The sequence below is a fragment of the Brachycentrus maculatus genome, unplaced genomic scaffold (genome assembly GCF_059751285.1).
Source record: "Brachycentrus maculatus isolate JH-2025_06_01 unplaced genomic scaffold, ASM5975128v1 h1tg000032l, whole genome shotgun sequence".
Taxonomy (NCBI): Eukaryota; Metazoa; Arthropoda; class Insecta; order Trichoptera; family Brachycentridae; genus Brachycentrus; species Brachycentrus maculatus.
In genome coordinates, this window is record NW_028280786.1 from 1,200,123 (window position 1) to 1,344,301 (window position 144,179).

The 144,179-nt window shown below is 29.8% G+C and overlaps 5 protein-coding genes across 7 annotated transcripts; 3 read left to right on the top strand and 2 right to left on the bottom strand.

Annotated features, from left to right (window-relative positions):
• Nucleotides 1-509: 509 nt before the first annotated feature.
• LOC148312808 (putative ATP-dependent DNA helicase HFM1) lies at nt 510-46,820 on the bottom strand. Its single transcript, XM_088273391.1, has 22 exons — nt 46,694-46,820; nt 46,506-46,586; nt 46,264-46,389; nt 46,050-46,182; nt 45,546-45,645; nt 45,237-45,308; nt 44,558-44,778; nt 43,658-43,808; nt 43,271-43,405; nt 42,479-42,599; nt 42,321-42,394; nt 41,773-41,874; nt 10,559-10,787; nt 7,666-7,808; nt 6,716-6,906; nt 6,063-6,160; nt 5,287-5,522; nt 4,258-4,484; nt 3,970-4,076; nt 3,441-3,832; nt 1,883-3,367; nt 510-530 (listed from the first exon to the last, which is right to left on the bottom strand). Exons 1-22 carry the CDS (start codon nt 46,818-46,820, stop codon nt 510-512), a joined length of 4,572 nt encoding a protein of 1,523 aa, XP_088129517.1.
• LOC148312809 (pro-resilin-like) lies at nt 33,374-41,720 on the top strand. Of its 2 annotated transcripts, none has more exons than XM_088273214.1 (3): nt 33,374-33,450; nt 39,894-40,012; nt 41,050-41,720. In XM_088273214.1, exons 2-3 carry the CDS (start codon nt 39,899-39,901, stop codon nt 41,251-41,253), a joined length of 318 nt encoding a protein of 105 aa, XP_088129340.1. In that variant the 5' UTR covers nt 33,374-33,450; nt 39,894-39,898; the 3' UTR covers nt 41,254-41,720. The 2 variants fall into 2 exon arrangements, with proteins under 2 accessions (XP_088129340.1, XP_088129346.1); XM_088273220.1 differs by having other exon boundaries at nt 33,374-33,433; nt 39,891-40,012.
• Nucleotides 46,821-47,150: 330 nt separating the features above from the next.
• On the top strand, nt 47,151-51,150 carry LOC148312810 (uncharacterized). Of its 2 annotated transcripts, none has more exons than XM_088273230.1 (4): nt 47,151-47,425; nt 47,555-47,840; nt 48,707-49,276; nt 49,865-51,150. In XM_088273230.1, exons 1-4 carry the CDS (start codon nt 47,418-47,420, stop codon nt 50,168-50,170), a joined length of 1,170 nt encoding a protein of 389 aa, XP_088129356.1. In that variant the 5' UTR covers nt 47,151-47,417; the 3' UTR covers nt 50,171-51,150. The 2 variants fall into 2 exon arrangements, with proteins under 2 accessions (XP_088129356.1, XP_088129365.1); XM_088273239.1 differs by having other exon boundaries at nt 47,291-47,425; nt 48,707-48,836; nt 49,865-50,068.
• geminin (geminin DNA replication inhibitor) lies at nt 51,140-56,040 on the bottom strand. The gene is made up of 5 exons (XM_088273253.1): nt 55,871-56,040; nt 55,671-55,792; nt 54,641-54,796; nt 53,004-53,130; nt 51,140-51,594 (listed from the first exon to the last, which is right to left on the bottom strand). The coding sequence occupies exons 1-5, from the start codon at nt 55,940-55,942 to the stop codon at nt 51,496-51,498; spliced, it is 576 nt and encodes a 191-aa protein (XP_088129379.1). The 5' UTR covers nt 55,943-56,040; the 3' UTR covers nt 51,140-51,495.
• Nucleotides 56,041-56,414: 374 nt separating this feature from the next.
• Nucleotides 56,415-98,452, top strand: LOC148312812 (uncharacterized). The gene is made up of 8 exons (XM_088273424.1): nt 56,415-56,508; nt 56,588-56,648; nt 56,738-56,936; nt 57,935-58,208; nt 73,794-73,975; nt 92,196-92,304; nt 93,622-93,760; nt 98,169-98,452. Exons 1-8 carry the CDS (start codon nt 56,469-56,471, stop codon nt 98,311-98,313), a joined length of 1,149 nt encoding a protein of 382 aa, XP_088129550.1. The 5' UTR covers nt 56,415-56,468; the 3' UTR covers nt 98,314-98,452.
• Nucleotides 98,453-144,179: the final 45,727 nt, after the last annotated feature.

Genomic DNA, 144,179 nt, shown 5'->3' on the forward strand with positions numbered 1-144,179 from the left:
CGACACTATCTTGAGTTTTTTGTTGAACATTATAGTACTCAATGTTGTCGAAGTTTATATCTATGCTTGATTCTTTTTGAGACATGTCATTCGTGTTATGAGCGCTTTTACTATATGCTGATGCTAGAACGCTTTGTGGATTAAGCAAGTCTTCACCAATAATATTTTCTATGTTGCATAGATTGTTATTTAAAGATGTTTCATCAAAATGTTCAATCCAATTTTCTTCCATTTCATCGTCACTACCATAAGTATCGTTGCTGTCTATTGCATTCACGTAATAAGAATGCCCCTGCAAACTTTTCTCATATTCTGATGCTTTGAATACATTTCGGTGTATCGGTTCTAACAATTTTTGTTTGTCTTCATGTTCGTTATAAGAATCTGTGTATATTTGTAAACTATCATAATTGTCATTTGTGACGATTGGTAGCTTTTTGTTGCTGGTATTTTGAAGTATATTGGAAATCAAAGAACTTTTTTCAGATATCGGCACCTTTTTCCAATTTTCAGTGTCTGACTTGTCTACTCTAAAAAAAGAACATATTGTAATTATTAGTACAAATTATGGAAAATATTCGAGATAATTCTGTAATTATAATGTGTCAACATTTTGGCCTTACCTTGAAATATCTGCGTAAGTTTTATCTTCAACTTTGGAATCAAATTCCAGCTTATTTTTTTGCAGTATAGATTCAATCATTGGGATGAATGTCCTTTTTTCTACTGCAGTTTCTTTTACAGTGGGAGTTCCTTTTTTCTGTGAATTTTCCATAGATGAGTTGTCTTCACAGATGTCTTCTTTATCTGATTCTATATCTTCAGAAATACAGTTGAAGGGAGAATTTTCAAGCCAATCTCTAATAAAACTTTCTTTACTGAAACTTTTGTCAGTGGGTATAGTTGATTTTAACGGGGTTTTTAGTTTTTCAGTGATTACTTCATCACCTTCTCTTTCTAAAGCTGCATTTGCAATATTTTTTAATGTACTTATCCGAGTATTCATACCTCCTTTGAATTTCACTTCACATATTTGTAAATTGGGGTTATTTTCATTGTCCATTTCAATAAATTCTTCTGTAGATGTTGGTTTATCAACCTCAATTACCCCATTCAACATCATACTGCATGTTTGGTTAAGAGTAGTTTTTGCTGTTTTTATTTCGAAAGTAGCCTTTGAGAAGTCATTTTTTTTGTTTATGGGATTAACCGAGTATAGAGATAGTAAATCTGGCAATGGTAAGGGCATCACAGATTGTATCACTTTTAAAAGAGGTGTTTGAATCAGGCTCAGTTGTTTGTTTTTGTCGACAACTGTTAAATCAGTCTCAATGAAAGAAATTCCACAGTGTTCCTTTTTATCAAAAAAAATATTTAAAGGTATAACGGCTTTCGTACTTCTCTCAACATTTTTTTTTGCCAATACTAGCGGGTTTCTCCAAGTTACACATTTGAATTTTTTAGTGTTTTGCCTTTTGGGATAAATTATAAATGGTCTTTGAATTGTGTGAAATGCAATACTATAAAGTTTTTGGTAATTATTTCCTACACCTAAGCAGGTATCTTTTTGAAATATGATATTCATAGAACACTTTAACTTGTGAGTATTTTTTGAATGTTGAACAAATTTATTGTATTCCACAAGTTCCTTATTATCAATATTAGACTTAATTGAGGAATTTGGCATTGTTAGTTTGCATGATGCAGTAGAGTCATCAGTTATTAAGAAATCTAAAGATTCGGAAATAGTTTCTTCCTCTTCTTTCAAGTATTGTGAAATATTTTCCATAAAATCATATTCCTTTACCCAGTAATCTTTCTTAATTTCCCGTGACAAGTTGTTTTCAACCGCTTGTAATTCATAGAATTGTTTAAATGATACCAGATTTTTTGGCAATATTGGTTCAGTAGCTGAATTTTCTAATGAATATATTGCTTCAATTTGTGGTTTATCTTTACACTTTAAAACCATTTTTACATTTTCTTGCTTTGTAGTATTAATATTTTCTTTGTCCAAATCATACTTATCTATAAAATGATTTGTAATATCTGGCATAGGAATATCATTGAAAGCTGCATCATCATTGAAACACTGTGGTACATGTATGGGAAGTTTACTAACGGGTAAGCAGATTTTTTGTTCGATCATCTTATAGCCAATATTATGTTTTCTTGATGTTTGTGGAGTATTGTTTGATGCTGTGGTATTGCTTAAGAAAGAGGTAAGATTTTCTGTCATATACTGATTACAATTATTTTTTATATCTTTTAGAGGCTCGAGTTCATATTTCGAGTTAGAATGTTTATAATATCTATCCTGTTTTTCTACTGTTTCATTAATATTTTCTTCGGAGCACTCACGATTAGTCTGATATCTCGTTTTTTTAGGGTTGATATAAGCATTATTACTACATATTTTAACATTTGGATTTTCTAATAGTTGATTATCATGATGTGTTTTCTTATTTTTACATTCAGATTGTAAATATTTATTTTTGAAATCATTATCCCACACACTGTTTGACTTTGTTGAATTTGAAATGAGCCGAGTTGCATTGGTTTTATAGAATGAAATGGATTTGGTGGTTACAATGTCTTGATATTTTGTGTCCTTTGGAGTTGTATTATATTTTATTACTTGTGCTTTATCTTGATATTCTGGAGTTTCCAAATCTATTGTAAGATCTGCATAGTCTGGGATCATTGACATTTTCTTCTGAGGATTATTGAATTCTAGTTCTTCAAATTTTGAAATGTTCAATACTTCAAAATCATTTTTATTTAATTTTGGCAAATAATCATTGTTCGTTAATATTTTTTTCTTAAGCTCTTCAGAATGTTTCATCTGTAAATTTTCAAAATATCTCGGGGCTAAGCTTTCATATTCATTGAATATATCATTTGATTGGTAAGCTGATTTCTTATATAGTGTGTTTTCATTAGGTATATATGGGACAAGCGGAAAATCTAACATGTTACTAGTAGAAGGTAAATAATGAACTTGATCTATGACGGGGGTCACATCGCTTGTCTTTCGAGTTTCCAAATTTTTACGCCAGACATCGTAACATTCGTCAGTATATAATATTTCATCAATAGCAGGAACATGATCTAATGTTATACCCTGAATAATAGATTTTTCAGTTTTATTGTTTGATTCTCTTGAAATATTATCAAAACAAAGTTCTTCTGTTGGACGTGATTTTAATCGAGTTTTAGAATTTTTCATTACATACGAATTTTGTGAAATTTCAGGCATAAATTGATTTGATGTTTTCTTCGAAACATAAATATCCTTTAATAGAGATGTCTGGTTGATTGTTTCAAAAGTTAAGTCACATTCTTGGTTGTTCTTTGGTAAAGGCTTCTAAAATTGAAAAAACATTATTAAATGTACCATAAAATAGGTAAAAACACATTGATTAAAAAATAAACCTTACATAAAAAGAAATATCTGAGGCGAGCGTTTTCACATGAGGTATTGATTTTATATAACTATTATTTTTTTCTATTGTACTTTTTCCAATAACTTTCTCATTCTTTGCCGAAATTGTGTTTTTGTCTTTAGATTTTTTAGGAGTATTTTTTAAATTGCTCTTGTTTGATTCCTCTTCACAAAATATATTATATTCTTCATCCATGAAATCATCTTCAATTAGCTTAAAATTATCCAGAGCCTGTATTTCTTCCTGTATAATTCTTTGAGAAGTATTTGATTGTGCAGGTTTCATATTGTTTCCCACATACTGCTGAATATTATTCCGTAATGCCTCGGGTAAAACACTGATAAATGTTTTCTTTAATTTGATGCTACAATGTACATCTAATCCAACTGAAAATATTTTATACAATTGAACGTAAATATATGAGTAGTCCAAATAATATAAGTGCAAAGAAAAATTAATGAAATGAAACTACCAAATTGGCAAGATATTGAGAATCAAAATATTTATGTAATAAAATATTCACCCCACGTGTTACTGATACAATGAGCAAATATTGTGTGAGCTAGAAAGCACCTTGGAGCAACTGTCCTTATAATTTCAGCATTGGGTGTTTGTATCATTGTTGAATCCCTGAAAAGATGGCCAAAATACATTTTTACAATCATCAATAATTCCATGAAATCAATGAAGCTTCTAATGCTAAGCTTATAAGCTTTAAAAAGAAAGTTATATAAAGCACAATTAAAAATATAGAAAATGTGTTACGGGCAGTCTTTAATGAACAAATTGAATGAGAAACTGCATATTTTACCAGAAGTCCTCGAATAGAAGTATTTTATTTTCCGAGTCGCCGATGATCAGTGAAACTTTATGATTTTGTCCTGCAGTTGAGCCATTCAGTAATAGGGTGTGATTCTTTATTGCAAATTTCACAGTTACCACCCTATTGGGCTCCAATTTTATATCCAGTTCATATTGCGGAAGTAAACTAACTTGTTTCTTTAAAATATTACCCGATGGTGGTAATCGGTTCATTATCTGAGTAAAATAAAACAACACTTGATAGAATCTTTGCAGTTTAGAGGGTTATTGACTTATTTATAGGGTCATTTTAATTATAACAGACTATTTGGTCCCTGAAATTGAAGCCCGAGATCTCGACGACATTTGGTTCTAACAGAATAGAGCTACTTGCCATAAAGTGCATGAAACAATGGTTCTATTAAGAGATCGACTCATCCATCGTTTTGGACCAGTGAATTTGCCGCCTAGATCGTGTGATATCACACCTCTAGACTTTTTTCTTTGGGGATAGATAAAGTCTAAAGTCTTTACAGCTTCAATTGTGGCATTGGAAGCCAACATTATTTGTGTCATTTGCGCCATACTGACTGAAATGCTTGAACGAGTCATCGAAAATTGGGGCTTTAGAATGGACATTCCAAAACTTAGTCACAGCCAACATTTGAAAGATATTATCTTACCCAACATAATCAAATAGTAAAATGGGACTATGTTGATCTGGTGGCTGCCGTAATATGACAATATATATCTGCATCTCGTTCGCGCTGTGTAATGCAATAGTAATATAAGCGCTTGCATTATAGAGTGGGAGAGACATACATACAGACAAACACACAATATGAATGTTAGTTTTGGAGTATTTACATGTAATATTAACTATGTCATCTTCTTACATATCTGTTATTGTAAGAAAAATAAATGGTTCTCAAGGAAATAAGTGTTAAAAATAAAAGATGTCATAACTGCCAAATGTGGAAATGTCACAATTGATTTGTCAAATTCGGCTCCACATTACAGTAAAAAAAAAAATATTTACCCGTTCAATATCCCGAGGGTTGCTTTGTCGAATGCTTTCAAATGATGTTTTGCCAGCTGTAACAAGCAGCGATGCAAAGGTTGGTCCAATTCCACTCAGTTGGCGCACCATGTAGCAACTGTTCTCCCACAAGCGAGCGGCAAAACATTTGGACAATGTCACAGAGCCGAGAACTGCCTGGAAAACTGGCATGCCTTCAGCTCTTGCACTTGGTCTTGTCAAGTAAATTTCTATACCTAGGATGGTTCAAAGTGTTCATATTTCTACTTAATGAAGATTTTAGTAGAATGTTGTTACAAAATGATAATTCAAAAGAAATAAATTAATCAAAAATACTTTTAAATACTAACAGTCAATATTGATTTTTTATTTATAATTTTACTAAACAATTTAATAGATCATTTACATTAGGTTATACACATATTGAAACAATTGAAAACAAGTATGTGTTGTAGCCAATTATACAAGTATATCTAGAAAAAGGACTGAAAGAGGGGAAAATGGGAAAGATAAAAGCTTAAGTCAGAGATAAGATGTAAAATGATGGAACATGCTACAATTTTTTTTTTTACTAATATTAATTTATAAATATTTTTTATTGATATTGAATGATAAATATACAAATTGAAGCTGAATGGATCTATTTTTTGAATGTTTGTAAATTGGTTAGTAAAAAGCATATTTCTAAAGTGGATATAAAAACCCCTTTTATATGATACTAGTCCATGCACCGTTGATTAAAAATGACAATAATAACTGAAGAATAGGCTTCTTACATTTGGATAAGTGTTCTCCAGTTCTTAGCACTTTAGTAGCTTCTTGAGAAAGGGAAGGGTCAAGAATAGGAAGACATCCAAATACTGCTTGAATAAGGCTGATGGGGAAAGGGTAATAAAGAGGAAAATGGTTAATGTTACAAATAAAATCCATAAATATATTTAAATGCCTGAAAATCTATCCAAAATGAAGCCAGCAAACCAAGTCTTGGAAATAAATATTTTCTTGATAGCTTGTCAGAAAATAATTTTGATAATTTTAAAAATGTAGCTATAATATTAATCAACAGTGAAACCTCCGATAACAAGCACCTTCCATAACGAATAATTCACATAGCGAGCAAAAAATAAATGAAAGAGTTGCTCCCTAAACGAGCGACATTTCGCATGAGTTACAAAGAAAGGGCAAGTCCCTTTTTCACGACATTAACTTGTGAGCTGGGACTTCCGCGCCTGTAAAAACAAAAAATCTTTTGCTTAGCTAGCGAAATCTTTTGCTTAAGATTCTGGAACAAATTATGCTCTTTATGAGAGGTTCCACTGTAAAGTTAATTATAACAATACCAAAAAATTACAAAATATCGATAAAGTTTCACATAAAATTAAAGTAATTTCTGAATGTAATCTAGCATGGTGAATCTCAAAAGTCTCACCAATTGACCTTCATGTCCTTAGTCTGGATTCGTCCTGGCAGAGGGAACCGACAGACTGGTCCCTGTCCTCGAGGCTTCCTGTTGAGGAGGTTGAGGCAGCGCTTCTCCGAAGCTCGTAGAGGAATGTCGCTGTACTCGTGGCAGGTACTCAGAATACACAGAAGGTCATTTAATGTCTCTGTACCTTTGATCTGGGTACGGCACATTTCAAGAGTGCAGCGGTGGAAAAGATCAGAAAAAATAAGATTATGGATACCGTATTGAAATTATTTTGAAGTTCGTATATAGATATGGATCGGTTAGGGGCATTTTTAGAATATAGTTAATCTGTTTGTAGAACTGGGCAGAAATATTTGCGGTTTATTTTATTTCAAGGAATGACAAGCAAAGCCTCTACTTTTAGAGGCATGTCTGCAGGTAGGACAGTAAGGATAGGGAAGGTAAATGTGAAAAACACGCCACAAACACCCAGACCAATTGAAAATAAATCAATCTTGAATTTATTTTGCGACGTCAGTTTCGCAGTCGAGCGTCAACCCAACTACGCTACGGCGCCTGTGTGGTAATTTTTTTACAGAAAAAAATTATCTACCGGTATTTTCACATTTAAAAAAAAAAAAAAATTTGCACTAGTCTACTTATGGATGAGCTAAATTGATTATATTAGTATGAACCCCTTATTTGTACACTGATAAATTTTGTATCTTCTTATCCCTTATCTGCACCCGATGGTGCATAGGGCACTGCATCATAGAAACGCAGTGTTATATTGATAGTTAACACATGAAGGAAAAGTGATCAGCCCTCCGCTTCAGGTACCAGTCCATGGTAATATTAAATGAATATTAGTATTAATTGATCTGGATATTAATTTATTTGACCCCCTCTGGGAATCGAACCTGGGACTTATATTTATAATGTAAAAAAATCTTTTTATTTTATTATCTTGCCTTAAGAATGAGTTTCATAGTCTCGAAGTCCAAACAATAAGTCGCCATGAGTATCCCCGCTTCCGTGGAAGTAATGGCAGTGTCGGAGTTCATAGTCAGCAATCCTGCTCTTGCCAACGCATTTACATTCTTTAGGCAAAGTTCTGAATAATAAAAAAAAAGTTTTTATATAAAAAATTATAATCCATTAAAAATATCCTCTCTCTCTAACCCTTATCCACGTCCAATGGTGCATAGTTTTATCAGCAAGTAAACACACCTTAACTTAAGTCAATATTTATGCGTATTAAATAGAATAGTTCCGAAATGAAGACTCTACGATCCATTGCAGGCCTAACACTTCGCGAGAGTGAAAAACTCTGAAATTATTTATTGTAACTGCAGACAGTTGGTAGAATTCCATATTGAATTGTTGGGTAATATATCCAAAATAATACAAGGTTTGTGTTTTCAAAACACTCATGTGTTTTGATAATGTCCTAAGAAGACGAAACGCGTCACGTATTAAGATATACATAAATAAATGTAGAATTCAATCCAACACAAACCTTGTTTTATTTTGGATATATTACCCAATAACTCTGAAATAAGACAAATCTGCTATATACGTGCGATAGGGAAGAGAAAGAAGACGTTTCTGGAGAAATAGTGTTGAAAGAGTGAGTTCGAATCGAGTGGTGAGGACAGTAGCGGACAGCAGCATAAGAGGTAGCAGACACCCAGGAAGACCACCTAAACGATGGATAGATAGATAGCTGGTCTTTCACCTCCCAGGAGCGGACCGGAGAGTGACAGGACATAGTCCTATATAAAAAGGAAGAAGAAGAATAAAAAAGGAATAGTCACTAGTTGGTCAACACGATTATAAAATTGATCATCAGCAATAAAATCTTAATCCGGTAGTAGACTTATTTGTATTATTGTTCATATTCTTATACATTTTTTTGTTGTTGCTAATATAGCACTTGTATTTGACACCGCGATATATCCTTTACGAGTACGTAACACTTGTATAAACAAGGGCGAATTTCTAGTGTCGTCGAGTAACTATGTACTTTTGTTTTTTATATAAATTCGGAAAGCTGTGGAATTAATTAGAAAAATAACGGATTTGTCTTCTTCGCGCGTCACAATCTATGCGATAAGCAAGCTTTCTTTCATCCATGGTCAGTCTTCACCCATCTCTATCCTCCGCTCGTTTCTTCAACTCGGTGTACCCGCTACAACGCATTTAACAGCTTCTCCAAATTTATTAAATCTGACCCACGATTTACCTGTTTATTACTTTATTTCTGCTTACGAAAACCTTAATATGAAGGTTTTCGTAAGCAGAAATAAAGTACTAACACTGACCATTTTTTAAATGATACCTGTTTAAAATTCAGCCAACTCAATGTTATTAAGACGTGATGTGAAAAATAATAATAATTAAAACCTGCCAAGATGTTGTGTGTAAGTTTTTAAGCAGGTAGAAAAATTAAACCTTATGCAAAAAATAAATAAAAAAACAGATTTCTCATTTATGGATTCGACATATTTGTTGATGTGTAAATTGTACAATGTAACCTTAATATATGATTAAAACAGGTACAATACTATATTGAATCGTGCGTAGTCATCAATCATTATTTTTGACCTTTGTGTATTTGAAGATGATCAAATTACTTTATGGATGGGTGCCTCGTTCAATTAAAATTGCGAGTGATGATATTACAATGTCGAAATCCCTAACAATTAATTACGGCACCGACATTTTAGTACATAATTGCCTCTCGTGAGTTGTCCATAAATCTGAGAAATATTTCATGATCCAGACCGTGACCCGTAAAGAGAGTGAAAGTGATATCCACAACAAATTAAACACATTACATTACATTAGTGGACGCGCATTAGCCTTTAACTGGCTCAAAGGTCGCAAGTTTAACCCTAGAATGGTATAGAAAAGTACTTGTTATGTTGAGAAAACGGATTTGTGCAATAGCTTTTAAAAATTCCTGCGTATCACCATGCCTGCGCTACTTTAGATTTTTCCAATCAAATTTTGGGAAATAAAAATAAATCGTTTATGTTCATATTATAAAATTAAAATAAACTTTTGTTACTAAATGACGTAAAAATATTGAAAATAATAATTTATCTCTGCGTAAAAACCCTAAATTTCTTATTTCCATAAAAAATCAGTATCCTCTAGATACGATGGTGTCGTATAAATTACTAAAATAATTTTATTTTAATCTGTGTTAGGAACAGGAAAAATACTACCATAAGGGCGGCGTTCACAAAAAACTAATTTTTTAGGCACAAAAAAAAAATCCTGATTTATCCCAAAAAGTATAACATGTATATAAAAAAGAAAAACACCATCGGAAGCGCACAAAAATTAAAAATAAATAAATTCATATTGCTTAAATACAACTATAAAAAAACCACCAAAAACGTGGAATAAGCAAAAAAAAAATACGGAGAGTGAACACTTGCGTGTTAACTGTTTAGCGGTAGTGGCGGATGTCCACTACCCGGAATTTGACCGTCCGGCAGTCCGGTTTTGAAAAATGAAAGCGACTACGACAGTTTAGCGTGATCGAATTTACGCGCAACGTGTTCACGCACCGAACAAGAGCACCAATCTGAAAAAAGATAGACAAAATCACAAGCCAATCCAAGCCAATCGTCGTTTTAAAATGCTAACTGACGTGCCGGACGGTAAAATTCTGTGTAATTCCGTGTAGTGGACAAACGCCCTAACTGTTCGGTTGCAACTCCAATCATTAATTATACAAACATAACACACACTTACGATTTGATCAAACATCATAATTTAGAAATAACGATAGTTGTATGACAGAGTGGTGTAATGGGATTTACGACGAATGAACTGGATGGATTTGCTCACCCTCCAGCCTCTTCTCGACGGTGTCTCTTGGCGTGCGCGGCGGGTAGCCGTAGTGCGCGGGGTTGCGCACGGCGCGCACGTACAGGAAGGTGGAGCGGATCCAGTCCATGGCCAGCAGCAGGTCGGCCAGCGTGCCCAGCGCCGCCTCGGCGTTCAGGTGCTCGGCCAGGTGTCGGTGCAGCGCGCTCTCCACGGCGCGCCGCCCGCCGCACAGCCGGCTGTACCGCTCCTGAGAACGGGATAGGCTATAGACGAAAGTACCTATTTATCGGGTACTTTTTTTTAAAGGCAGATACATCCATGGGCACCCGCAGGGGGGGGGGAATGGATTGATTGAAGATAGCCAAATAATGTTACTTATATATCGTAGTCATACAGGAGAAAGTGACCAAGTGCATTTTTTACAAAAACGTGATCATTGACTATTTCATATCTTACTAGCTTGTAACTATATTAGCTGAAAAAATCCTAAAGCGATTTTAAGCTTGAAAGTATAATATATTGACTTGTTAAAAATGACTAACTGCATTGATGTTTATTTTCTTGCCAAGCAAAAGTGACTTAAATGGCCCTCCTGAACATTTTACGTTTTGTTAGTTGGTCACTTTTTCCTGTACGACTACGATATGTGTTCATAAAAAAATGTTGCTACAGTATGCCCTGAAGGGCATACCGTAGTGAATTACTACAGCGTCCTGTCCGTTCGTTCATTCACCATACAAATACGTTACAGTAAATTAGAACTACGTTAAAACATTACTAAAAATATTTTGCCCCCCCCCTAGAAAATTTTCTGCGGGCGCCCATGGATACATCTTCTAATCTGTTACCGTATTGGAAATGTAAGCTCCACCAATATGAGAGGGAGGATATATATATATATATATATATATATATATATATATATATATATATATATATATATATATATATATATATATATATATATATATATATATATATTTATATATATATATATATATATATATTTATATATATATATATATATATATATAAATAAATATATATATATATATATATATATATATATATATATATATATATATATATATATATATATATATATATATATATATATATATATATATATATATATATATATATATATATATATATATATATATATTTACATATATATAATTATTTCACTATCTTATATTACTGGATATTGCGTTGCAATAATTTATTTCGTATATTTATTTATATTTATATATATATTTATATTTATATTTATATTTATTGTATATTTATTTATATATATATATATATATATAAATAAATATATATATATATATATATATATATATATATATATATATATATATATATATATATATATATATATATATATATATATATATATATATATATTTACATATATATAATTATTTCACTATCTTATATTACTGGATATTGCGTTGCAATAATTTATTTCGTTTAACGTGACAATTAATTAATCAAGATAATTTCGTAAAAAAGACAAAGTTACAAAAATGAATGCACTTTTGTTAGACGAATTTCGCAGCAATTTTCGCCAGGGAAATAAAAAAATCTTTGCAATATTCAACCAAACAATGAATACAATCATTTTTGGTGAGAAGCGTGCAACAAACACATAAGTTAATCACATAACATAACATATTAAAAAAAAGAACTTATAGCCGGTGCTTACCAAAGGTGTTATATTATACATATATTTATTTATTAATTTTTATTTAAAACAATATAAGAGTAAACGTTGCGGCGTACATCTGAGAATAATAAAAAACGTTTTTGTTTTTCAGATTACATGTTTTTATTTTTGAACGCTATCGAAAAATGATCGTTGGATCTGTGTGCTTTTTTTTTACACCATTACTACAATAGTATAAACTCCTTGGTAACTAAATGGATATTGATTTATTTATTTATTAAAAAAATGAAAAAATGTTCATTACGAGGTAGGTAGATGGGAAAAGACTGAAAAAAATAGTGTGTCCGTCAAAAAGCTGAAAAATATATTGCTCTATTTATTAAAAAAAAGATGTTTGATTTTTAGTATTCTGAAAAAAAGAGTTTTGCGACGTGTTTGGTTTTTGTCCCAAGGTCTTCAATTAAAATATAAAATAAAACCTTTTGATAATAAATAGCAGATCGATAATGATACAAAACAAAGGTTATCATCCTTTTTTTACTGATAATGATGCATTGGGCACTGAATTGGATAAATAAATTAAGACAGGGCAAGGGTTACGTTAATACAATAATTAAAAAAATATATATATTTAATACGATGAAAAGAATATGAATAGTATCATTGGCCATCACCCGGACCTCGTTATAAATTATCATATTTGTTTTTTCACAGTATGTGGGATTTAGTTTTGTTTCGGCCAAAATGATTTTTAGTCACCTTTTATAAATAAGCTAATAATAATAAATAATAAAAGTTATGATAATAATAATAATGAACGGCAAACTAGAAAAAAAGTTAATTTACGCTGTTATAAAATTTAATTATTATCGATTAAATTAACAAATAAAACACGAATGATGGATTTTTGCTAACGGCCAAATTAGGGCAATTAGTATAAACAATAAATTACATAGCAAACCAAGAAATAAAAACCCCTAACATCTTTTGCAAAGAGATTAAAAGACCATTTAATTTAAGTACATAAGTATGTATAAATAAATATCAAATGGTGGGCTAAAAATTTAAACTCTTCATTTTATATAAGTACGTAGGATTATTTTAGAAGATAATTTATTTATAATAACTATAATCAACTAAAAGATATCGCTTGAACGGTCAGTTATAAGATAGTTATTCGACAAAACACGATATGTGGCATTTTGCCATTATTCTCTTAATACTCCGTCTGACTGTTGTTTATGGTGTGTTTATTATTTAAACGTTTTTGTTTGATAATTTAAAAAAATGTGTGCAGCCATTTCAATGGATACTTATGATATTAATACATTCAGTAAAGACATTTAAAATTTTAACTTTTTTTATGAAGTATTAAAAAATTGTTAAATATTTAATATAACATTAATATTATAAGTTTTGGTAAAGTTTTCATATTTTTTTGCATAGTAATTAAATCCATGTCTAATTAAACAGGGATACATTAAAAAAATATATATATACAATCAAAATTGTGAGTATTCTGAAGTCAATATAATAATAAACAATAAGAACAAACTGAACTATACGAGCGAAACACTGCATTTCAGAATAATGAAGGAGTTCATTTAAATTATTTTTTTTCTATTTTTTTCTCCTAAAATCTGGAAAATATTATTTCTTTGTGATTCCGTGTATACACTAAGAAGAATTATAACAAACGTGCCAAGCTTATATATATATATATATATATATATATATATATATATATATATATATATATATATATATATATATATATATATATATATATATATATATATATATATATATATATATATATATATATATAAAGCCCTTATCCGCACCCCAATGGTGCATAGGGCACTGCGTCATATAAACGCAGTGTTATCTTGATCGTTTTACACATGAAGGAAAGGTGATCAGCCCCCCGCTTCAGGCACCAGTCCAGGGTAGTATTGAATAAATATGACAGTGAAAAAATCACTTATATTTATTTAACCCCCCTTGGGAATCGAACCCGGGACCTCCAGAACGGTAGCCGAACGTGCTAGACCATTACACTATAATGTATATATATATATATATATATATATATATATATATATATATATATATATATATATATATATATATATATATATATATATATATATATATATATATATATATATATATATATATATATATATATATATATATATATATATATATATATATATATATATATATATATATATATATATATATATATATATATATATATATATATATATATATATATATATATATATATATATATATATATATATATATATATATATATATATATATATATATATATATATATATATATATATATACATATAAATACATATAAATATATTGATTGGGTACTGATTGTTGATATATTAAGCAGGTAGTTGTCTATTCGTTAATGCTATTCTTAGACATTCTAATCACCATGGCTAAGATATGCATTGAATTCTGCGCTGTGTTGACATTACAAAGAGCGCTGTTGGCGGGAAACGGTGATGAAACGTGAACAATTTTCTCGGCGGTGGCGGTGGGGTGAAAACAGAAAAGCGGCCTTAACCTAATGTTCGCGCAAAGGGCAAGTGTCGCAACTGTGCCTGCGCTGGAAAATAGAAAACACACACCAATAATATTGTTTTGCCTCATATAATGATACCATTAGTCGATTACAATGGCCTATTTCGCAACCGGCCAATTTGCTAAATCCACCAGGAGAACCGATAAACAAGTCACTCTAGCATCTCGGTTGTCACTAGTTAAACATATCACTTACCTACCTGACAATTGACTGTTTTGTAATGTAAAATATCACGCCAAAGTAGTTATTATCGATTCTAAAATAGACATCTCTAAATACTATGAATTAAAAAAAAAAAAAAGCTTTACTTAGTAAATACCACTATTTCTTAAAATCTACTGTGACACGGCGGCTGTCCAAACTCAAAACACAGTAAGGGACATTTTAAGTAGAATCCATTTAGTCCTAAAATGAATTGGTTTAAGTTTGGACAGCCGACGTGTTTCGATGCATTCCGCATCATTTTCAAACATCAATTAATGAAATAAAATAAAATTTATTGCACTGTTATTTTTTTTCTTGTGGTAAAAGAAAATATTTGAAAATTAGAGTTTGAATTTTGACCGGTTAAAATTTACAATGTGCGAATGTTAACTACTATTATTTTGTACGGAACAACAAATTATGAAAAATGTAATTAAGGTACTATTAATTAAATTTTCTTTGTTCGGAAGATTTTATTTATAAAATGATTTGCAATGACATGAGATCATAAATATTCTATACTTAGTAAACACCTAATACTATTGTGAGGTTGATTATGTTTTTTTTTTTTTAAATTAGGTTGAAATTGTTGTTTATTTTTCTTATGTAACACAATTGTGAAGTTTTCCAAAAAAACCTTTGGAAAACATGTTTGATAGGTAAATGTTATTGCATTTTTGTTCCATGAAATAATTTTATCTCAATTTTAACAAATTTATAAAACACGAACATTTGAAAAAAAAGTATATTTCAATGACCATGGCTAACATGAGTAAAATTATTACCTTCCTTGAGGGGCCTTCTTCAGGGCGCTGTTTTAACAAAATTGTGTCGTAAAAAAGTAATGTGGCTAGTGATTTTTTTGGTATTTGGTTTTAGAAATAAAAGCTCTACATACCATATATCTATTAATTTGGCGACGTTGTCTTGTTTCTATATTTAGACGTCTAATTCAGTAATGTCCTCTCCGTACTACAGTGGTAAGCGCGTTAGGTTATAGTGTTGGAGGTCCTGAGTTCGATTCCCAGGGGAGTCAAAGTGATATATTTTAGTACTTTAGCATTTCCAGATAATTTAAACCATCCCGGGTTTGTACCTGAAGAGCAGGACTGATCACTTTGCCTTCATAATTAACGAGCAAGATAACAAACACTGTATGGATGTGTGATGTTATGCACTGTTAGGTATGAATAAGGGTCGAAGAAGAAGATTATTAAGATGTGAGAAGATAATATATTTCATTAACAAACACAATTACGTTAAAATATAATGTGACGTATTTATTAGTTAATTTTAAATTACGACATACACATATTAAGAAGCATGTTGCTTTTTCTTAGAACTTGATGTCGCACATCCATAATTCGGGATCGTTTTCCCATGCTTTTCATTCCTTTTGTATTTGGGCAACTAATTAGCGCGGGCCTTGAGCATTACACAGCCTTGACATCTGCCCGCGTGGCCCGACTCGGTACATCCGCAAAAGGCTTTACGAAAATAATCGCACTACACGGAATGGTGCAATTAAAATTATCAATAGTGATAATTCTAGCAACAGCGGAAGGGGTAAGGAAAAGAAGCAGAGATTTGTTAGCGCGGGCGATCGTACGCATTAAGTCTGGTTTAGACAAGCCATCATTACTGTACAATGATGGCTTGTCTAAACCAGACTTAATGCGTACGATCGCCCGCGCTAACAAATCGATACTTCGATCAGATTAATTGAAACAAAACTTTTTTTTCGTATTTACAACACCCTCTAAAAAAATGTTTTGGGGGTGTTCCTCGTATTATGGACCAGGGCTGCTTATTTCAGTGACTGAAATGATGAATAGCGAGAAGTATCACCCAATTCTACTGGAAAAGATACTACCAGAGATACAAAAACGAAGGGCATGGAATGGAAATGGAATATTTCAGCAGGATTTAACCCCCTGCCACAAATCCAAAAAAAAAAATTGAAAATTTTCACACAAAAACAATTAACTGTGTTGGACTGGTCAAAAATTTTGCCAGACGTAAACCTAATTGAAAATCTATCGGTAATCTGTAAGGATCGGCTCTCTAAAATTGATTGCGCTACGGTGGAAAAGCTCATTTTGAAAAAATGGCATCCACGTGCCAAACCCTTATATAATATATGCCAAGAAGAGTAAAATCTTTGATTGAGCCTAAATGAGATCATATTAAATATCAATTTGTGATATAGCTAATAAACAAAAGATTTTACAAAACTTTTTACGAAAATACAACAAAATAAGTTTTGTTTCAACTAATCTGCTCGATATTGTACGTTTCTTGCCGTATTCGGTGCTAACTAACCGATAGTTAACTCGAGAGTATTAGGTTTTAAGTGCTGGATATTATAAATAAGTATTTATATTTAAACTAATTTTGAAAAAAAAACGTGTAGGCTGAACTCATTTTTATTCTTAATTCCCATTTGAAATTTTAAAATCGAACCCAAATGTTATTCAATTGACTTCCGACTGCAATTGAAATCATCATCAAAGAATTCTTCATACACATGAATATTTTATTTTTTCATGAATTTCGTGTTTTGAGACTTTCCTCCAAATACTACTACTATATATATATATAGGTTGTGTATTTTCTTTACGCGTTGCTTATATCTGCGTATAGTCAGTTACTACTTGAATCATAATCGAATATAAAATATTAAAATTATAAATAAAAGTAATAGAACTTTTGAGCTTTGATTGCGTAATATTTGAATTTTATACAAAATGATTACCGGAAAATTATACAATAAAACGACAATCATAATTGTTAATTTCTTGAATAAAACGTTAATACCGCGCAAAATACATCATCAATTATAAATGCAGTATAAAATAACAAAAAACATCCCGTTAGGTCACGGATCAGATTCCGGGTCGGGTAAAGAGTTTTTTATAAATAAAATATTTGGAAACATATTTTTGTATTTAAAGGTACATATTTTGTCCGCCTCCGTAGTGTAGTGGTCATCACGCTCGGCTACCGTTCTGGAGGTCCCGGGTTTGATTCCCAGGGGGCGGTTAAATAAATATAAGTGATTTTTTCACTCAAATATTTATTCAATATTACCCTGGACTGGTACCTGAAGCGAAGGTCTGATCACCTTTCCTTCATGTGTTAAAAATCAAGATAACACTGCGTTTATATGATGCAGTGCCCTATGAACCATTGGGGTGCGGATGAGGGTCTGAATGAATATAATCTGCTGAGCACCGTGTCTGCTGGTCAGAAAAGACAAAATGCATATTCCCGTTATCCCACGCGTCATGGTTTTGTAATTTTCCTTTCTATTTTTTTTCCATACAGCTATCGTATACGCTTGGTTTTTTCAGAAAGTATTGTAAAACGATATTTTTCATAAAATACTGGTCAGACATTGAAAAAAATCTTGATATATCGTGCTGAAATTAATTAAATAATATACCAGTATATACTAACGTATACGTTCTTGAGCCTAGTATCCAAAGCTCATGGTTACGTAGAATCAGACTTGTATATAAAACGTACACAAAACATACGCACTTCTTGATTTTCCCAATTTTTTCATCGCCAAACAGATAAGTGATAATGATCTAATCCAAGCGTTGAGCGACGTGATCATTGATTATCAAATAAAGACGTTATTATCGCACATAAATATAAAAAAACTGAAAAGTAGAATGGCCTTTTAATTATTAATTTACAATCGCGATGGATGATTGATTGAGTTACTTGTTATTGCTGTACGATATAACAATAAAACCGAAAATATATAGTGTGTATATTTTAGACATTGGTAAATCATAATTATATTTTATTATGCTATGTGATGAAGTGCTCATTAACAACCTTCAATATTAATATTTTCTTATAATTATATCTGGTTTTTCCTTTTCATTTTTGTTTTCACGTATGTCGGTAAAAAATAGATATTATAATATGTACGTAAAGATAGATCAGAATAAGTGTAAATTGATAGACGCATCAATGAAGTGATTGATATTACTATATTCCGTTTAAGACCATGTCTGGATAATCGTTTCGTCATCTCCCATAATCACCGGCATCACATAACGAGCGCATCTTCAGGGGGACCTATTGCAACATAATATTATGTATTTACCTGCATATAATAATATGTATCTCCACGGTGCATACATGCACTAGAGTCGACGGCGACCTTTGAATTACCTAACGTCACGACAGATATACCACACCTGATCACTAGTAGCACATGATCCCTGCGTTATTTTCGAGATTCAGATGTAACTTTTTTTGATAGATTGCCGATCAATGCAACGTTATGCTAATAGTCAAAAAACGTGAACTCGAATAAAATGAAACACTCAAAATACATCAGTGAAAACACTTAATTAAATTTAAATTTTAAAATCAATATTCAAAATTCATACTATATTTTTGTTGTTAGGAGATGTTTTTGTTGTATGTCCATTCCCTATCTTAGAAGCTTGTCTGCTGGTAGGACAGTTAGGAAACAGAAGGTAGATGTGAAAAATACATTACAGACACTTAGTTCAATTGAAAATAAATATTTCGTGAATTCATTTTGCAACTGGCGGGAATCGAACCCGCAACGCCAGTTTCGCAGTCGAGCGCCTAATCGACTACACCACGGCGCCTGTCCATTGAAGTATGCATGCTGAATGTTTTGTTTTCTCAGTGTACATATTGTTAAAACATGTTTTTAAAAACGCTACGATAACAGTGTTACAATAATAATTTTTGTTTTGTACATCCACAGCTCGCCATAGAAAAAAAATCGTCCCGTAACCCTGAAAATCAAATTAAATTTGATGAATTGCGAGTGTCAATTTTTTGTTCCGTATAGCGAATTCGTTAATCTTTTTTTCCGATTCTGTTAAGAAAGTTCGTTAGGCGAAGTATGGTTATAAATCGGTGATATTTTTTTAGAAAACTTGAACAGGACTGCATAGCTTGTTCGAATCGACATTATGGTTTTTCTCACAGATTAATAGTTTAATAATCATGATCGAAATAGATTCACCGAGGCCACCGTATTGCGAATTACTACTATACATACTAAAGGGACACACGTTATGTAAGTATGCAACCAAGCACGGAGACTTTAGCTGCGTGTACTATGCTATTTTCGTAGACCTGGAGTAAAAAAGTACACTTAACGATTCATGCTTTTCATGACAGTACTCAAACGAGAGATACATTTTTACAACCCTTATGTACAACCCAGAAGAAAGGAAGTGTGCTTACAGTGTATAAATTAAAGGGAGATGTAGATATTTAACCTGTTGCAATACGTTAGGTCATGTGCAATAATTTTGATTTGAATTGTAAGTTCACGAACCACGGTTTAATTCTCGCTTATCATAATCACGTTGTTAAGTACTACTGAATTACACGAATATGCAAGTTAAAACGATGACTATTCTAAGTCGGAAAAACTGTTCTTGGACATGAATTGAAAATTAAAGCAGTGCCGGATTGGTTTCTTACTCTTTTCGAACTCTCTAAATTTTAACTCGATAATTATGTATTTTAAGCTAAACATAAACGTAGAAACATTTTTATTTTATGTGTCCTCGGTAGATTAGGTCACAAATATTCAAGTTACTAAGCGAAAGTGAAAAGGACAAAAAGTGTTTAGCAATATGGTAAAATATGGAACCTTTTAAGCTTTTCATCGAGGGAAAAATACATTTAAAAAAAAGCAAAGAAAGATGCTGCATCTTATGGCTTGGAACCAGATGGTAAGGATGCAGTAATACAAATATGTATTTCAAGTGGCTTTAATGAGATGAGGCTCGCGTGAATGACACTTAATCTTGGATATGAGATAGGAAGAGAAAAAAAAAAAAAATTTATCGATCAAAATATTTCATCGAGTAAATGAATTCGATAAAAAAATTAATTGATTTCTTCTTCTGACCTTTACCCATACCCAAAGGTGCATAGGACATTGTATCAGATTGACGAAATGTATGTAAAGTTGGACGTCACTTTTATGGAGGCAAAGTAATCAGACCTGCGCTTCAAGTAACAAATCAAGGTAATAATAAATAAATATTAGAGCGAAAAAACTGTTATTTGACTCTGTTTATTTTGACTTCCCAGTGATTCGAACCTGGTATCAACAGCAAGGTAGTCAAACGCCCTAACCACTATACTACGTGGGATGGACAAACAAAATCAACGCTGATGTAAACATGATTTCAAAAAGCTTTTTATCTAATTCAAAAAACATTATTTTAATGTATTAGTAGAGTCGTTGAATTACGCATTACATATAAACAATCACCGTCACCATAATGTTATTATTTTTATTGTTTAATATTTTGAAAACGATTCCTCATCATCTCAAAGATGTTTGACCTCAATTATATTTATTCAACACAGTTTATTGCACAATAAGTAAGGTATAAATTAATTTAAAGTATAAATCAAAACATCATTTGGAAGAGTCATAAAATTGTAATTTTGCGTGGGTAGAAACAGCAGCATTACGTGTGTGTAGGGTTTTACGTACCTACTACAAAAATATCAATTATAGATAATTGTGAAATAAGAAATGATAAAAATAGTACCTTACGTTTTAGGTGCTATCAATATTCAGTGTGGGAAACTAAAATATAATTAAAATAAATCAGATTTATGGTTGATTTTTCACAAAAATTATATTCGCGATTATTTTTAGTTTAGAAGTAGATAAAATTTTAACATATTTTTCCGAGTCAAGAGCAAAAATATTTATAAATGTAATTAGTAGAAAGAGTTGTTATAATTTTTTTCCATGTTGTATGTTTTACTCCACTCTAATATATTTTTCTTTCTTGCAGGAAAACCTTTGCAGAGGTTTCACTATAAAAGTCGCATTCCTTAAAAAAATACATTTTAGTAATATTTGTCTGTGAAAGTGAATTGTTTTTTACTGAAGTAAAGTGTTATATAATTGATTTTATTTCAAAGATCAGAAGAAACTTGCCAACACGATCTCAGACAAGTCGGTGTTCACCGTTAATAGTTACCCAATAAAAGGATCCAACAATGAAACGATTCAATTTATCTCACATCTGCTTGACATTCCTGCACCTACCGACGTACTCACCCGCAGTAGATACGTACTAGGCCCATGTCGAGGAGACTTACGACCAATTTACAGCTCGTCCTCTAGTGAAATGTCAACTCGACAGCGATGCACGAAGGGCCTGTGAATCTAACCTACCTGCACACGGCACAATGCATAACCCACTAGGCCAGGGATTCCCAATCTTTTTTTAGCCCGCAGTGCACTTACAAGCTTAGTATTTTGTCACGGCGCCCTACATTAGTAAGCAATTTGGAATAGACATAGTGACTTTATATATCTTTCAATAAAGACTCATTGACGGCCATATTGTTGATGCTACATTTTGACGCACACTTTGTTTTATTAAAATTTAAAGATAGAAAGCACTTAGTGAAAGATCCTGTATATATTATAGCCGAAAGAAATAGGTACCTACAATAATAGCAGTTGGGTAGATAGGCACAAAAATTAAAACATCCACAATATGAAATTGAGTTTAATAATATTTATAAGAATTCAGAATTGAAACAGAGAACAACAAAAAATAAAATATTTGTATTTTCGGATAATGATAGAATATGGACTCACGGCGCCCCTCTTTACTTTCTACGGCGCACCAGGGCGCCGCGGCGCACCCTTTGGGAACCCCTGCACGAGGCGTTAGGTGAGGCGTTGCGATACGTTGAGGAAAAATAACAATTAGCTAATATGATACCAAGCTTTAAAGAACAGGTCAATCTGGTAATATACAAATGATATATGAAGAAGTTTCATGAAGGTTTCTGCTAATAAAAAAAAACTTACTAATTTCAATCAAAGATGGTGTCGAAGTAGTATGTGCAAGTGTTTTCAAATTATATATAAATATATCTTCTGAAATTTGAGTAGTATGATTGTGCCATGGGTAGAATGGTGAATTCTTCGACGTGTACCATATTATTATCACAAACTATCTCAAATTATTACAAACTTGTCAGACTTCCATATTTTCCTCATTTATGTTGAAATATCAATAAAAAGGAACCTTATTTGTGCACATGGTTTTCAGAAAAAAATATTAAATTATATTATAATAGATAAACGAATATTTTCCTAAAAGCAAAAAAAACACCTTTAGCAGAAATTTGATTCACCTCATGGATTACATATTTTTAAAAATATATAAAATGGTTAAACAAATTTATGAGGCGAATGTAAGTGGAAAAAAGAGCAGAGGAAGACCGAGAAAAACATGGCACGATCAGGTATGCCAAATACTTGAAAGTGGTCAGGTTAGAAGTCGTAACAATCGGCGGGTATGTATGAGGAGATGCATGAACGTGGAAGAGGTGAATAATGTTTGCAAAAACAGAGTGATGTGGCGTTTTATTCTCTATACCTACCCCTGCGGGGAAGCGGCGTGATGGTTAGTTAGTTAGTTAGTTAAATACACATTAAAGATACTTATTTATTATTTAAGATATCAATTTTGGCCCACATTAATAAAAAAAAAGATTGTCAAAAGTGATTATCATGATAATCGAGAAAATACGAAAATATAAAGAAAAGTGGTCAGAAATCAAGGAAGGCAGTACCTACCAAAGACATCTTATCGTACAAATCATGGGTAGGTACTCGGTGATTAAGTTTACAAATAATTTGGTTGATTTAATCATGTTTGATGTACTGCACTTGTAAATGGTCTAAAATAATAATTTATTATTTTAGACCATTTACAAGTTTTTGTTGTACAGTCCACTATTTACCCAATGAAAGATGTGGTGATACAAACAAAAATGTAAAAACCAATTTTATACACACATAGAATACCTCGTAAAGCTAAGAATTATCGTAATTAATCGTGAGTTGTCAAGGTGGGTAAAAAATAAGTAAACTTTGAACTTTACGGCTGGTAAGAAGTAATCGCCAACTTAGCCAGTTGTGATATTACTTATGATGCACTATAATATTCTGCATTATTACGAGGCTGTGTCACCAAACAGAATTCCTCATTTCATAATAAGGAAAGATTAATGAGCTGACTGTACGTGAAGCAAGGATCTGATCATTTTTCACTCGGAGGAAATTGCTGCTACTTGAGTATACCTATAGGAATTCGTGATGAATCACGGCGGTTAATCATTCTAGGATATTTTATCTATTTGTACTCGCAGATCCATGTAGGATGATACATTCATAACTCACTAATTATTGATAAATAAAAAAATTAAATAACAATATTAATATTATTTATTATATTGGACACTGGATAATGGATGAGATGTCAATTTTAAAGGTGTCTCAACTTCATACAAAAACTAAATCGTTCTTCCCTTTTTTTTAATTTCAAAAGGAATAAGCTTAAAAAATAATTATATTATTTATTGATTCGGCATTAATTCGGATTCGGCAGACTTTGTGGAATGACATGTTGATTATTTAAAAAAAAAAACACTTGTAATAAACCACTTAATGAGATTTATTTTTATACACGACTAGTTTCGAAAACACACACATGTTTTCATCTACAGGTGAATTAATACAGTTTTAATTTTCACCTGTAGATGAAAACATCTGTATGTTTTCAAAACTAGTCGTGTATAAATATAAAACTCATAAAGTGGTATATTAAAGGTGTTTAATAAAAAAAAATACTTCACCAATCCCTCAACCGACGGAGTAACAATCAGTCATATTTTTATAAATGCATCGAAAAAACTTACTGTATGCGGAATGATCTGAGACCATTGTATAAATATGTATACAAGTATCAAGAATTAATGCAATAGGGAGGTTAATAATAAGCAAAATGGTGAACGTTACCCAAGTGTATAAAGTGATCGGTTAAGCCAGCCAAATGCCAGGTCGTAAGCCCTAGGATGCTCAGACTTCAATATTCTTTCATAAAAAGGAAGAACGATACACATTTCAAAAAGTAAGTAACATAATGAGGTCTCGTCCTTTAACATTGTATTATAAATATTATTCTTATTTTATCATCCGTTGAAATACCTTACAAATGATGAAGGTACAAAATCATGTATTAGTAGGGAATTAAACTTGGCAATTTTGTCCATATAACTGTCTGACCATTGCACTGTGAAAACTGTCAATGTAATAAAAGAAAGATGTGACATTAATACGACAAAGATATTTTGTGGTTCAATTTTTATCAATCGTTTTAAACGGAAAGTGGCTGCCGTAGAATAGGGTATTTTTTTGTTGGTTAAAAAAATTATGTTTCCAAATAAAACACATTTTGATGGCAGAAATGATGGTGTTAATTAAATATTGTTGCATAGATAATAATTCATTATGCATCCTTCAATATTCCGCAATTATTATAAATGTATATTTATAAAATACGAATATGGCACATAATGCAATTCTCGAATCGTGAAAATAAATAATGCTTATGAATATGTTAAACACATGAAGTCGGCGTACAAAACAGTAGTTGATATTTTCCATGATAACAAATCATGACATAATCAAAGTTTTAATTAATTTACTTATGTATAAGGTCTTATAAGCTTACGGAGAAGTCTTCAACCCTTATCCGTACCCCAATGGTGCATAGGACACTGCATCATATAAACGCAGTGTTAACACTGCGACCAGCCATCCATTTCAGATACCAGTACAGGGTAATATTTAATAAATATAAGAGTGAAAAAAACACTTATATTCATTGGACCCCCCCCCCTGAAAATCGAGCCCGAGACCTCCAGAACGGTAGCCGAACGTGCTGACCATTGACACGGAGGGGGACAAAATGGATGGAAAAGTAGGATACAAAATATAAAATGAAAAAATCACAAACAAAAACTACACGAAAGGTATTCAAAACTACTTATATTAATCAAAACATGCGTTACTAAAATACAAAGTTACGAATTACCTTGGCCTAAGTATTACAAGCGAAAGAATAACATGCCGACAAAATATCATAATTGAACATTTAGACGAGAAACACGAAGTTCAATTAAATATCCGATCAAAACGTGAAATTAATTTTGTAATTTTTCTAGTTTTTGTTTATTGCTTAAAATGTTCAATCTACAATGTGGCAGGGGACAGATGAAGGTATGCTGTGGAAATGTGGTCATTATAGAGATTACGCGGAATGTTGTAAGCAGATCGTGTGAAAAAGTGAAGATATTAGGAAGAATGCAAGGTCGAGAGAGGCTTGCTAGAGTGCAGTTCGGGTCGGTCAAGAAAGGGACACAAATAGTACGAGTACGTTACGATTAGCCTTGTTAGATATTTTGAAGATAAATGCAGTGTGAAAAGTAAATAGGGTTTATTTATCCTGTAAATATATATGTTTCCTTCGATAATCATAAATTCAGCTGGTATTGTTTTACCTTCACCTAAAATATGTAGAATTAAGCTTCAGTTCCATTCACTTAGAAAATGTTAAAATCCATTCGAGTGAGTTTGCTTTGTTAAGAACCCTGTAGAATAAAACAGCAACTATGTAGTTTTTTCCACTTGAATATTATTAATAATTTTTCCAATTTTCATGTGGAAAAAACTACAAACTTGTTATTTTATTCTATAAAATGCAGTTCCACCAAGAAATGTCAGTACAAAACATAAAAGTAATTAAGAATTTTGAAAGAACATAAACAACAATAATTGATTTTAAGAAAAATTCATAAAGTCTCTATTTCAAACACTTAAAAACTTAACAGAAAATTGATAAGAGAGGATGGAGAATAAAGATATGAAAAATACATCACAAAAATCTAGACAGAATATATAAAGTTCTTATATATTTAAAAAAAAAAGTGATAGGCAGGAATTGAACCAGAGACGTCAGATTCGGAGCAAAACGTATATGCCTAGCGCATTTATATGTATTCGTAATAACTAGATAAGCTAGAAATGTCACTTACAAAAAGCGAGTAAAAGGTATATATGTGTTTTATTTACATATATATATATATATATATATATATATATATATATATATATATATATATATATATATATATATATATATATATATATATATATATATATATATATATATATATATATATAATACACATATGTATACAGGAAGTAATAATATTATATGCAAAACATATTTACAATAAATCTCATAGACATAAAAATGTTAAAAAAAGGCAGATCAGTAAGGAAAATTATGATTTTTGTAAGCGTTTTATAACATTATTAGCGGCGACCTTAGGATGAGTTAAAATTTGTTCATAAAAAAAGGCAGTAAAGTAATGGTAGTAAAAAAGGGTATTAATTTTTATTAGCGATTCGTCAGTTGTTGAAAGGTTAATTAAAATAACGTTTATTGGGTACAACAAAATAATGTAGTCACGAAAAATACATACAGATATGTACCTCCTATATAGTAAAAATATTGTTTTCTGATTTTTCACGAATTCAGTCAAATATTGAATATCATACAATAAGTATATTGTTAAATTTATAGTTTTACACACAGGAGTCACAAACACCTAGTCCTGAAAAAAATAATTTTGGGACTCAGATTTTTATTTTACATATGAAATAAATTGTATATTTTTTATCCAACTATAAAATTTACATTTCATTTATATAAAATGCTAGATTATTTTATTGTATTCTTCATAACTTCCTTTTTCATATTTTCTTTTCTAAGAGAAACTTACCAATAAATATACAGTTATTTGGATTTTAGTTTAATTGTTAGTGAGGTAGTACTTCAAATAAATAAAAAAAGTTAAAATATTCACCTGTTGATGAGAACATCTGTTGTTCTCGAAACTAGTCGTGTTAACATTAATAAACGAAAAAAGTGGTCTCATACAAGGGTTTATATTTAAACCATCATGTTAATGCACAAAGTCAACCCATCGGCATACCAGCCGCTATATCTTGGCAGCTAAGATTATTTCTATGTTTGTTTTCGTTTTAACAGGTGAAAAATATTAGCACGTCATTGTTTGACAAACCATGTCACATCCAAACTTTTTTTACCTTCGGGGATATATTCAGTCAGAATACTTACAAAAAAAGATATACGGATGGGTTAATGCCAAATTAATAAATAATAGAGGTAGCACTTTATTTAGTTTTTACATATTTGTAGGGTACATCGAGTAAATTACACGCGTATCGGACGCAGAATGCATTTTCGATTCGGTTAGTTCGAGGAAAGAATAACATTCTTCAATTTCTTGCAAATCCAACCTTGATATATCCGGAGAACGGTGTGATTTCCCGGTGAAGTTGCTTCCTTCGCTTTGTGTTTCCACGCCACTGATGTTCATTTCGTCTGCGGGTCTCCCGATCTTGGATTACCGCAATAATTGCTTATTGAATCACCTAACTATGACATCATTGCACTTTGAATTTCCGAAGTGCACTGGGTACACATTTTTCTTCTGATTAATTGCTTAGAACTACTCCAGACGTTAATGACACCGAGTAATGAAAAAAATACTTAATAAATGCAGATATGATAGTTTTCTTTTCCATTATTAAAGTATCTTCATTAAAGTATATACTTGAGTACAAATTCATTTATCATTGCAATAACTATGTATAAATAATACGTGGGACTATAGATAATGTTGTATTTTTTTAAAAGGCAAAATGTATTTCAGTTTCAAAATACATACTATCAAAATTTAATTATACACATGATGTTGATGAAATAAGACAAATTAAACGAATCAGTTGATCTCTCTATCTCTCTCTCTCTCTCTTTCATCCCCGTCCGCACAAAGTGCACAGGGTTGATGCGGTGTTAACCTAATCGTCAAGTACATGTGATCAGTCCTGCACTTCCGATCTGGAGACAAGTGGAAATTATTTGAATTATAGATGACGTAAGTAAAAAGGTTCAGTTGAAGGACGTTACTAGGAAAGAAAATAGAGGAGAAATAATAAGTATTAAGTAATGAAGAATATGAAAATAATAATAGTAGCAATGGCTAGGACACTCGGGGTTGCATTACAAGATTGTGTAAGTTGAACAAGCTGATGTGTACGAGTCCTTGGAATATAAAAAGTATACTAAGTGGGATTATAATACGGTGGCAATTAAATGATATGTTGTTTAATAAAGATAAAAACGCACATCACTGCATTTTCATAATGGTCAAAAAAATTTATTAACTTTTTTATATCCGCTTTTAATTGATTAAAATATGAGCAATACACAAAATGTATTACGATGTAAAATAAGGTTCCAACTATTCGCGGGTCATCATTTGACCTTCGAAACGTTGTTTTTAGTTAAAGTTTACTGGATGGCTTTGTTCAGTGCATTTCCATCACTATTCACACGACTTTATGTAAAGATGTTGCTTTGTCTTCATATGCACTTTAAAGCGGTTATCTGCATAGGATATATAAAGGTTATGTACAAATCATTTATGGGTACTATTAAGAAGGGAGTCTAAACGTACATCTTTAAAGAAACTCAAAATTATCTCAGTGAAAATGTATAATTTTATTTGTGATGATCTGAGTAAAACATACTACTAAAAATACTACTGTTAAAAGGATATAAAAAATATATTCATAGGTACTTAGTAACATTCTGAACATTATAAATAGTGTATCGAAAATGTGAAAACGAAACATGGAACTGGAAAAGGAAGGATGAAAGCAGAATGAACGCTTTTTAATAGATTTATATTATCCACTGACACTTCGTGATGGAATTGCATTTTTAATTTATTATTAGATTAAAACCAATATTTTTAGCTTTTCCACTTTTTTATTAGACCAGCGACCGGGTTTCGTCGTTACCGACATCACCAGTCTGATGATGTCGGTAACGACGAAACCCGGTCGCTGGTCTAATAAAAAAGTGGAAAAGCTAAAAATATTGGTTTTAATCTAATAATAAATTAGAATGAACGCTGTTAAAATGCGCTCACTCAGGACTAATGTGTGGAAAATTATTGTATGACAGAATTAAAAACGAAGACATAAGAAAGGAATGTAAGGCTGAACAAGGGATAATTGAAAATATCAAGAAAAGATCTTTAAGGTGGTATGGACATGTGGAGCAAATGGATAACGTAATAATGACTAAGAAAATATATGTGGCAAATGTGAGCGGGAGAACAGAACGAAAATGACCGAAAAAGACTAGGCACGATCAGATCAATCAAAGCCTAAAAACTGGTGGTGTCAAAAGTCTGCGTAATCGGACGGCATGTATGAATAGATGTATGTGTGAAGGAAGCGAGGAGTGTATGTCAGGACCGAAGAGTGTGGCATTCTTTCCTCTCTGGCTACTTATGGAAATTGATAAAGACCTTATCCAAAACAACAACTAAAATACTATATCACATATATATATATATATATATATATATATATATATATATATATATATATATATATATATATATACACATATATATATATATATATATATATATATATATATATATATATATATATATATATATATATATATATACATATATATATATATATATATTTATATATATATATATATATATATATATATATATATATATATATATATATATATATATATATATATAAATATATATATATATATTTATAAATATATATATATATATATATATATATATATATATATATATATATATATATATATATATATATATATATATATATATATATATATAATTTAGGCTAAGTACTATTAATAAATCTCAAGTATTTTTAAAGGTCGCTAGTTGATAAAATAGTGCAAAGCCATTTAAACTAATTGATTACTATTCTATTTTCAATGATAAGAAAAAAGTCAAACATATCATTACATTGTGTAAATTGATAAATGTTCAGTATGGCCGCGTCACGCTGACCCATCAATCATCCAACGTGTAAAGCAAAAGGCAAAAAGCCTTGTTGGCATATATTTGTTATGCATTTGAACAGTGAAATGAAAAATTTAGATTATTAATGAAATTTTGTACAAAAAATAAGGTACAATCTGAGGTTATTACATTGTATTTTACACCTGTGTATTTCAGATCCTGCGCTCACATTCGATTTGTGAGAGTTACGTATTAAAAAATTCTTTTTTACTTAAACATATTTTTAAAATTTTTCATTCAAAACCCTTATCCGCACCCGAAGGTGCATAAGGCACTATTTTTACACATGGTATTACATTGAGGAAAAGTGGTATTGCATTCAGATGACAATATTAGTTCAGGACGGAAATGAATTCATCAACATCAAAACCCTTATCCGCACGCAATGGTGCATAGGGCACTGCATAATATAATCGCAATGTTATCTTGATCGTTAACACATGAAGGAAGATTATCAGCCGTCCGCTTCAGGTACCAGTTCAGGGTTATATTATATAAACATTGGAGGAATAAAATAAATTCAGGAATATTTATTTTCACCCCCCCCTGGGAATCGAAACCGGGACCTCTAGCACGGTAACTAAACACGCTTACTATTACACCACGGAGACGAACTTTTTAGGCTGTCTAAAATCTAGATCAGTGATTCTCAAAGTGAGTACTATCGTCTCCCTGGGGGGGGGGTCTGGTAGAGAAGGTTAAGGTGCATTATAGGCTCTGGTAGGCAGAATTGTCTGCCGAAGAGCAGCGGAAATTCGAGCCAGGGGAAAACATGCTAAGAGGGCTAAAGCTTTGCTAAAAGCAACTTTTGCGTTTATTACCCTTTTTCTATAATATAATACAAAACGGTTCTTCCTTTCCCACGGTCGATAAAAAATATAGGTTAAGAGGCTCTGATAAACCACCAACCTCAAGGCGACGATGGGCCAAAAGTTAAGGAACCAGTGGTTTTGACATACCACTTTTGTAATTAGGGATCAAGATATGTAAATCCAATTACCGAAAGTAAAATAAATAAAAAAATTATAAAGCATGTCTTTAGTAGGTGGTTGTTAAAAGCTGCCAATGTGACGTCAATTTAAGCTTACATTTCAATTTGTTTCGAATAAGTGTTTTTCTAATTTGAGGACTCTACTCTTAAAGTATAATATATACGGGACATATGCCATACTAATATAATCAATTTAGTTCGTATGACCTCGGGAACGAAATAAACGTATGTAGGTAATAAAATGAGAATGAATTAAACGTACGTATAATAATAGTTTCATTAAAAAGTATTAAATCAGCAAAATGATACATCATTTAATAGTAAGCAAGCCGACTTTTCTCTCAATACTATTTCGAAAACTATTACCTATTGTATCGCATATGTAACATATAAAGTACTATTGATTGAAATATTGTAGAACATCGACGATGGCGTAAGCTCGAAACATGGAAATACTTCACATAATAAAACTTTCCTCATATGTACCAAAGTACCTTGCAACGAATTTCGATCACCTTTCTGGTGGTATATTCGAGAGAACTACGTAGCGTAGACAACTTTACTTCCAGAATTTTAGTAAGATAAAAATAAGTACCGAAAATAACTGTAGTACCGAATAAAAGTAAAGTAAAAGTTAACAAGTTATCTTTCCTATGGAACACCCGAACATGGTCTATCATTTCATTCATCTCATTTGCATTCATACGTTATACAGAAAATCTTTGATTTTCAGAGATTTCAAGATTTTTGAAAATGATGTCATCTTCCCGAGAGAAGCAAAATCTTCATAAACGTCTAAAAAAACGGAGCCCTAACCGTCCATCAATATTTTCCTTATTGGAATTTTCACGAAGCTTTTTTATTGATTTCCTATATTTTCTTTTCACTGCTATTAAAAAATGTACACACAGATATTCAATACAGTTTCTTATCATATCACAATGGAAATATCCCATACATACGTTTAAACTTTATTATAATTTACTACATTTTGAGTGTGTCCAAATACTTGTTCACGAATCTGGATTTTCTCCCCTTAGGAATTATATTTTACATTTCGGCAGATGGTTGCTGTGAACTCACATGTCACAACTTTAATCATAAATCTAGTAGTTACAAATTGAGTAGTGTGATTGTTAATCATGGGTAGAATTGGTGAATGTTACACGCGTGTAAAGTGATCACTTAACAAGCTTATGACGGTCGTAAGCCCCGCAAATGCCCAGAATTCCATATACTTCATCAATATTGATATGTCAAAAATCTTGTATAATTCATTTAAAAATGAATATTGATATTTCATATTTTTTGTTTTGATTAATTGGAAAACGAGAAAGGATGATTAAGAAATAAATTGAACGGAGCACCTGCCTTCGCTTTAGGGCTGGGCGCACAGTGAAAAACGTGACCCGCATGCGATGTCGAAGGTTGGGGTTCAATCTCGGAACGTATAAAACCACCGAGCGGTCATACATCAGCGCCAGTACTGTGAGAAACCTTCTGTGTCAAGTTCCGTGACCAGTGTTCGCTTTGTGAAATCACCCCGAGGAAGTAAGGTGAGGGGTGGATATTTTCAAACATCGTTAAAATAATAAATAAAATTGCGCAATATAACAAAAATATAGTATTATTTATCGATTCGGCATCTTTGTGGAATGACATATTGATTATTTAAAAAAATTAAACACTTGTGGAGGTCCTCACCAAAACGTTACATTTCCATTATAAATGATTTTAAGTAATCGGGAATTCTAGCTGGTAAAATTTTTAAGTTTTGGTGCGATTTAAGGACTTCATATCGGTTTAACATAGGATTCGTATCGTTTTGTTGCAACTTTAATTACGATTTCGATGTAATACAGTAAACAGAATAGATTTGAATTTAAAGGATTTTTTTGCAATATTGGAAATGTTGCTTTTTGGTAAGGACCTACACACTTGTATAATACCACTTATTTCATTACACATGACTAGTTTAAAAACTACAGTTGTTTTCATTGACGGGTTTTTAAGTTGAAAAGATAAATATTTGTGTTTTTAATTATTTACAAAAATACTTCAATTTCCTACTATTTTTATGAGCCTAAGCGGCTCATTATTAAAAATAGGTATCAAATTGTGGTAGAGTGGGTTCGAACCCAGGTGATTTGTACAACATTTAGTAATCACCTGCCGATGAAAAAAATGTGGTGTGTAATGAAATAAAACTCAAAAAGTGGTATTGTACAAGTGTTTAATTCTTAAAATAATTAAAATTTAATACATACAATTATTGTCTTAGGGAAGGAAATAAGCGGTTACCTATGTATATTATATAATTACCAATAATCAGAAGAAAAGTTGGCGTTTCAAACATACTCGCAGAGATTTTCAGTGTCTTTAATTAAATACAATAAAATTTCTTTATTTATTTAAAACAAAATGAGAACATATTTAAAAATTTCATCTTCCTTTAATCTCTGACTGAATAAAAATAAATTTATAAAAAATCAATCGACATAGTTACCTGAGATTATAGAAAACTTTCATGATCTTTATTATTTTTAGTGTAGTTCTTATGCTTTAGTAAAGGCAGTTTTATTATTTTTATGGGTAAACCAAATTAATACATAGCAATTGAATCCATTATTATAAAATGTAATGATACATGTATTCTTTTATTATTTTATAATACCTAACGAATTGTACATTTTCGCTCTTATCCTATAGGCTTAAAAATATACGATATGATGGAAGTCTGAGCATCCCAGGGTTATAATTCAACGATGGATGTTCCATATGAAGTTGAGATATCTATAGTATTGACATCTCATCCATAGGGTGAATAATCCAGTCTGTGATATAATAAATACTATTAATATTTTATATTCCTTATTGGTGACAAAAAACAAGCATGGATTTTCTTTTACATGCCTGAGGTCTTTAAAATTATTCCCTTCAGAGGCATCCCATCTGCATTTATCGGGGTCCTTGATGCATTCCGATTATTTTCTTTCGTTATGAATGTGTCGATTTAACATCTTGACTTGACGTGTATACATTATTTAGCGTGCATAACTAATCTATTGTTTAAAAAATCACATCAGCCTTTATAATTCACAACCTATTAAGAATCCTATTTCTTTATGTCGCATGCTGTATGACAAAGCTATTTCGGAAAAGGTTGCGTGACTGTAATTAAATTTGAATTGAGACTTGTTATTTTGTGATACAATTAGATACTGTCGTGAAAACATTGGATACTAGCCTGTATTATGAAATAGTTTTTTTAACATCTTTAAATAATATTGGTGCTATAGGTTTGGAATAGGTAATATTGGTGCTATGGGTCAATTTGAGCTTTACAAATTAAGAAACATAATATACTATAAATGCTTATATGAAAAATACAAGTCTATAAACAACTGCTTTAAGTTGAATTCTTAAACGCGTATAGAATAATGTGAAAAATCGCAAATTCTTAAAAACCCATAATTTTTTTCAAAATCAAATTCTATTTTATATTTAAACATCATAAATAAGTGTATTCCTTCGTGAAACTGACCACGAATCTTTATTTTTATTCAACTCGACCCCCGTCAACGCGTGGCTTCAATATTTGTAAGGACACGGGAGACGTGTTCGACACAAAAAATGTATGAAAAAAATCCAATTAACAATCTATATATAACAAGTTCTATATACGCGCAGCAAAGACGGTACACCAATTGTTAATTTCTACGTCACTGATGTTTATTCATACGACAAATTAATCGTTTATATGGACAATCGTAGCTTTTAACATTAACGTGGTCTCATTGTCAAATGATGAGAATTTTGAATGGCGTAAATATTGACTGAATTATTATCCTCCCTTATTTTCTTTATTATTTTCCCCTTGGGATGTTTAAGATATATTCTATTTATATTTAGTTTATGGAGTAAAACAGTTAAGACATTTGAGAGATAAAGAATGTCATGAACATTCCCATAACTTGCTAACGTAATTTTTATAGATTTATTTCGTTTGCGTTCAACACGCGAGAGCTAATTGTTTACGAAAATGAAAGGTTAATGAGGTTAAATGAATGGTAATGTATACATATTTTTTAATGCGACTTAAGTACGTTAAAAAAACGATAGTCCGTGAACTATATTTTGGACATAAGACAATCTCTAAATAAATCTTTTCATCTTGACTAGTAATTAATTTTGTTTAATATTTTCTATATAATTACTGTCGCAAAAAAATATTACGAGTAATAAAAAACCAAACGTAAAAAATCAAAATTTAAAAAAAGATAGTCGAACAAGACATGCGATTACCTACTTATCTCTTTTTTGTTTTTAATCGTCTTATTGCCACTTCGAACAAAACGTTTATATTTATATTTATTTATTTATATAGGTATAACCCGCAAAGCCTCTACATTTAGAGGCTTGTCTGCAGGTAGGATAGAAAATATAGGGAAAGTTAATTTGAAAAATACATCACAAACACCCAGAACAATTAAATATAAATCTTTCTTGAATTTATTTTGCACCTGGCGGGAATCGAACCCGCGACGCCAGTTTCGCAGTCGAGCGTCTACCCAACTGCCCCACGGCGCCTGTCATTACATGTATGTATTTAGTTGTAGTAGTAAAAAAAAGTATGGAGTTGATAACATTTAGGATATGTTCTAGAGTTTATAACGCTGGAAGGACTATATAAAATTATAATAAATTAAAAAGGCTTATTAATACTTATATGAAACAGCAAAACCCCGAGATATTGAGCAGCAAACGATCACATAACATAGTATAAAATAATACGAACGTAAATATTTGGTGTGTACAGAGGTATATACCGGATACTTTGTATTATTTAAGTATCTTCTTGGAATGTCGTAAATCTCGGACAATTAGTGGGACATTAGCGAAGCTATTATTCGCTTTTCTACAAATATACTCGCCCGGCTTTACATTTACAAGTACCCACCAAACAATTATCTCTGTTGAAAGACGTTAATTACTCAAAAAGTTTCAGGTATTGTTTAGAGTGTAATGGGGAGGAAATATATAATACTAATTTGGCCATTCACATTTTTGAAGAAGAAAAGGTCGAGCGAAAAGTAACAATAAAAACTAGATTATTTATTTTGTCTATGCTTATAAATGATTCGAATAATGGTCTCGTTGTTAGTGTGGCAGGCTTTGAATCCAAGTTTTTTCTAGCCACGAGCCAACTCTGCTATAAATTAATAAAAATCCTCTTAAGGGGTACTCTCATATATATATATATTCTTTACGCGACCAGATGCGCGAGAAATCACACGAGTTATCCGCGCACAATTTTTTTAGAATACATATCGGAATTTAGCGAATACGTATTTTTAAACTCAATTATTTATTTATAAGAAAAATATATGTTTTTTTTTATACATAAACGGTGTTTAAAGCGAAAAAAATGCAATACGTTTAATGTAACATGGGTTTAGAGAAAATAAAGATAACAGGTTCCAAAAAGTGACGTAATTAATATAATTTTAGATAAAATTATATGAAAACAACGAATCATAAATATTGTATAATAAACGAACAATCCTCTTTCAGGATTTGACATTATTTTTTCATTTTCAGTACGTCAATTCTGAGTTCATTATTTTCACAGCAATTGCAACTTTTTTTATTACTAATTTTGTAACTCGTGAATTCTGGTGACTATTTCGTCGAAAATGTGCATAATGATACCTGTATCGAAATACTCCACTTAAAAAGGTGCGTGTTTAATGTGGACTAATTAATAGGAGATTTATCTTCATTATCACCACCATTCATTAAAAGTTTAAAAATAAAGTGTGTTCCAGTTTCGTATTGGGCAACAAAAATTCCAAAATTTTCATCTAGTTTGGGCGATTTGGAGTCGAGATAAACCGAACGGGCAATATGCAACAAGCGAGTAATTAGAGTCGAGACAATGGCCAGTCGTGGGACCGCCGAGTGACGTAAAGACCAAGCGATACAAAGGAATTTTCAATGCACAACTTGAGCACACAATATTATCCCAACTCGGTGTCGAGGAAATCTTGTATATCCTGCATCCTATTTGCCGATCAACATGGGGTTAAGGCTGAGATCTCAAACGTTTAAATTCAAAACGCGAACGGTTATGTTAGGGGCTGGACGTGTTCACGTGCGCAATTAAAAATACATACGTATTAGATTTTTTTTAGAACACATATTAAAAAAAAAAAACTTTTTACCTTTCAATAACTTTTTTTTTTCAAAACCATATATTTTTTAGGTAATATTTTTTTTCAATAAATAAGAGGCATTTTAAGCAAAAATTTCAATTGCGTCAAATGTTACCTGGGTTTAAAGAAAATTAAGACATAGTTATCAACACGTTGATAAATTTCGACCATGACACAATATTTTACCCGGTAAAAGTTACCATTTATGATAATTTCATATTTATTTTCCAAAATATCTACAAATTATCATAAAGCCGGGTTTAACTTAACTATATATACTTCAAATTAAATATATTTATATTAGTCGACATTGATATCGTGGTGTGTCCCTCGTTTCGTACAATTTGCCTTTGACTTGAGCTTTGATCTTTCGTCTTTCCCCTTTTCCTCCCTATCGTCCCTCTTCCAGGTATTTTTTATAAATTTACATTTTTTTTTTGTAATTGGAACAGTACAAGTATATACTTATTTTGTTATACTTGCATATTTGAATAACTGTAATTGGAACAGTACAAGTATATACTTATTTTGTTATACTTGCATATTTGAATAACTTGATGAAGTTATTCTGTTAAATTGTCAAATAAAAAAAATAAATAAAAAGATACATATATCGATAAATAAATACGAGTACGGTACGATATATAATTTAAATGTAATTGCGTAGTTGTAAGGTATCATATAATTGGTCCAAGTTATTTTTTTTATAAGTAGGTAATTAGTTTTTAAAACATCCTAACAATAAATGTTAAGCCATTTTTTATTATGTAGAAAAACTGACTTTGGCCATGATCCCTTAATTAGTTTTTAATGTTCACAGTTCGCGGAGCACCGTGTATTAGGATCTAATAAGCGATATTGGTGTTTTCCGTACAATATGCTTCTTTTCAAGGCTTAGTACAATAGATACTTGGAAATTTTACTCTCGGTGTGTGAAAAAAACACCAAATATAATACTTTTTACATATTATATGTCATCATTTTATTTATCATCAATCTTCTAAAACTACATTTAATAATTTATTTTAATACACTTTAAAAGTATGCGATGTGTATTCTTGAATGAAAATGGATAATTACTGAATTTTAAGTATAATAATTCTTAGGATTAATAAGTAAAGTTTTTCCATATGTATCCTAAACACATAAAGTAACATTATTATAGTTACTGCTTACTTTATTATTTCCGATTATACTCCATTTATAAATTGTACGTTTAGTGAGAATTTACAAAAAATCATATTTGTATAACAATATTTTAAGACACTTAAATTATTATCGTAAAAATATTGGTATAAAAAAAACGATTTGATATTATCTGGCATTCCTTGGTATTCGAAATTATATGGTTTTGGCTGTAATTACTTGGCATAAAAATTTTCTACAACAGAATGGCAGGACCGAAATCGTATTGAATTTTTTTTATCACTTGGAATAAACATAATTTTTCGAATTTGAACTATATGGTTGTTAATCATATAAGAATGGTTAATGCTACATAGTGTACAAACGGATCACTTAAAACCAGTCAATGACAGTCTCTTCATCCATATTCCGAAATCTATAACATTTCACTCTATGTTGACATATCAATAAAATCTTTTCATAAATAATTTAACATAAATGTAAAATTTGATAAAAACTTTAGACAATCTCAGGATAAAATTTAAAAAAAATATTACATTCAACACGAAAATTTTACGTTTAAGTATTTTTATGTAGGTACAAAGAGGATAAGCAAATAACTTAAGATGATTGATATGAACTGTATATTTATTTTACAGAAAAGATGATCACTTTAAGGATAAAAGATGTATTCATGGTGTGCGTAGTGGTAGTTGCCCTTGTGTCCATGACGAGTGCAGCTCCCCAAGGAACTCCCGAGAATGAAGCACCTATGCCGGTAATTACTTTACAGTATATTAAATCCGCCTCTTGTCCGCCTCCTTAGTGTAATGGTCAGCACGCTCGGCTACCGTTCTGGAGGTCCCGGGTTCGATTCCCAGGGGGGGTCAAATAAGTATAAGTGATTTTTCACTCTAATATTTATTCAATATAACCCTGGACTGGTACCTGAAGCAGAGGGCTGATCACCTTTCCTTCATCTGTTAATGATCAAGATAACACTGCGTTTATATGATGCAGTGCCCTATGCACCATTGGGGTGCGAATAAGGGTTAAAATGAATGAAAAAAATGATATTAAATCAGAAAACAAATAATTATCTGTTTAATTCATATAAAGGAACCATAAAACATGTCACAATTTTATTTATTTATTACTTATTATAATACTTTTTCTTTTTATGATTGTCTCACTAAGCAAAACCCGTGACGAGACATTATAAAAAAACTGTGACATAATAGTAATAATTATTATATATTATGTAGTACAAAGATTTTTTCCAATAATTTTTGTGGGGTGATTAAATTTAAAGGCTTTTCATGTTCCATATCCTGAAACGACTTTTTTATATAAATCATTACTATTTTGTCTAATTGATATTAAAAGAAGCAGTTTTCAAATTTATTTTTTCATTACTAAATTTTTTTATCTAATTTTGTACTTTTAAATGGTGTTGTTTTAACAGTTTGTAGATATCAGAATCTTAGATGACAAGGAATTGTCACCTCACCTCACCCCTATCTAGACTCCATACCAAAGAATATTTTATTATTTTTAATTTACTTTTTTTATTATTTATTTCAATTTTCATTTACTTTGTTTATATAAAAAAAAAAACAAAATTGTAAAACGAACTCCCTCTCTAAACATAAGTATCTACTTTATTAGAGATGTAGAAACATTATATTCGAAATGTATTTACCAACTATTTTGTATTATTTAAATATGTATTTTGTAAACAAAAATTTTCAATAAAAAAATATAAATATTGAATAAAAAATAGGCTGGTTATAAATTAAATTTATAAATTTTCAGTATGAATACAAATACGACGTCAAAGACCCCGAGAAGAATCTCTTCTTCGGAGCCAATGAGCTCGGAGATGAAAGTGGAAAAGTAACCGGAGCCTACAGGGTGCTGCTCCCTGATGGAAGGCTCATGACTGTGGAGTACAGTGTCGACGGAGAGAGCGGCTTTGTACCCAAGATAACGTTCGAGGAGAATGCCAAACCGCTGTAGAATAGTGGATCCCACCCCCATGCCAGATGCACCGAGTAAATTAAGAATACTAAAAGCAAATTGAGTTCACTCCTTTGCAGATCCGATTCTCCTAGATTTATCGCTGTGTTCATTAATGCATAAGTATTTTTAATTTTTCTCGCAAGTGTGCATTGTTGACATATTGCAAGGAAAGATAAATGACTCGGCACAACTAATGATTTGTAAATACACCCAAATTAGATTTTAAGAAAGGTCACTCGAACCTAATTCTTGAAGAATATTATTTAATTATTTATTTTTACTCAATGATGATAATATACTCATTTTTGTCAATACTTAGTTGTTCAAATTAAATGGTAGCTGTCTTTGATGATTTGCTTATTTAAATTATATTATATGTTATTTAAAAGTACATTTTTCAGGCAGATATTCTGCTCTAACGCCATTGATCTTATTTTATATTAAAGGTTTTAACATGAAATGAATAATGTGTTTTCATAAAATGATGCATGTGAATGGAGAAAAATATTATTTTACCTTGTCTTGGTTGCGGGTCATGATGACAGCTACACCTTCAGTATCAAACTGCGGTCGACCAGCTCTTCCCATCATTTGAAGAACAGTACTCTCTTCATACTCCTATTAAAAAAAATTAAATTAAAAGTATATTTTTGAACAATATTTTGAATGTTTTTAAATTGTTGTACACATATACTGGATTGGATAAAACCGTACAAGGGGTTGTTATCAAAATTTTGAATGGTATCTCAATAGAGACTTCTTTGTTTCTAAAGAGATGACAACAAAAATGTCTTACTGTTTTAAGGTGGAGACTGACCGGAGCATTTCGTCGTAACATAACGTCCCAACATCGCTCGCGGCGAGCATCAGCGAGCATCCGAAACTATGGATGGAGCGTTCGGCTTGGTGTACTGACTGCCTGAATGCTTGCATCGTAACGTTACGACGAAATGCTCCGGTCAGTCTCCACCTTTAAAGATCTTTATTAAGACCAAAGTTTTTATAGAATAAGGATATTTTTTCAAAGAGAGAATCATTAACAATATTAAGCAATCATATTTTACTTGATATGCGCCATTGTTGTAATATTGGGTGGTCTTGATTATAACGAGGTGAGCTGGCAGGTTCACTCCCATTGCTGAAATGTGTTAAAATGCAATTATTATATTGAGTGTAAAATAAAATATTGAACTCCAATTTCATAATAATGATAAATAAATACCCAATGTGGAAGTTGTTATAAGCAAAGGTAAATTTCCTTGTCGAAACATTTGTTCAATTATGTTTCTATCCTGTTGTGAGAACCCGGCATGATGGCATCCTATTCCACTCTTGATTAAGACCTAAAATAAAAACAAAAAAATAATTTCAGAGTGCCGAAGAAAAACAAAAATGGAATAAATTTGATACGACACTATAAACATAATTTTAAGATAATAAAATAGAGTATAATGTTATTTCATATAAAGAAAATAGATTTTAATTTAAATTTCACTTTGATAAATCGATTATTACTTGTTTTTTTTTACAAAAGTAGAAGCAAATATATCAAGCTATTATTTTTTTTTTTAAGAGTTTACATAATTTAAAAGTTATTCAATCCATAAAAAAACAAAGAAAAAAAAATATTAAAAAAATTAACCTTGTTTAAAAAAAAAAATAAAGCAAATCCAACTATAAAAAAAAACAAAAATATTGAAATAAAAAGATTAAATTAAGTAATTTATTGAAGAATTTCCAATAAAAAGCGTCAAGTGGCAACTAGCGAGCTGAGTATAGTTGTTTATCTTATGGAACGCAAACAAGCTGAAATACTACGATACCTCTATCCGTGAACACTGCTCATTAATGGCTTTTCATAAGTATGACCAACATGGGAAATCTCTGTTTCTGATCATCATCATCAAGAAATGAATACCTAATGTCACGTTTAAACTCAAGATTTTTCAGAGTTATTAAGCTTTATTAGGGAACTTCAGATCATGCACAAGCATCAACAAAAATATTTGAATACCTGCAATTTTTTTTCACTCAATCGACTTGCCATCTGTAAGTATGTTGCTGACTGCTCATCAGAAAATTGGTATAAAAGATCCCTGGACAGCACTTCTGCTGTCATCAAAACACTTTTTCTAGTATTACAAAATATCTGAAACATAGAATGAATGACAATATACATATATACAATATGAAATTTGCAAGTGATGGTGAAGAATGGCTCACATTACTGGCCCTTGTAAGGGCTTTCCTGTGGGCAATCTCCCTCTATATGAAATGATCCTGAACTGATTCATAGGCATCTTCCACCGATGTCTCCATAAACTCCATGATTAATCCGAATCCATGGTAATAATTATTTTATATGTTTGATTAGTGTAAACCCTGGCATTTTGATACTTACCAGAGTAGGTTTGCCGGCGCAATATCTTTCTATGATGGGTCTCAGCTTGTAACTAAGATACATATCAAATTTAAACAAGCTTTGGCCATCCTTGCATGGGAAACCTTCCACAACTTTGTTTAATTTTACCGGACGAAATTCTTCTCCAATCCTACAAAAATAATGTTCATTAGAAGTTGTGGAAAAAAAATACTTGATATAATGCACATGTCATAGATATAATGCCATTACCAACATTCAATTTTTAGCCCATGGTTATTTATACAAGGATGAGATTAGAGTTACAAATAAAAAAGTCTCTTAAAGATAAATGGAATGAAAGATTTTTTATACAATATTAAATTTGAAATTAATTATCTAAAATGGAAAAGGGGAGATTTGTTCCTATAAGAGGGCTGTGCACTACATGGAATTTTACCATCTGGAAGTCCAGTTTTTAAAAATAAAAGCGAAATGGCTTGTGCCTTTGTCCATCTTTCTTCAGATCGGAGCTCTTCAGATCACGCTAAACTGTCGTAGTTACTTTCATTTTTCAAATCCTGACTGCCGGACGGTAAAATTCCTGGTAGTGGACAAGCGCCCTAACTCGTATGATTTATTCACCTAAAATATTTACGGTGATAAATTTATAGTAAAATTATAAAAAAGAGCACCTAATAGAATTTCAAAATTGGTATTTGCAAAGGTAAGTAGCTATTTAAATTGTATTCCAGCGCATTCTCACTGAAAACTAGTTCTTGATTTAAATCCATAACACTTAATTTCCCCGAAGTAGGCAAATAGGGTAGAATACTGTGTATTGAACCCTTTTTGCCTATGTGTAAGTGTAACATTGTATATTATTCTTCACATCTTCACAACAAAAATTCTTAATTGTATATAAAACAGGTTTCAAAGTACTTATAGCATGCCGCTGGCTTATCCTTAGTCCCAAGCCATTCGGCAATATCTTCCGCATTTGGTATGGTAGCGGAAACCGCAATGAACCGAATATCGACAGGAAGTTGTTCTGGATCACCATCTTCTATTTCCATCAACTCTTCTAAAATTTGATCACCTCTGTTGTCGGTGTTTAAGTACTTCATCCGTTTTTTTGCGCATTGAGAAAGCGATATTGAAGCCTAAAGATATTAAATATTATTACATATTTATACATACAGAATCGTTTGTATAGCAAGAAATTATTCATCCTATATTCATTATTTTCAGATAACTGAGTAATTGTTGCATAAAATAGACAAAAGTTTCCTCTGCTTCTATTACCAACCACATTCGCCTCATAAATTTGTTTAACTATCATTTATTCACTCATTCGATACACATGCCCAAACCATCTCAACACACCTTTCTTAATTTTATTGATAATGCTTATCTCAGCCTTGGATTAGCTTCTTATATCACCATTTGAACATCTATCATACAACGTTTTGCCACACATTCGTCTTATTAAAAAAATATATATTTTAGTAATCATCCATGTTTATTTTATTATCATGTGGATGCATAAATGCCTCTCTCTTCCATGTAATATATTTAGCCTCAAGCTAATGTAAAAAATAAATGAACAAGTATTTAATACCTGAATAGTTTTCATTCTACTAACAACAGCTTCAAGAACTGGTCCACGAATATCCTCATTCAAAAGATGAACCTAAAAATAATAAAATAATCTTTAAATATAATATTTTAAGTGTTGAAATTTTTTAGCACATGTTACTTTTACTTCGCAAAAGGAGTTATTATGATGGGTATATGGATATAATACATATGCATCGCAAATTAAGTTTTGGTTCATTAATCGATCCACGGAAATCAAATATTTTCATATTTATTTTTATGTAAGTATAACAAATAAGTAAATTGAAAAAACATCATGGGTAAATTTTACCTCATCGATTATAAATAATTTAACCATTTGAACTATACGTTTATGATCTTTCCAACGTCTTGTTAAAGAGTCCCATTTTTCTGGAGTTGTCATGATAATTCTGAAAAAGATTATCATAAAGTAATGTAATATAAAAAGGAACATATTATCATTTCCATAACAAAAGATAATAATTGATTAAAGATAATTCTTAAAGTTAATGAATATTTCAATATCATTAAAAAATGGCTGGCTGATTTGGAAAAAATATTCATATTAGATGAAATAAGATGCGTGATACTTTTTTTAAAATTATTTTTATTTGTTAAAAAATTAATGTAGCTTCAGTGGGAGATATCTCATATCTCACACTTATATTGATTCTTGTAAGCCACAAATCAATAATTTTTAGTATGTATTTCATTATGTTTTTAATTTAAAACTAGGTGCAGATAAAAAAGCACCTTAAAATATTTTGCATTTCATTGTAATCTTTCTCGGAGCAAACAAAACAAAAAAACTTACTTATAAAACTTTAGATGGTTAAAGTCCAGTGAGTTTGTATCACCTGTAACTTCTATACAAGGCAAACCCAAATGGGAAAATTTTCCATACCAATCTTGTAGTCGTTCAGTACATAATGCTTTAACTGGAGCCACTATTAACATATTATAAAAATTAACAAAATACAAATAAACAAAACAAGTGTCAAATGTGGGATAAGACATTTTATACTTACTGTAAACAATTTTAAAGTCCCCTTTATATTTTAAATCATTTATCTTTTTTAGTAAATGAACAATTGCTAGTTCCAAGATAACAGTTTTACCAGAACCAGTTGGAGCCGAGACAACAATAGATTTATCTTAAAAGAGAACAGTACATGCGCATTTTATTTCGTTTCCGATAGAAATATATTTTTTAAAATTTTAATTAAAAATACAATAATTTATCTATTTGATTTGATAAGTATTACTCTACCTGTGTATAGTACATCATCTAGCACTTTAGATTGAATTTTATTAAAAAATGGATACTGGAAAATGTGACGATATTTTGGATCTGAATACTTTTATGATGGAAGAAAATATAATTTGCAACATTTGAAAAAATGAGATTTTAATGTTATTATGGGTTTTTAATTTGACTAAATTAACAGAAAAGGATACAAATTTCATCGATGGATCTCAAATCTCCTAAAATTCGAGAATTATTTACAGCTGTGGAAATAACTTCAGTATCAATTTGGGAATCCTCTATTTCATCTAATGACATCGGTTCTGACTGGATACTCATTTTAAGTTTGTTGTTTTTCTAAAAAGTTGAAAGGATATATCCTGTTGTTTTATTATAACAATATAAAAAACACGAAAATCTTAATTTTTATTGAGGTGTTCTAAATTGATTAATATATTTCCTTATTCAATTTTAGAAAAACTTTTTTTAATTCGTCTCGCGAAAATAAAGAACGTCAAATTCAAAAATTTAAATTTAAATGCGAATATATGATTGCCATTATAATACGTTAAAGTATTGCCATATAAAAAAAAGTTGGTTCCAAAATCATAGGTAGGTATCAAACACACGTTTTATCGGCCATTTATGGATAAGGAAAAAAAGAAAATTAATGACATCTGACAGTTCTTATGGCCTTCAAAGTTTATTTTGTTGGTTTCATCCAGTTAGAGTTATTCTAGTCTAACATATTTTAAATTTTTTAGAAAGTTTGGAATTTTAAAAGTTTGTTTTGTAAAAACTTTAATATTCTTCACTTTAACGTTATGTTAAAAATTTAATTTATAAATATAGTTGTATTAACTACATAAAAATAAATTCATCAAATCAAGACAAAAGATGTGGGTTGTTTTCCTTTATTGAGATAGTATTCCCACAATGGACAGGTGAGTGAAATGCCAACGGTAACTCAGATTATAATTTTTTAAAGGTTTTTGTTGTTGTTTAATATTCGACTCACACCTGTTAGATTCCAATAGGTGTTTTTTTTTATATCTACTTTTTTATATTTACAGTACAAATATTATCGATGAAGATGCTATGAAGATTGTGGCAGAAATTATTTACGAAAGAAAAAGATTAAGAGATCATGAGTTCCTTACTCTTTGTGAGAAAAGTGATCGAATACATGCTAGCTACATTTTCTATCGGGATAATGTAGAAACTGATCCAATATCGCAGCTGTGCTCCGAAATATATGTTATGTTGGTGAGAAGGATCGGCGCAACACGACAAGAAGGCCAAACTCCTGGTTGGAAGGAATTAGGTTGTCAGTTGGGACTAATTGCAGAAGAAATATATGTAAGTAACTGGAAAAGTAAATCTTTACTTGTTGGGATATAGTCTAAATGATTTCAGTTAGTTATATGTCTTATATTGAGACCTCTGGTCAACAGATAACTGAAACTATGTGATGTTGTGCATATAGGTTGTGTTTGGTTAGTATTTATTTTTATTTAACTCTCTACCAAGAGTATCTGGCAGTACATAATTTAATTTCACGCATATGAAAAACCCTTTATCTTCAGTTGTACACCCTATTTAGACAAATCTATTGGGAGATTTTATTTTAAAAAAATATGTAAAATATATTTGACAATATTGTATTAATTATATTACTTTTCAGAAGGCAGATAAACATTGATATTTTAATCTAATAATGTACACTCCTTTGCGTTGTTTTACTTTGCATTTTTTCAAAGTTGCATCGTTACTGAATTAAGACTCATTTTAAGTTGTTATTCTATTCAGAAAATCATTTTTAAATTTTCTAAAGGGTAATTTCCCGTTTTGTAAATTTCAATTTGCGTCATGATATTTTGGAATGTATCTACGACGCAAAGTGAGGTCTTAGTGTATACAATATGGGACAAATTCTAAAATAATCTACAAACTTATATTTATGACGTAGAGTACAAAAACATATTATGGGTTAAATAATAGTAGCCTTTTCAAAATTTTGTTTTTTTTGTCTTAGTGTATTAGTGCTTCTAAATTGTAGTAGTGTTTTTCTGTCTTCTAAAAATTACTCATAATGAGGTTTGTGGATTTGGAAATTGGGAAATAATATTTTTAATACTGCATTGGTGTGTATATTAACTCTCCATAGTAGTAAGGTGTGTTTGTACTATAAATGTTGTACCTAGATATTTTTTCTTTCATTTTAGTACATTGACAATAGCAAAAGAAGTTGTCCTACAGATATGGTACTCCGAGTTTTTACCCAGAGTGATGATGCTACATTTGGAAAAGTTCTTAAAGCTCTATTGACTCTAGGAAGATCGGATGCAATTGAAGGTATTTTTGAACCCTTGAACAAGCTGATACAAGAACTTTCTTATAAAAATAAACAAGAGCAAGATCAAGGATATTATTCAAATACTTCTAAAGAAAGGGAATTGGATATTATAAAACCAAGATTTGTGATAAATGATGTACCTGAAGTTCTTCAATGGAACAGAAAAAAAACAGTCAATGAAAGAAGTAAGGATGATGAGCCTCCCAATGAAGAAAATCGTTTTCAGAAAAATGACATTCAAGAGGTGACAGAGTTGGGAAGTGGACCGTCTGTATTGTTAACATACTCAGAAGATGCGATAAGCATTGCACAGGATATATACAATAAAATTAGTAACTTTGATAATGGTACATCAAAGATAAATGTGATCTGTTTGGAAAATATAAAGTCAAAAGTTTTAACAAACCCTGAACAATATATTAGAAATTATTTTGAAGAGGTAAAATATAATGCACTCATTTAGATAAAATATAACATTTCGTCAATTGTGAGTGTATCTATTTCCTATATCAACCATGCTTTAAATCTTCCCATATGCATTTAAAAATTCTAGTTTTATTTAAGTATGTAATTTCATGTAGATTTTTAAAATCTACAATTTAAAGTGCATATTTTATTGCCTGAAAAAAAAATTAAAAGTTATTTTATCCATATATTATTTCGAGAAATAATCATATATTAAGGTGATAGTCATAAATTAAACCCTGAAGAGGGCAACAGGTTGTTGCCGAAACTAGTTGGTTAATAAAAATGTGAGTGGATCAAAACACAAAGTATTTTTATTTCTCGAAATAATAATACATATATCAATATGATCCACAAAGTTAATGCTTTCAATATTCAAAACGTTATTTTATCCCCTTAAAAATTTATATTTTGCAGATATGAGATTGAGTTACAGCATCAGTATAAGTAAATGGAAAAATTTGCACTCCTACCTGACAAATTAATGATAAAATATAAACAAATAGAAAAGCATTCAATCACTTTTTTAAAGAATACATATTAATGTTACAATTTTTTTCAGGTAAATTATGTAATTCCAATTATTACCGAAAAGTATATTGATGTCATCAAATCTCCTTCTAATGCATTTGGGAGTAGCCTGGAAAATGTTGACTGCAAACATGTCAGATTTATTTATACTTTGATGTCTACACATTACATAAACGGAACTGGTTGCATGAACATGAAAATTAGAGCAGTATTGGCGCAAAACACAAATAAGAAAGTTTTAAATCAATTGTGTATGTACCCTTTGTTATCTGTGTGGACTTGGGAAAGTGAGCTAGAGAAACTTCTATCTGCGCTTTTTTTGAATAGTAAAAAATAATAATAATATAAACATAATGTATTATATAAGCATTAGACTTAATTAATGTGGTGCTCTTTTTTATATTGTACATTTGTAATTCTTTAGTCAGAATCTAGAATTTCTATTTTTACACAGATGTGTTATCTGTATTCACTTTTAACCCTTGATAACTAAACATTTGTCTGGCAGACTACGCAATTAAAAACGTGAAACTTATTTAAAGTATTTATTAAATATAGGAACCGGTTACATGGCGTTTAAGTTCGGTTTATTAGGAATGAATGTAAGAGACATTTAACAATAAGTCACTATTCCGCACAGCTACTACATATGTCAATATTGTGCGATCCATAAATGGCATTGTATCTACAGATATAGTTTAGTTATCTGGGGTTAATGCTCTTGCTTATAATTACATATTACGCAATGTAACTTTTTATGGAAATATTTTTTAATGGACTTTTCCATTACTGTATATTTTAAAGATTGTAAAAAATACCACTGTATGTATAGTCTGAAAGTTATTTTTCCTTAAGGATAGGACATTATAGGTATTGTCAATCTTTTGCCCTCCAAGAAACTAATGAACGGCGTGCGATGCAATGTCAATTTACAGTCACCAATTTCATATCTCGTCGATGGCACATTTACTGTGTGCGAATATTCGGTGATCCTCACACTTATAAGTTGCAAGTTTCCGTTTTTCCAATATCCTTTTCTTCTTATGTTAAAAGAAAAATCCCCTTGAAAATTCAAGTTTAACATTACCAGTGTCGCATTAAGTCTTGGCTTCTAAAAGAAATGTTTCGCTTTACTCTTGATTTTATTTAAGTAAAAAAAAGTGTTTTACCTTACGAGATTAGTGTCGTTGTCAAACAATACCAATAATTTCGTAATTATGAATTGAATAATTTCATGAATCTCATAAACCTTAATAATTGTATAATTTACAGATTTTATTTTGTAAAATTAAAATAAAACAAACAATTTTTTATGAATTAATTTTCTTTTATTTCAAAACTAGTAATAAAAATATAATGATCAGTCCTTTGGTTTTACTGAGGATTGTAGTTGGCATACAATACTATAGTTTTTTTGTTGTTATTGTTAATATTTAGTAAAGAAACATTATGAATTAGTGAAAAAAACAAAACAATTATTAACTTTTCCTTATAAGCTCATTAAAAATAACAAAAAATAATCACAAATTGAAAGAAATATTTGTAAGTAAGTAATTGAAAATTATAGTTTTAAGATCTAAGGTATATTGCAGTCCAATGACGGCCTTCAAATGTTTAAATTGAACATAATTACTTGAAGCTAAAATAACTAGAATGAAAGTCTTATGAGTCGTTGGTTGTATCTGCTGCTTCATCGGTGACACTCAAAGTGCTGGCTTCTCTCATATCGATTCCAGATTCTTCTGTGTCACCAATCATTTCCTGGAAATATAAGAAATTTTAACGAAAGCAATGCCATTTGATGAAAAATATAAATTTATAAAAAATTACTTCAAACCTCGAATTCGAAAATGATGAACGTTGAACGAATCATATTACCGTAGAATGGGGGGGCTACTTGAACTTTGATGTGTTACTTGAGCCCAGTACAAAAAAGAGATTTAAATCTGTATTTGGTCTACAATAATGAACGTATCGTGACAATAAGTGTCACCTGTCAGGGAAACAATGAATCATGTCGATACGTTCATTATTGTAGACCAAATACAGATCTAAATTTTTTTTTTGTACTGGGTTCAAGTAACACATCAAAGTTCGAGTAGCCCCATTATACGGTACCTACATAGATAAGTTTTATTAATATTTTTACTGATTTATGTACTACGTAGATGAGCTACTTAAACTTAATTTTATGTACATTATTTTTTAATTATTTTGTTACAAGTAACATACATTTATTTTCTATGCTTACGATAAACATGGCTATGGCTTTATGACTACTTTGGTTCCTCAAGCGCCCGACGCGGCTGCTGAGTGAACCACGCTCCATCGTTTATTTAATTTTCTCCAGACATTTACATCTCAAGTCTACAATTTTTTGCTCATCTATAAATATTGTGATTGGTGTTAACTTGAAATGGTTAAAAGTTATAATTTTACAAAGGTTAGCTGTTAACTGATGAAAGTGCATCAATAATATCATTGCGTTGTTCAATATTGCAATGCGGTCCTAAACGGTGTAGTGTATTTCTAAGAATCTGTGCCGAATGAACACATGTGGCAATGGGGCGTTAAAAAGTGCTTTGTGTTCGTCCCTTAAGGGTACGTTACGACCATAGTGTATTCATCCGAAACCCCTAGCTTCTCAGGAATAAATGAATGCAATAAAAATGTGCAAAGACAATAACGATCCTAGAACACGTGCTTAAACGATTATATTTTATGAAATCGAACTACAACCTTGAAAACCTCAATTACACCCGCTCCCATTCGTATGAAAGTGTAAGCGGAAACCTCAGAGACAAAACCATCATGTCGGATCACGGAAGGGCGGCAAAACAGGATCAAAGTGAAGTCCCGTTTGAACGGTGCTAGTCTGGAAGTTGGCCATCCACAATGACGAGGAGTTCAACATGCTGCCCTTCAGCGTGACGACCATCGCTCAGGAAGGCATCCTGTCTAACACCTTTGCCATTCTCCAGCTCATGGGATCAAGAGAAAGGCGTTGATGACGTTTTAATCCATTTATGTTTTGTTTATCATTATCATTCTATTATTATTATCTATGTCTTTATAAGCGCCCTTGAGGTAGTATTTTACGAAAATGACGCTGTACAAATTATCCAAATTATTATTATGATTATAACTGTTAACACAATGAAATAAATTACCGTCAAGACTTCAACCATGCTCTTAGTTTCTTCCAACATCTGTTTGCAGAGAATATTCTCCTCTTCCAGCTTTTCAATTTTCTCATAAAGTTCTTTATTCTCTTGCAGAGCTTCAGCAAGTGCCACACTGAAATACATATGAATTGATATTATTAATAAGCCTTCACACACGTGTATGTATGTATTATATATACTTTGAAACAGATACAACAGATGCAATATCATTAAGTTCATAAATAAATCATTTTCATGAAGGCGCTAAATGTATCGGTATCTTCTTAGACCCTTTTACAGCGTTTGACACTGTGTATAACCCAACATATACTTTTCATTCTTATGCATGAGACAAGTAGTCAAAATATAAAATAAGAAACCAAAAAATCAATATTTCTGTCTCAGGGTAGTATTCTGCGGCCAATGATGAAAATAAATAAACAGAATACCTTGCCTATATCAAAGTTGTATATATCAAAGATCCGTAATAGATATTGACCTTATGAGCCATTCACTGACTCCCGACTAGAATGAGAATAAGGATGTATGAAAAAGTAATACATGCTGGTAGAAGAGTCTCAAAAAGCAACAATGTAACCTTTTTAAAATTGAATTCTATTGTTTATAATATTTAACTTTCGCATAATCCACTATTTCTAGTATATTACATATTTAAACATTTGTTAATTAGTTAGTGGTCATGTATGTGAAAAGTTATTACAGAAAGTGATGTCCATAAATTTAATGGTGAGTAATTAGAGAAATTTTAAAATCTGTCCCAAGAAGATCTACTAAGTAGGATATATAGATAAAAAATGCTACTTTTTCAACAGCAAAAAATAGAATCCGAGAGATAGAAAAGAGCCCTTTTTAAAATTGAAAATTATAAAAAACCGATACGCTTGGCAGCCAAGGACTTTCAGTATCTCAGTGACTGAATTTGTAATAAGTACAGTGAAACCTCTATCTATAGTTTTTAAAGGGACCTATTAAAATAAACTATGAATGCGGGAAAACAATGAATGCGGAATTAAGAGGTCAATACGCAAATAGATACGACCGAGTAAAGATACCGTCCTCTCAATCTGCATAACCATTCGTAGGCTAAAACTCTCAGAAGAATACATGTTTCAGACGCAAATGTATTTATTTAAAAAAAATACAAACCTGAATAGAATTTACTGAATAGAAACTATTTTATTTTCGTAAGTCAATAGTATATTTTCGGCTTTGCAAATAGTATTTTTTTCAGAATCGGTTATTGAATGTGCGTTGTAGAAAGTTTTCTTTCAAAGAGTGTGCACGCTTCTGGAAATGCAGGTACAGGCAGCGGCTTCTTTTCATCAATATCGACCTCTCCTGCTATCGGTTACACAAGCTTTCGATAGTTTCTATCCCATACGTTGCCGTTGATTGTAAGAAAATTGGAAATAATGTAAAAAAACAGACAAAATGTATCAAATATGCAGCTTAATTCGAACGATAAATGCGGTAAATGGTGATAGAGAAACGATCGATGCGGTTAAGTTTAGTATGAAATTAAGTAGGGATAGAAGAAATATACGACACATCCGGGAAAACGATTATTCGAGGAACGATAGACAGAGGTTTCACTGTACTTATAAGACTAGATATGATCTTACCCCCTTTTCTCAGCCAGGACTTGCCAATAGTTTTCGGATGGACCAGCGTCACTGGTCAAGTCTTCAATGCTGATTTTATTATCAACTCCGGTCTGGATGCTCTTTTCCTTATTATGCAACTTCTTCCTTTTTAAACTGACACTGTCCTTGATTTCACTACAAATAATAAAATTTAGTGCATCTAAGAGTTGTGCATATAAGTGACTATGTGAGTGCAAAGCTCAAGATCTGTAGGAAGTGAGCAGTTTTCAAATAGCTATAAATGTTGTGTTGTCTGATAGTGGTAATTGGTATACTGGTTAGTAATGTAAATACACTACTTCTCGCATACTGTCTGGTAAATACTCTCCCATAGGTTCTTCTACAACAACATACATTGCTTTACTAAGAGAAGAGTACAGTGGACCCTCAGTTTGCCAGCATTACTTTAACCAGGATGTTGTAAAATATTACAAATACACATGTTTTTTTAAAACTGCAAAATGCATTTATAAATATAACAAAAAAAAAATTAGGCGCAGTTTGTGTATGACTCATTTTTGTTAGGGTGGAGACTGACCGGAGCATTTCGTCGTAACTTCGCTCGCAGCGAGCATCACCGAGCATCCCAAACTATGGATGGAGCGCTCGGCTCGCTGTACTGACTGCCTGAATGCTCGTATCGTAACGTGTTACGTTACGACGAAATGCTCAGGTGAGTCTCCACCTTTAATATGAAGAGAACCTAAAAATATTCATTTATGATGTAGAGTATATTGAATCCAATATTCCCGGGTTAAAATTCTCTATCCATGCAAGTGATCAAATTCACATTTTCGAAACCTTTGGATTAAAGTAGTGTCGCGATTCATTTAATCAGTTCAACTCGTATTGGAACGATTGGTTTACTTTATATTTTTTAAACTGCACAAACCTGTTTTGCCAAATCTCTTTCGAAATTGAGAGCATCACTATATTGAGATAAATTATGGTATAGTATAGAATGTGGTAAATCATGTTACACACATGATTTGAATTCAAACGTACTCACATTTTTACTTCCTTAATTGCATCTTTGCCGACAGATTTAGCCATTCGTCCAGTTAAGTTTTCTTTATCTGTCGCCACACGTTGTAACGTCATCAGACTTTTACGTGCGGTTTGCATGTTCTCCTAAAATATCAATCGTGAATTTACACATAATATAAATAATACAATAAGGCATATACATAATCGTAATATAATATTTACCTGATGGTCGGTAGAATTTGAACGAACGATAGTTTTTTTGGAAGCTTCGGTTTGAATTTTGTCTTTCGACATGTTATTTACGAAAAAGACACCGGAACAATAACTTTATAATACCATAACAAACCTCAGCACTTTGACAGCTGCCAACGCTTTAGCCGCTTTCCCGCTCTAAAAAAGGGACCCTGCGTTCATATGTTGGTATTCCTGCAAACTTAGGGATACCACTCTATAAAAAGACATTATCCAATAAAAAGGGAGGCATACTAAATGATTAGGTTTATTCTTGATTTGGATTAAATTTTTCTAAAAGTATGTACAAAAACCAAATTGTTATGTTTGACTATCTGAAAATAATACGCAAAGATATAATGGAATTCAGAATAAATAAATAATCACTTTATTATGAAGATGGATAAATAAAGCATAAATTTACGATTTTTTTAATAAACCCGAGAGTTCCTACCTTTATTGATAATCATAGCGACCAACACTCAAATGATTTTATTCTTATATTGGCTGCCACTTTTTCACCCGTGTTCGGCGGCTGAATTTCAAACTTCAAACTTTGGGAAATTTAAACTTTTAACGAACTTTTAAAATGGAAAGGTTTTACAGAAATAATATTGATGGGAGGGCAGGTATTAAAGCATTAACATTGATCAAATATTTTTCATTATATTTTGTAACATTAATTAAATAAATCTGTTATTATTACAGTACCATATCCGCAAATGCCGAGAGGTCCTAACCAAAGTGTGTTTGGACCGATCCCTGTGAGGTAAATTCATTACAATCGTAAAATGGCATATGTTTCCTGTACACTTCATATAATAATTTACGATATTAAATATTTTCGATCCGTTGTAGGTTTCCTAACATTCATGGAATTGATAACATACGTTTTACAAATCAACCATATCACGACATATATGAAAACATGGCGCCTGTGAATCAACAATATCGCTACATGCCCTCAAATGATATTCAAAATATTCAGGAATGTAACGATATTTTTTATGAGGGTCAAGCTGTTCCTTATCTGATGGGATATGGAGAAGCCAGAGAGGTATTAATATACCTAAATAAATATATTCATATCTAAATATGTTCCTAACAAATGAAACACAAACAATCTTTTACTTTGCTTTGATTTTTTTTCTAAAATCGACTTGGTAGTGTTTCTTGTCGTTGGCGATGCTTTTTTAGAAAAGGGACGATTATGATCACACACAATGGGTAACTTCAATTGTTTTTTTTGAAATTTAAAACAAATCTACTATTTACAGGCAAATTAATGGATATAACAATTGACAATCACTATTATTGTTGTTAAAATTTGTAAAGAAATTATTATGAAAGAAATTATTGTTGTTAAAATATGTAAAGTAACATTTTTTAAAAGGGTATTATCACTCAGGAGGAATATTTAATTTAAAATACTCAACCCATTAAGGATTGTGTAAGACTCGTTTTGTGTTTATAACAGCCGATAAAAACCATTTTTTCATTCATTATGTTCTTTTGCAAAATTCGCCTTCGTAAAAAGGTTATATTCGTAAGTTGGTAACGAATGACGTCACATAAATGAATCTATACTAATAATATTACACCTCAAAGCACATACATAAAGGGATACGCCCCATAACACACCCGATGACGTAAAATTTGATGAAGTATAGCGGTGTCCGTTTTTCATTTTATTAAAATATCCAAAGTTGAAACCTTAATATCTCCCTTACTTCCTTACAGATTTCAATAAAAATATTACCGATAGTCTTGTGATTTTTCATATTAATTTATTTGCTAATAATAACACACCTTGAGAATCATCCATTGCAACAAACAAACAACTCATGACGTCTTGGTTGTTTTGACTGCAGGATTCAAAATAGAAAAACTTGCTGCCCCTGTTACCGCAGTTTTACATTCCCTATTGACGAATTTAGTACTGGAAGCGGGGAACTAAAACTTGTGGGAATTTTTACCTTTTCAAAAGCTTGCATATGCGTAATGATGAAAAAATTGTTCGTATGTGTTTATTAACAAAATTATTTTGAATCTCAGGATTGCAATCCAGCCCAAAGTTCACATAGGCATTACGGCCCAGATTTGGGCAAAATCACTCGCATGGAAAATGTGAAAAGTGGTGAGACGACAACGGCAACGTTCTGTCGTCCCTTGGCAACGGTCAGCCATCCTTCAGCAACGGTCAGTCGACCTTCGGCAACGGTCAGTCGTCCTTCGGCAACGGTCAGTCGTCATCAGGACGAGAGGCCCTCCTCTTCCTCTCCCTCTTACTTGGACCAAAACACTGCGGGGACACAAAATCTAAACGCACGTAAGCACCATATTATTAATATTTTTATTTATTTTTAAAACATATTGCATACATAATTCAAATATAAAGTATTCCCGATTAGTAATTTCCGTTACTCACTTTGGGATATGGGATTAAGATTAACACGACTGAAACTCAAATTAGAAAATAAAAAGTTGCGTTTATCGGCTCCACATGTATTTTATTATGTTTTCAAGTATTATGATGATGAATTTCTCTTTTGTGAATCGGCTTGGTGTTACTGTGAGTCGTTTTAAACATTATTTGAAGCATTGTATTTGTAATTTCATATGTTGGGAGAATGTAGAAAGGTTTATTTTAGTCCTCAAATAAATGTCTTTACATGAGTGGTGTATGGTAGATGAAATATATTTTTCATAGTTCTATTCTGTATTATTATGTATTATTTGTATTTCGGAATTTCTCATTTACAATTCATTATGAACATAAACAACAAGCATTTCTTTATCATTTTCCTAAACCCCTCAAAACATCTCATTTTCTTCCCTTCAGAAGTCGCCTATCTTATTACAATCTTCATTAAAATTTGGGCGAATTAAATTATTACTTTATTTTAAATATCCCGATTCCTATAACAGGCTTAGCGACTAAATTTTACATAAATTAATTATATCAAACGCATCAGCGACTTGTCATTCTACAGACAGTTGATATCTGTCATTTTGTTCGATGGCTGTCAATGTTCGATGTATTGAGAAAATCGAATTATATTTTTGCACCATGAATTGGTCGGGAATTGAATAAGGGTGAATCAAAGATTAAGAAGAATATGATAGTCTGTGTATTTACAGGGCTTTTGACCTCTCATAGGCTGGGTAATTGATCAATTTACAAAGTGCAACATTCACCATTCTAACCATGATTGACAACCACACTACTCAAATTGTTGGAACTCCTAGATATGCATTGATCAATCTCATGACACAGTATATGTGTATGAGTTCACAGCAGCCATCTATGTCGGATTGAGAAAACCTTTATAAAGCAGGGACCCTCTATTTGTATGGAAGATCCGAACCCCGGATTATATTATATTTTAGTCACTGGGAAACGCGAAACGCCTGAAAACGAGATTATTTTTTTATGTAGCTGGTATTTTGACCAGCTATTTTTATTCACAAAATTTTGAGTGTCCAAATACATTATGTTTGGGAACAAATATTTGGACACACTCAAATTAAGTGAATTAAATAATGTTAAATTGTTTGCTGAGGCCATTAGTTCGAATTGAGTACAACATACAATATTTCATTGTTAATTAAATATTTTTATACGCGAACTAATTATACGCTATTTAAAATGCTGCCTTCGGCAGTGAGCAACGTTAAATAATAATTTAACTGCTAAGAAAAATGTTGGTACAGAGCTTCTTTTTTGAGTTAATCAAGTCAAAAAATAAACACAGAATTTTGTCACAGAATTTTAATTAATGATATACAAACACACCAGTAGAAAAATGTAAAAAAAATAACATTCTCGTGAGCGGGTTGTTTGCAGTTATTAAATAATTTGACCAACCTCCTACGTAATATAATAATAACATAATAAAGCCCTTAGCTGCACCCCAATGGTGCTATCATATAAACGCAGTGTTATCTTGATCGTTTACACATGAAGGAAAGGTGATCAGCCCTCCGCTTCAGGAACCAGTCCAGGGTAATATTGAATAAATATTACAGTGAAAAAATCACTTATCCTGGGACCTCCAGAACGGTGGCCGAGTATGCTGACCATTACATTACGTAATATAAACTAATTAAACCAACTTACCATTACGCCATACCAATCAGTCTTTGCAAAAATCTTCGTTTCTTCCATATTCAAGCATCCTTTTCATCTCTTCACCCCCAGATTTCTGACCTGACCATTTTAAAGTATTTGAAATATTTGATCATGTCAAGTTTTCTTCGTTCTTCCTCTGCTTCTATTACGAATTACATTCACCTCATAAATTTATTTTAGTGTTCTTCTTTACTTATTCGATTTACATGTCCAAACAATCTCAACACACCATTATTAATTTTTATCGACAATGCCTCAGCCTTTCTTTTTCCTACGTAAATATATAATACATCACTCACTCCTTTCAACAACGTTAAATATAAAAAAAACTCGATTATTCATGAGATCGTTTTGAAAGTTTAAAAATATAATAAAATGTATTAAAAATAAGTATCAAGCCACTTACTTTTTACTGAGCAACAGATCTTTTTAAGTAAAACCTGAATGTTTTTTCTCCATTTGAAAAATATGTAGTATAATTTAAAAAAATAATTAAACAATACATTTTCTTCAAAATGCAAGAACGACACTTTTTGCCCTGTAGCGGGTAAATATTAAGTTAAAAATATGACACTTTTGCTGGGATATAGTACATTTTTGAAAACATGCACAACTGAAAATTGTCGATTTTTGATATGTGACGTTATTGAAAGGAGTGAGCGATATGTTACAAAGTGTTTTATTCTAGTACTATAGTCTGATATTTGTATTGTTATATTATTATTAAGATTTATTTAGTATTTTTCATTTTTTAAATTTGTATGGTATTTTCGTCGTCATGGTTAAAAATGGTGGTGAGATTTTTTAGAAAATGTGAAAAAAATCAAATAGGCTTTTTTAAACAGCGTTAAACATTCAAAACACATATTTACATATGTATCGTAGTACCTACTCACGCTTAAAAACCGAATCTACTAGACAGTGAAACATCAGAACATTTGTCACCTTTTAACCTCCTAGTCAAGCTGTCCGATTATAAATTCACCAAACTATTAAGGAATTTATAAAGTTCGGATTGTAAATATATGGGTCGACCTAAAAATTGACGTTTAATTAAAATTAAGAAAAAAAACATATCGGTTGGGTATTAAAGCTTAATAATTTCCCATTAATATTTTGAGACATGTTCATTACTTGTATCTGGCTATTAAAAAAACATTTTCATTATTCTTTATCATGATTTGATCAAAGATTTATAATAAAGGATGCGGAAATGAGTTACTTGTAAACGCTATTTTCTTTGGTTTAGTCCATACTTTACACTCGTAACTGTAGAATTGTCGCGGGAAGTCGATTCGATAATATCTTGAAATAATTTAAAACGGTCGAGTTATCGAAATATCAAATATTTCACATTATGAAAATGAATCTAGTTTATTTGAAGATTTATGGCAAATTTCTTGGGTCAGGGCGTTAATTTCCGGAATGCGTCAATCGAATCGTTTGATTACTCGAACGATAAAGGATTATTGATTGGATTTGTAATTCGGACATGTTTAAATTATGCTGGTAGGAACTAATAAAGGGGGATTTATACGTTCTTAAGAAATATGTTTTATGTACCAACCACATTATCAGATGGTGTTTTATCTCAAACGACTATCACCGCTTTGATGATGCATTTATAAAATAAATTATGTAAAAATATGTCATCAGCAGGGACGTGCATTCCGTTAAGCAGAAAAGCAGTAGCTATCCAAACTTGTCCGCGTGACATATAAAAACGCAACCATACTAAGTAGTACGTAGCTTACCTTACTACCTACCTTTACTGCCTACCCTAGTTAGTAGTATCCAGCTTACCTTAGAAGTATCGTACCCTAATTAATTCTCTGTGCATACCACTGGTCATCAGTAAAATATAATATGAAAACTGTTATAACATTCCCATTCACAAATCGTAAAATTGAATTCAAAGTTTTTTTTTATTCCTTTGACCAAATGATCCCCGTAGATTTCTGGGAGGATTAAGCTTTTTTAAATAATTTTCCTTTTGGTCCAATCAGTTTCACGTTTTAAGTGAAACTCATTAATTATGTAGAGACGGCGGACAGATCATTGAATCAGAATGTGCTAACGGCTATAAATAATATCACAAAAAATATCTCTCACGTATCCAGTCCTAGTGAAACCAAATACTTGAGACGTTTTTGGTCTAAATTTTCGAAGAAGAAGTATTGTTTTATTGAAATTATTATGTATAATTAAATAACAACATATAGTTTTTTCCACTTTTATTTATTATATTACCTGTGATCAAGTTTAGTCGTTACTGACATCATCAGATGTCGATAACGACGAACCCGGTCACCGGTCAAATAAAATATATGTAGAAAAAAACTGTATATTGTAATTGTTATTTTATCGTGTACTCGTAAGATGCAGTTACCAAGAAATGTCAGTACAAAACAAAAAATAAAAAAAATATATATATTTTAACAAATGAACCAAACTTTTAACATTTTTTTCCAATAGAAGTTAAAATGAGTGTAATATAAAAAAATATCATATTGTATGATTAGTAGGTACCTTTAAATATTTTTGACGACGAATAAATGAAAACATTGAAAATGCAGATATAATTTTAAAATATAGTATTCTCTTTACGATCTCTATGAACCTATCCACTACAGACGTATAAAAATTATTGTAGGAAATTCTCGCCAGAGAAATTTGAACCGATAGAAAGGTCATTATTTTTAACTTAGCCATAATTTTCCTAATAGCGCGTACAGAAGGAATTACAGGGTTGCTGGTCCCTTTCAAGGCGGATAATACCCTTCATCTTCATAATAATATAATGACAATACTGTCCCCTCCTTAAGACGAGGACAGCTCCTCTCATTTGGAATGCGTCGTCCTGAGTGCTGCTATTATGTGCCCAGGAAGCTCCACTTATCAACTTTTACTAGATCAATTTGAAAAATTATTGACATATAACTCCTTTCATAGTGAAGAGATTCACATATGTATGTACTTATTCATTTGATATTTGGGTATTTATATGTTCAAATAAATATAAATATATAGTAGTCGTACGGGAGAAAACAGACCAACTAACAAAACGTAAAATGTTCTGGAGGGCCATTAAACCGTTTTTACACTCTTGTCATCAATGTTTTATTATATATAATATTTTAACGAGTCAATATAATAAACTTCCAATTTTAAAATCGCTTTGGGATTTTTTTGAGGTCAATATTAAGCTAGTAAGATATCAAATAGTCAATGAAAAAACGTTTTTGTAAAAAATGCACTTGGTCATTTTTTCCTGTTTGAGGATGATATGTATAAATATTTATATATACATGTATATATATATATATATATATATATATATATATATATATATATATATATATATATATATATATATATATATATATATATATATATATATATATATATATATATATATATATATATATATATATATATATATATATATATATATATATATATATATATATATATATATATATATATATATATATATATATATATATATATATATATATATATATATATATATATATATATATATATTAAACGAAAACATAGTATCATCTTAACATAAAAAATAATTTGCCTTAAGGATCTTAATACAATAGCAAGTGGATAAAACAGTTTCAGTCGACGTACGGTATTTCTTATTTATTATTATGCATATTTACATACATGCATAATATGAAGAACGTAGACCAAACTTCTTTACTTCGAACAGATCATTATTAAAATATTTTCATCAAAGGCAGGGATTTTTTTCTGAAATAATTCATTCCTTAGTTATGCTGAGCGTTGGTCTCTTAATGTACCAAATATTTACTTTAAGTAAAACAGCATCCCTGCTTTCTTTTCCGCACATACCCGGGGGGGTAGTAAATGAACTTATAACACAGGGTAATTTTAGAAAAACACTGAAGAATATCTGAGGTTCCGTATAATATGTTTGCCAAGGAATAAATTACGTAATATTATGCTTTACTTCGAAACAATCTTTTCTGGCGTAATGGATTTCAAAATTCACCAAAGCCAACTGACGAAATACGAGTAGTAAACTGTGCTATTTTACTCGTGTACAATTTTGATCTTTTGATTTTTTCTTTTATATGTATTATGCGTGGATATTTGTTTGTACCTAACAAGGTAAACAGCTATCACAAAATAAATAATATCAATTAGTTTACAATATTATGAGTGCGTCCAAATACTTTACAAATTAGGAGTTATTTTATTTTTTTTTAAATGAAAAGGATATTTTTTAGCGATTCTCAAGTATGTAAATATAATCCTGGATTCGGACCTCACATACTAATGGAAGAGTTTCTGCTTAATAAAAAGCTTCTCTCATCCCTCATCATAGATGTCTCTAGTGAAGTCTAGCTAAATCAAACGCTTCCATATTCTTCGTCACCTTTCTTGAGATGTCAAAAAATAATGTAAAATATTGATTATAATCATAAATCGACTTTTTATTTACATATATATATATATATATATATATATATATATATATATATATATATATATATATATAATATATATATATATATATATATATATATATATATATATATATATATATATATATATATATATATATATATATATATATATATTATATGTATATATATATATATATATATATATATATATATATATATATATATATATATATATATATATATATATATATATAGGGAATGTAAATGTGAAAAATACATTACAAACACCCAGACCAATTGAAAACAAATCTTTTTTTAATTTATTTTGCAATTAGCAACCCGCGACACCAGTTTCGCACTCGAGTGTCTACCCAACCACGCCACGGCGCCTGTTAAGATATATATATATCAATAAACGGTAAAAAAATTATATTCATAAATTAAAAAAAAGGGTTCCTTTGAATTTCGTAAATAATTTTTGATGATAAACTTATTGATTTGTATTATTTTGAGATAAAAAATTAAAACCTGAAACTCATTTGGTACGAGGACTTGACTGTATCAGCAATTAGAATCTGTCTAATCGACGGAATTTCGCTCTATGAAACGCGTAAACTATGTAAATTAGCCGAGGATGTCCATTTAGCAGTTAGCAACTCTATTACTTCAGTTCATTTGAATTCATACGACCAGACTCGATTACTGCCTTCCTATTGTGAACAGAATGATCGGAGATTTTGTAGCCGATTCCAATTATTTCACATTGGAAATATTATGTACCTAGTTGCTGTTCGCTCTCGGCACACGAGGCATGCTGGACGTATAAAATCATGGCTGCTCTGTATAATCGCTGTACGAGTTAAAATCTATTCGCAGACAGTAAATACTTTTTTGCAAATTAAGGACTAGTATTCGTTAAGTAGCAACTTAATTTTCTTAAAGCCCAGGAAACATTTTTTTTAAATACCATTTTTGTATTGACATAATAAGTTGTTTTTCGAAATAAATATGTGGTTTTGAAAAGGATAGAGTTGTTGAAAGGTTATATAATTTTTTTTCAATAAGTATTCTAATGAAAAAAAACATATGTATTCTAAAAATAGTTAGGCGTGAACCAACGGCTCTATGTATTGCTGGAAGCTAACTCAAATTTATTATTTATATATTTTTTTTACAAAAATGTGGCAATAATATTAGTATATAATGTAATATTAGTATATAACCACTCACTCTCGGTGATTATATTACTAACGTTTTTGTAAAAAAAAAAAATAAGTAAAAATGACTAACCACAAAGAGAATACTTAATGTATTATTAATATTCTGAATATTCAAATTTATTATTGCGCGTATGGTCTTAATGTTGCAAAAATTTGAAGACATATAAAGCATTTTCATGAATGTATATTATTGAATGTACAATCAAAGTGTATTTAAGTTGTGACCCTACGAATTTTTCACATACATACTGGTAGGAAATAATTGTTTTATACAGTAGTTTAAAAGTGTAATTAATTTTCTGCCTTATACATTTCAAATTATGTTGAAAAACGTTATTATTTTCTTGATGACGAAAATCTTATTGAACATATATGTACCATATATCTATCGTAACATTATAAACACAATTTTGGATCGAGGACTCTTTACCCCGAGGGATTAGTATTAGAGAAGAAAAACGAATAAATAACTTTTTTTATATTTGTGAGTCTTATCGAGGATGTAATAAGGAGCAGACGATACACAATATCGGACTTGTATACGGTCGAACACTAAGATAAAATTTAGGTGCATTGTTCATTGCTTAAATCGTTTACATAGATTTTTGTGGTCATAGAATTTCAACCCCAATGAATCCTCTAAATTAGAGCTTTAAGTTGATAACGAAAAAATAAATGCGATAGTGAAAGTGGATTCTCGCCTAATTGTGACCAATCTAGCAGCAAGATTCGATGTCGGTGCAAAACAATATTGGTTCATATAGTAATTTAACAACTATATAGTTTTTTCCACATCAATTTCATTTGACCAGTGACCGCGTTTCGTCGTAACCGACATCATCAGACTGTTGTGAGGCTAGACAAAATTCTATGTTTTATACTCGTACACAACAGGACAGTGGTCAAAAACCATGACTTTATATAAATTATTTTACTGACAAAATGAATTTAAATTGAGAGAGTTAAAGTATTATTTTAAAATAATTGTTACATGTAAGTTATGGTAAAGGTTTTAAGTATGATTTGATATAATTTTATTTTAGAATTGGATTTTTTATGTGAATTAATTATTAGTATTAATCATTTGAAAATTTGGTCGCTTTAGGAACCAGGTTTTCAGGGATAGGAAAATATTGGTAGAATTGAAAAAAAAACAATAATAATTTGAATTAATTAAGGCAATACCCATCAAACATGGATTTTTTCATGTTTCATGAAAATCGTGTCGAAAATTGGTTTTCTAATCGGAATTCCGGCACAAAGACTTTTCCCTGTCGATTCAGGAGAAGCAGGCGTAAAAGTCGAGGAAAAATCACCGCCGCTAAGTGATTCCATTGTTATTGGAATGTTTGCTCGAAAATAAAGTTTTTCCAAAACGGTTCTCAAGTTGGGCCCTTCTTTGTACTAATCCGACCAGTTTTTTGGTGTTCGTCGCCAATAGGGAAAACTTTACCTTCCTTCTCTCCGCGAGTCGTGATAATAATGATTGTTGTCCCATTGAATAGCCAACTCCTGCGGAAGCTAAACACAACTTCATTTCTTTCATCCCCATAACGTAGAATAAAAGGTTGCGCGATTTCCAAATTCAATTTAGGTCGTGAGTTTTGTGTTTGTTTTGAATATCTCAAAAACACTTTTACAATAAAAGCCTAGTTAAAAATAAATTAAACTTGAGTAAAGGGTTTATTAGTGCGTGCGAATTTGATTGAATAAAACTTTTGTATCAATTTTTTACTGCCACTATCCAACCGGATGATTAGAGAATTTTAATCCAAGCTGAATTTCCACGTAACGGTGTAGATAAGATTTTTAAATTCCTTTAGTTGGCTTGTACTAACATTGAAGAACGCCTAAGCCCTGTGAAGTACGAGTAAGTGGTCTTTTCACAGAATTCTTGAAAAGATATAAATTAATCACACGGTTTGGAAGGAATGTACGCTCAGAATATTTGGAAGAAGTTTTAAAGGAAACTGAACACAACTTGGCATACTCAATAATTGTGATCAAACCTATTGTGAGTTTTTTATTGTTATTTTTTTATTTTGTCTCTTAAAAAGTAGGCACTTAAAAAAGTTCTTATTGGTTCAACGGTTCATTGAAAGTCTTGGGTAAAATTAACGATTTTTTAAAAATTTCTTTGATAATTTTTATCAAGGAAACTCATCCAATAGTTCGATGTGAATATGATTTGATATCGATAAATGTATCATAAAACAGATTTTACCTGCGGCGCGCGCGGCGCGGTGGAATTTCCGCATATGAAAATTTAATTAAATTGTGGTCGCAATAAATTGGTACGTGCATTATAACGCGTTTCCTGCTCCACTAGTCAGAAATGCAATTAAAGATTTTGGTGAATTGAAAACGAGTTGTTGCAAGCTGCACTATGCGTTGATTTTTAATTTAAATTTTAGCATACTGGTAAAATGAAGCAATATTTTTATGGAAACAATATATTTCAGAAGTTTATTCTAAGCATTATTCTAAGCATTTATTCTATACAAGTATAAAAACGAGGGCCATGATATGTTGGAACAGCAGCCAAATATATAAAAAGTACGACATATAACGAAAACTCCAATCGCGTTTTTCCCGAGATTTTTTTTTTATATATAAAAAAGTATAAAAAATTCCTAGCGCCTTTAGCCTTTTGGTGCTGTTAGGCATGCGGCGCCATCTTTTAATGATACATAAATAATAAAAAAGTCGAGGACAAGGATTTCCAACAAAAACAAAATGGAGGCCGGGAATTTTTTTCGACTTTGTCGTGAGAAATATGCGACATGCGCATGACGATGGGAAAAATAAGTAAAACAAAAGTAAGATGGACTTTCACACATTATTTTTGAGACGCCGGAGGCGCAATTTTGCTAGTACGCCAGTAAGTATCTTGTACTAGACAGTTTAACTAATATATCAGCCGCTACTTGCTACTTGTATAATTATAGCACCATGTATAATACTCAGAAGATGCGATCCCTCAGAAAAATGTGCGACAAAACGATGTATGATAGATGTTCGAATAGTGAAATTAGGAAGGAATGCAAAGCTGAGATAAGCATTATCGATAAAATTAAGAAAGATGTGTTGAGATGGTTTGGACATGTAGAACGAATGAGTGAGGAAAGAACGGTAAAACAAATTTATGAGGCAAATGTCATTGGGAAAAGAAGCAGAGGAAGACCGAGAAAAACATGGCACGATCAAGTATGCCAAATACTTGAATGTGGTCAGGTTAGGAGTCGTAACAATCGGCGGGTATGTATGAGGAGATGCATGAACGTGGAAGAGGCGAAGAATGTTCTATTCTCTCTGCCTACCCCTGCTGCGAAGCGGCGTGATGGTTAGTTAGTTAGTTAGTTTTATAATACTGTAATACTCACTGGATGATCGAAGAAAATCAGTACACGTGATCTTCTGTAAATTGCTCAACTCACATTGATTCGCCAAAATTGCTGAAACGTATATGCCTTAGAGTTCCCAGTCGGATCACCAGGATAACTGACACCTTAGCGCTACCCACGAGTAGAACAATCTCCAAACAAAGTTCTTATATTTATCGTTCATCAAAAATGGTTAACGATGAATATTGGGATTTCGATATGTTCTTTTCGTCATTGTCAGCGCTGAGATCGCCTACATTCTAACTCGACATTTATATCGTGTGGTCCCATGTATCATAAAATTTGTCTTTGACTTGAGGTTCAATCTTTCTCTTTACCTCTTTTACTTCCTCCCCCCTTTTTCAAGGATTTTCGCAAATTTACAAATGTCGAATTTTGTAATTGGAAAAGTACAAGTACTTTGTTATTTTGTGTAACTTATTATTGTGAATGACTTGATTAATATAACGATAAATATACAAATAAAATAAAATGCAGATAAAAAATAAGAAAGTATATTACGATTTCGTGAAACCATTAAATGAAAATATAAAGACTTTATGTACCTATATCTTCAGTCTTACACTGAAGGAATAACGAATTGCGGAAATTATGGTTCTGTCTGAAGTATAATATCTCGTCATTAGAGTTTTGAAAGAATTGATGCTAAGACTCAGACCGCACAATAGTTTGCAAGGCCGGCAACTGAAAAGTCGCCCGGCGAAAGGACGCTTACTTAACAAATGATCTCGGAACTTCCTCGTCTTATAAAAAGTTGGGTGCACAAACATTCGGGACGCTTTATTGTTTTCCTTAATGCGGCAAGATGAGATGAAAGCGCATAGTCCGCAATTTGTACCAGGTATAAAACAAAACCCAGACAGTTCTCAAGTACCCGAGTGTTTGGGTTTGTTTGCAACTCTTCCCATATTCATTAAGAATGCATTTATGTCTTCATTATACCAACAAGTTTCAAGCCGAGGTTCTATTACCTGATTCCAGTGCCTATTAAATATGTATAGGTTAAATCTCAAATACATGTTTATTTTCTACGAAGTTTCTTGTTTAACGAAATAATAATTGCTGAAAACTGTTATCTTAATATCAATATATGTTTGTATGCTAGATTGTTGATGATTATAATCTAGGAAATTACTTTTTGGAAAACCCTTGTAGCGGTGACACGCTATTAGCTATGTAGTATCAAATGACCTTTCGGTATTTGATAATCTCACTCACGCACACACACACACACACACACACACATACACACATATATTTGTATATATATATATATATATATATATATATATATATATATATATGTATATATATAATATATATATATATATATATATATATATATATATATATATATATATATATATATATATATAAATATATATATATATATATATATATATATATATATATATATATATATATATATATATATATATATATATATATATATATATATATAATATATATATATATATATATATATATATATATATATAATATATATATATATATATATATAATATATATATAATATATATATATATATATATATATATATATATATATATATATATATATATATATATATATATATATATATATATAATATATATATATATATATATATATATATATATATATATATATATATATATATATATATATATATAATATATATATATATATATATATATATATATATATATATATATATATATATATATATATGTATATATATTTTCACGCATCTCATCGTACATTTTTAAACCCTTATGCATAGTAAAAGTACGCGATTCTGATTTTTTTAAATGGCAGTCTTTTTTATCCTTATTTCTAGTAACATGTTAATAATTTTTTTTTCATTCTTTAAAAGTACTTTTTTCTCAAAATATTTAGGCTCTATATCGTCAAAAAAATAAACATAAAAATAAGAATATTTCTTATTATTTTAATGTGGTAAATAAACAGTGATTGTTATAAAGTTATTTTGTTCACTTATAATACAAATGGGAAAAAAATACTTATTTTATAAAATACTTATTAAAATTACTATTACTATTAAAAATTAGTCATATGATATATTTAAGGATAGGTTGGTATCTTTGAAGCCTAAGTAGTGTTATTCGTTACTATTATGAGTATCTTGCATTACAACGGGACCTGGTGCCAATTCTCGTGAACGGCTGCACGAGGTAAAGTAAGGTTCGATAGCTTTGCATGTAGTTCCGTTTGTCATCCGAATCGAGGGAATATTTTTCTATTAACGCGAAGCACATTAGAATGGTAGAATGTTTCTCACTTCAGGTTAAGTAAGAGCGAGAATGTAGGAATTCACAGCGATAATCGAAAGGAGTGATAAGAAAAGTTATGCCTAAAAGCAATCTCCGTTAAATCATATTCCCCCTTGCGTGTCCCGAATAATATTGCGGGATATTGAATTCTGCCAACAGGACAGAATTTATATCGCGTCGACCGCACCGAGAAAAAAAACTCAAGAATTATCAAATTTTCATTCAGTATTTTCACCATATACTTTTAAAGTGTATTAAAATAAAGAAGCATTTGAAGCGCCATAACTGTGTTAGTCAATTTAACATACGTAAATGTATTGCTAGACTTCATTCCATTTATTTATTATAAGTATAGCGTAGCAACATGGCTATTTATCAATTTAATGATGTCTCGAATACTTGAAAATGATGAAAAATTACGACTTGCTATACTCTTATCGCAAATGAGTGATATTTTGTTCCACAAACTTTAAATATATCTGTTTGGACAAACAGATATATTTAAATGTATTATATACGGGGAAAAATATTTATATAATGAATGGAAAGATGATTTATTATAATCATTATATTATTGGTTACTTTGTGTAATGGTTAGCATGTTTGTCCCGGGTTCAGTTCCCAAGGGGGGGGGATGAAAATAAATATTGGTGTGCACTCTAACTTTTATGTATTACTACCTGGACTGGTCCCTGATGCGCAGAAGTGATCATCTTGCCTTCATGTACGGATATATATATATATATATATATATATAATATATATATATATATATATATATATATATATATATATATATATATATATATATATATATATATATATATATATATATATATATATATAAATAAATATATATATATATATATATATATATATATATATATATATATATATATATATATATATATATATATATATATATATATATATATATTTATATATATATATTATATATATATATATATATATATATATATATATATATATATATATATATATATATATATATATATATACATATAATACCTTAATCAGACTCGGTGGTTTGATTCCCGTTCTTCCGAGCACAGTGCACGTCGCTTCTCACTTGAATGAATATGAGATGCAAGCCGAATCCTTACAAGACCGTTTCCGTATGGTATGGTACAGGTTCAGTATGCACCGCTGAAAGGAAGACTACTGAACTGAGAATTGCCTTCCAATAGCTCTAACACGTGTGAAAAACAAATTTTGTTGTAAAAAGGAACACTCTTTTTCAAAGAAATATTCCATAAAATCAGTTGATTAATTTGTTACTTTTTACTCGAGTAGATATTTGGTGAATGTCTGTGTGAATATGTGTTATTTAAATATATGCTGAATATCATGTATGCACATCTCCGTTGTGTGGTTTTCGAGGCGTATTATTCGGGTTATTGGCGCTTTTCATTTTTCAACACCCGTATTACATTATTAAATATTTTTTCGGTATTATACTTTACAAAAAAATCTATTAGTTATTCTTTAAGTATTTTGAAGCTGTTTTATAATTGCCTGAATTTTGGTTTATTTACACTGTTTATGTACAAAAATAAATATCCAAAATTGAAAAAGCTATGATGTTTTGCTCTTTCTAATTCGATAAAACTTACCTAATATCTTTTTAGCCTCATTTTTTGTCAGGATTACTTTTTTAAACTTTCTAGCGCTTACATACGACTCCATGCATCGGTGCTTTTAGTACAAAATTCAATCTCGTCTGTGAGCGTCTTCTACGATCACCTCTCAAGAAAATACACGCTCTCCTACGATTTAAATCAAACGCACCGAATGCCATCCGATTAACTTTAACGTAAAGTTTCTAAAAAATAAATCTAGATATATATGTTCTCATACATATCGGATTTACTACACTATAACACATTACTATAACACATTCTGTCTCCTAGTTTACAATAACGATATGGCTTTTTTCAACTCTACACCTAGAATGCTAAAGTTGCACAATTAATTAGAAAATAATGATAATGTTATCATCGCCATTTTTAATGATGGCATTAAAAAAAACAAGAGGTCTTTACCAGATAGTGAAATCAAACTGAAATAGAGTCGTGAATTTTCTACCTTAATCTTGTAGCTTAGTTTAATTTCGCTTTTAATTTTTACTTTAATTTTATTCTTATTACTTTTTATTGTTTTAATTATTTTTTTACTACCGAATTTCTATTTTTCTTTATACTCTAATACGTATTTAACCTGTGATTTTACTTGTTTTTTTTAAGTTTGTTGTGTTCTCAACTAATTGATGAAAATCTTTTAAACGATTTGTATTGCACCGTATTTCATTTCATATTATGTGTTTTCCATTGTTTGTGAACCATAAACAAAAAAATAAAATAATAATAAAGAATATTAAAACTTGCCTTTGCCATTTTAGAACATTCGATAGAAGTAGTTGTCAAAAAACCATTCTCCGCTACAAGCAGCAAGAGTACGTCATCCAGGGGCGGACATACCGATACAAGGACGCCGGACTCTTCAACAATTACTCGTACCTCTAGTGAACCGTCTCGCTCGTCGAATGTGACGTCATACAAAGCTGTGCCTGACAAACAAAGGGTAAGATTATATTACTTATATACTTCCGCGTATTACTTCTATTTTTGCCGACTTTGTGCTTAACCAGACTGACATGATAAAACTAATGTAGAAATCCGTTTGGAAGGAAAATAACGTCGGAAATGTTTGTTCACTTGTCTGAGATCGTTTTTATAGTAATATATATATATATATATATATATATGTATATATATATATATATATATATATATATATATATATATATATATATATATATATATATATATATATATATATATATATTTATATATATATATATATACATATATATAAATATATATATATATATATATATATATATATATATATATATATATATAAATATATATATATATATATATATATATATATATATATATATATATATATATATATATATATCTATATAAATATATATATACTAAATTTTCTGGTGGAACTCCATTTTATGTTATAAAATAACATGTACTTCTATATCATTTTTCCACATATTTTTTATACAAGCGATCGGGTTTTGTTGCTACATGGCGTGATATCACCAGTCTGATGAAGTCAGTAACGACTAAATCCGATCCATGTTCAAATAATTTATCCATATGCTGAAAAAACTGTATTATAGTAGTTGTTATTTTATTATATTATATTATTGTAATCGCTTACTGAAATTAATACTTGAAATATTTTTTAAATTGTATTTCTGTGGTCCGCCGTATTTGTTGAAAACACAGTTTCCTTTTCGTGTACAGCGTTGAAGTATAAAACCATTATAATATTTCCAGAAAAAATGTCCTTAACATTCAGAGTGGATAAATGCTGTTTGTGTAATTTCTACTTATGCATAAATACGTTTAAACGGGGCTTTGTTATGGGTTATACCATTATGAATTTACTTCATTCCCCAATGATATTTCTTTATTTTTTTAAAGATTATAAAACAATTGCACATTGTAAAAAAATTATAAAACAGTTTTTTTAAATAATTGCTGAGTGACTGATTGAAATAACTTAATATGTATCCCTTTTATTTGCTGAATCGATGTCTTAGAACTGAAATCGTAAATTAAAATTTTATTACATTTTTGAAATATTGTCTGTATATTAATTTCGACATTTCCAAGGCTTACGAACTGTCATAGGCTGGTTAAGTGGACATTCACGTGTGTGTAATAATTCCCAAGTGGAGATAATCCAGATTTGTGAATAAGTATTTGGACACGCTCAAAATGTTACTTTTCTTCAATTAAATTTAATAATTATATAATCCCTAATCATTAATTATTGAATTCTGTTTTACAAGTTAATTTTTTTTTGACAAGCAACCAAAATATATTTTTTTGTTTATTTTACCAGTCTCCAAGCGAGATATAATTTAGTATCTTTAACAAAAAGAATACTATTCAATTAGCATTGAGGTCATATAAAGTATCATTTTACAATAGTATAATGTATTTTAGACATTCTATGATACACGTAAAACGTGGTATTAGAAAAAATACCCAAATATTAATAAAAGCTGTCAAGTTTTGTAAGTCAGCCTGGCTATAGTGAATCCTTTCAGTTTTTTTTTAAGAAATGAAATAATTACACTCGTGCGTTGTGGATAACGAAATGGATCAATTTTCATCGTATTTGATAATATAATCAGCTCCATATAATTAAATTACGAGATATAATTTAGTATCTTTAACAAAAAGAATACTATTCAATTAGCATTGAGGTCATATAAAGTATCATTTTACAATAGTATAATGTATTTTAGACATTCTATGATACACGTAAAACGTCGTATTAGTATAAGTCAGCCTGGCTGGAGTGAATCCTTTCCATTTTGCATACATGAATCTGTTACTAAGTAACAATAAAATCTCGTGCAGATTCGGCGGGCTAGACGCTCTCGGAATGTAAATATGTATGCATAGCCTAATGTGGTGCATACATTAAACTGTAAAGGATGAAACGAGATAAAATGCCGAGTGGAATGAAAATTGTGGCTCTGTAACGCTTCAGCAAGAAGTAGCTCCATTAGTAAGAATGTTCTTAATCGCGGAAATGTCAACTAAATGAGCTATTACATTTTGTGTTCATTTAGTTTTTTTCACACAACAAGCAAAAAATATTCCATAACTCTTGTTCGATAATAAAATGTAATGTCTATTAATCATTATACATTTAATCATATTATCTTAAATTTGGGAATTAATCGTCACAAACACTCAAATTGAACTTTAATTCTTTATATATAAAAATATGAACTCGAAAAAAAAAAAGAAAAAAAAATATAAATAAATATATATATATATATATATATATATATATATATATATATATATATATATATATATATATATATATATATATATATATATATATATATATATATATATATATATATATATATATATATATATATATATATATACATATATATTTATATATATATATGTATATATATATATATATATATATATATATATATATATATATATATATATATATATATATATATATATATATATATATTATATATATATATATATATATATATATATATATATATATATATATATATATATATATATATATATATAACCAAAAAAATTAATAAATTTTTGGTAAAACATAACTTAACAAAAAAATGTAGAATTAGAAATAAATAAGTATATTTAAAATTTTAATTTACATATTTTTATAATATTGTATTAATAATTTATAATATTATATATTTTTTCTATTATTTTAAAAACAGATTATGTTGCAATGTCATATTTCTTAAAAAAAAAAAAGATTCGTGATTTAAAGTAATACTGCTTCAGCGACGCTAGATAGTGGTTATTAAGATAATCACGTTTATAATCACTATAAAATACAATTTATCTCAGTCGGCTAAGCAATTAGTGTCAAACATAGATTTCCTCAATCTCCAAATGGAGTACATCATTAAAATGCTTCTTAAACATTTTATCCGAATCGCTTAATCTCGAGATGTAGCGTTTTGATTGTATTTTATTCGGGGTGAGAAATTTTTCAATTTGAAACGTAATTCTCGTAGGTAGACGTAGGTAAGGCGAGAGATTAAACCTATCCTATGTACATCTCCCAGTTACCGAGCGCCTGGCAGGATGAACTGAGCTGGTAGTAGTCTCACCCCGATATTTGCCCTAATTTATAGCAGCCGTATAAATTTAAACAAATTATTTCCTCCTTGCCTGGTACAATATAATAAAAGTTTAATAAGAAATTCTATGACCCTTTGGCAAAAAGCTTAAGCACCAAGGGGAATAATTCCGCTTTCGGTGTCTTAAATACGCGAGATCACTTCATAAAATACTTCGAGAGGCAATTTCCTAACAAAACTGCTCGTTTAGCGAACTCTTCACTAAGAATGCGAGAGTGTTAGTGAATAAGATGGTATGTATATAATTCCTTGTTAATAATTACGCCATCCGAAACATGACTTCTTTTTAAGATTTGAAAAAAGATTGTGAATATAATTATAATGTAGCTATTTAATGAAATAAATTTTAAGGTTAAATACGTATTTAATTTTAAAAGGCAGTTCAATCAAGTAATAAGAAGTAAGGTTTTTTTAAATATCAAAAATAATGATTAGTTTTAGTTATTTGCCGCGTTGAATAAACTTCTTTCAAGAACCGATAATTTTTTTTAAATAATAACCATATTTGCACTTTTGCTACTCGATATATAATATTAAATGAAAGATATTATTATATTACGTATGTATTTTAGATATAATTGATATGCACACAATATTTATTTTCTTACGATTTCAAATAAAAATGTTTTTTTGTGAATAATAATAAAACATTTTACGAACATTATAACGTTTATGTTTTATATCGCCATTTTTGTAAAATACTACCTCAAGTGCGCTTCACTGTGACTGAATTGGGAAAAAAGAGATAGCTCTTTTAAATACTCTAGAGCGTAATTATGTATGGATTTATACATGAAGAGGCAGAATTTACACCAACCCTTTCGGGAAAGCGTAACCAGTGCAGTTAGTGAGGTGATGAGGTGATAAGACTGAGTTAAGAAATTTCAAACTACATTTATGTACTACGTCATAATTTAATAAAATTATATAAAATAAAACAAATGATATTTTCGAAATACAATGTTGAATACCTATAATATATTATGAAATCCCAGGAAAATAATATTTGTGCATTCATATTAAAATTAATAGCTTTTTACAACTGTGAGAATTGATATCAATTAATATCTCTAATGTTTAGGTTTTACAGATATTACGTGGAACGTGTATTTAATTTATATTCAAGCTCAATCGGATAATTCACCGATCTGTAATGGTTCATTATGAAAGCATTGAGTTTTCAAATCAAATTTAAACATTTGTGAACATGACATGAATGAAATTTATTTTTGAAAGGACTTGTCATTTCAATATAACGTTACACTGAGGGATGCTGTCTTCGAGTATTTAAAGTAATTAACATAATGCACAATATTAAATATTACTCATTTTTGTTGTTGTTATTGTTAATTGCAAGAATGGCTTTTCTTTTTAACTCAACAAAAATGATATTGGTGTAATAATGATGCTGTATTGTTTGTATTATCTAGATATATACATTCTCTTATGTATTTTTTAAAAATAATGTAAATGAACGTCTCGTCACGGGCTATGCTTAGTGAGGCGTTCATCAAAAAAATATAATATTGTAAAAAAATATAATACATTATTGCATCAAGTATTGTAAAAAAGTTTTTAATGATAAATAAATATATATTTTTCAACTTTGAAGCTAAATAACTTCAGTTTAGTATGGCGTTGATCAACAAATGATAAACCAAAATTAAGGTACAATAATTACCTATCGAAATCAGTTTAATTTAAGTTTTAAAAATGAACAGTTTTTCAGATAAAATTAAATTTCTAATACTGTTAAAAAAAAAAAACTTAAACACCTTGTAACTCTTTAACGGTGCATTTTAGACCCCCCCCTGTAGAAAGATTTTATGCGTTTCTCGGCATCCCCAACCACCCCCTTGAAGCTTTGCTCTCGCAGCATGGACACCCTGTGTATATGTTATACATTTTAAAATATCGCTGATATATTTTAAATCTTAAACCGTAACACTTGTCGGTCACAAGGTTTTCTTTTCGCCTCTTTTTAAAAAGAAGTTATTATACTGATGTACAGATAATATGCATATTTTTTGATGGATTAATATTTAACACGAGCATAATGAATACTTTAAAACAATTTAAAAAAATTCCAAACAATTTGATCCTTGATGCCATTTTTAATTCCTTTAAAATATAATAATATTCACGTACCTACTTAAACAAATCCGAGCTTTTGCGTACAAAAGGCATTAAGGAAATTTCCACGATCATAATTATTAGGTAATTTCAGTTTCGAAGATACTACAGTATTATTAATGATAAGTTTCACACGTGATCCGTGTAATGTGAATTCGGATCCACATATTACGTAAAGGTGTCGGTATATGGGATATGCGTACCACCGTCAAAATATTTATGTCAGGATGATAAATTGTATCTTATACATACACGCACGTACCTGGATAGTGTAATTATTACAGGTGTCTACGTATATATTATTATTTAAGTCGAGTCACTTTCAACAAATTTTCTTGGTGACAAGTGACAATTTTTTAGTAGGTTTGGTTAAAGCGACAAAAGAAGGCATGAAATCGGTGTTTTTTAATACAAATTTATTCAATCTATTTTAAACGGCTTATAAAATCAGTTAAAATATAATAAATAAATATAAGTAGACATTTATACTAAAATTGGTTAACGCTAAAACATTTTAAAATAAAATATTGAAGATATACATAGAAACTCCTAATTATGTTTTTCTTAAAATCTATAAAAAAATTATCAAATCTTTAAAAACTAGATTTAAAAAACATATAAGACTTACCCCTGAACTCCATACCAAGGAATAATTTTATATTATTTATATTCAAAGCATTTACTTTGTGGTCAAACATTTTAATTGATATTAGTAATGTTAGTAAATAACCACTCACCGACTACTTCTGTCTACCGGTTTCGAGACGTACCCGAAAAGTTAGTTTCCCAAAAGCATGGTGGGACTAACAACTCGCTCTGCATGTTTTGCATGTGTAGTGATAGTGTATGTGAATAGTACTAAGTGGGTGTGGTGTAGTGTTGTTCGCATGATTGTTAAATTGTAGTGTATGTCCTGACGAAGAGACGGGTACGTCTCGAAACCGGTAGACAGAAGTAGTCGGTGAGTGGTTATGGAATAATTTTAATTTATTTTGTTTTATTTATTTTATTTATACCATAGTAGAAGAGGCGAAGAATGTTTGCAAGGAGAGAGTGGTGTGAAGTTCTATTCTCTCTGCCTACCCTTGCGGGGAAGCGGCGTGATGGTTAGTTCTTTTAAAAAATAATTGTAAAACGAACTCCCTCTCTAAAAACAAGTTTCTGCTTTATTAGAGAGGTAGAAACGTTATATTTGAGATGCTTGGTATATTTACCAACTATTTTGTATTATTTAAATATGTATTTTGTTAAAAAAAAATAAAAAAAAAAATGTTGATATTTTCTTCGGGAAACTTGTAGCAGGTAAATCAAAGCTTTAAACGTACCTGCATATGTTACAAATCGGTTATTATTTTTTAAATCTTTTGATTTTCTTGACAGTATTTGATAATTTTACCGATAAAATAATCATATATTTATATCATAGTTAAGAAAATTAATACCTACTTAAGTAAAATTAATTTACGAAACGAAATTTGGTAATTCGAGATGTGCGCGTACACTTATGTATATATACTTTAAACGTATAGAATATCTTGTAAGTATCACTCGAGAATTGTATCCTGTAGGTAGGATATAACCGTTTCCCGCGGGAACGATGAAAATTTAATTCAATTTCATAGAAACGACCTCCAATTTGCGTGCTGTGTTCCGTGTCGGAGGCAAATGTTTCAGTACGGGGACTTTTCTTCTGCATTGGAACACGACCATCAGAACGAGAATAGAGGTTCACTGTTCAAAACCGTATGTGCTCATTCGTTCAATGAATGCTCATCCATATGGATTAAAAAAAGGAAAAATAATTCTAAAATAAATAATAAGAAAAATAATTTGAAACTCACCGAGGCTGATGAAGAAAAAATATTGCTAACACATGCTTTAGACAGGTCATTATGAACAAACGAAAATAGATCGGAACAACCTTTTAAAATGTTTAAAATAGTCTATGAATTTACAAATTTGTTTTGCAATTTTGATGAAAAATTTAACTTTAATCGCAAAATTATGAGAACTTCTAACAATAACTATGAATATATATTTTCATGAACAGAGGAAACTTTTTTCTTGAGAATTATAAATATGAATGAATAAAATAAAGTTTTCTTTAAATATTGCATATAATAACCATATGTATATATAAATATCGATCAGTGAACAAACGGTAATTTAATATGAATAATTTGTTGAATGGCAATGAATTCTTAATTTTTTAGTTTGTTTTCATACCCTATTTGGTCACGGAAGGAAAAATATTTTATGTTTAATAATATTTTCTATTCAACTTTTCAAATCTCTAATTCCCTGACTACTTTTATTATTCTTTATTAAATAACTTGATTGATAAAAATTTAAAATTTTTTTGTACAGTTATTTTATTTATTCATTTACTGAAACTAGTAGGTGGTTACAGAAATATAATTGTAAACAGAGAGACAAAATTGTCAGCCTTAGGTTTCTCCCTTCCTTTTCATTTCCTATGGGGGGTGATATTTGTTCTATGTTATATTTGTTGAGTTTCCTCTAATACGATTGTAATTAAGGCATATTTTCATGGATGTGCGTGGCCCCCTCTAGCTCCGATTCTCCCCTAAACATACTTTAGCGTTACCTTACGCGAACATAATGAGTTTAGCATCCTACCAGATTCCTCGGCCGCTCGCCCGCTAGCCCGAGGTGACTAATCACAGCTTTAAACGAGTTTTAAGACAATTTAAACAAAGTATAATAATAATAAAAGACGATATTAATTCCAAGGGAAATTTCCTCTTTAATTTCTTGTTTTAAAAAAAAAATTGGGTAATAATAATTTACAAAAAATATAATAAAAATAAGGTTTCTTAAGTGTTATATGGGTAACCCAGAAGAATAGTTGTGAATCTACAGATTTAGGAGTTTTTAGTAAAAAGAAAAATATTCTAGCACAAATGACGGTGAATTTTTTTAAAGGAGTAACCTCGCAAAACCCCAACTTTTAAAATGATTGTCTACATTTAGGATAGTAAGGATAGGGAAAGTAAATGTGAAAAATACATCACCAACTCCCAGATCAATTTGAAATAAATATTTCTTTAATTAGTTTTGCAACTGGCGGGAATCGAACCCAGGACGCCAGTTTCGCAGTCGAGCCCAACTACGCTACAGCGCGCGTCATAAAATGAAGATTATTTTAAAGGAGGGGATATATTGATAACGTAATTAATTCAATGTTAATATGAAGAAAATGCAGCTTTTAATGCATTGTTAATACAACATTTTGAGTGTATCCAAATACTTGTTCACAAAATCTGGAGTATCTCCAATTACAGGAGTTATTTTCATACTATTTTTACATCTCATCAAAGATGAAAAATGGAATTATAAATAAATTATCTGGTCAAATTATAAGCTAAAATAATAAAAATGAAATGATATTTTCTGGCATTTCTCATGTGTGTGATTATAATTCAGGGTTCGGACCTCACATACTAATAAAAGAGTTTCTGCTCAATAAAAAGCTTCTTTTCATCTCACCAATAGATGTCTCTAGTGAAGTTTTAGGGATCCAAGAATAATGTTTCAAAATTGGTTCATATATACAGAACTTCCAAGAATTTGAGTAGTGTGGTTGTCAATGATGGGTAGAATTGGTGAATGTTACACGTGTGTAAAGTGATCACTTACCATACCCAGCCTATGACGGTCATCAGCCCCGTAAATGCCCAGACTTCCATATTCTTCTTCATCTTTGATGAGATGTGAAAAATAAATTGTTAATAACTCCATTTTCAATAAATTTACACTAAATTTATATAATTTAATTAATTGAGAAACCATTCGCGTTAAGATACATAATTATTAAACTTGATAATTATCACTGTTTAGTCAAACATCTAAAATGAGATAAATTATTAAATGTTTAACGAATTATTTAAGGCCATTTACTGTAAGTTACTCTTTAAACAGATTACTCGGTTGAAATGAGTTTCCCGACTTGTAGGTGGCTTTGAGTATTATTATTTTATAAAGATTTTAGTAAACTTCCTTTAAGTATTGACTGCGTCATCTATTTTCTATCTACAGCGGGGTTTTCTCCTCTCTTTTTGCACCAAAATTGAATCGCAACGGTTAATTAAGCCGTCAGTCAGAGGGACGAGATTGGCCCGAGACCGGGACGATCCAAATCGTTAATTCTGCCATCACTTCGAGTCTAGTTTCGTAAAGAGACCACTTTACTATAATATCACGTTTCCAGACATATTCTACTGTTATCCGCAGCGCCATACCTACCTACACCATAGACAAAGGGAATAATTTTGCAGGACTCGCACATGCTCTCCAACTTAACATTCATAAATACAGAGTCTTAATATTTTACGAGTCCGACACTGACTTTACGAAAACGTGGGTATTTTTTCCTGTATTGTATTAACTTTAGCCTTATTTATTTTTGGATTATGTTAAATTAAAAAATAACTAAAAATTCTAAGAATTAGTGTATAAGAGTTATTTTCATTTTGTCCGCCTCCGTAGTGTAATGGTCAGCACTCTCGGCTACCGTTCTGGAGGTCCCGGGTTCGATTCCCAAGGGGGGTTAAATAAATAAAAGTGATTTTTTTCACTGTAATATTTATTCAATATTACCCTGGACTGGTACCTGAAGCGGAGGGCTGATCACCTTTCCTTCATATGTAAACGATCAAGATAACACTGCGTTGATATGACGCAGTGCCCTATGCACCATTGGGGTGCGGATAAGGGTTTTATTATTATTATTATTATTTTCATTTTAAAATAATTAAACTTTCTTTTTCTATTGACATATCCATAATATCGTTCCAGTATCGAGCGATTTGAATTTTTATATGAAACCTAAAAAATTTATTGTATATTTGGAAAAAAAATATACAAGTATTGATATTTTTTCGTATTCATTGAATCAAAATATTTTAAAGATTTGAAATAAAAAAAAAAAAACTTTTAACTTTCGTAGCATGATTTAATTTCTTGATAGCAAATCTTTGAGGGTTGAAGTCAGTTTGTATTTGTGAAAAAAGATTTAAACATACTTAAAATATTTAATTAATTGTTTCGGCATTAACTTTGTGGTAAGACATGTTACAATGATTAAAGAAAACACTTGTTTTTTACCACTTGAGTTTTATTATAGACTACATGTTTCAGGAGTTAAACTTCCATCATTCAGGTCTGTATAATAACTATAATATATAGTTATTATACAGACCTGAATGATGGAAGTTTAACTTCTGAAACATGTAGTCTATAATAAAACTCAAGTGGTAAAAAACAAGTGTTTTCTTTAATCATTACTTAAAATATTATTCTAACACATATTGATTCATAATATCTATCCATTTTCAATTTAAATTTAACCTAATAAATATCATTATTTCTTCAACTCTATTGCGACCATATTTAAATGCATTCCGCGTCATAATAAAATACCGTTTTAGTAATGATGCTGAATGCGTCGGAAAACGTGTCGCAACAGATTTGAAGAAATACTAATACTTAAAATAATAACTTAACTATTATTGTCATTCATGGCTTATATTACAACTTCGCAAAAATGTATCTAAGTAGTCTTCTCATTTTTCCACTGTATAAGAAAAACACAAATAATAGAGCATGTCACGATAAAGAAATCAATTAAAAAAAATAATGGGATCTTGCTTATTTCTCGTGATAAAACCTTTCTGTTTCACTTTATAAATATGTTTGTTTAGAATTATCAGTAAACTGTTTTTACAGAATTAAGGCAGCATAAAGTGGCTACTCCAGCAAAAAAACTGTTGTTTCGAATCGTACCACTTGTCTGCAGAGTGCTGAGCTTGATTTCCCCTCTGGCTAGCTAAAGCTTCCGACAGCTTGATGTGCGCCATACACAAGGAATATTTAGCTTTCCAGCCTCTCAGCCACCCGATTCCGAGACCGTACAATAGTAAATAAACACCTGTGTATAAAGTGAGAACGCAATAACAGCGCCGGTTACTCGCAGGCACTGCGGTCAGAATAAGCCGGAATTTGCTACACCTTTGGCGTTTGGTTTTCCCACTTCCGCCCGCGCGTAGACGTGTTTTCTCTGGTATAATTTTTGTATACAGATGACGCGACATGAATAACTCATGTCACGTAGGATAAACAAAACAAATAAATTTACCCACTGAATAAAATATTTAAAAAATGTTTACATAACGACGGTGGGCATAAACGGTTGGTTTTCAAGGTGTTTTGTTTCAAAGGTCGGAACATGCGAATGTATACATGTAATAAAATACCCAGGTACCTACCTATACATTTTATTAAGTACCTACATATAGTACAAATCTACCACCAGATGTCCCATGCGTTGCACTGAATAAACAAAAGACATCAGCTAGAAAAAATATAATATTGTGAACTGTCAGAATCAGATAGATAGAAAAATATTGTAAAGATGAATTAAGAATAAACTTTTATTGTCGTTTCTTTAATTACAAAGCAACACATTGTTTATTTTATTATTATACACCCACTTTAATATTATTTACATCCGATTTACAAAGAACAATATAACCACGTCATATACATAAGTTAAGAGATGCCTTATGTGCGTCATTCATTTCCGATATTATGGGCGTTTAAAATTATCGCTACTGTGCGGATCCGTTTTTTTAAATAACTTAAATTTATTTGAAACATACAAAGATGTTAATATCCATACTTTAAGCTTTTGAAATTTAAAACTAACGTTTAAAACTAGAGTATCTTTTTCTGGCCCTTATCTACACCCTTATGGTGCATAGGGCACCGTATCGAACGATATGGTGTTAACTCAATCGTTGAACATATAAAGCGTGGGAGATCAGTCCCGTGATATTGATTTATGAATTTAAAAGGGTTTTTAATAACATATATACAGGAATATAAGTAGTGGTTTAGGCACTTGTAAGTGCATATCTATACTAGTTCAAAATTGTGCAAGCTACTCTTAGGCTATAGAATATTATCGAAGAAAAATCCTGTCAAATTTTTGAAATAGGGCAGCAAAACGGCAAATGACGATGAATGTTTAATAAAATATCACCGATCGAACTTAGATGACCTGCCGTTTTTAGTATATTTCCTTACCGCTCGGTCATAATTTAATATTTCGAACTCATTAAGCAAAATATCGTTTTACCACTCAAATTACTACAGAAACCGGTTAAATACCTTATAGGGTGTCCTGATTTGGTTCCGTCAAGGGAAAGGCGTCAGCGGTGTAAGATTTCCGCAGGAATAATAATAATTACTGAAGGTTTACGTTACATTTTAATAGTCGAATCACGAAGTATTGAAAACCATTTCCCGTTCAGCGCAATTTCAAAACCCTTTTGTTAATGGCACATAAATCTTCCATAAGTGATTTATTTGAAATTTATTTTGCTTTTAACTTCAAGATTCACCGTATAATTTATGATATTGAGTAGAGCACATCGGCCATGAGAGCGGTAGACTTTTTCTCGTATTCTTTTGCTCGAAATGTATGTTACATTACTTTTTATTTTGTTGAATACAAAACATAGTTTATCAAAGAAACTTATGCATAATGAATCCGATAATAGTGACCATGTTAATATTATAGTGCATGTGAATATGCAGGGTGCCATTGATCTGATTAATTGATACTTTGTACAATAAATGTAATATTCTTGGTATTTTCCCTGGAACATAATTATTAAGAATATTAACAATTAATTAATTCGGCAGTCACGTGGTAAAATCTATTAATTTTTTATTTAAGTTATACTTGGTTAATACTACTATTTATTGTAATAACAAAGTAGTGGTATTTACCAAGTAAAATTTAAATTAAAAAATAATACAATTGAAACTTTTAATCCAATAAATTAATATTTTTATTTAAACCTAAAAATACTGAATCGACGTGTGCTTTGTGAAATTCTATTATAATTATCATAAAATATATGAAAGTAATAAAAACACTTTTTAAAGCTCGCAATAAAGCTGGATTCTCTTAGTACAATTAGATATTGTAATAACGAAATGTAAGCTTTAACTATGAACATATACAACATACACTTGCGTATTAAAAAATATATATTCATAAAAAATTATGAATTTAAGGGTTCGTGATATCATTACAGAAAAAAATTCTAGTCGTTCCTCGAAAATTTATTCAACACCCTGGGCCAATAATTTTCCAAGCACTATAAAAAGAGCAAGAAAGAATGTTGACTCACGTGGAAAAAAAATACGTCGGCGTCAGTGTCTGCGTCGTGTGAGACACTATGTAGCCTGGAATACTGTATATAGTATGATGTATGGCGTAACGGTTCTCACATTGGGAGGTGAACTTGTGGAGTTTAATCAATCTCCGGCGACGTGACATACCTTGTCACTGGTCACCCCAACCATTGCAGAAAATACTACTAGCTTTCTTTACTATGTACGAAAGCTTACTAATTAACACAAAAATAATATTTTTACATATTGTATATCTCAAGAGAGTCAAATATGTAATTTTTTAGAAAAAGGAATAATGACGTATCTGTAAATACCCAGATTACGATATTAACTTATAAAGAAAAATAATTGTCTCTTCATGAGAGTAAAATTCAGTATTTATGTACTGAGATGGAATTTCACGTAGATATATGTACAAAAATATTTATGATTATTTTTACAAATCTTGTTTGCACCCATATACTGCATAGAGCACCGCATATTTGATCAAGTGGAGTGGAATGTGTTTAATTGGATGCAGATGGCGTGAGTGAAGGAACTAAATATACTACAGGAGAGGCAAAAAAGAAAACCAGGAATGGCTCGGTCCTTCGGGGTTGCATACCCGTATTTGTGCTAGTTTGTGTTTGTTATATACTGTTTACAAACAAATGTTTAATGAATAAAGAGGTCTTACGAGGTGTTAATAACGAAAACAAGTCTTACCAGAAAAATGCCTAGAGCAATTCTAGCCTGAAAAGTCACAAAAGACGACGATTTAAACAGAACTAGAAAATAAATAGTAAATACATGTATTTTTGTTGTAAAGTCTAAAAAATAATATTCTTAGTATCCTCGTGTGTAGCTCACTCTGGAATCCGCACTGGATCCCACACAAATCTCTCGACTACAAGACGTGAAGATACATTTGATTTATCACATCTCAATATGCGCCGCGGGGTATGGGGCGCGTTGAATATAACCGCTCGCCTTCATCCGCCTCTGCTCCGATATAATAACAATATTTTTTTATAAGATGAGACACCCATATTCAATTCATGAAATCTGAAAAACAAACAAGAAGGCAACGGCCCAGTATAGTCGATAATAAATGGATGAAAATTTTATTTATTCAAGGATCTTGCCATAGGGAAAGGATCATCAAAACTTCATATAATATTGTACCTACATTAAATTTAAGTACCTAACTTTTTTATTATGTGTTAGACAGAAGTGTGGCAACAAATGATGAGTAAGAATATCGAGAAATAATATCTTTGTCTACCTCTGAGGTGTAACGGTTAATGTTAGCTACCGTGCTTTGTCCCGAGTTCGATTCCCAGGAGGGTGAAAATAAATATTAGTGATTTTACACTCTAATATTTATTTCATATTACCTGTACTGGTTCCTGTAAGGCAGGAGTGATCACCTTGCCTTCGTGTAAGTAACTATCAAGATAACGCTGCGGCAATACGATGCAGTGCCGTATACACAATTGGGTGCGGATAAATCTTAGAATATTTTTTAAAGTTTCTTCCGACAATTTTAGATCCTCACTACCACTATTTTTTTCCATCAACTTTCAATACATACCTTCAATATTTGTAAATTGGGAAAATCATGAGTTTTTTTTGCTACCGAAACGCGTGAAAGCAAGTCAATAATAAAATAATCTTACAAATAAAAGAAAAACAATTATTATTTAAATAGATAAAAAATCCACTTTCCAGTAAAAAATATTTCAGCTTATTTAAAAATATCTTTCTTGAATAAATTTGTTTCCACCTTTATGAAATTAGTTTTTGATATCTCAAGTTGAAGTTTTCTGACACAATTTTGTATATTTAGTAACATAAATATTAAGTTCTGTAAAATGATATAAAGTTCAGTTTGCCGACCGTCAATCTCAGTGTATACAGTTTCACCTAATTGAACAACCCCTGAATGCATAATAAATTAAGGCAAACGTCCGTCATCATTTTCTATGGAACCTCAAACTTATGGTTTCAGCTTGATAAAACGTAAATCTTATCATTAAAGTTCAATCAATCTTCGGCCATGTGTTTGCCATTGAAATATCCGATAGATATGTCAGTTAGTTCGTAGTTCTGGTTTGATGGGTTTATTTTAATGATCGATTAACAAAATTTATTTCGGTTTTACCACAAAATTTGATTGATGTTGATAATTTTTTTAAATTGATGTATTTTTATAGAAATATATATAATTTGTTTATATATATATATATATATATATATATATATATATATATATATATATATATATATATATATATATATATATATATATGTATATATATATATATATATATATATATATATATATATATATATATATATATATATATATATATATAAATATATATATATATATATATATATATATATATATATATATATATATATATATATATATATATATATATATATATATATATATATATATATATATATATATATATATATATATATATATATATATATATATATATATATATATATATATATATATATATATATATATATATATATATATATACATATATATAAATATATATATATATATATATATATTGGGTTGATGCAAAAGTAATGACCGTTTTTTATGATCCCAGGTAAAAAATTTTTTTTTCATAAATTATGAAAAGTATCTTCTTTTTTATGATTCCATTGTATAAAGGATGCTTTCCCTCTACTTTCTATACAGTTTTGGCCTAGCCAGAGTCCAGTAATAACCCCTTGTATTTTTTCAAAATGTCGTTCGATAAAGTGCATTTACGTCATTGTTTACTTTATGAATTCCGTAAAGACAATACCGCGAGTGTTGCAACCAAAAACATTTGTGAAGTGTATGGAGCAGATGTCATCAAAGTTCGACAGGTACGAAGATGTTTTACAAAATTCCGATCAGGAGATTTTTCACTCATTGATAAACCACGTACCGGGCGGCCATTGAAGTCTGATGACGACAAGTTAAAAGTCATAATTGACTCCAATCCACGTCTAACCATCAGGGAGATTGTGTCAATGATGGAAGTCAACCAAACAATCGTATTAAGACATTTGAAGCGTATGGAAATGGTTTCGCGGTACGACGTTTGGATACCTCATCAATTGTCGGCTGCCAATTTATTGGATCGTATTTCAACGCGCGTTGCTTTGAGTGCGAGACAAAAACATGAACCTTTTTTGCATCGTTTGGTGACGGAAGATGAGAAATGGGTCGTGTACAACAACGTGACAAGAAAAAGACATTGGACTATACCTGGACAAGCCCCATTAACAACTTCGAAGGCCGAAATCCATAAAAAAAGTTATACTTTGTGTTTGGTGGAATAATAAGGGTATTGTGTATTTTGAACTCTTGGAACACGATAAGACAAGTACAGCAGAACGATATTGTCAGCAATTATCCAAATTGAACATGGACCTTCAAAAGGATAGACCAGAATTGGTAAACAGAAAAGGGGCAATGTTTCATTACGAGAACGCGCGACCACATGTGGCTATGATGACCCAACACAAGCTAAATGAGTTAAATTGGGATGTTATCAAGCATCCACTGTATTCTCCAGATCTTGTTCTTTCTGATTTTTATTTATTCCGATCACTGCAAAAAAATTTAAATGATGAAAAAAAATATTCAATAGAGCAGGTAAAAACATCCCTTACTTCATTTTTCGCATCAAAATCCACGGAATTTTATACTACTGGTATAAATAAGTTGATAAAAAGATGGAAGAAGGTTATAAGAACTGATGAAAATTATATAATTTATTAAATAAATAATATACAAAAAAATAAATAAAAAATAAAAAATATGTAAAAAACGGTCAAAACTTTTGCATCAACCCAATATATATATTTATATATATATATATAAATATATACATTCACTCAAACCAGCCTATGACGGTCGTAAGCCCCGTAAATGCCCAGACTTCCATATTCTTCTTCATCTTTGATGAGATGTCAAAGAATAATATATATATATATATATATATATATATATATATATATATATATATATATATATATATATATATATATATATATATATATATATATATATATATATATATATATATATATATATATATATGTATATATTATCTACCATGCTGGTGACCCCGGTTAAATTTCCAGGGGGATCCCAAACTAAATAATAGCTATTTTTTCACGCTAAGATTTTTTCAACCCTGGACTACTCGTATGTGAACTACTGATCACTATGTTTTCACATTATTGATTATGTAAATTATGCACCATCTAACACACCTTTGGAAAATATATATTATAAAAAGAAGAATGTATATTATAAAATTATGAACTTTAATAAAAAAATGTATAATAATTCATAATTTATAGAAAGACGTAGAAATAAACTCAAGAGAGGTATTTAAACCTTAAGAATTTCATAATAAATCAATCTACGTTAAATATTTTTACGTTTAAAAAAATATATTTTTAATTTTTTTTAATCTATTTGAATATATAATACTAATCAGTCTAAAGATATCAATCATAGGGTGAAAATATTCATTGGTCAATAAATATATAAAGTAGTATACCCATCTTTTATTTTTATATAAAAAAGAATATTCGTAAAATAATAAAATGTTTATTTGTAAAATAATGCAAGAACACATTAAATGAATACATTATTAATACATTTTTTTTCCCTAGAATTTAACAGCATCAGGTATGAGACTTTTTACTGGACCAGTTGAGAAAACTCTCAAATGGAATAAAGCGGTTCAGGAATCCGGAATTTCTGTATTATTTGAAGTAATTGGTAAGTTAAGATGTGTTTAAATGTATTTTCTCAGGTATCACCCAAAATTGGGTGCTTTGCCAAAAAAAAAATGTATTTTCATAGCAATATGATTTTTTTCAGTAAACATAATATTCGTTATTTAATCGGAACACACACCAACCATACTTCCACTGAAAATTTTCCTTGTTTAATTTATTATTATAAGCAAACTAATACATTTTCATTACTTACCCTGAAACGTACTAGTGAGTAATAGCATTTTCAGTGGAATTAAAGCTCACAGTAACATAACTGCTTTGCGAGTCCCAATTTTGAAGGAGTCGTAAGTCTCGTTGGCGAAGTAAGTTTGGCACGTCACTGGATGCTGTTACAATTCGATTACCGCAGAATTTATACAACTTCCATCAAATGACATTCAAATTGGGATTTGCGATGGCGCGGCGGCTCCGAGGAACAGTTTCGTGATCAAGAAGGAACGTGATTCGATAAGTCCGCCTCTGTCACCATCTGGCACTTTCTTTATCGCCACTTGACTATTCACACTCTACGAGAACGTGCCACTAGAGAGAGTATTCCGGATAATCTTTTTCCGATTTCAATTCACTCGTAATTCTCAAAAATCATTTTCCGAAAACATGGATTCATTCGCGGTGTCATCGAAAATTTGGTACCGTTTTTACAGATAAAATACTCCATTTATTAGTTGACATTGGAATCTATGATAAAAAAATATTTTTTTTACATACATTTATGTTTAACCAAAAATAAGCATGTACCAACGTGTTCAAATCTACACTATGGAAAGAAATATGTATATTGAAAAACTATTTTTGCTTGCTGAGAACTGTTTAGTTATCTTTTGGTAGCATTATGCCAGCTGATATTTTTAAAACTAATCTATAATGTGCTCACGGATTTTTATGTAATACTTTCATATCATGTCAAAAATAGATTTCTGCAAAAAAAATAACAGAAAAGTTGTTTGGAAAATCTCACGACTCTAAAAATATCCAGAGACTATTGAAATCGGTCGTTGACTAGCGAAACAGTGAATTTATGTTTAGCCTGCTACAAAATTAATTCAACATAAATTGCAACAAACTTTTGCCAATAATTCTCACTAACCATCTATAATCAAATTGAGATTATTTGTCCAATATAATGGTCCCCTAGATATAAGTTCCGCTCGCGGTGAAAGGAATGTTTGACAAACAGCATGCACAGCCGATATTTGTAGGCCATTACGTCAACACGGCGGCGGCGGTCCAGAGTCAACTCGGGATAGTTGCTAATTATTGTTTGGCCCTGTTGTAATTTCCGGTAATTGCGTTACAGCAAAGTGCGTCAGCATCCGCCCGGGGCCGGGCTGCGGGAAGCATCTCCTGTTGCGGGATGACGCAGGGCCCGTGCTGCAGGCCACGTACTACGAGATAGATTTTCTCCTGCCGGATATCAAGCTAGGCTCCACAGTAAGGTAAACTAATTCTAAATTTTATCCCGTCATCAAATATTGTTTATTGTGTGGTCTTCAAAACCTCACGTGGTGCTTGAACTTCTTAAACGTATGAGTATGTTAAAAAATTATGTTTGCACTCGTAGAATATTTAATTTTCTACCGATTTGAGATTTTTTGAGAGATTTTGAAAGTGAACTGTCAATTGGCATAGTGAGTTTTGCAAGAGTATTGATTTTTCTATTCCATTTACTCCTAGATTAACGAGTTTTGGCAGATTATGTTAAATACGGACGTCAATATTTTTAATTTTCTATCGATCGGCGCTATTGGCAAATTTTTTTAATATTTTAACACACCGTGCAAGTAGACTATTCATATGTACGTGGACAGTATAGGGAAGAAAACATTTGGAATAAATAATATCATAATTAATTATTATTTCAGACACTGGATTATTCACCCTATGGATGAGATGTCAGTATTATAGTTGTCTCAACTTCATATGAAACATCTATCGTTCCTCTTTTATATGAAAGAAGATGAAAGTCTGAGCATCCCAGGACTTACGATCTGGCATTTGGCTGGCTTAAGCGATCACTTTACACACTTGTATATAACTTTTACCATGGTACCCATTATTGAACATCCATATTTCATTAATTTTTTAAACCTGTACCTGAACTATACTGAACGACCATTGCAGCTAGCCAAATGCCAGGTCGTAAGCCTAAGGATGCTCAGACTTCCAACTTCTCTTATATAAAAGAGGAACGATAGATGTTTCAAATAAATTTGAGACAACTATTGTAAAAAATAAATATATTTAATATTTATTTGTATTGATGTTTCAATTGAAATTATTAATAAAACAATGTAGAAGTTTGGACTTATGACAAAGGTTTGGATACAGTACTAATGAGTTGTCATTGGGTGGCTTAAGTAAACACTGACCTGCATCATAAGAAAATACAAACTACAGCTGTTTTATAAACTTCATTATAAAATATTCCAAGTAACAAGAAGCATACATTTTTTCAAGTTTTTGTAAAGTGAAATAAATTTTATTTATTGTTTATACAGTTTATTATTATTATTGAAATTTGTGATTTGAAAATTATTTAAAAACGATGTCCTAAAATTAGAATTAAAAAAAAAAAAAAATGTTTTCAAATAATTCAGTAAAGCTTTTTGTAAAAGCGGCTTAAATTTATGTAATTTCTTTTGTTCAACTTTTATTGGTGTTTTATGGCGTAGAACGATAATCGTTTTGAATAATGCTTATTAAGTGTGCGGCATTTATCTTGATTACAAATTTATTTTAGGATGTAGGTATTAAAAATCTCCGTCTCCGGTATTGAAAGCCAGAAATTTCATTTGAAAACATAAATTTATTTGCGAGATTAAGTATTTTCTCATTAAAACGTAGTGCTTGCTGTTTTTGACTTCTCTTATTTCGAATCGCTCATTTGTCAAGATTGAATTTCGATTTCGAGCTTCAGTCAAAAAATAAGGGCGCATTAAAGATATTTAATGCAAACTTCAAATACATAAATAAATGAATTTCATTAATTGATTCACCAGGCACTTTGTTGTAAAATCCATCATTATAAATAAAAGTTTTTATTAGTGAATACCACTATTTTTTAAGTTTATTGTGACATGTGTTTCGATGCATTCCGCAATAATTGAAAATGATGCGGAATTCATTGAAACACGTGTCACAGTAGATTTTAAGAAAATTTCGTTTTTACGCGTGTTTACCTACCGTGCTGGAGGTCCCGGGTTCGATTCCCAGGGAGATGGGTGAAAATAAATATTGGTTATTTTACACTCTAATATTTTTTTAATATTACCCTAAACTAGTCCTTGAGGCGCAGGAGTGATCACCTTGCCTTCATGTTAGTAACGATCAAGATAACTCTGCTTACGGTAAAGTGCTCTATGCACCATTGGGTGCGGATAAGGGTTAAAAGAAGACATGTTATGTTCTGTCATGGAAAAGTTTTCATCTGTATGAAACTTTGACTTTTGTTTCGATGTTGTAAAAAATACCAACACGACATTATTAATTTGACATAAAACGTAACTCGAACATTTCAAAAGTTTTAACGAGGATTAAAGTTCAAATGTACAATATGACATACTGCTAATGGTGGATTTACTGGAAAGTCTCTCCTTTCCTGAAATCTGGTCATTACACACTACCTACTGAAAATAATACCGATTGTGTTTATTGTTTTTCCTGCTTTAGTTACTACATTTTTATAATAATTTTATTCAGTAACTTAGAAAGAAGTTTCATAAGATTTGTAAATATTCGAATATTTATTTTACACATCAATTGCAGACAGGCGCTGTGGCGTAGTTAGGTAGACGCTCGACCGCGAAACTGGCGTGGCGGGTTCGATTCCCAGATATGTATTTCAAAATACATAAATTCAAGAACGGTTTATTTTCAATTGGTCTGAGATGTATTTTTCACATTTACAGACAAGTCTCTTTAAGGGTCATTCCTTTATTTAATTTTCAATTTTTGTTAAATATTATCTTCGATATATATGTTTTGTGTCAAATAATATGTATTTATTATCTAGGTATAACTTTATACAGGAACCATTGTTTATAATTAACGAAATAATATTCAAATCTATTTTTTTTAAATGTCATGCTTTTTCAGTTTATATAGTATGTACAAGTTAGCATTTTGATTGATATTTCTCTCCACTACAGAAAAAAATACAGTAAAAATAAGCATATTAAATAATTAGTAGAAGGTGATAAAAATCCCCTAGAGATGATCAATAAAATTGGCAATAAAACGTTACTTTAACGTTACTGACGGTGATCGACTTCAACTTTTTTCCGATCTACGACTCCAGGGTATCGGTTATATACGGAAGTTCACGCTTTAATTACGCAATATACAAAATAACTTAAATGTGACTTCCGGTATGTTAATTCCAGGACTTTGCATTTTTAGACTAACTGTCGATTCGTATTGTTTGGAAGTTAAAGAAACGAAAGCAAAGTTGAGTCCTTTGTTACGTTACGTTACGTATGCAATTATGGCTAGAACGTGGAACGATTTTCTGTTCATGAAAATAAATTTGTGTATTTTTTTCAATGTTGATTAAACAATCACAGACATATTAGTAGATATCACAGCATATCATAAAATAATATGAAAATCAACCCGAAACAGTGGCCTCGACCGGATTTAGATTCAAATGCAATATTCATTTCGACCCACCAAGCGGTAAGTGCTCAATGCTGTAAACAAATTATTATTGCTATGCTTCGATCGGTCTCTAAATAATGTTGTCAATCGCAGTTCGCGCAAGTTGTGATTTGCAATCGGTTCCCCTCTCGCGGCTCTGCGAGGGATAGTGCCTAGGGAGGATCTGTAGGTACATGCGGCAATGCCACCAACCAACCAACCGACCTACCAACCGCCCTACCAACCGCCCGACGTGAGCTGCTGATGAGCATGTAAATACTGCACCACGCACTACACGACAGAGAGGGAGTTTAACCCTTATCCGGACAACTCGGTATAAATGCAAATCGAATCAAACCTGATTTACGACTGTTTAAGCTTGGTGGTCATACAAATACTACACAAATTGGGTTTCCGTCTCTTGTTGAGCGCCGATCTCGTGATGGAGCTATCGATTGTGTTCGTGTGTGTGCATGCGTACATACACATACACATATCGGTAGTGTAAAGACAAAGGGGTATACCAAATTTTACAGGAGATCAAAAACAAACTTGTGAAATAAAATAACTCATTTGTTTTATGCATTTTTATATGTACATATCTCAATAAAACTAAATAAGTATTGCAACTACAGCTACATACTTTTGACAGATTATGGAATACACTATTTTAGACATTTTGTGGAACAAACATAGAAAATGAAAAAAATTACTGATATACCCCTTTGCCATTACACTACCGATATATGAATTCGATTTATTTGTAGAATTACAGTTTTTTTTAATAATTTGTATTAATTTTCTAGACATTTCTACTTAACAGTTTTAAAATAACATACGTTGTTCTTTCTACTAAAGAGACTAAGCTCTTGTGCTTGGAGAAGGACTAACACTTATTTTTATTGTTTGTGAGTGAAATAATGTATTTTTATTATTATAATTATGTTTTTTTTTTAAATTTTATTATTGAGTATTGTACGAATTTCTATAAAATGTATAATGCTTTTTTTATAAAAAAATATACATTTTTATATCAAGATAAAAATCTGAATCTCATTTTCTGAATTACAAACGTTTTAATGCAAAACATACACATATGTTGCACCATGTCAAATTGTAGTTTATCATGTATTCCAAATAGCGGCTTAACAGTAGCCTATTTACTTTGGAAGCGTGTGAAGTAACCCTTAAGACATTGCGACGTTGCAGTGTGGTGGGCACGATGGTGGGGTCCAACAGGATGCAGGCGCTGCGGGTGCGTCTCGCGGCGCCCTTCGAGCCCGCCGCCCTGCCGCGCCTGGCGGCCATCAGTCATCACGTCGTGGCTAAACTACAAGCCCTCCAACACCACTAACCCGCATAGCTCACCCAAATATTGTGTTATGTAATCCACAATATTTTACAAAAAAAATAGTTATTTAATATTTTATTATAATTTATATTTGAAGCACTAACTTTGTGATTTTCCATTTTATAATTAAAATGTAACTCTGTTTTAAAATCACTATAAATATTAAGATATAACTTAATTATAATGTCTACCGGTTTCGAAGCTAACTGATCAATCAAGACTGATCAATACTCAGTCTTGATAAAGAAGCAGTTAGCTTCGAAACCGGTAGACATTATAATTAAGTTAAAATTAAATATTTGTAGTGATTTTAAAACAAAGTTACATTTTAATTATAATATTTTTTATTTCACTCATAGATTCGGCAGTTACTTTGTGGTAATAGTTGTACATTTTTAATTTAAGTACTTACCCAAATACTATGTGTTATGCAACCCACAATATTAAACATTATAATAATAACATTTATTTATTTATTTAATCATTTTTAAATTCATTAATCGATTCGACAGTTACTTTGTGGTAAAATCTATATATTTTTAATTCAAGTACTTACCCAAATACTATGTGTTATGTAACCCACAATATTAAACATTATAAAAATTACATTTATTTCCTTGTTAAATCATTTTTAAAATTCATTAATCGATTTGACAGTTACTTTGTAGTGATATCCATACATTTTTAATTTAAGTATGTACTTACCCAAATACTATATTTTATGTAACCCACAATATTAATTATTATAAAAATTACATTTATTTCTATATTAAATCATTCTTAAATTCATTAATCGATTCGACAGTTACTTTGTGGTTACATCTATACATTTTTAATTTAAGCACTTACCCAAATACTATAATTTATGTAACCCACAATATTAAATATTATAAAAATTACATTTATTTCTATATTAAATCATTCTTAAATTCATTAATCGATTCGACAGTTACTTTGTGGTTACATCTATACATTTTTAATTTAAGCACTTACCCAAATACTATAATTTATGTAACCCACAATATTAAATATTATAAAAATTACATTTATTTCTTTATTAAATCATTCTTAAATTCATTAATCGATTCGACAGTTACTTTGTGGTTATATCTATACATTTATAATTTAGGTATTTACCCAAGTACTGTGTTATGTAACCCACAATATTAAACATTATAAAAATAACATTTATTTATTTATTTAATCATATTTAAATTCATTGCTCGATTCGACGGAATTTAGTGGGAAAAACTATACATTTTAATTAAATTAGTTACTCAATCACTGTGTTATGTAACCCACAGTATTTTAAACAATAAAAAATATTTATTTACTTATTTAATAATTTACAAATTAATTAATTGATTCGGCAGTTACTTTGTGATACTTGATGAATACTACTAAATCTTAAAAATCTATTATAATAATCTCTAAAATTCAGACTTGTCTTCACATACGATGTTTGAAAAGGATGCGGAATGCATCGAAATATGTTTGTTGACACATTTCTGTCTATATATTTTAAAATTAAAAGAACGATTTATAATGAATTATCGAAAAAAAGTTGTGTAACAGTTTTAAATACTATAATTATTACATAATAAAAACATTTTGTTATTCAGAGTAAATGTATTTTATTTTACACAAAGGTAGATGTGGGAGGAATTGGGTTATCAAAAAACTGAAATTGAAAACATATGGGACAAAAACCAGATATAATGCCATAGGACGGGGTTTTTAAAATTGTTTATATAAAAAATCTCTGTTGGTTTATTAAAAAGAAAAAAAAAATTGAAGTTGATATGACGAATGTACTATTTATGTAAAAAAATTGTCTTTACAGTTTCGTGTTATAGTAGACATTGAAATTAAATAAAAACATTTGGGTTTTGTGGTTTTTACGTCAAGGTTTTCAAATATGAACCCTTTCATATTAATAACAATAATTTTGTCCGGTATAGTTAAATTAGGTTGCTAGAATAAATGCGAAATAATCAGTAAGTATGTATTTTTCAGTAAGTGAGGGATATTATTATTTAATCATTATTTTTTGTTTATTTTTATATGCATTATGTCACTGGATGGTTAAGATGTGATGAAATAAAGAACTAAAACCCATTACTCTTTTTTATTATTATTTTATCTTATGATTTACTTTTAAAGATTGAATGTTTATTAAACCAAATAAAAAAAATATACAAAAAGCGAAAAATACCTCATTTATATTTTATAATGTGCTTATTTTTTTTTAAATTTAAAACTCTTTATTATGTACGTTTATGTTCAGAAAGGCTAGGTGCACAAAAGATATTTATGCAAATGTCCATAATTAGAAATTCCCCTTTGAGAGGAAACGTAGCATTCATATTACGAGCCTATCTTACTTGTACCTATCTTCCCCGCTGACTAGATACCGTTTGGTATTATATTCTGTACTACAATTTGTACACGATGACCCAACATATGGGACAAAATTGATTAAAATTAAATGATTTTTAAATTGTATTTATGACATTTTCTAATCGTTTGAAAATTTTACACATGCTTTTGATTATTTCGATAGGGATATTACTTATGTAGCGATAAGATTTTTTAAAGGAATAAATTTCGACATTAAAGTAAAAAAAATCATAATTTTGTTTTCTTTTTGCTTTTTAATAAATTCAATTAATTAAAATCATTATAAGTAATTTTAATATGGTAAATATATTTATGCAACTTAAATGAATAGTTTTCAAGATTTTTTACTTACACACCTGCAAATTTTTATAACTCGGGGTGTTCCTGTATGACTTTTTATTAATGATGTTCTTTAGACTCCGAATATAATTTAAAAAAAAAATGATATCAAAAAAGTTTAACCTTATGTTGAAATTGAAGCTCCCCAAAAACAATCCTTATCAATTCATTTTACTATAAAAATTAAAGCTAAAAGGTATTTTACTATCAATGATATTTGGTTAGTATTATTTTAATTTCTTAAAAGTATTTAAAATTATGTTAAATTACTTTTTCTTTAACTTGATCAGGATCTTATTTGATGATTTGGTAAAATCTCATTCTTATTTTCTGCCCCACGGTGTATTCAGTTGGGCTTTTGCCAACTGTGGTTACATTTAGGGCTGATGGCTTTGGTTTAACATACCTTACATTTTTCTTATAACACAGATATATTAAATAGAAAATTATCTTAATTACTTTAATTTACGTTTTTTTATAAAAGCATTAATAAATCATTTTTTCAGAGTCGCATGTATGATTTAAAAAAAATCCATGACAGATATTATAATTTCTGATAACAGTAAAATGTACTTGATTTTCCTAGACTCGGTACTAAAAGACATATGTAATTTCCATAAGCTATTTTTAAAAAAAAACTGCGATCCATGCTTAAAAATCTCGAGATATGCATTAAAAACTACGACCCTTTCATAATAAAAAAAACAGGCAATCGAAAACGACACGCTTTAAGACAAAATGACCCAACTCTTCTGGGTTATTTTCTCTTATATTATGAATCTATGATTTTCAAGTTATCTTGGAAGATATTATTTAAGTGTTGAATAAACGTCACCATTTCTACAATAAACAAATGGGTTTTGTGGGGTATTGATTTATTCAAATTGCTAAGCAAACAATAATAAAATGATTGCGGTCGAAATGAAACACCTCGGTCAACCGTAAGCTTTAAAGGCCTGCTCAATAACCTTAATAAAGATAATCGCAGGTTTAACTTGACCCTACAATATTGGGTGAGAGCCTAATACCCTACTAACCTAAGCATTATCATTTCATTTGAAGGGTTTGTTCAATCCCCAAATATGGGCCAAATAATAATATAAACACAAAATATGACTCAATTTATACTACATACGTTTCGAAACCTTTTGGGCAGTATGTATTTATAATGATTAAGCTACCTTTGCAAAGAAAACATTCGTCATATTAAACCATCATAATAAACAACAACGTATGAATTTTTTTCGTAAATAAAAAAATGTAATGATGAATTTCTATTCCTAATTCATCGAGTAACAGATTTCTTTCAAGAAATTTTACTAAAGATAATTTGTATATATTTATCTACGTGTGTTTAAGGCCAATTAATTATATCCAATATTTTTTGAAAGTGCAATTTATGTTAAAAAATATGCTTTTTGAAATTTGCTATGGGCATTTTTTTCTTAGGTTACCTCCTTTCTTAAATCATTGGAATGAACAAATAATTATATAGTTATACAAATATATATAAAGTTATACAAATAATTATATAGTTAGACAAAAAAATACCACACTAGATAATTTGAACAACAATCGAAAAATCAAAAATATCAAAACATCGTATCCTAATATAAGCAGCATTTTCATATCATAAAAATGAGAAGCTGAAAATTTCAATATGTGTCTCATATCGGATAATATTTACAAATGAAATCAGTAATGTCAACATCTGGGAGGGTGCCAGAATACCCCTGTTTACCCTATTAGAATACCAAGTTTTTGAGATTAAATTTCCCTAAAAAATTCCCTACGCTAAGTAAACCTTAAATGCTGCTTACGAAGACGGACTTAGAAAGGTAAGTTATATTTTAAATTACACACACACACACACACATATATATATATATATATATATATATATATATATATATATATATATATATATATATATATATATATATATATGTATATATATATATATATATATATATATATATATATATATATATATATATATATATATATATATATATATATATATATATATATATATATATATATATATATATATATATATATATATATATATATATATATATATATATATATATATATATATATATATATATATATATATATATATATAGGTAAGTGGCTATAATACTGACCTAGTTTTTGTCTTAAGCCGGTCCATATTTTTAAAATATTTATTTAATATTAAAACGGCTTGATAATTTTTTCAATTTATTTTTATTTTTTAATGGGATAGTTTTATCCTTACAAAGTTAAAAAAATAATAGTCAAAAGTCAAGTGCATATATTAAAATCCACGCAATAAACAGTTAAAGGCTTTGTATTCAATACTGACCTATTCGAAATGGATTATTTCATAATACTGACCGCTGTTGCCCCTATTACTGACTATGAGTGAAAAAGACAACTCAATTCATATTTTAATATATTTTACCAAATGTAAACTGGAGTAAGATATAAGTATTTGTAATGGAAATAAATGTAAAAGTAAGTACTTATGTGACAATTTATTATTTATTAAAAAAAAACATATTGGTTAAACAAAATGTATTGTTAATGTATTTTTTTAAGCTCACTATAAATAAGTAATTCTGGAATGGAATAATTTCCTCTAGCGTTTAGTCACACCGGTTCTGGAATTGTTTTTATGATTCCTTTTGAAGTATACTATATAGTATCCTGTTTTTCTGGCACTTCCAGTTCAGGCATACCACGACCTTGATCAAAGCGGAACCATCCTTTTTGGGATTTATTACAATTCCTAAAAAATTCCCCTTCCTACTTTACAATACAGGACTCATTTTATTTTAGTTTTTACGAGGAAGATTTTTTGAAGACCCTTGGTGATTTTCAGTTTTTTTTTCTTCTTTTCTGCCACTTTATCTTCTGGCACACAGAGACTGCTTAACCTTTCCTGTCCAGAGTAAAAAAAAACAATCCGCGGGTTCCGAAGGGGGTACTGGCAATACCCCAAGTAAAATGCTAAAAATACAGGTTTTTCACAAATTCGACTAATGTCAAAATGTTTATCATGCTATTGTTATTCTATTTTTTCCATTTAAATTTGAATTTTCTGCAATAAACAATAATTTTCAAAAAAAAACGTAGTTGTGAAGAAGTTCTCTGCGGAAATGACATTCGATTCCGCCCAATGTTTAAGCATCACTGGACACTAGGCGCTTCGGCCGGAAACGATGCAAGCGAGAGGGGGTGAGGAGAGAAAGAGAGAGAGAGAAGCATACTACTCGGTACATACTAGCGGGTTTCTAATTTGTCGTATATTATGGTGAAAAAAAAAACAAAGAATGGTAAAAAAATCAGATAGCGAGAAACAATACAAAAATGACATTACGTTGTATGAACAGTTTGGACCTGGGTTTGGGAATATCTGTCCATCTGTAGCCTGATTTGGAAGTGAACAAATTTTCTTCATTTCTACTGTTGTCTACCATATGTACGGGCTTGACGCTGTTAGAGTCAGATTCATCAAGTTCTTGGATTATATAGTTATCTGAGTCGACGTCGGAAGCATAATCTTTATTTTCTAACCCTAAATGGAATTCATCATCACTTATATACATACATCAGTGTCCGTATAGCTCAGAAGTTGCTCAATCATATCATCTGTCAATTATTTTCCACTCATTGTTTGGGTAAAGTAAATATTAAAATTATGACAATTTAATTAGTGTAAAAAGGTAGATATTTATAAAATAAATATGAAAATGCAATTGCACCAAGAAATTTCAGTAGATAATTTAAAATAATAATAATTCTTATTAGAAACGAAAAAAAACACTGTGTATTTGTCAAATAACGTTGCGTATCGAGAACACGATTCACACGCGTGCAAATTTGGGGATCTACCGCCGATGGTTAAACTGTGGAGATAGATACAGCGCTAGTAAAGAAATTGATATCCCCTTCGGAACGGGACAGTTAAACGCTGTTAGAACATTTAAGATCGTGGGATTTGGAGGTTTACAAGGAGTAACCTCATTTGGGTGTGCAACATTAGAGCATGATGGTAGTGTGCCTGATATGTATATACATATATATATATATAAATATATATATATATATATATATATGTATATACATATCAGGCACACTACCATCATGCTCTAATGTTGCACACCCAAATGAGGTTACTCCTTGTAAACCTCCAAATCCCACGATCTTAAATGTTCTAACAGCGTTTAACTGTCCCGTTCCGAAGGGGATATCAATTTCTTTACTAGCGCTGTATCTATCTCCACAGTTTAACCATCGGCGGTAGATCCCCAAATTTGCACGCGTGTGAATCGTGTTCTCGATACGCAACGTTATTTGACAAATACACAGTGTTTTTTTTCGTTTCTAATAAGAATTATTATTATTTTAAATTATCTACTGAAATTTCTTATTAATAATCTTAATTATATATATATATATATATATATATATATATATATATATATATATATATATATATATATATATATATATATATATATATATATATATATATATATATATATATATATATATATATATATATATATATATATATATATATATATTTATATATATATATATATTTATATATATATATATATATAAATATATATATATATATATATATATATATATATATATATATATATATATATATATATATATATATATATATATATATATATATATATATATATATATATATATATATATATATATATATATATATATATATATATATATATATATATATATATATATATATATATATATATTTTTATATATATATATATATATATATATATATATATATATATATATACATATATACATATATATATAATATATATATATATATATATATATATATATATATATATATATATATATATATATATATATATATATATATATATATATATATATATTTTTATAAATATATATATATTTATTGCTTCATTGCTTCTGCAAGGGTCACAACCCTCAGCAATGAGGATTAAGACGGAGAAGAAGAATATATATATATATATATATATATATATATATATATATATATATATATATATATATATATATATATATATATATATATATATATATATATAATTGCTCAATCATATCATCTGTCAATTATTTTCCACTCATTGTTTGGGTAAAGTAAATATTAAAATTATGACAATTTAATTAGTGTAAAAAGGTAGATATTTATAAAATAAATATGAAAATGCAATTGCACCAAGAAATTTCAGTAGATAATTTAAAATAATAATAATTCTTATTAGAAACGAAAAAAAACACTGTGTATTTGTCAAATAACGTTGCGTATCGAGAACACGATTCACACGCGTGCAAATTTGGGGATCTACCGCCGATGGTTAAACTGTGGAGATAGATACAGCGCTAGTAAAGAAATTGATATCCCCTTCGGAACGGGACAGTTAAACGCTGTTAGAACATTTAAGATCGTGGGATTTGGAGGTTTACAAGGAGTAACCTCATTTGGGTGTGCAACATTAGAGCATGATGGTAGTGTGCCTGATATGTATATACATATATATATATATATATATATAAATATATATATATATATATATATATATATATATATATATATATATATATATATATATATATATATATATGTATATATATATATATATATATATATATATATATATATATATATTTATATATATATATATATATATATATATATATATATTTATATATATATATATATATATATATAAATATATAAATATATATATAATAATATATAAATATAATAATATATAAATAATATATAAATATATATATATAAATATATATATATATATATATATATATATATATATATATATATATATATATATATATATATATATATATATATATATATATATATATATATATATATATATATAAATATATATATATATATATATATATATATATATATATATATATATATATATATATATATATTTATATATATATATATATATATATATATATATATATAAACATATATATATAAATATATATATATATATATATATATATATATATATATATATTTTTATAAATATATATATATTTATTGCTTCATTGCTTCTGCAAGGGTCACAACCCTCAGCAATGAGGATTAAGACGGAGAAGAAGAATATATATATATATATATATATATATATATATATATATATATATATATATATATATATATATATATATATATATATATATATATATATATATATATATATATATATATATATATATATATATATATATATATATATATATATATATATATATATATATATATATATATATATATATATATATATATATATATATATATATATATATATATATATATATATATATATATATATATATATATATATATATATATATATATATATATATATATATTTATAAATATATATATATATTTATATTCTACTAACCCTTATCCGCACCCGATGGTGCACTGCATCTGCACTGATGTTGTATTGACGCAGTGTTATCTCGATAGTTACTTACATGAAGGCAAGGTGATCACTCATGCGAGTATAATGGAATCAGTTTATGTTTGATAATAAACAAAGTTTTTTTTTTTGTTGATATTATGTTAAAAAAGAGAAAATAAATTGTATTTTAACATAAGAAAAATCACAAAAAGATGGCTCAGAACGAAACTCCTTTTCTGAAATAGTATGTGTTTATAATACTGATCTAGATTCGTTTCTATTACTGACCGCTGAAACTATTTATTATAATTATAAAACCAAGCAAAAATATATAGGTCAGAATTAGGCCCCCATAATCCAAAAACTGTATGCTATCCAAAGCACGCAAGAATTTTCACAAATTTATGTAAACTTTAAAAATGCTCTCGTCTTACTCATTACTGACCTATAGGTCAGTAAAGGAAACTAATGAAATTTCGGGTGAATGTAATACTGACAACTTTTATTTTATAAATGTATTGTATTAATCATATGGTTATTTCACAAATACTTTGTTTTTTGTAAATTCAATACACTAAACTAACTAACACATATAAAATATTAGTAAATATCAATCATATAAAAATAATACACCTTTAAAATAAAACTTGAAAGATTAGGCTTGTCTGTTAAGGATTTTCCGTGTGCGCGCGCTACTTGCCAGATGTCCAAACTATAACTGATATTTCAAATATGAAAAATCAAAATATTGACTGTAAAACATTGTCATCACATAACACAAGCATGGCTGCAGTGTTGGTAATATTAAAAATTAGTAATAATTGAACCAGTGTCTTATTATCTGTTGTTTCTTTGAAATAGGTCAGCAATAGGGTCTAGGTCAGTTTTATAGACACTTACCTTATATAAATATTACATTTTAATATTCTTTTTTATCCTCCTTTATATCCGGAGAGTTTTATAAAAGTTTCATTAATCAACATAAAAAACTAAATTATACATTCTGCTGTAAAGGGGTAGCTTTTAAAATGTATGCTTTTGAATCATTAAAAGAAAATAAACGTAGCAAAATATTTTTTCGCTAAACGCTTAACAGTAAAGTTATAAAACTACCGACTATATCGTTGGTTTTACTTTTCCATTAGAATTCAGTATTGAATTGTTTATTTTAAACCTTATTTGAGTATCAAAAACCGTTTAATATTTAATATTTGGTACTAAAGTCTTCACATTTACTATTTTTTTACAGGTTATTCGACCTTTTTTGAGCCAGTAATATTTTTATAGAAAATAAGGAATTGAAAATTAAACACATCTTACAAAAAATAATTAAATAAAAACTTTGTAGAAATTAAATTGCCAATCTAAAATGGTGCCTTAAAAAAAACAATATTCTAAATTGAACAATCGTGTTCTCCTACGCATACAGGAATATACATACATTACGTGAAAGTTTCCCCTGTTCTCAATAAAGCTGGGTAGGATTACTGATTCTCGTAAAAATAAAAAGGTTTTAAATCAGTAATGTGATAGGCATTCACTAATTTCACGATGAGAGTTTGAATCGTTTGACTTAGTGGATATAGAACCTCAAATGACAATAAAAAACACAGTAAAACAATTTTCTCTTCTCTGAAATAGGTGAGTAATATGCCAGTTACTCGAAAAAACATTAAGTTACTAATTAGAAAGAAAGAAATATATGTATAAATTTATCTAAATTTTTGTGAAATATTTGTATGACTATAATATTCGTAAAATACAAATATTAACTTTCATATTTTCGTAAGTTTTGAAGGCTCAATATTCAATATATGTACATAGGTATCAAATTGTGGTACAGTGGTTTCGAACCCAGAAACTTTGACTCAGAGTCAGCAACATTAACCAAGGGATCTTTTCACTACAAGGTGTACATAACTTTGGTTTTATTTATGGATTTTTATTTCTGAACCTGGTATTATCATTTTATTAATGTTGTGAATTAAATTGTCAGATAGTTGATGTAACCAAAATATCATATTTTTTTCTAAATAAATGCAATGTCAAAATTATCTCAACTGCGTAGTTAAAACGTTATCTTCCGTATGGAATCCAGCCCTGACATTTATAATGAGCTAATCTTATTTAGAATGAATATTTTTGACGTCACATACAATACTTGTTTAGCAATGTCAGATGACATAAAAAATATTAAAACTTTAAAGATAAAACTTAAACGATTCACGCAGCATGAATATTTATTGATTTTGTTAAAAAATAGTACCGTTTAATATACGCATTTGTTGTTTTAAAAGGCTTGGTTTAATTCGCGTATCGTGATGGGTAACGAACAGTGTTATTATCTACGTAATAGATTCGATAAAAATATACTTAAAGACAAGGATTTAGTGTGTAACTGAAATGTAAATATTCATTTCATATACGTGATGTATGTAGATACATCTAATAAAGGGTCCGCCAAATAACTTTTTTTTTTTGAAAATGGGGCGCAAAACATCGAGTGTAGCTTCGGCTGTGTGGCACGTAGCGCCGTCCTGTTGAAACCAAATGTTGCCAATATCCTCTTCTTCAATTTTTGTGAACAAAAATCCGTTCAACATGGCCCGATAACGATCGCCATTGACTAACGGCCACTCCTTGCTCATTTTCAAAGAAAAATGGCCCAATTATGCCTCTGGACCAAAATCCGCACCAAACAGTGACTCGTTTTGGGTGTACCGGCTTTTCAATGTATGCGTGCGGGTTTTTTGTGCCCCAAATACGACAATTTTGCTTGTTTACATACCCGCCAAGATCAAAATGAGCTTCATCCGAAAAGATGATTTTTTTGGCAAAATCGGCATCTTCTGTAAGTCGAATGTCGCAATATTTTCCAGCGTTGTTCAAGCGTATACACAACCATATTCGCTCAGCGGAAGGATAAAACTAATTATCTGTCAAATCAGACATGAGCTAAGTGTTACCATTCACGAAATAAGCACTAGTTAAAAAAAAAAACTTTAGATGGCGGACCCTATATATGTAACTAAATACAGCGTAATGAATAAAAATTGCTTTTTGTAATATAATTCCGATTGTCCTCTGGCTGCCACCGAATCGTAGAAAGAAAATATAAATTCAAATTCCGTCTATTCAGTTTAATGTTAGTGCAGATAGGGTAGTGTCGTGCTGGGTGCTTCTCGCGCTGGGCCCGTCCCAGTAGTGCCGCGGGATGAGGTTGGATGCTGTAAAGTGCGCCCCCAGATGGGTCCTGATGTGGAGCAGTGAGCATGACCCCCTTACGCCCATAACTGTTCTTGCGAGGGCGAAGAGACCTAGCAGGCTGAGAGATACCAGCTGTTGTTCATTTATTTACATATCAAAACATTTTTTTTTATTGGGAAAAAAAATATTTCCATATCGTTTAAAAGGTTGAATTGAATAGTTCGTCGGTAAGAATTCAAAAAGATAGGAATTTTTAGATGATTTTTTTCTGAACCCACCATCTATCTGCAGCGGTTATGGAGTCCTGAGGACTCTTTTTCAGCCGCTCATAGAAGAAAATTTTCAAAATATTCTTAAGTAATAAAAAAAACTAAACAGATTGATGGGGGGAAAAGGGGATGTATGGACAGAGGCCCCAATTTATCATCCTTCTTCACCTGTCAAGATCTCATTAATGCCTGTTAAAAATATATAAAAATTCAGTACTTACAAAACTTATGAACAAAAATAATGACTGCACGGTAGTTAAATACGATAACCACTAAAATACAAGATTGTCGTTTGTATATACAATTGAAAAATAATCGATTTGTATTAAAAAGGTATTCCATTTTTTTAAAAACTTAACATTATTTTAACAATTCATTCGCAATCAAATTAAAGAAGCTCAATATGGACGAAAGAATTTAAATTATATTTCAGGTATTTTTTTCCAAGTGATTGTTATTTATTTGAGATTTTCTCTACCCCACAGTTGGGGTGGCACGGGAAGAGCGCGGTGACATGGATATGTATTTTAAAGGAAGGAACTCCAGACACCGTCTTTTCAGGCACAACCGGCCATGACGGAACAAATGAGACGGTTAAACAGACAGATTTATCTCTGGAATTTATTATGGCTTTCACCAGATACCATTGTCAAAAATATAATTTGTGCTTCACGAGCTATGAAATGTAATAAATATTTCAAGCGAGTGAAAATAAAATATAAACCAGATTTGTTTATTTGTTTCAAGAAAATTTTGTGTATTTGATTATGTTCTGTTATAAAAAAAACCTTTTTCATGGCTTTGAATTTAATCGTCTCATTTGTAGGGCTGAAAATTTAAGAAGATTCCAGTTTTCAAATATTTATTATGATTCAATTAATAATATTATTATGTCAAGAGCATCTTACTAAATGTCATCATTATATACAGAAATCTTACTAAATATAACCCAATTAATTAACCTACAATAAATAAATAAAAATTGTAATTTTCTGAAAATTTAAGGCAATTACATTTATGACAATTAAATTTAAAGCCATCAAATAATCAGGTTTCTGATTCACTTTTGGCGATTATATATCTTAATCATTTATATATTCAAATAAAAAACTGACTTTGAAAGCAAACAATTTTCACGAATTATTAAAAAAACAACATTTATCAAATCACTATTGTGGCTATTATTATTCTAAATTTGTAAATAGGGATTTGTTAAAATGACATGAAATTATTACGAAAAACTCAAAATCTTTATATAATTCTTATTGATTTAACAAGTCGCTTAAAATAAGCACAAAGAGGGTTAACCTTATTATTTAAGCTATTAAAATGCGATTTCGTGACGAAAAAGATTCAAGTAACAAGTATGTTTTAATGCGAGCATAAAATATGATAAGAAAATATAAAGCATTTTTATCTTAATGTTTACTTGTGCTGTGTTAAAAATAAGTTATTATTTATTTAACCTTGTACTGGATTTATAACTTTATTGTCCTTATTTATGTGGAAAATACATTGATTTTAAATTATATGTTATTAAACATATTAATTTTAAATTTATAAATACAGAAAGAAGCCACTTATGTTTTGAGCTGGGATTACATTTTTTAAAAAACTCAATCTATCTGAAAAATCCTTCAAAATAATAACGATTTAATTTTTTTTCATTCATTGATTCGGCTGGCACTTTAAAGTAATATCTACAGATTTCAAATTTAAATTTCACTTGTTTTTACCACTATTTCTAAAAAGTAGTATTTACCAAGTGGAACGTTTAACTTAACAATATATATATATATGTATATATATATATATATATATATATATATATATATATATATATATATATATATATATATATATTTATAAATATATATATATATATATATATATATATATATATATATATATATATATATATATATATATATATATATATATATATATATATATATATATATATATATATATATATATATATATATATATATATATATATATATATATATATATATATATATATATATATATATATATATATATATATATATATATATATATATATATTTATATATATAATGGATTAAGGACTGTAGTTACATTAAAGTATTTCACTAGTTTTAACTGAAAAATAAGTTTTACTTTGATCAACAAACAACAATGTGATGATTATATTAAAATATACAATATTATTTTTTTTTACATTACATTAAATTTGAAGCTTATAATAAATAGTCTGACAATTCTGGGCATGGGTTATATATAGCCTTGGGATTATGTAACTCATTTACCAATATGTTCCGCAGCAAAATAACGAGTGGAATCTAATGGAGGATCTTTGCGAAAGGTGAATTTGTCACGGTTGATGCCAACGTAAATTTGACATTATTACAGAGTATAAAATCGTATTAAAGCGCTGTACCTAAAGGTTGACCGTCCTAGCAGCGGATATGTTGAGCGGCAGACGCTCCGATTTATAAATGAATTTTTATACATTATTTGATAATGCTCGCTTCTAGAGAAAATTGGTAAGAGTGTTTATCTACCGTACTGTGTAGATCCTGGATTTGGTTTTGAAGCATTCAAAATATATAAATATAAGTGATTTTTCACTCTAACATTAATTAAATATTCAGGATTAATTACAATGCCTTTACGTAAATATTGATATAAAAAATGTGCGTTAATACGAAACAGAGCATATAGATGCAGAGACAGGTTATAAGATTTTTTAATTAAAAAAAAATGATGGAAAAATATCCAGCATAAACAACTGCTATGCGACCATACCGCTATTTGACTGTTTTGGCTGTTGGGTCAGTTCTGGAACACAACTGAACGATTTTTAAGCAAATTACACAAATTTCTTGAACAAATCGCGTTATTCATTGATTTGGAAAGACCGCAATTATTGCTGCCAAGAAAGTAAACCTAAAGCGAGGCTTTCAGATTCTACGTCTATTTCCAAATTTAATTAATTTCTTTGAAACATGAGGAGCTATGAAAATATTAAATATCATTGACCCTTTAATACTCACATACACACACACACACACATATGTATATTCTTCTTCTTCAAACCCTTATCCGCACCCCAGTGGTGCATAAGGCACTGCATATAAACGCAGTGTTATCTTGATCATTAATACATGAAGGAAAGGTGATCAGCCCTCCGCTTCAGGTACCAGTTCAGGGTGATTTTGAATGAATATTAGAGTAACAAAAACACTTATATTTATTTGACCCCCAAAAGGAATTGAATCCGGGACATCCGGAATGGTAGCCGAGCGTGCTGACCATTACACTATGGAGGCGGACTATTATTGTGTCATATGTATGTATATATTTATATATATATATATATATATATATATATATATATATATATATATATATATATATATATATGTATATATATATATATATATATATATATATATATATATATATATATATATATATATATCTATATATATATAAAGATATATATATATATATATATATATATATATATATATATATATATATATATATATATATATATATATATGTAAATATATATATGTATATATATACATATATATATATATATAAATATATATATATAACGTGGTAATATTTTCCTTTTGAAAATTAAGTGTAAATAATATGTAAAGTGGGTGTATAATAATAAAATAAACAATGTGTTGCTTTGTAATTAAAGTTTATTCTTAATTTATCTTTATAATAATTTTTATATCAACTCGCCCCTTACGACTACTTTAAATTAAAATGCTTCGCTAACAGCAAAACACTTCGAACATTTGCAGGAAACATTTGCAGTTTTCCATCTCAAAATCACACTTTATCTTCTAACTTTAACGAAATCAATCGCACGATACCGTTGCTTTGATATCAACTGACGGTACGGGATTCACACGAAATAAAGCTGCGCAGGTGGCGCTCAAGTCATGCAGTGTAAATTTAAAATGCGCTGTCGCAACCTGCCCCCATCACAACACGCCCCACCGTCCCTACTGCTATCATCGCATGTTACTTAGATCGTTAATTATATAAGAACAATGTGATCAACCCTGCGCTTCATATTCTTGGATCTGTGTTAAGAGTAAAATATATTTGATGGATACAGGTGACGTGAAGAAGGAATCAAGGAGCTAGGGGTGGGAAAATAAACGATGAAGAAATAGTAGGTACTATCAATTAGGACAAACAAGGGGAAATAACAGCAGTGATTAGGGCACTTGAGATTACATACCAGTAGTCATACACAAATCAACAAGTTTCTGTTAATTTTAACGAGTTCTTTGAGGAAAATACTGAATCATATTTCACAACATAAACCTTCATTTTGACTTTTTTTTATTTATTCAGAAAAGTTCACAAAAGAACAAGAGCTGTATTTATCAAATCATATCGGATACCTAAAGTAAGCTGTTATAGTTCCAAATACTCGTACCATAACCATTACCAATTAATTATTTATTTGACTATTAATGACAAATATTTTTGTAAGTATCTTGTATCATCTCATCCCGCAAGAATAAGAGGTAGAACGAGTGATTTGATTTTTTCAGTTTTTTCTTTGTTTTTCTGCATATTATAAATAATTATTTTTTACTTAAAATATTATAACTGCATACGTACGAAATAAAAAACAACAATGTGGATTAAAATTGTAGTATCCTTAAGTCAAACTTAGAAGATAATGATTGATCTTTAAATTTCGTATTTGGGAGCATATTGTATGTAAACAAAAATAAACATTTTAAATTTCTCATTGTTTAATCTTGCCGATTATTTTTTAATGAACACTAACTAGTACAGTGCGTACATTCGTGTTGAACTTGATTTTCTGTTATATTTTCTAAATATTTGTTCCTTAGAACTTTGGTTTTATGTTCTTAAAATACCATATGAAGTTATAATACTAAATTTCCTAGCTGAAATTTCATTACGGTTCCTTATCGTTGTTTCACAGTGTGGCCACTGGTTTTAAGTTCCGTGCTAATTAAATGCCACACTACCGTACCCTGTTTTAATACACCACTTTACTGGTAACACTATGGCCAAGAATGAATTTCCCTCTATCTGTATTCTCTGGTTTCATCTTTCTTAACAAACGATAGATATATAATTATATCCTAGGTGTCCATTTATATATATATATATATATATATATATATATATACTACTACTACTACTACCATCACGCCGTTTCCCCGCAGGGGTAGGCAGAGAGGATGGAACGCCACACTCTTCTGTCCTGACATACACTCCTAGCCTCCTTCACATCCATACATCTAGTCATACATGCCCTCCGATTACGCAGACTTTTGACACCGCCAGATCTTAGGTTCTGATTGATCTGATCGTGCCAAGTCTTTTTCGGTCGTCCACGTTCTGTTTTCCCTCTCACATTCGCCACATATATTTTCTTAGTCATTCTCTCGCTATCCATTCGCTCCACATGTCCATACCACCGCAAAGAGCTCTTTCTAATCTTTTCAATTATTCCTCGGTGGTATGGACATGTGGAGCGAATGGATAGCGAGAGAATGACTAAGAAAATATATGTGGCGAATGTGAGAGGGAAAACAGAACGTGGACGACCGAAAAAGACTTGGCACGATCAGATCAATCAGAACCTAAGATCTGGCGGTGTCAAAAGTCTGCGTAATCGGAGGGCATGTATGACTAGATGTATGGATGTGAAGGAGGCTAGGAGTGTATGTCAGGACAGAAGAGTGTGGCGTTCCATCCTCTCTGCCTACCCCTGCGGGGAAACGGCGTGATGGTAGTAGTAGTAGTAGTATATATATATATATATATATATATATATATATAAATGGACACCTAGGATATAATTATATATCTATCGTTTGTTAAGAAAGATGAAACCAGAGAATACAGATAGAGGGAAATTCATTCTTGGCCATAGTGTTACCAGTAAAGTGGTGTATTAAAACAGGGTACGGTAGTGTGGCATTTAATTAGCACGGAACTTAAAACCAGTGGCCACACTGTGAAACAACGATAAGGAACCGTAATGAAATTTCAGCTAGGAAATTTAGTATTATAACTTCATATGGTATTTTAAGAACATAAAACCAAAGTTCTAAGGAACAAATATTTAGAAAATATAACAGAAAATCAAGTTCAACACGAATGTACGCACTGTACTAGTTAGTGTTCATTAAAAAATAATCGGCAAGATTAAACAATGAGAAATTTAAAATGTTTATTTTTGTTTACATACAATATGCTCCCAAATACGAAATTTAAAGATCAATCATTATCTTCTAAGTTTGACTTAAGGATACTACAATTTTAATCCACATTGTTGTTTTTTATTTCGTACGTATGCAGTTATAATATTTTAAGTAAAAAATAATTATTTATAATATGCAGAAAAACAAAGAAAAAACTGAAAAAATCAAATCACTCGTTCTACCTCTTATTCTTGCGGGATGAGATGATACAAGATACTTACAAAAATATTTGTCATTAATAGTCAAATAAATAATTAATTGGTAATGGTTATGGTACGAGTATTTGGAACTATAACAGCTTACTTTAGGTATCCGATATGATTTGATAAATACAGCTCTTGTTCTTTTGTGAACTTTTCTGAATAAATAAAAAAAAGTCAAAATGAAGGTTTATGTTGTGAAATATGATTCAGTATTTTCCTCAAAGAACTCGTTAAAATTAACAGAAACTTGTTGATTTGTGTATGACTACTGGTATGTAATCTCAAGTGCCCTAATCACTGCTGTTATTTCCCCTTGTTTGTCCTAATTGATAGTACCTACTATTTCTTCATCGTTTATTTTCCCACCCCTAGCTCCTTGATTCCTTCTTCACGTCACCTGTATCCATCAAATATATTTTACTCTTAACACAGATCCAAGAATATGAAGCGCAGGGTTGATCACATTGTTCTTATATAATTAACGATCTAAGTAACATGCGATGATAGCAGTAGGGACGGTGGGGCGTGTTGTGATGGGGGCAGGTTGCGACAGCGCATTTTAAATTTACACTGCATGACTTGAGCGCCACCTGCGCAGCTTTATTTCGTGTGAATCCCGTACCGTCAGTTGATATCAAAGCAACGGTATCGTGCGATTGATTTCGTTAAAGTTAGAAGATAAAGTGTGATTTTGAGATGGAAAACTGCAAATGTTTCCTGCAAATGTTCGAAGTGTTTTGCTGTTAGCGAAGCATTTTAATTTAAAGTAGTCGTAAGGGGCGAGTTGAGACATATTAGCGGGGGCTAGTTGTGACAGTCACAACTAGCCCCTTAGAAATAATTAAAACTCTTCTATTTTATTATGTCGAGAATTATAATTGATTTACAAGCCGCGCTGTATTTTAGGCCTACTATGTAGTGCAAAAAAATATTTTAACAACATAAACGGCCGGAGGCCTTTCTTGTGGAATTATACGATGCGCTAGTTGCAGATAGAAGTCAGAAAAAGTTAAAAAGTAATATCATTTATAAATTATGTACACATCGATGATCTGCAAATTCGTTTGTCTCTAAAATAAATGAAATCAACATTATCGGTAATATTCAAACTCGTTCAATTTCTTTCAATTGACACTGAATTGAAATTCTGTGTCGGTGTGAAAACTTTTTGGAAGAAACTTATCCCCTTCCAAATTGAAATAACCTCCCGACTTCACAGTAAATTAGAACTGAGGTGGAGCAGGTAAACGTTCAAAAGGTCGTCCATATTCATTCGTGTAAGTTAGAGAAACTTGATTTAAATTTATTCGCTTTGAGTTTGTGTATTTTGAATATTGTATTGCTAATTTTCTAATAGAGATATAACTTGCGATTGCAAGCGTTTTCGAATTAAATTCGCTTGATAAGTTATGTCATTAGAGTTTAAATATGATCGAAGGAGGTACTAAATTTGTGATGTTACATTTTATAAAATAATCGATCAAAACATAATTATAACATTTTGCCGACTAGTATCGAAACAAAATCTTTTTCTCAGTCTAGTGGAAGAAGCTGTTGGCTTCAAAACAGATATATAAATGAAATATGTTGTTATTAAGATATATACTGTGGTTTAGAGCAAAATTCTTTTGTATGTTGTATATTTCGAATATTTAAAATATTTAACGATAATGTTCAAAGTGACAAATTATATGAGAATATTCTTCGATCTTAGTTACTAAATATTGATTCATAGATTTTTTATGTCAATTTTATCGCTTTAATGATATTTGTTGCATTATTTCATGATAAATTTTATTTATTAGTTTTTGTTAGTCCATTATGATCAATTGTGTCACGCCATTTTGATATGTCACATTACTTTGATCCTATTTTATTTCAGGTTATCGATTAATTTGATGATTTAAAAATAAAACCTATGTTAAGCTTTTTAAATATTCATATAAGTATTGATAAAAAAAGCAGTAGGTAATAGACAAGTGTAGAAACTAAAAACTAAAAAATAAAATCGGCTTTTTAATATTTTGTGAATGGATCCATCAATTTGATTTAATTTTATATTTATTTGGTTTCTCCAGATTAACAAATGGATATATTAAAAAATATCTTCCACCTAAATAAGTTTTCAAATTGAATAAATATTTGAATTTGAATTACAATGCCGTTTCAAAGACTCAACTTTCCAAGTAATTCAATCAATTAAGTAATCTTGCGAAAATGTGTATTTATTTGTCTTTTGATAAAAACAAAGAAAACTTGGGGAAAACAGGCGAAAAGTTACGGATAAATACGGTTACGTACATACCACAAATATAATTCACTTTTTACATTAATTTTACAATGAGGAAACAAAAAATATGTTTTCATTCGAAATTTATAAGTGCTCTAGCTTCTTAACGGAAAAAGTTTTCATTAAAGCTTTTATGCTCTTTTATACGGCATTTAAGTCAAACAAGGCAAATAATATAGGGTTTGAAATGAGCGGGATAAATTTTCATTCATATTTTCATTTATTGTACGTAATAGCTATGAAAAGAGAAAGAAGCGTTTTCTGAAGTATTACGAATATTGTACCATAAGGGAGACCAAAGTTTTTATTTTCAATTACTTTAAATTTTTAAAAAGGGTTCACTAATTTCCAAATAACTGTAAAAAAGCTTATCCGCACATAAATATTGCAACAAATTTTACGAAAAAAATCTCGAACATTGTTTTTTGCCTTTTTTATTTGTTCTTTCCAACAACCATTAAACTAACTGTTTATGTGGAGTATATGGAGTTTACATAGTACCTCCTAAGGTATTTTGTCATATGCCACATCCAAACGAGGAAGAGGACGAAGATTTAGAGGAATTTATTTACAAAAAAAACTCCATGTTGACTACTTAATACATGTGATTAATTTTACAATTTTTTCCATGAGGATCGACAGCTGAGAATTGACATCGCAGGAGGCTAATCCCTCTTAAAAACAAGCTACAAGGCCCACAACAACAAGAAAAAGAAGAAAATAACGATTTTAAGGAAAAGTGGTATTTACCAAGTAAAACATAAATAGATAAAAATAATGAAATGATACTAAGATTCTGACAGATATTTTTGTATTTTTAAAGTAATTTTAAACCAGAGATAGAAGCAACTGGCATGAAAATCAATTTAATCAAATAAAGTTGATAAAAAGCGGAGATGTCTTGTATACGGTAACGTAAGTAAATCGTTTTGCCCGTAGAGTACGTAGTTTGGATGAGGAAGTACAAAAACGAGATGAAACAGTGCCGGGTTATGGTTTAATTTTGTCCTCCAGGCTTTGGTGGCAAGATGCGGGTCGCGTTTTTGTGCCTTGGTGCTAGGACGACCACGGATCGCGGAACTCTTATTCCTTTATTTGTAAACTCAATTTTCAATTTAATTTTCACAAATACGCCCAAAATTTTCTTTGGTTTGGATAAGCATTTATCAGGAGCCTAATTTATTTCTCTCCAATAGCGTTTTCAATTCCTTTGACAATAATGAGTATTTATAATTTTTTAAGGATATTTGTAATTAACATCGAAAAAGCAACAGCAATTTTATTCCATCATTTAAGCGAATTTAGACAAAGCTGTTAAAGGTATTTTTTTCAGTTTATTTAATGAATTTAAATACAGTACATGAAACTTTATTAAAATAAACGTATGATCAGCTTATTATTATATGAACTTGAATCTGAGTCAAAAATAAACATTTTGTACACGTTTCTTGATTTACATATCTTAAAATAAATTAGATTTATTCAAATTTAAATATTTCACACTTTCTCAGATATTGATTTGTTAAATCTCGAACACACAAAAAAATCATGAGCTCGAATATTTAATGAAATCGTTAAATATGGTACATCATTTTTAAAAAAAAGCAATGCAACCAAAAAAATGAGGGCTGTATTCTACAAACGTGATATGCTTGTTATAAGCACCATGAAAAATATTTAAATATTATATCACCATTATATCACGTGTCTTTACATTGTAATTGATAATCATTGCTATTTTTCGTAAAGGTATTCAGATAAAAGATAATTTTCCACATAATAATGGTTAAAATTTGCAAAAAAAAAGTAAATATATTATATATTATTTAAAAAAAAATGATGGTAACGAATGAAAACTGGAGTTATACAAATTTCTGTTACACTATATTTGTATATATTTTTACTGTTAGAAAATCATTATAAAAATGTATAGAAATGAGTTTTCATCGTTATTTCTATACACATAATTGATTCTGAGCGCTGGTTATCAACTGAGAAAAAATATCATTTTAAATAGACGAGGTTACGATACAGAGGGTAAAGATCCAATTAATTTCTTATTTATACGAGTATAGATATATCGCAACAAGGTGAAACTTAAGAATGTTCTGTGAATTTGATTTTTATTTTCCTATTTCGCACAATCTGAAGAGGTTGAACATATCTATACAATTAGAAATGTCAAATTCACATGAGACTTAAAATAGAAAAAAACTTTAAACGGGTTTTCAGAAATATACACGTAACATCATATAAAGAACATTAAAAAAATTACATTGTATATAATGACTGAAATAAAAACTAGTGTGAGAACCTTCTCTGTTAAAGAAAAAATCAAAACATAAGAATAAAATGAAAAGGTATGTCCACTAGAAACGAATCTAAGATAACGAAATATAACTTTCCGTATAATTTAAATATAAAAATTTTACATGACCTTTCAACTTATTCAAGTTGTTCCAACCATAATATGATTACAAATCTCATCGTTAGTTTAATAGCAACTATTAAAGGATTATTTACATTAAAAACCAGATAAACTTGATGTCGTTAAAAATAATTTAATAATAAAATAAAAAATATAGCCAATAAAAAATATCAAATAACTATTGATAATAAAATATCAACTAAATGTATAAAATAATTTAATTTAATGTGTAATGAAAATATTAACTTATTTTAAAATAATAAAAGATACGATATTATATTGTATTTTGCTTCAACTAAATAATCTTAAATTAATCTTAATCTTAATCTTAATAGTAAATATACAAGTTTGATTTATTTAAGCAACCTACGAGTACAATTTTTTAACATTAAATATTGTAGGTTGTTAAATTTAAAATTCATCCAAAAACCAAATTATTACACAAAGTGAACGATAAATGATAAGGAAAGTGTTACGTTACCATACCACAAAGTTAACAATGCTTTTAGTGTACAAAATTTAAACTAATAATGTAACGTTGTTTTAAAATCACCATAGTAAAAATAAATTTTATAGTGATTTTAAAACAAAGTTATATTTTAATTATAAAATGGAAGATCACAAAGTTAGTGCTTCAAATATAAATTATAATATAACTCACATTTTGTAAACAAAATATAAGTAAATTTAAATCTCAAACAGTATTTTTTTTTCATTTTGAGTGTCTGACTGTCCCAAAAGGAGCTCGGATACATGTTGCCAATACCAGGGAATCATCCCTTGCGCAGGGGGTGCCGCACGGCGCGTGGCACGGCGGCTGCGGGCGGATGAATTGAGAATAATCTAATTTAGTGTTGGATAAGCGGCGTGGCCCGTGACTTATGTTGGGCGGGAGATTCTATACGACTACGGTACGTAACGTTTCGCGGCAAGATTAAATGTAATGATTTATTAGAACATTTTTATGCCGAAAAGGTGCATTGAAAAACTAATTGCACGTTTTTCCCAAATGGTGTGTTACGATGATTGATCATTACATTTCAAATACATACAAATGTACCGAAATGATGCTCTAAATCTTGTACTATACTTGAGAAGTTTTACATGCAATATTATTTTGATAAACATCGCAATGCACCGTTGCGCGTCGGGTGTTAACAAGAGTAAGAATTGAAAAAAAATACATTACTTATTTTCTTAATATCGAAAAGTTTTTACAGACTGCCTTATATATGTAATGATGAACATGTTGCAGTAACTATAAGTAAATTATATGATGGTATTTCATGATGAAGCTTTTTAACGTGCAAATGTCTCACTTCTTTGAAAGAATGTTTAATCCGACAGAATATACGAATAAACGTGAGTATTTCATGCGTGATACCACCTACATATTTTTTTAAACTAGGTTTTTTCTGCTTTCCAGTATTTGAAAATATTCTAAATATTTAAAATAATATTTACAACATTTTGGGTGTGTCGAAATACTTGTTCACAAAATCTGGATTATCTCCAATTACAGGAGTTATTTTCATATTATTTTTTGACATCTCATCAAAGGTGAAGAAGAATATGGAAGTCTGGGCATTTACGGGGCTGACGACCGTCATAGGCTGGTTTAAGTGATCACTTTACACACGTATAACATTCAATAATGGGTAGAATTGGTGAATGTTACACGCGTGTAAAGTGATCACTTAAACCAGCCTATGACGGTCGTCAGCCCCGTAAATGCCCAGACTTCCATATTCTTCTTCATCTTTGATGAGATGTCAAAAAATAATACAATAATATTTGTAACTAGAATTCAAAGTCATTCTTTCATAGTCTTAAAGGGATCGCAATCTACTAAATAAGCATAATAATACATTTAGATAACATATATAGCGCTATTATTATTAAATGGAAAAAAAATGAGTGAGATTATTAAATGAAAATGCTATCCTTTGACAACCTTACAACCTTCTGACTATGAATACATATTTTTACTGAAAATAAAGAGACTATTTTTCTTCATGCCATATTTTTGACATACTGCGATCGCTTGTATGCTTGGTGGCTTCAAATTGAAAAACGAATAATATTTACAAATTATTTATAAAAAATATAAAAGTAGTCTTAAACAAATGCTATTTTTTATATTTAAATCATGATGTTATTCCACAAAATTAATTTCTAATCAACAAATAATATAAAATATCAGTAAATTATTAATATTTTCGACATTTTATAAACAAATTTCACTCTTAAAAAGAAGCTTATTCTGATGTTGCCGGATAATTAAAGATATTACATACAAAATATACAAACTTCACTAAATGATATTTAAAAAGAATAAGAAAAACATATACTCAGTTAGGTATTGAAATATCATGAAAAATGTAAATACTGTAGCATTGACATATAAAACATGTATTCAATCAACAGAATGAAGAGAAAACGTTTCCAAGAAAAAAAAGGATTATTTTCGTCTGGAATTTTCAGCTGCCAACAACAGCTGTAAATTGACATGGCCAAAGTTTAATTTTAAATAACGGCTTACATGGGTGGGTACTAAAACTTGTAGAAAATTTTAGTGAACAATAATCTCCTTTTCAAATAATTTACAAAGATGTTGTATATATTAATGAATTTTAATCAAAAATTACATGAAATTCAAATTTTCATAAGCCTCTATAATTCAAATTTCGAAAGGAATGGAGGGTCAATTTTAATTTAATACAATCGAATATTTTGTTTAAATTTTCAATTTACTCTTTACTTTCATAAGATTTCCGATCAGTGTTGTTTTTTTAATGAATGATATATTTATATAAATGTATTTTTAAACATTTATTTTTTACTATATGCATACATACATATAAAAATATAAACTGTATACAATCATTAAAAAAAATATTAATATAATCAACTTATTTTTGTAGAGACCCACTAAACCACCTTGAGTGTCTTGTCGGTGGAGTTCTTTCAACATACTTTTTTTAAAATTGTTTTTATCTATATATATTTTATAAATAAAAACAATATTTTGTATATATATATATATATATATATATATATATATATATATATATATATATATATATATATATATATATAAAAATAAAGAGTTTCTTTTGTTATTTTACCTACACTTCTTAAATGTTGTCCATGTCATGAAACCATAGAGGAATTCCTTTCACAATGTGTTCGTAGTATTAAAAAACTTTCTTCTGTCAAATTGACTCTGGCAATATTTGCTTCGCCAATATAGCACCATAATATTGAGACTTGGTCCCCTCGCGATGCGAGCTACTTCTGCTTTGTTTGTCTGAGGGAAAATACTCGGAATAAGAGCCCAGATTGCGAAAAATACTCGCCTAGAACTTCTCATGTTGTGAGATTATTAAATGAACTTGACTACTTCGTTTTGATTAACGCAGTTTGCAACATTTGGCTTTCAAATTTATATTCTCTGATACACTATGTGGAAAATAAAAATGAGATTTAAACTTTTCATCGTGCAATATAAATAAATCGGAAACCAATTTATATTTTAACGAATATTCATCAAATAAGAGAATAAAAACTTGGCTTATGATTTTGCCACTTAGTTATTTGAAATATTTATGGAATCGTGTATTTATTAATTTATAAACACTTATCATTTTTGAATTCAGTAATGTAACACGACTAGTTTCGAGAACTACAGACGAGAACATCGGTTTTTCGCAGTTATTAGGCCGCAAAAATAATAAGAATTATAGCAAATGAAGACCAAGGAAAATATGACACGATCAAAAATTTTAAACATTTAAAAGTGGTCAGGTTAAGAATCGGAATAATCGGAAAGTGTGAATGAAAAGATGCATGAATGTGGAAGAGGCGACGATTGTTTGCAAAGAAAGATTTTTGTGGCGTTCTATTGAAGTTCTAGTGAACGTAAGTCAGTTATTTAGTAAATATAATTTGATTGAATAAATTAAGTCCAGCCTGTGTTTGAAAACACAGCACGCTAACACTCCATTTCACATGTATTGCCTACCTACTTTGGACCGAGAAGAATGTTGCTTAGATGAAATCTCTTTGGAGAAGCCTTTCCGGTCATTTGCCTATCGGGGGAATAAAACGGACTTAATGGGTTTATCCTAGATATTTCTCTCCACAAGGGTCCTTGCTAAGGAAGCAAATGGGTTGATGTGGGAAATTGGTTTTTAAAAAAAAGATTCGCCGAATTTTTCTTTCGAATGTAACGTTTTTGCATGTTTGAACGATGAATCCAATCGCGATCCTATACTAACATTTTGCTGGGTCGGAAACGAAACTCTGAAAAGGGGATTGTTACTCTAAAAATAATGCCCAGCTTTAAAAAATATTCTCTCAGCATCGTGCTTTTCACATTTTAATATTTGTTATAGTTTGAAATTTGAAATGTATAAAAACATTTTCTTGGAGGTTGTAAAGTAATATTTTCTTAGGTGTAATAGTAATAACTTCTAGTGACATAATTGGACAGCTACTATTGAACAAGTCAGCAAGTTGAGTAAAATTACCAAATTAGGTTAATGAATGTGTGTTTTGAGAAGTACGCTTTACCGCTTTTTTTATAATGTCTACCGGTTTTGAAGCTAACCGCTTCTTTATCAAGACTGTTAAATAGTATTACTATTAATACCAGTATTTATCAGTTCTAAACTGGTAGACATTATAATTAAGTTATAATAAAATATTTAGAGTGATTTAAAAACAAAGAAATATTTTAATTATAAAATGGAAAAATCACAAAGTACGTGCTTCATATATAAATTATAATTTCTAAGGTATGTAAATTACATCGTGAAAATGATTTCATAAAAGTTATAAATCAACTATTAAATAGGTTTTTTCTATTTTATTTATGTTCTCAGTAGCTTGTTTTTATCGCTACTGATATTGCTAGACTGGTAGGATGTCGATCACAGTAAAATCTGGTGGTCGAAAAATTGATAATATGGAAATAGGTAACGTAAAAATTAAAACACTTGTTTTTTACCAATTGAGTTACATTTATTTTTATTTTAACGACTAGTTGCGGTAGCAACAGATGCTTCCGCAACTAGTCGTTAAAATAAAAATAAATGTAACTCAATTGGTAAAAAACAAGTGTTTTAATTTTTAATTTCATCATGTCTTACCACAAAGTGAATGCCGAAACAATAAATGGAAATAGGTATATTATTTGGCTTCATAATATTTATTTTATTTTATATATAAAAATTGAAAAATCCGAAAATGTAAATGTTCATAAATATTCGGTTTGGTTTAACTATGACGTAATATTTACGTAGCTCCATAGTGACTAGTTTTTGTGTAACCATTAATATTGTATTTTTTTAATAAAAATATTAACGCTGTTGAAACAAACACAATAATAATAAAACCCTTATCCGCACCCCAATGGTGCATAGGGCACTGCTTCATATAAACGCAGTGTTATCTTGATCGTTTATACATGAAGAAAAGGTGATCAGCCCTCCGCTTCAGGTACCAGTCCAGGGTAATATTGGATAAATATTATATTTTTTCATTGTAATATTTATACATATATATATGTAAAAAAACAGAAAAAATATATTTATAAATTTGTCCCTGTACTATACTTCATGTTAAGAAAATCTACGTTGTCGTCAATAAGTCACCGAGCGACTGAGAGAAAATTCGTAGTAGATTAAGCGACCGCATCATTTTCATTCCTTTGAAGGTGTTTTAAAAATATTCGAGATGAGAAAATGCGACTTTACCTAATGAAAAAAAGCGCACCGAAGAAACGAGGCGCCATTTGTAAATTGAAATTCAGACATCAAAGTCAACTGTACGTTTCTCGGCAGTACAAATCCTTGACAACGTATCTTTTTTGCAAAACCAAAAACCAAAAATTTGATGCAAGGGCTAATAATCTATAATGTAAGGATATTACGTAAAAATGACTGTGATATTTGCTCCAGGTGATATGTGTTTACTACGGCTTGACTTTTCAAATGAGAATATCAACATAAAATGATACAGGCTCAAAATTTTCGTGTTTTTCCGTAAAATAATAATGTAATAACATAAAAGTATAGTAATATAAACAACATTTTGAGTGTGTCCAAATACTTGTTCACGAAATCTGGATTACCTCCAATTACAGGAGTTATTTTCATATTATTTTTTGACATCTCATCAAAGATAATAAATATGGATGTCTGGGAATTAACGGGGCTGACGACCGTTATTGGCTGGTCGTCAGCCCCGTAAATGCCCAGACTTCCATATTCTTTATCTCTTTGATAAGATGTCAAATAATAATAATAATATGAAGTTATTCATTTGCAGCGATGGAAATAAATAATTTATGAAAAAATCGGGGATAAAATTACCAATACACAAACATTTCTCAGAGTGTGCTTTGTGTATGCGCGCATGTCGTAGCGTGTTTACTGCGCCAATATTACGCAGATAGTCTTACGCAGCGGTCGTGTTGCTACGCTAGCTGTTGCGGCTACTTGCGATGTATTTTTTCCCCGTTTTCAGATACCAGAGCTAACAGTACAAAATTGTTACATTTCAACTTCAACTATGGTCAATAAAAGGTATATTGTATGTATCTAGTTGTTTTTTGTGAGTATCAAAGGGCAGAACAAATAATGAATAGCAAAAGCCACCGTTTCACTGTTGCAAAATGTCTGTAGAATCTTTGGAAAATAAAGTAAAAAATTCAACCGGAAAATTAAGGCTAGCTCCTAAATGATTCTCAGAAGTGTTTGTAATATTCGAGTAAAAATATTTATTTTTATGGTGATAAATCTTCTTGTCTGAAAGAACAATCGTATTTCAAATGTGGTTTAATGAGTTTATCTTTAAGAAATTAGCAACATGAAAATGGCAATATTTATTAATATTGAGAAATATTTACATATATTTTTTATAATTAAATTAATTCCTTTTTTTTCTTACACTTTTCATTCCCTTGATTTTTTTAAAGACTTTGTATTTAATGATAACTTTAATATACCAAAGTATTCTTATTACTCTGTCTATAAAAATATATTTAAAATTCAGTTGTTAATAAAGTTTGTAAAACGAATTCTCTACGTAAACACGAGCAATACGCTTTAATACAGAGGTAACTAGTTCTATAAAAATACTGATAAATAATGTTTGCATGTATCATAAAATATATGGACTTTATGCATCATAGATATCGCTGGATAAAATATATTTTCAAAAAAATATAAATACATATTCATACAATGTTTTGTGAGGGTGTCAGAAAACGTAAAGTTTAGGTAAAGTACTCATATGATTAAAAAAATCTTTCTGGATTGGATCACTAGAGAAAACCAAACTGAAACATGTATAAAATAGAGAATAAATCATCCATCAGTACTTCAAGATACTTGGATGCCCTTGGACAAGAAGAGATAGAGCTCCTTTGGGAAGGCAACTGTTGGAATGTTTTGCCAAAGAGTATAATATAATTTATGATACGATACAGTAATATATAGATACCAAAATTTACTTTGTTAGTGTATATGCTACATATGTAATGTTTGAGTTTACAATGCGTCAAAGTTCACATGTAATTTTCGAGGGGTTGATAGGCTAAAATAGAATTACCTACCCCCACCGATCACTCGCCATGTAAGGACACTGTTGAAACTTTGTTACTAACTTTGCAGGGTTAAAGATTCCGTAAGTAATTTATGTTACGGCTTACAAGTTGCGGCTTTACAAGTTGTGGCTTTCCCAGTCAATTATGAAAACCCTAATACGTGCACCTCATATTAATATTCGTGTCATATATACTCCCGCTTTCAACTGAGCATAATGGTTAGCTATTATTAATAACTCTATTGTTGTCACATTACTCATTGTTTTTTAATCAGCGTCATTATCATTGACTGCGTCATGATTTTTTGAATCAACAGATTCTCGTTACTGAAAATATCAACAGACATAAAATACCGAAAACATTTTAAATTAACTATGTGATATTATTAAAAAATAATATGATAACCAACAGGCTTGCTCCATACGTATAAGTCAAGATTAAATGACAAAATACAAATCTTGATCATTATTAGTAGTCCGTTTTTTATTGGTTTTTAAGATTTGAGTTAGCACGCCAATATACGTACATTTCATTAAATGATTTGGCAGTCGTTTTGTGATAAAATCGAATTTAATTTTATTTAAATTTTGCTAAGATAAAAATATTTTTTCCAAAATTATTATAATTAGCATTATTATGTATAATTCACCCTTCATTTGGTGTTTGCTGAATTCGTCGAAAAAAATGTCTAAGATTTTTTAAAAATAAAAAACGTTATTTAAAAAGTAATATTTTATTAAAATTACTGGAATAATCCACTTTATCGAGTTTTATTTTTATTAACGACTAGTTTCGAAAATGACAGTTGTTTTCATCTTCTGGTACAAATTAAAACTATATTATAAAGTAATATTTACGTTAAACGTGTACACATTTTGTAAACAAATAATTTTATAAACAAACAAATAATTACGATATATTCAATAGGTACTTATGTATGTACAACGAGCATGCAGGTATAATTTTTTAAATTATTATTTCATTCGGTAATATAATTTTTCAACATAAATTTAATTAAATACTTTGTTCATAAGTTGTAGAATGTTTACAGGTAAATTGTATAACAGCAAAACGCATTTTGTAACAAAAACTAGCTATTATTATTTATTCCAGACTGAGACTTTATGTACGATTCTGATAGACGTAGTGCCCTATAAAACATTGTGGCAATTGAAATAAAAATAAGCAAAGTAAAATAAGGATTAAACAGAATGGAGAAAGAAAACAAAACCTGAAAATAAACAAATATAAAAAATGTTTACAAAACATCTATTTTAGAATATCGATGATAACATAATGGAGTTAGCTTTGACGAACACTTTATCCGTAATAGACACATGTCACTTTTTGCTGTGTAGTATTTGAAACTTATTCAGTGGAAAATGTTTAACATAAAAAGTCGGTTAGTATAAAAAAATGTTCCGTTTGCGGAAAATCGCTTTTGTAGTTTTTGTTTTCTTTTTACGTTAAACGAATAAGTTTCAAAATGATACCAAAGAAAAAAAATGAACTTAATTATTTAGGTATTTGTAATAAAAAAAATCGTTGTGATATTTTCTTACAGCAATTGAATTTAATTTTATTTTCGTATTCATTTGTTTGTACTTAATTCAAAAGGATTTGAAAATTAAGAATTTAAAACTGTTTCTATTGTTCAACGTTAAATAAAATGTATTAATCATAAAATGCCAACGAAATTAGATATAAAAAAATCTCTCATTGTTTTTTTTATGTATTTGTATTTTATTTTTTCTTTTAATATTTAAATAATATTCTTACCCACACATTGAAAAAAAATATTTTCAGGGTTTAAACTTTGGCCCCATTAAATACGTAATTCCCTTGATTTACAAAAAATATTTAAACACAATACTTAAAATTTATAACACATTGCACATACAATTTTACATAAAATCTAAAAAAAAAGATTTTTAATAGAAAATTTTTCTTCACGCTCTTATCTGCACCTAGTGGTGCATAAGGCACGCCATAGCAATAAAGTAGTTTTAACTTGATAATTCAACGACTTTACTGCTGTTTAAAAGAAAAAAATGCTGTAGAAATAACATGATTAAGGTTAAGTATATCTGCAGTTATTGTGATTGTGCTTTCTTGATGCTTAATTTTTTTATGTTGTATATATCAATATTTTATTATCCTTCAGATAAATTTAAAGGCTGTATTATTTAAAGGAAGTATTAATTATATTATTTTTTTCATTATTAAATACTTTTTTTACCTACAAAACACTTTTTTTTTAAATTTTAATAATATTTTATTGTATATAAAGTAAAATAAATCATTAACATCAATTTTCAGTGTGCTTTATTATGTCAATGCAATGTTCTCGTTTTGGATCAGAAAATGATAAAAGTTTTATATTTAATTATAAAGCAATGCAATGGTGAAATGCTAGGAAAAGTTATGCGCTTACTACAACTTCATTTCCATCGCATCGTCCGTAGATTGGATCAATTAATAGAGTTCACAGTAAAATAAACTTTTCTCTTTCGATTCTGAAAGGGTCTATAAAATGATTGAGAAATTTCCTCTAACGGGCAGCAGAGTACCAGTAACTAGAAATTCATACTTCAGCTAAGTGCATTGGTTGCTTTTATGTACTCACGGTTCTCAAAACCCCCTTTATTATTAATATGTTATATTTATTTTTTGATGATTTAAAAAAAACCCTGAATAATATAATTGACGAAATCCAAAATAAAATATAATTGACAACTGGCAACACTAATAAAAAAAATTATAATCACAGCAAAATCGTATTTTAACAGGTTGTAAATAACAAAAGTTTTGAAACTAAGAGTATTTTCAATAAATAAAGTTAAAATATATAATGGTGATAAAAATAATTTGAATCAACAGTATAATATATGTAAGAAGATGAAAACATTATAAAAAAATGTACTGTAGAAAAGAAGAGGTAATTGATATTTTGAAATAAAAGAAGCATACATTGCATTTTTATAAACGTAGAATTAAATATTGCAACATATAAGGTTACAAATGTATAAAACGTAGTCCAAAAAACAAATAAATACAATCTACATACCATATTTAAACTTGAAACGGTTGATGTCTGAATCAAAATACATATAAACAATTTTTATTAAGTTAACACTGCAAGGGGTTTATTTGTACGGATATAATTTTACTGTTAATTTGATGTCCATGCAATAGGAAAAAATAAAATGACGGAATCCATCAAGTGACAACAGCTGTAGAGAAACACGCTGTTCGCTTTGAGCAATGTTAAGTGTTGCGTGTTTTGTTGTTAAAAACAACAGATGGCGCTGCCATTGCTGTAAAAAAACTGTTTCAAATTTAGACAAAAAATTAAAAGACTTGGCAATCTTTTTAAAACAAAAATACATTAAAACCCATTTTGGTGTACTTTCAGAAAAGATCTACCCAATATTTTTCCAGCGTATGTTCGTATCCATATGAACAGAAAATATATTTTATATTTTTATTTAACTCCTGTGTGCACCCAAATGGTGTATAAGGTTCCGCATCACATCGACACAGTAATAATTTAATCGTCAATTACACGAAGGTAAGTAAATTGATCAGTCCTGAGCTTAAAATAATATTGAACATTTAAATTTAAGAAATACCTTTATAAAATTATTTAACTTTGTTTTCACCACTCTTTTTATTAATACAATTTAACCTACCGGTTTCGACAATACCTTGTCATCATCAGGGTTTATTTTAAATAAAAAAAATAAAAACATTAAAATACTCTCACCACAAACTTCCACACACTCCGTAAACATCCTAAATGTTATTTTTATTATTCATTGCATAGCAACCCAAATGACTACTAATGGAATCACCCAAAAAAACAATATGAAGCTGCGCACGCATACGTAAAGTGTGTGGAGTGTGTGGAAGTTTTTGGTGAGAGTATATAAATGTTTTTGATGTTCTTGAATTGACCCTGATGATGAAAAGGTTCTTGTTGAAACCGGTAGGTTAAATTGAATTAGTTAAAACGTGGTTATAACAAAGTTATTTCATTTTATAAAGTTTATAAAATGTGCCACAAAGTATCTGCGGAAAACAGTCAAGAAATAAAAATCCAAGAATTACGATTTACTGATATAACTTATTTCTCATTATTCTGATATTTAATTAATTATAAAATAAAATTTGTTTGTAATTCATTTCAACTGCGCGCATAATTTATGAATAGAATTGGTCATGAATGGTCCTTTGTCTGATATATTATATATCGGAGGGTCACGGTTTAAATCCCAATTAATTTGACATATTAATTTGAGTTCCGTTCTTGAGCTTTGTTTCCTTATGTCAACTCAACAATAGGCAACATCCAACTATTTAGATTTCTCTATGGGCGGAATTTCATAGTAGAGTGGAAATTGTTTGCGTTTCATCGTGAATTACATATGGAAATATAGTAAATTGTTTAACTTCTTGTGGTTTTGTTATAAAGTATATTTGAAAAAAAAAACAATGGTTTATTTATTTAATTTCATCAAACACAACTTAAAATTTACTTAACAACAATATGCTTTCCATAGATTTCACTTATAAAGTATTTTTTTATTTTAATTTATAATTGAAAATAGAGTGAATGAAGACGCACTGAAATCAATTACAGAAAATAAAAATCTTTTAGCAAAAGCTGAATTACAGTACACAATGGAGTCTTGGTTTCAACCCTAGTAGTGTATAGAAGTAATAGCAATAGTTTATTTATTTATTTTTATCAAACATAACTTATAATTTACTTGACAATAATGTGTTTTCCATTGATTTTACTACTTAAATATTTTTTACTATAATTTATTATTAGGAATAGAGTGAATGACGCACTGAAATCAGTTAAATTACAGTGCACAATGAAGTTTTGGTTCCAACCCTAGTCTAGATAAGTGAAGCATAGAGTTGGCAACAGAAGGATGAAAGTATACTGAATGCAGTTGAAATGCGATCTCTAAGACGAATGTGCGGCAAAATGTTGTAATGATAGATGTTCGAATGGTGATAAGAGGAAAAATTGCAAGGCTGCGATAAGTAGTATCGATACAAGTAAGAAAGGTGTGTTGAGATGGTTTGGGTATGTGGATCGAGTGAGTGATGAAATAATAGTCAAACAAATTTATCATGTGAATATGATTGGTAATAAAAGCAGAGTAAGATCGAGTAAAACTCAAGATGATCAAGTTTTTCAAATACTTGAAAGTAGTCAGGTCAGGTATCGGAATAATCGGAGGCTATGTATGAAGAGATTCATCAATGCGGAAGAGGCGAAGATTGTTTGGAAAGACAGATTCGTGAAGCGTTTTATTCTCCCTGTCTTTGCTTAGTTAGTTCGTCTTCTTTACGTGACGTTGACTATCATTTGTATCACGAGAAAGTGTACCCGTTTTGGGCAGTCGGAAACAGCCCCTCGACGTTCCAAACTCCTGTCCAAACGTGTAAATTATGGAGCCAGGAAATCCGTTTTCTTCCGACACCTCTTAGTTAGTTAGTTGGTTCAACAAAATATATATTTTATATTTTGAGAGCTGAGTTTGGAGGCATATTTGATTGATTTCTTTAAGTGCTATAAGGCCAATTTATTTAACTTCTATGACAGTGACGTGTAATATTGTTTACATGCTGTTGTAGTCATTGTTCTCATGAAGAGACGGGTACGTCTACTACGGATACTAATATTACTAACATTTTTGTAAATTTTTTTTTGATATGTGACGCCCCGAGGTACGATTCCCGAGTGTTGAATAATCCACCACTGATTATTATGTAATAACATTTTGAGTAGAAACTCAGACTAAAAAAGCTTCTTCGTCTCACCAATAGATGTCACAAGTGAATATTCTAGTGATTCATGCACATTTAAAAAAAAATTGGATTATATATATATATTATATATATATATATATATATATATATATATATATATATATATATATATATATATATATATATATATATATATATATATATATATATATATATATATATATATATATATATATATATATATATATATATATATATATATATATATATAGAACATCAAAGAATTTGAGTAGTGTGGTTGTCAATCATGAGTAGAATAGGTGAATGTTACACGTGTGTAAAGTGACCACTTGAACCCAGTCTATGACGGTCGTAAGCCCCGTAAATGCCCAGCTTTCTAAAGCCTTCTTCATGTTTATTGAGATGTCAAAAAATATTATTATGTAAGTTTAGGATTACTAAGCAGAGTGAGCTTTACTTATAGCAGCTTTCACGTGGGTTAACCATTTATGACACTCACTAAAAGGCTTTTGGCAGTTTGCACCACTCGCGTAGGTACCCAAGTACAAGTTTCTGCTCCTTGCTCCACTATATCTTGCGGACAGGCCATTACAATCTACAATATTTGACTGAAACAAGCTCGCCATAGACACGTATTACAATACCTTGCACTAGCGGAGAGACCTGCGGTAGTCTAAGGTGTAAGTCTAGCTAGCCTACGGATTTCCATAAAACGTTTATTTCACTTTTGCTTACTTAGTAAGTAACTTACTAATATATTACGTAAATGTTTATCAAATTCATAATTTTTTCTTGAATGTTTTTTGCAGATACTTTGTGGCACATTTTGTAAAAATTTAAAACTAAAACTTTGTTTTTAACCCATTTTAATTTTAAAACTTCAATCTGTTTTAACTAGACTTCCTTGTCATCTGAAGGGATATTTTAATTTTATGATGGAAGTTGGATAAAATTACGGTTAAAAAAATGTAGAAATCTTTTAAAATTTGATTGTTTTAAAATCATAGTTATAGACTTCTATAAAACGTTTATTTTACTTTTGCTTACTTACTAAATTACATACGAATATATTTTGTAAATGTTAATCATGCTCATTATTTTTTCTTGAACGTTTTTTCGCAGAAAATTTTTGAAGCACATTTTATAAAACTTTGTTTTTAACCACTTTTAATTTTGACACTCCAACCTGTTTCAACTAGACTACCTTGTTATCTTTAGGGATTTTTCATTTTAGATGGGAGTTGGATAAAATGACGATAAAAAAAACTATAACAACCTGTGTTCTTTTAAAATTATAAGCTTTACACATTAAAACATTATATAAAAATGGAAAATAATTCAAAGGAGTTAGGTATTAATAGACACGTAATTTAAATGCATTGTTTTAAAGAATAAATTGACTGCAAAATCATCTTTAAATTCATAGTGAAGTAAATTACGTTTTATCCCCACTTCTGAAAGTTTTTCAGTGACAAACTTATTAGTATCATCAATCCATGTCCCTTACTACGGTGAGTTTTATTCGACTCGTGCATTAAGTACAAAGAGAGAAAAGGATATATGTATGTTGAGTAGCCTCGTCTCTGTTTGGTTGCCTTATGTTGGTTTGCATCCCTTTCATCCTCTGGATTATCTTTTAACGTGACCTAAATCTTGCACGTTGTAAGAAAGATGCATTTTTACTTTGGACCTAAATGAGATTTGAATGGATGTAATCCGTCTTAAAGAACTAAATCTATTCGGATTAAGACATTAAGTGAGTAATAGACTTCACTTAATGTAAATACATTAACCATTCAACATTAACCTAATAACTTAACACTTGCTAAAATATTGGCAGTTTTTTAGTAAATTTTGGATAACATTTTGAGTGTATCCAAGTACTTGTTTAATAATATGAGTTTCCTGCACTTATTAAAAAAAGAGAATTATTTAAAAAAAAGTCATCTAAATATAAATGAAAAAGAATCCGGAAATCTGTGTATTTACAGGGCTCATGACCTGTCATCGCCTGTTTAAGTGATCACTTTACACACGTGCAACATTCATCATCCTTCACATGATTGACAACCACATTACTCAAATTTTCGGAACTTCTACACACGTATATAATTAATCTCATCATACTGTACATCCCTTTCATCCTCTGGATTATCTCTTAACGTGACCTTAATCTTGCACGTTGCAAGAAAGATGCATTTTTACTTTGGACCTAAATGAGATTTGAATGAATGTAATCTGTCTGAAAGAACTAAATCTATTCGGATTAAGACATTAAGTGACTAATAGACTTGACTTGTAAATACATTAACCATTCAACATTAACATTTTGTACCTAATAACTTAACACTTGCTAAAATATTGGCAGTTTGAAATTTTGGATAACATTTTGAGAGTATCCAAGTTTACTTATTTATACTTATAACCCTTATCCGCATCCAATGGTGCATAGGGCACTGCATCGAATGACGCAGTGTTATCTTGATCATTACTTTCATAAAGGCAAGGTGATCACTCTTGCGCTTCAGGAACCAGTCCAGGGTAATATTAAATAAATATTACAGTGTTAAATCACCAATATTCATTTTCACCCCCCCTGGGAATCGAACCCGAGACCTCCAGCATGGTAGCTAAACACGCTGACCATTACACCACGGAGGCGGACAAAATCCAAGTGTATCCAAGTACTTGTTTAATAATATGGGTTTCCTGCACTTATTAAAAAAAGAGTTATTTAAAAAAAAAAGACATCTAAATATAAATGAAAAAGAATCAGGAAATCTGTGTATTTACAGGGCTCATGACCTGTCATCGCCTGTTTTAGTGATCACTTTACACACGTGCGACATTCATCATCCTTTACATGTTTGACAACCACATTACTCAAATTTTCGGAACTTCTACACACGTATATAATTAATCTCATCACACTGTACATATGAGTTCACGAAAGACATTTATGCTGGATTGAGAAAACTTCTATCTAGCATATACCCTATTATTTTGATTCAAATACTAAATGGAAGCTTTTTCAATCCTACGTAAATGGCTCTTGTGACTCATATGTACTGTGTCATGAGATTGATCATATATTGAGGAGTTCCAAAAATGTCAGTAGTGTGGTTGTCAATCATGGGTAGAATGGTGAATGTTGCACGTGTGTAAAGTGATCACTTAACCAATCTATGGAACGTTATAAGCTCTGTTAATACCCAGACATCCATATTCTTTTTCATCTATGTTTAAATAAAAAAAATGTTTTAATTACTCCTAGGTGAAGAAAATCCATAGTTTTTGAACATACTCAAAATGTTGTGAACATATTTATAATATTTTTTATTTAGCTATAAAAAATCGATGACGACTCGCAATTTGTTATTTTTTATATTTTTTCTGGATGAACTTATTTATTTTTGTATATGGTGTTTCCTCGATTCAAACCTATGTAGGTACAAAATAAAAATAATCTTTAACAGTGTCTGAGATAATGTGCAAAATATCCGTTTAGTAACACGCCGCCTTCATGGTCGTCGATTTGTTAGGAACACCCAGATGTTTTGGCAATGAAGTGCGTATGTCAGCTCAAACAGTTTTCAAAGAAGATATACGAGCCTTTGTGGATGAAAAAAAGAAGTCTCACATCCACGGGAAAAGCTGTCATGACCAAGCGAATACCTTTTAAACGAGATCGTGTCAGTATTTGGCATTTGCGAGAATGGCCTCACATTAAAAAAGAGTAAATTATAATATATACCTAATATCCAATACCTATAGTTGAGAATATTCGTAGAAAGCACAAAAACTGTTTGCGTAAACTTTTACCAGTGTTTAATATCTGGTATTTTCACCTTTATAAAAGAAAGCACTTCACCTGATTAAATCGGTCTAGCTTTAAGCGATGTTTAAATCGGAACGTTTTTTTCATATATTTATATATATATATATATATATATATATATATATATATATATATATATATATATATATATATATATATATATATATATATATATATATATACATATGTTTTCTATATTGCTTTACGTTTTTATGAATTTTCATACTATTTTTCAGATTTGAGTGTCCGCCTCCGATGTGAAATAGTCAGCATGCTCGGCTACCGTACAGGAAGTTTCGGGTCCGATTCCCAGGAGGGGGTCAAATAAATATAAGTTATTTTTCACTCTTATATTTATTGAATATTACCCTGGACAGTTACCTGAACGATTAAAATTGCACCGCGTTTATATAATGCAGTACCCTATGCACCAATGGGTGTGGGTAAAGGTTTGAAAAAAGAACGACTGACGTTAAGTTTGATACCCATCTAGAAGACATATTCTTTGACGAAAGGCTTTTTTAAAAAAAAAGGAATAACCCGCAAAGCCTTTCGGAGGCTTGTCTGTAGGAAGGATAGTTAGAAAGGGAACATATGCGAAAAATACATAACTAACACCCTGAGCAATCGAAAATGAATATTTCTTAAATTCATTTTGCAATTAATGGGAATCGAACCCGCAACGGTAGTTTCGTAGTCGAGCGTCTACCTGACTATCATTTTATAATGGCAATATTTTTTTAATTTTATGAACACTGTATTTAACCCCTGAGGACAATGTATCAAGATATATGGGATATCTTAACAGTAAGGGCGCTTGTCCACTACCTGGAATTTTACCGTCCGGCAGTCCGGTTTTGAAAAATGAAAGCGACTACGGCAGTTTAGCGTGATCGAATTTACGCGCAACGTGTTCACGCACCGATTAAGAGCTCCGATCCGAATATAGTTGGACAAAAGTACAACCCAATCCAAGCCAATCATCGTTTTAAAACGCTAACTGACGTGCCGGACGGTAAAATTCAGTGTAATCCCGTGTAGTGGACAAACGCCCTAAGGATGCATCTTTGCATGCTAAATGTATTTAGAAATCTTTGTTTAGATTAAGTTACCATAATTTATATTGAAAGCACTAACTTTGTGATTTTACATTTTATTAAAATGTTATTTTGTTTTAAAATCACGCTTTGTTTTTTATTTTATTATAACTTAATTATAATGTCTACCGGGTATGAAGCTAACTACTTCTTTATCAGGACTGATTAATACTAAAACACTTATGTTATGTAAACAGTGTTTTAGTATTAATCAGTCTTGATAAAGAAGTGGTTAGCTTCGTACCCGGTAGACATTATAATTTATGAGTTATAATAAAATATTTATAGTAATTTTAAAACAAAATTACATTTTAATTAATAAGTTATGGCTTATATGCATTCAAACGTTCACTAATCTGCCCATCAATATTTTCATATTTGTCGATAAATTTGAGATATCTTATGATTTGGCGTTCATTATTCCTTGTATCCACTGTTCGTATTATGGAACGTGCCTCCGACATAACTTTTCCTTTCCTCCTGTGCTCCTGAAGTGTGGATGCGTGCGTGCGATTGAATAAATCTCCGTGAGATCTTCTAGCCTCCATTATTTGCAAAATATTGCACACTTAAAGATAAATATCAGTGAACTTCAGAGAAATTCTTCTTACACACCTAAGCAATAAGGCACAGTCTGAAGTGAACATTTAAAAAATGACATTATGTACGTGTAATTATATTTATATACTTATACGGATAATATTTAAGAAAACACTTAATTTTTTAACACTTGAGTTTATTTTCGTGACAACTAGTTTCGGAAGCTACACTTCTTCAGGTCTGAATGTAAACTAAATGTATGAAAATAACTCCTGTAATTGGAGATAATCCAGATTTTGTGAACAAGTATTTGGACACACTCAAAATGTTGTAAATAAATTATCTGGTCAAATTATAAGCTTAATAATAAAAATGAAAATGGTATTTTCTGGCGTTTCTCATGTGTGTGATTATAATCCGGGATTCGGATCTCACATACTAATTAATATAAGAGTTTCTGCTTAGTAAAAAGCTTCTTTACATCTCACCAATAGATGTCTCTAGTGAAGTTTTAGTTATTCATGAACAAGGTTTCTAAATTGGTTCATATATATAGAACATCCAAGAATTTGAGTAGTGTGGTTGTCAATAATGGGTAGAATTGGTGAATGTTACACGTGTGTAAAGTGATCACTTAAACTAGCCTATGACGGTCGTAAGCCCCGTAAATGCCCAGACTTCCATATTCTTCTTCATCTTTGATGAGATGTCAAAAAATAAAATAAATGTATGTGTTTACATTAAGGCCTGAAGATAGAAGCTTAGCTTCCGAAACTAGTTGTCACAAAAATAAACTCAAATGGTGAACAAAACAACCGTTTTCTTTAATAATATCATCATGTCTTACCACAAAGTAAATGCCGAAACAATAAATAAAATATTGTCAATTTCGGTTGACGTGTTTTTGCTTGTAAGATATGCACGTGAGGAAAATCAAGTCCAACATAATTGCGAGGATATGATATACTTAAATAACACTTTAATATAGTGATTATATTGACTAACTGCTTAAATACAATTCGTCAATGCCGCAACACGAATAGATAATTTAATTACCGCACACAGTTTATAGATATTGTATCATTTGCACGAAAGTGAAGCTATCAGCAACGGTCTCTTTACCCGCTCTACAAAGATACGGGGTGAAATTAGTAGTGGAAGCACACATACACAATCACACACATTCACCTTTAAATAAATAAATAAAGAAATATATATATATATATATATATATATATATATATATATATATATATATATACATATATATATAAATATATATATATATATATATATAAATATATATATATATATATATATATATATATATATATATATATATATATATATATATATATATATATATATATATATATATATATATATATATATATATATATATATATATATTTATATAAATATATATATACATACAATATATATATATATATATATATATATATATATATATATATATATATATATATATATATATATATATATATATATATATATATATATATATATATATATATATATATTTATTTATATAAATATATATATACATACAATATATATATATATATATATATATATATATATATATATATATATATATATATATTTATATATATATATATATATATATATATATATATATATATATATATATATATATATATATATATATATATATATATATATATATTATATATATATATATATATATATATATATATATATATATATATATATATACATATATATATATATATATATATATATATATGTGTATAAATATATTTATAAATATAATTATTAACTTTTATACTCAACGATAAAACTTTATTTATTGTATTGTATCGTTGAGTATTATTGTCTTTGTTTCAACAATAAGGAAAAAGAAGAAAATATCAATATTGTCCTCAATTTCAGTTAAATTATGGATAATATGTAAATTACAGTCCTTAACAAAACAAAAAAATACGAATAAAACAGTAAACAGAAATGTATGTTAAGTAGGCGAAAAAAACAAAATGAAGAGTATAAAATTAAGATACAAATATTAAAGAATGGATGTAAAATAAGTTACTGTAAAAATAAGAATAAATGATAAAATATAAGTAAGAAAATTAAAGTTCAAGTGAGAATTATCCAAATGAAATTTTTTAACTAAGTAGAATAATTGAGGACAATAAAAGTTCCGCTACCATGGTATAAAATTTTCAGGAAAATCGGTCCTCTAATGATAATCCACCCCTTTTTTTTCGCTTAAACTCCTGGTTTACTTCAATTACCACACAATAGCTGAATTTAGAGTTTCCAACGCTTTTCCAAGTTATGCTCAGTTTATTCACTGAATAATGTACGGTAAGCTGAAAGCTTTCTCAAAAATTGCGGCGAAATATTTCCATTGTTGTTTAAATCTCGGAAGGGAAATGCACTCGACACCTGCAGTACTAACAGCGGGGCCGAGGACAAAAGTCACCAGTAATGTAGAAACGTTCCCGTGTGGGCTTCTGCGCCCTTCAAATAAATACCGCCACCACATAAAAAATACTAAATAGGATTTGTAAACTTCACCACTCAAGAAAATTTTCACTACATTTTGAATGTGTCCAAATACTTTTTCACAAAAATCTCCAATTATAAGAGTTATTTTTCATATTATTTTTGTCATCTCACTTAAAGATGCCTCAAGTGAAATCCTAGTGATTCAAGCACTATGTTTTGAAATTAAACTATATATTTAGAAGTTCCGAGAATTTGAGTATTGTTGTGAACAATCATGGGTATAATTAGTGAATGTTACACGTGTGTTAAGTGATAACTTAAACCACCCTACGATGGTCGTAAGCCTCTTAAATGCCCAAACTTTCGTATTCTTCTTCATTTATATTGAGATGTCAAAAAAAGAGAAAATATTTAATGTAATAGGTGTCTCAACTTGAGATGAAGCATCTATCTATTTTTTTTTGCATATGAAAGAAGATGGAAGCCCGTTCATTTCAGGGCTAAAGACCTGGCATTTGGCTGGCTTAAGTCACTATATACATTAGTGTAATCTCTGAGATGCTCAGA

Excerpts from the sequence above, each read along its gene's own strand:
- LOC148312810 (XM_088273230.1), top strand. Across the intron at positions 47,841-48,706 it reads TAATTGCAGAAGAAATATAT|TACATTGACAATAGCAAAAG; the intron begins GTAAGTAACTGG and ends CTTTCATTTTAG. Across the intron at positions 49,277-49,864 it reads TTAGAAATTATTTTGAAGAG|GTAAATTATGTAATTCCAAT; the intron begins GTAAAATATAAT and ends AATTTTTTTCAG.
- geminin (XM_088273253.1), bottom strand. The coding sequence starts at position 55,942 with ATGTCGAAAGACAAAATTCAAACCGAAGCTTCCAAAAAAACTATCGTT. Across the intron at positions 53,131-54,640 it reads GTCCTGGCTGAGAAAAGGGG|TGTGGCACTTGCTGAAGCTC; the intron begins GTAAGATCATAT and ends TATGTATTTCAG. Across the intron at positions 51,595-53,003 it reads GCATGGTTGAAGTCTTGACG|GAAATGATTGGTGACACAGA; the intron begins GTAATTTATTTC and ends TTATATTTCCAG.
- LOC148312812 (XM_088273424.1), top strand. The coding sequence starts at position 56,469 with ATGGAAAGGTTTTACAGAAATAATATTGATGGGAGGGCAG. Across the intron at positions 56,649-56,737 it reads TTTGGACCGATCCCTGTGAG|GTTTCCTAACATTCATGGAA; the intron begins GTAAATTCATTA and ends GATCCGTTGTAG. Across the intron at positions 73,976-92,195 it reads CTGTGCCTGACAAACAAAGG|AATTTAACAGCATCAGGTAT; the intron begins GTAAGATTATAT and ends TTTTTTCCCTAG.
- LOC148312809 (XM_088273214.1), top strand. The coding sequence starts at position 39,899 with ATGATCACTTTAAGGATAAAAGATGTATTCATGGTGTGCGTAGTGGTA. Across the intron at positions 40,013-41,049 it reads AGAATGAAGCACCTATGCCG|TATGAATACAAATACGACGT; the intron begins GTAATTACTTTA and ends ATAAATTTTCAG.
- LOC148312808 (XM_088273391.1), bottom strand. The coding sequence starts at position 46,820 with ATGAGTATCCAGTCAGAACCGATGTCATTAGATGAAATAGAGGATTCC. Across the intron at positions 46,390-46,505 it reads AGATGATGTACTATACACAG|ATAAATCTATTGTTGTCTCG; the intron begins GTAGAGTAATAC and ends TTCTCTTTTAAG. Across the intron at positions 42,600-43,270 it reads TGAGTGAAAAAAAATTGCAG|GTCTTAATCAAGAGTGGAAT; the intron begins GTATTCAAATAT and ends TTTTTATTTTAG.